The sequence below is a fragment of the Taudactylus pleione genome, unplaced genomic scaffold (genome assembly GCF_031769625.1).
Source record: "Taudactylus pleione unplaced genomic scaffold, aTauple2 ptg000040l, whole genome shotgun sequence".
NCBI classification, from domain to species: domain Eukaryota; kingdom Metazoa; phylum Chordata; class Amphibia; order Anura; family Myobatrachidae; genus Taudactylus; species Taudactylus pleione.
The window spans coordinates 32,893,447-33,037,625 of NW_028284442.1; the positions used below are offsets into that span (position 1 = coordinate 32,893,447).

Genomic DNA, 144,179 nt, shown 5'->3' on the forward strand with positions numbered 1-144,179 from the left:
TATTTATTATTTGTACTCATATCTGCGTCTGCATGTTTTCCTGTCTGTTCTATTTATTATTTGTACTCATATCTGCGTGTGCATGTTTTCCTGTCTGTTCTATTTATTATTTGTACTCATATCTGCGTCTGCATGTTTTCCTGTCTGTTCTATTTATTATTTGTACTCATATCTGCGTGTGCATGTTTTCCTGTCTGTTCTATTTATTATTTGTACTCATATCTGCGTGTGCATGTTTTCCTGTCTGTTCTATTTATTATTTGTACTCATATCTGCGTCTGCATGTTTTCCTGTCTGTTCTATTTATTATTTGTACTCATATCTGCGTGTGCATGTTTTCCTGTCTGTTCTATTTATTATTTGTACTCATATCTGCGTGTGCATGTTTTCCTGTCTGTTCTATTTATTATTTGTACTCATATCTGCGTCTGCATGTTTTCCTGTCTGTTCTATTTATTATTTGTACTCATATCTGCGTCTGCATGTTTTCCTGTCTGTTCTATTTATTATTTGTACTCATATCTGCGTGTGCATGTTTTCCTGTCTGTTCTATTTATTATTTGTACTCATATCTGCGTCTGCATGTTTTCCCTCTTTTTATGAATTTTTAATTCTACTGCTATTTTTTTGGGTTTTATTTATTTTTTCTTTTTTTTTTTTTGTTTGTTTGCCCGGATTTGTCCATAAACTAAACGCAATTTATTTGACATATTTTAGGGGGACAGCCAAGACTCCGCCGTCAACGTCGGCGTTCCCGCCCACTCTCCCCAACCCCCAGCCAACACTCCACCCCAAATCTTTCCCCTATTCCCCACTCCTCCCCAGACCCTCTCCCGGAAATGTCGGGCCTCCTTCCCCTCCGTCCCACTTCCCCCTCTCCTCCACCCACCCCTCTTCCAATTACCCCCTCCCCGGAGTCCAGCATAACTCCGCCCCATTCTTTGGGGAATGACGGATCCTCCGAGGAGGATCATGGAGGTTTTGCCGGAGCTCCCGATTTGTTTCCCGGTATGTTTTTTATTATTTTTTTTTAAAGCACAAACTGTTTGTATGTAATCATGTGTCGTGCCTTTCTTCGTGTTTTTGTGGCTTGACTTTTGTTGATTGTGAAGGTTTGCCTTTACCTCTTCCTGGTGATTTAAGCATACACATATCATACCTGTGGGAATTTGTACCTAGGCCTTGTATTTTTGCCAGCCCACCCTTTTTATTTATGTTTTTGGGTTTAGGAGTGATTTGTTTTTTTTTTAATGTTTTTCTGTGGAGTCCCTATTGTTGTATTAACCCACACACTTTTCTCACCCACAGAGGAACAGAGGCGTCGGCAAGAGGTGGCGGATGTTGTGGGTCAGATGCGCCACCATGTAATCGGCCTTCTGGTGGCCCTCGACCGGCTGTCTGGCCTCCTTCGGCATTAGTTTTTTTTTTTTTTTGTATTTGCCCAATAAATTTTTAAAGACAAATATACGTTGTGGCTCATTTTTAAAAACCAAAACCAAGATAGTTTAGCCTGACATAAGTTCCTGCAAGGATTTCCCTTTTTTAAAAGTTAGATTGTGTTTTGTCTTTGTATGTCAAACAGACACCAGAAACACATAACAGTAACAATGTAATTTCCCTTTTTGGGTGTAGTGTCAATTTCAGATTTCTACATTTTCCAGGTTCCTACTTGGTGCGCAAGCTGCTTAGGCCAATCTTACAAATCCCAAGGTTGGGCCAGGCTTCCTTTTGGTGTGGATTGGAAAGCTGAAAACATATTTCAGTTTTGCTCAACTGGCGTCAGTACTGGTTTACCCCTTAGTCAAATGTAACTTGTGTTAACCTGGTTACACTTGCTGTTAACGTCCCAAAAAAGGAAGACCATTTCACTCTTCAAACATTTATTCACCACATAACAGAGAAAACAAAGTGGTCACTCCCCAAAAAAATACACAGTGATAAATTCAAATACAACACATACCAAGAAAAAATTAAATAAAAACACAAAATCAAGAACTGGTTGACGAAGGACCATGCCAACATGATTCCACAAACATGGCGTTGCGATATGGGTTCCAGAATATATGCCCAAAAGGACCAGATCCAGGTTTGGTAAGGGTAGCAGGAAGTAGTGAGCGTTGGAGTGCCAAAGATTATGTGAACAAACAGAAGATGGTGAGAAAATTAAAAATAAATTAGATGTTTGCCAAAAAAAACAAACACATTAGGTATAAACACTGGAGTTTTGAACAAACTTACCTAAAAAATCTGGCCACCACATCATCGCGTATGGCCCCCCCACATACTGACCTTCGACCAACCTCGGGGGGGCCATCCTCAGGTAAGGCATCCTCTGGCTGCATTGGGACACCACTCCTTATGGCAATGTTGTGAAATATCCCACACTGGACCACAATTTTAGACACCATATCCGGCACATACATGAGCTCGCCACCAGAGCGGTGGAGGCATCTGAATCGGCCTTTTAAAAGGCCGATACAGCGCTCCACCACTTGCCTGGTGGCTGTAAGTGCGGAATTATACGCACTTTGTGGCCCTGGTGTGGGAGCCAAATAAGGAGTGAGCAGCCAGGACATGCAAGGGTATCCACTGTCTCCTGTGAACAAAAATAGACCACATCAGGAACACTGTGTATCAAGCTTAACATTGTTATGTACTAAAGGTCTCCACTTACCCAGAAGCCACGCATCACCAGCTTGTAGGTTGGTTAATTTCTGCCATATCCCTGATTGCCGGATGACGAAGGAGTCATGAGCACTTCCGGGTAATTTAGCATTCAGGGACAGGATCTGGAGGGAGGCATCACATACCACCATTACATTCAGGGAGTGATAGTGTTTCCTGTTTCTAAATATTGCCTCCAGCCGTGCTGGAGGCTGAAGTGGTATGTGAGTACCATCCACAACCCCTATGATGTGTGGGAAGCCAGCTATTTGGTAAAAATTGGCCTTGGCCACACTAAGGGCACCCATATCCAAAGGCATTTTAATAAAATGATGGAGGTGCTTGAAAAGTGCCTCCATCACTGCCCTCAGGATCCGGGAAAAGGAGGATTGGGAGATGCCCGCCACTATTCCCACCGTTGTTTGAAACGATCCTGAGGCACAGAAATGTAACACCGCCATAAATTGCGTCAGTGGTGGTATTGCTGTTGGACTGTCAATTTGCCGCTCAAGATCACTTTCTATTAATGAGAGAGTGTCTATGATGATTTTGGGAGGTAGACGGTAGCGTCTTAAAACCTCATCATCGGGCATTCCAAAAAGGGTGACACGTGTTCGAAATATCTGGGGCCTTGCATGCCTACGATGCCTACGCCTGGGACGAGTTTGAGGTTGGTCGTCTTCCGGGAGCAGGGCCAGAACAATTCGCCCCAGATCTACCTGAAATTCAAAGTTTACAATGTAAGGCTTTTGACCCACCCCAAAAGTAAGAAAAAACAACTTAGCTTTCTGATACCATCCATAGCTGCTTACATGCCGGGGTATTGTCATGATACGTATAAACTGTAAAAAAGGCAACAATGAGACTTCAAAAATTTAGAGGGTGTTTTTTTTGTTTAAAAATTGTTGCAAGCCAACACAGAAAATAGCGGAAAAACACATTTGGCCATCGATGAAAACTACATTGCACACCGTACGTCAAATAGGGTTCAAATGGACCCAAAAAATGGAAAAGGGAAAAGCAAAACTGGATTATATGATGAATAAGCCGTCAAAAATGCGGTAATTCATTCGCAAATGCAAGTCACTACACCAACAGTCAAAAATGCGGTAAATTATTCGCAAATGCAAGTCACTACACCAACAGTCAAAAATGCGGTAAATTATTCGCAAATGCAAGTCACTACACCAACAGTCAAAAATGCGGTAAATTATTCGCAAATGCAAGTCACTACACCAACAGTCAAAAATGCGGGAAATTATTCGCAAATGCAAGTCACTACACCAACAGTCAAAAATGCGGTAAATTATTCGCAAATGCAAGTCACTACACCAACAGTCAAAAATGCCGTAATTCATTCGCAAATGCAAGGCGCTACACCAACAGTCAAAAATGCCGTAATTCATTCGCAAATGCAAGTCAAAAAATGGACTTACCCAACTCGAATATATAAGATGTCCTCAAAAAACTTCTTTGGGTCCGAAAACAAAAAAAAACTAAAAAAGATGAAATGAGTGTTAAACAAATTAACTAACCACAAAACAGAAGAATACACCAATTGGCCACAAATTTGAATGCACAAAACTTACCAAATCAGGAAAGGATGTTGAAAAAATGAAAAAAATGCGAACGGAAAAACCAAAGAAATGTAGCAAAAACAAACAAAAAAACAACTCTCCAAAATCCTCCAAACGCAACCAACCAACCAAATCCAAACCACTTAACCGACAACACTCCAACAACCCCACCTCGAATCCACACACACCAAGCCATAAATAGTGTTTATTTTCCCGCACAAATTAAGGATGAATCATAGGGACGCACAATCAATGATGCGGCCGCAAACTAACGACGCATGTATAAATACGTCACGAAATCACATAGAATTTCTGGATGATTTCATGCTGGAAGCAGAGACATGGCTTCAAACCAGGGAAACAATGGTCAAAATTGCGGCGGTAAGGCCTTCATGCATTTTGTGTCAATGAGTATTTTAAAACATAATATTGTGCAAGTTGTGAAGTGGCTAAATCTGCATATTTACCCAAATAGGTGAGGAGGATGACATGGAAGAGACTGCTGGCCCCAGTCAACCCGCCAAAGCTGCAAAAAAAAAAAGGCAGCCACATTTCACAAGCAAGGAGATGGAGGTTTTGATCCAGAAGTGCGTTGACATCCTGCCCCAGGCAGCCAGGAATATGAGCCAAAGCCAGAAGTGGAGAATGTGGGAGGAGGTCGCCGTTGCTGTCAATAGGGTGGGTGATTATGTCCGTCTAGCCCGGGATGTCAAACGGCGGTAAGTAAACACTTTCCCATCCTATAAACAAACCCCATTGTAAAAAAAAGGATAATGGTTCCAAATTCATTCCACAGATGGGCAGACTTCAAATATCGTCTAAAACAAAAACTTGCCGACAGGGCTAGGCATGCAAGGGGGACAGGTGGGGGTCCCACCCCTGTGTCATTGGAGTTGACAGACTTAGAAGAGATGGCACAGGGGTGTGTGCAGGCTGTGGAGGTGTTTGGCGTGTCCAACATGGATACGGACATGCCAGACTTTGCGGCTCCTCATGTTGCCCAAGGTAAGTCTTGTGATGTCACCAACTCAGAAATGCTATTGTGCCAATATGTAGATTCTAATGTGAGTCTTTTCTCCAATTTCCTAACAGAGACAGAGGCGGATGAGTCTGCTCCAGAGGGGAGCCTTGGCCGCAGAATTTCTGCTGACTCTGCAGGGGAGGAACCAGTACATCCGGCTGAGGACCCTGCAGAAGCCAGTCCAGGGCGTGCCCCCTCGCAGGCAGTGGGCCTCCTCACAGAACTCAATTTTAAATCGGATTGCCATACGGAGATTCTGCAGAGGATGGACGCCAGTCTGATACGGGTGGCTGAGGCCCTGGAGCAAAATGCTGCGGCCAACGTGACCATTGCTCAGGCCCTGGCGGAAAATACCAGGGCCAACATCCGCATCGCCGATGCCCTGGAGCAGCTCGTTCGCCAGCACATGGTGGAGCCGACCTCCCTTCCTGCCGGAACATCCAGATCCTCCACCTCTGGCACAACATCAGGCAATCCTCCAAATGTGCCTAGCCCTGTGCCTAGTCCAGAGGCCACAACATCTGCCTCTGGACAGGCCAGCCCGATGGCATCCCGGACCCGGTCTGGCGCCCACCCTCACCCAGCCAAACGGGCGAGAAAACGGTGACAGCAATGGCGACTTTTCCCACTTTCCTTCTGTGCTTGGCTCATATTCCTTTCTGGTCAAAACTTCCCTCTCCTTTCTTGTGAAATGTTTTTAAAATTTGTATTTACGCTTATGTTAGTAGTTATGTTTTTTTTTTTTTTTGATCAAATATCTTGGCCACAAAAAAAGGCAATACAATATTATGCCAATTTGTTTGTGTGTAAACAATAAATTAAAAACAAAACACTGACATTGTATTGTGACATTATTGTACAAATGTGTTACATTTAATCCTGGCCTTAAACGCAAAAACTGACCCTCTTTTTAAAAAAAAAAGGCCTCTTTAAGGAACGTTTAAAAAAACACATAGCGATGCAAATTCCACAGTAAACCAAAAAAAAGGGGAGCTAATTAAAAGATGATGACATTATTGTTACAATAGGCCATAACCACCAAATTGTGGCCAAAATAAAAGCCCAAAAATGTACGCTAATTGATTATGTAATCATGACATTAGCAGCTCTGATTTCCACCTGCGTACGCTTTTGTGCTATCCCAATAAACTGCTTTCCAAACACATACCAAGCCGGATTTCAATCCAACACTAATTACTTTACTGACCAGCCGCGATTAATCGCTGCACCATCGTGGAGTCCCGGGACGGAGGAGAAGGCCATCGCCAATGTGGTCGAGTAATCCTGACCCTAAGCTGTGCGAGCATTTTGAAGGGAAAGCGGATGTTTCAGTGACGTATGAGACGGTCCGAACACATTTGACGTTCGCATCTGCTAATGTATGTACGCCCCAAAAACGCCTCGCCACGCCTGCGTTTTTTCATCTCCACCCCCGTCAACACCCAAAAACGCCCTGTTCTGTCAATCACATTTGACATGTCACTTCCTGTACGCTATTTTAGGAACGAGAGAAAAAAAGCTTGCAATCTGCCGTACGCACATGCGCGGTGTAACACCGACGCATGCGCGGTTAGTCAACATCGGAACGCAACGAGCGTACTGTTGTTAACGTGCGGCTCTGATTGAGGGCCATAGAACACTGAAACCATATGTTTAAGCTCTTTTAGGAAAAATTGATGGCAGGTCCAAGCAAGCATGCAGTGGTATGTTAAATCCAATGCGACCTAGCTGTCCCTACCTTAATCTGTGGCTTCTAGTGCTGGCAGCGTGTTGAATCGCCTGCACTGCACAGGAAGCTGCACGAAGTGTAAGTGGGGTAGTGGTGGTTGTGAGCAGCGAGCACAGGATGACGTCAGCAAGTCAGGAAGATCGTCAAGTTGTAGTCCAGTAATGCTCCACTGTTCTTCCTCCACACTATCTCAGGGGTCCAACGCGTTTCGTACCTGCCTAGGTACTTTTTCAAGGATAGTTTCCTTCTCTCTGGTTACTTCCTTTTATAGGGAAAACTTTATTAAACAATAAAAAAACGGAAGTGGTCATCATAAATATGGCCGAAAAAGAGCGGTAAGCTCATGGGCCAATGTTAAAACATGTGGTTTCACATAAAATAATAAAATAAAAAATAATATAATAAAAAAATAGGACAACATTGAAGACGAACATACAACATATAGCTAAATGATAAAAGTGAAGAAGGGGGGATATTTTTATAAAAATACATTAAGCTCAATATCTACATTAAGTCCCAATGGCTGTAAAGTTTTTAATGAATAAATCCATTTGGTTTCATTTCTTTTTAGTATGTCTACTATATTGCCTCATCTCCAATGGGGGGCAATTTTTTGTATGCCAACAAATTTCAGGCCAGATGGATCTTGATTATGTTTCTCCAGAAAATGTTGAGACACACTATGAGTTTTTAATCCTTTTTTTATATTATATATATGTTCGGAAACTCGAATTTTTAGTTGTCTTTTAGTTTGCCCTATCTATTGATACCCACATGGTTTTTGCACCCCTTGCATTGTAAACAAAAATGAAAACCTGGTGTTATGGTAGTTCTTTGTTCTTGTTCTGCCACTGTAATATAACTATTGGTTAGTTCCTGTTTAAGATTTTTTGCTCGTCTGTAGATTATTTTAGGTTTAGGAGGAATTTGTGTATTGAGATCTTTATCTAATAGAAGAATGTGCCAGTATTTTTCTAAAATCTGTTCAACTTTTTTGTGATCTGTACTAAATTAGATAATGAAACTAGTAGTGAATTTATTTGTTCCGACATCATTTGATTTCGGTTTATATTGAATCAATTCATTCCGATTCAGTTTAGATACTTTCATTATTTCTTTTTATTTAAAGTTTCTTTATATCCCTTCTGTATAAATTTTTCTTTCAATATTTCACTTTGTTCTAAAAAGGTGTTTTCTTCAGTACAGTTTCGTCTAATCCTACGTAATTGGCCACCAGGAATATTGTGGATCCAATTGCGGTGATGAAAACTGCTATAATGTAGCATATTGTTTCCATTCACTTTTTTAGTATGGCATCTAGTTTGAATGTTGTTGTCTTTTATAAAAATTTCCAGGTCGAGATATATGACCATCTCTTTACTGTAGGTAGTAGTGAATTCAAGATTTAATGTGTTCTTATTAATGTAGGCAATGAACTCTTGTAATTCTTCCTCCTTTCCCATCCAGATAAAAAAGAGGTCATCTATATACCTTTACCATCGAATTAAATTTTTTCGGTATATATTGTTTTTCCAAATGTTCTCGTCTTCCCAGTACGCTACAAACAAATTTGCGTAACTGGGGGCGAAAGATGTCCCCATGGCCGTTCCTCTTGTCTGTAAATAAAAATCGCCATTATACCAAAAATAATTCTTCTGTAAAATAAAATTAATATTCTCCATGATAAAGTTAATTTGACTGTTATTGATATCTGTTTGTGTTGATAAATAGTGTCTTGAGGCTTCGCAGCCCTCTTGGTGTCCTATGCATGTATAAAGTGACTTAACGTCACTAGTACAAAGTAAATAGTCTTCTTTCCATTCTATTTCTTCGATAACTTGTAATAAATGCATGGTATCTTGAAGATAATTTTTTGTTTTTCTACAATTGGCTGCAAGAAAAAGTCAATGTATTTAGAAAGATTTGAGGTCATTGAGCCTATCCCAGACACTATTGGTCGTCCCGGTGGATTCACTTCATCCTTATGGATCTTCGGTAAATGGTACAGGGTTGGGATCTTTGGGGCTTTTATATTCAAGAAATCAAATTCCTTTTTATTGTTAATTCCAAATTCGAGGCCATCTTCTAGATTTTCCATCAACTGTTTTTGAAATTTTGCTGTTGGATCGCTTATTAGTTTCTTATATGTTTCTCTGTCTGAAAGGAGGTTCTCTGTTTCTTGTTCATATTTCTCTCTATCAAGAATGACTACTCCTCCACCCTTATCCCTTAGGACTATGAGATAAATCATACTTTCCTACCCTCCCAATTTGGTTGGGAGCCTCCCGAAAATCGTGTGCCGCTCCCGGACCCAGGGAAAGACATATTTGTATAATATTATATATAAGAGTGCCCCAGAAAAAGAGCCTTCTTTCTCTTCCTTCATACATACATTTTTTTTAGACACAGAAGCCTTTACAGATCTCAATGATCTGTGAAGGCTTCTGTATAACTCGGACCTTTTATTGCTAGTCGCATTAAAAAGTCCGAGTTTTCATAGGAGAAAACTCAGCCGGACTTGCATAGTGTAACAGCCTCGAACTAGACAAACTCGGACCTTTAAATGTGTGAGAATGTCTCAGTTTGTCTCACACAAAAAAACTTGGACCATATTACATCTCGTCCCAATTCTCTTTACATGCCAACGTGATGACATCAAGAGGATTTTATAAATAGCACTATATATGTTACAGAAGATAGTGATAAAAACCTTAATTGACAAAAAGCTTCAGAACATGGGGCCCAAGTGGCATAGCGCCCTCGGTTTCATTAAGTGTAGTTGAGGACTGCAGTCCGCATTACACAGTAACAAACATACAAGCGCCGGGTAGTACAGTCGTACTACACGGAGGCGGTATGTTTGTTTTAGCAACCAATGAGAGTCAGACAGACTCTCATTGGCTGCTGTATCCATGGAGGGAGCCGGGCTGGATCTCACTCATGAGCTCCTCCTTCCGGCTCCTGCAGTGGGTGATGGGAGAGACGTCATGACGTCTCTTCCATAGTGCCGAGCAGGAGGACAGAGGAGCAGACGTTGGCGGGCACAGGAGCAAATATTCAGGTAAGTATATTGTGTGTCTTGTGGTATATAAGAGGCCGTGCAAAGGACCACTACTGGTGCCCCTGTATAAGGGGCACTGCATAGAGCGGACCACTACTTGGGGCATTGTATAAGGGGCACTGCATAGGGGGCCACTACTGGGGGCACTGTATAAGGGGTATTACTGGGGGCACTGCATAGGGCAGACCACTACTGGGGGCACTGTATAAGGGGCATTACTGGGGGCACTGCATAGGGCGGACCACTACTGGGGGCTCTGTATAAGGGCACTACTGGGAGCACTGCATAGGGGGGTCCACTACTGGGGCATGGTATAAGGGGACTATTGAGGGCACTGTATAAGGGGCACTGCATAGGGGGACCACTACTGGGGGCACTGTATAAGGGATACTACTGGGGGGACGGGGGTCTTTAATACATCATGCTGGCAGTATTTATTTGCCTGCTGCATTCATGTTTTTTAGTGATAGAGGTGTGTGTGTGTCTGTGTCAGTCAGTGTGTGTGTACCCCGTCATAGGCTGAGTGGTATATTTTACTGTAGTGGTCCTAAATCCTGTGTAAGTTACTTCTATGTATATAAACTACCGTTCAAAAGTTTGGGGTCACCCAGACAATTTAGTGTTTTACATGTAAACTGACTTTGATTTATCAAATTACCGTAGTTGCAAAATGAATAGAACATATAGTCAAGACATTGGAAAGGTTCGAAATAATGATTTTTTTTTTTTAAATAATAATTTTGTCCTTCAAACTTTGCTTTCGTCAAAGAATGCTCCTTTTGCAGCAATTACAGCATTGCAGACCTTTGGCATTCTATCTGTTAATTTGTTGAGGTAATCTGAAGAAATTTCAACTCACGCTTCCTAAAGCACCTCCCACAAGTTGGATTGGCTTGATGGGCACTTCTTACGTACCATACAGTCAAGCTGCTCCCACAACAGCTCAATGGGGTTGAGATCTGGTGACTGCGCAGGCCACTCCATTACAGACAGAATACCAGCTGCCTGCTTCTTCCCTAAATAGTTCTTGCATAATTTGGAGGTGCGCTTTGGGTCATTGTCTTGTTGGAGGAGGAAATTGGCTCCATTCAAGCGCTGTCCACAGGGTATGGCATGGCATTGCAAAATGGAGTGATAACCTTCCTTATTCAAAATCCCTTTTACCTTGTACAAATCTCCCACTTTACCAGCACCAAAGCAGCTCCAGACCATCACATTACCTCCACCATGCTTGACATTTGGCGTCAGGCACTCTTCCAGCATCTTTTCACTTGTTCTGCATTTCACAAATGTTCTTCTGTGTGATCCAAACAACTCAGACTTCGATTCGTCTGTCCATAACACTTTTTTCCAATCTTCCTCTGTCCAATGTCTGTGTTCTTTTGCCCATATTAATCTTTTCCTTTTATTGGCCAGTCTCAGATATGGCTTTTTCTTTGCCACTCTGCCTAGAAGACCAGCATCCCACAGTCGCCTCTTCACTGTAGACATTAACACTGGCATTTTGTGGGTACCATTTAATGAAGCTGCCAGTTGAGGACTTGTGAGGAATCTATTTCTCAAACTAGAGACTCCAATGTACTTGTCTTCTTGCACAGTTGTGCACCGGGGGCCTCCCACTACTCTTTCTACTCTGTTTAGAGCCTGTTTGTGCTGTTCTCTGAAGGGAGTAGTACACACTGCTGTAGGAAATGTTCAGTTTCTTGGCAATTTCTCGCAAGGAATAGCCTTCATTTCTAAGAACAAGAATAGAATGTCGAGTTTCACATGAAAGTTCTCTTTTTCTGGCCATTTGGAGAGTATAATCGAACCCACAAATGTGATGCTCCAGATACTGAACTAGCTCAAGGAAGGCCAGTTTTATAGCTTCTCTAATGAGCAAACCCGTTTTCAGCTGTGCTAACATAATTGCACAAGGGTTTTCTAATCATCCATTAGTCTTCTAATGCCCTTAGCAAACACAATGTACCATTAGAACACTGGAGTGATGGTTGCTGGAAATGGGCCTCTATACACCTATCTAGATATTCCTTTAAAAGCCAGACATTTGCAGCTAGTATATTCATTTACCACATTAAAAATGTATAGAGTGTATTTCTGATTCATTTAATGTTATCTTCATTGAAAAAAAACAGTGATTTTCTTTCAAAAATAAGTACATTTCTAAGTGACCCCAAACTTTTGAACGATAGTGTATATATATATATTTGTGGCTAGATGTTTTTTCATTGGTGCGGTAACCAAGGAATTGGAAACCCACCTTTCAAAATCCTGCGTTTGCCACTGGGGCCTGATTCATTACTCATTGCAACTGCGATTCCGCACGTAGACGACCAATTGTTGCTCTCCGTGCATGCGTATGCATCGCAGTGCGCGTGCGTGAAGGTCTCTCTGCAATTGCAAACACTACACAGACCCATCGCAGAGTGATTAACAGGTAGTGAGCGTTTGGGGGTGTTGACGGGGGGGTCAGCGAAACGCAGGCGTGTCAGTGCGCTTGAATGCCGTTTCATGGTCGTGTATAAATTAGTCACTGCGATGGCATACGCAGCTTGAGATCTCACTGCGTGCGACGAGGTTAGCAATTTCTGAGTAAGGTTTGACCTTGTGCAATTGTGCGTGTGGCTACGATGGTTCTCGATGTTACCGACGGTTTCGCTGTTTTGCTAAGTATTATGAATGTGAGCAAGGGGTAGTGGGCGTTCTTATGTTGGGCTGCAATAGCTATCCGTAATGATCAGGCCAATGGTTAGTCTCAACCACATAAATCTATTGCTAATTAGACAATAAATGTAATATCATCTGTAAGTAGTGCTTTCTATTTTATAGGACATATGCTATTTACATATTATATTATACGTATTGTATTATATAAATCTGTGCAGTATGACAGTGTTCCAATGAGCATCAGTGTATATTATATCACCTGGCAGGGTTAAAGGGACTAATGTCCACTGAGTACTGTTGCTTTTCCGTCTGGCACACTGCACCATTGATTTACTATTACACTGGCTTTCTGCGGCAGATATGTTTCTAAGGAAGGTCATTGCAGCAAGCAGCACAGAACAGGATGTATCGGAATGAGATGTCAGGTATCTAGATTCACTTTTCCAATAGTGGTTTTGTAAAGGACAATTTATACTTTCTATGTTTACACATTTTAAAAGCGTGTCGTTATTGCACTTGGCTGATTTCACTCAACTGATGCAGAAATCATGAAAGCAATGCTACAGTGGCTGTCAAAATACATGACTGGGTTTCGTACAACTCCAATGGTGGCCGATCGGAGCATGCACTGGATCTGTACTGCGCATGTACCGATCAATGTCTGCTAGATCACTCGCAGTGCCCCCAAAGACACAGCAGCGATTCAAATACTGTACAACTCTGAATCAGGTCCTCTGAACATACAGATGTGTCCACATACATCTAGCCTTCTTGCGTGTTAAACAGACCTTCCAGTCACGCCAAGCCATGGCGTGGCCTGACTCAGTAGCGCCGAGCATCTTTTTTCCTTCAGATGCATCTTATTTGCACAGTGATGCGAATAGGATCCACAAGCAGCTTCTGCCAATTCAAATGATATGCAGCATGCCTATATTCTGTGTGCAACTGCGGGTGTATCTGCATGCGAAGCGCTACGTCGCAGTATCACAGCTGCTGACATTGTAGCATAGCATTTTGCATGCAGATACACCCGCACTGGCTCACAGAACATAGACATGCTGCATATCATTTTAATCAGCAGAGGCTGCTTATGCGTTCTATTCGCATCACTGTGCGAATAACACGCATCTGAAGGAAGAAGTCGCACAAAAAGATGCTCGGCGCTACCGAGTCACACAGTGCTCACGCTTTGTGTAACACGACTTGTAGTGTACAGAGGATAGATGGATGTGTGATGTTTTTCTTATAAATTCTTTATTTTCAAATATATTTTTCAATATACATATACAATATGAGAGTAGAAATAAATAGGGGGATATACAAAAGACACCTGTACGACATTCAAATTGCATAGATCCATTAAATTTCAGAAAAATAATACAATAAAAAACATAGTAACATAGTACAAGATAGACACAACAGGGGGGGAGGAACATAAGGAATGATATAGGGCAGAGCAAAGATATCCACTATATAATAAAAGTAAAAGTATGTGGCCATTCAAGATCTAGTTGGTAAATGTATAACCAAAGCTACATATTATAGCCTATCAAAACCGATACTTATACTTGTTCCCGGGGGGTATCAGATCCTTGTAGGAGGAGGAAGTTTTAAAGCCCATCCAACTAAACCATAGTGTCACATACGCAGAGTGTTTTTCGGGGGTCAAGTAAATAATGTTGTCCATTTACATAAAGAAATCTATGCGTTGGAACCATTCCCAGGGTGAGGGAGGTACAGAAGAACGCCAACGGACTGTTATTACCGCTCTGGCTGCATTATTCAGATGTTTGAGTAAAGACTTTTTATATTTAGAAATGGGTATATCTGAGTGCGATAAAAGCCAAAAATCTGGTCCAGTCGGGACAGGTGAGCCCAGAATCTCTGATGCCAAGGCTATAATCTTTCTCCAAAACGGGACAATCAATGGGCAGTCCCACCAGATGTGAAATACCGAACCCCTATGCTGATGACATCGCCAGCAGAGCGGAGACACTCCTGGAGTAAATTGTATGTTTGATTTTGATCTGGCTGTTATGTCACTCAGGTGCTGATGTACAGTAGATAGTTCTACATCAGCACCTGAGTGACATGACAACCAGATTTGCCATGCATTCATGACCCACAAAGTCTTATGCTTCCATTCTGTATGCAGATTCCCTTGCATTTAGTGCTTACAATAATTTTCCTTGGCGGCAAGGTCCTATATGCTGCAGGGGAATGGGTATGAAATACCGTCGGCCGCATGGCTGGCGGTTCGATTCCCGTCAGCGGCAGGCCGACATCAGCAGAGTTCCGAGCAGCGGAAGCCCGACAGCGCTGGAAATCCCGATCGTGGATAGGTGAGTATCTACTAACCTAACCCCCCTAACCCTCCTTAGGGGTGCCTAACCCTAACTTCCCCCCCAAGTGCCTAACCCTAATCCCCCCTCTAAGTGCCTAACCCTAACCACCCCCTTCCCCGCTGCCTAAACCTAAGTCCCCCGGGGGGGTGCCTAACCCTAAGTCCCCCCCGGGAGCCCTAAACCTAACCCTCCCCCCCGCGGCTGTCCGGTCGCGGCGCCCGGCATCACTACGATAGGGATGCTGGGCGCCGGTCTCCCGCCGTCTGGAAATGCGGGCGTCTACATCTAGACGCCCAGCATTTCGCCCTGACAGTCGGGAAGCCGGCTGCCGGTATTTAGGCAGTCGGCTTCCCGATTGCTTCCCGCTGCAGGTATTAGACATTTTTCATTAGGAAGGCAGTCCTTAATTGGAACACTTTCCTTAATTGGAACACTGATAACACTTTCTTGTCACTCACCTTTTGTATATGGGATGTGCTGATTAGAACTTATCTTGATGAGCTTTTAATATATAAATTTTGAAGTACATGTATATTAAGATATGTGCAACACAAAATAAATGTGCCATTTGTGTGGCACACATTTATGTGTATGTTTTGGACGCAAATTCACTCAGCTCTAAATTACCCCCATAGAGCTGTATTCAATTTGAGCCGAGCCGCGATACTTTTTCGCGTCCTGGACTTTTCGCCTACTTCACCTGCTTTGTAGGCGGAAAAGTAACGCGCACGTGCCCGCTTTACCCCGTATTCAATTTGAAAGCACGCGAAAACGGTACCCGGCAAAACTTAAACAAGCGGAAAGTCATGTCAGTTTTGGGGAAATCAGACTGACACCCCCAAAAAGATGCTCTGACATGGGGTTTCCCTATGGTACCCTCCGATTTGGCTTGCTGAAGGTATTTGGTGTTTTTAAACGGGCTCAATAGCTGCTAAATAGCGTTTTTCTATACGTGGTGCACAATGGTATTCAGCAGTATTTTTTCCAGAAAATAAGTTATCCCAGCAAATTTGGGGTACTTGAAAATGGGGGTCAGCATATTTAAAAGTTGCTAAAGTGAAGTTTAAAAAATCGTGAAAAATCCACCTTCTGCAAGCAGCTGCAGTCAAAAAAACACTTGGGGCATACTTGGGTACCCCCCAGAGTCAAGTTCGCTAGTTTTTTACTTTGTTCCCCAACATTTTTTTTTTACACCCCAAAATGAGTGATTTTTTGGGGTGTTCTTAAGTGTTTTTTTTTTTTTTCAATTGACATAGTTTACCTGTCTAAAGGCTGCACGGGGGTTCCCGTAACGTTGCACCCCAAAACCCCAATTCTGCACTTTTTTCCGCCTCCCATTCATAGGCGATACTTTTCCGCCTATTACATTGCGATGACTTTCCGCCTCAAATTGAATACGGGGCTAAACCAAAACAGGCAATAATGACGTCATCAGCGGAAAGGTATCGTGATCTGGACTTTTCGCCTCAAATTGAATACGGACCATAGTTTACAAAACACAAGATGGTACGTGTAGTTAAGGGAGGGGTCATTTGTAAAACCTAAATGCAACTAAACTCATTTGCAAAGGCTAGGCAGATTTAAAAAGTTAAAGCTGGGTACGTACTATGCTTTAAGTTAGTATATTGCCCCGACACGGATTAGAACAGAACCGATAGCGTGCCCATGGGTCGTTCAACATATTGTTGCATCTGCTGTGCTGCAATGAACGATACCATGTTGCTAAATGCAGCATGGAATGACGCATCTCACCATCGTACACAGCATTGTGCAGTATGTATGGTCATTTCGTCGGTTGGGTACACAATCGCATAGTGTGTACCCAGGTTAAGGGTGTCAATCCAATTAGGTGCGAATTGCGAGTTTGTTTCATGAAACTCGCTGATTTCGCACGAATGCGCGCACCCGAGAATTCCCCAATCCAATAAAAAATGCCTATTTGCGGTATTTGCAGCGAAAGTTTGCAAATTGACTACCAAATGCAATGAGAGAAGTGGATGAAAAAGTGGGGAGACCATCCTGCACCCCCCAAAATTGATAATTTTGTTAGCAGGACCGTATAGAATGCTGGGCATTAGAAAAGTACTGAAGATTTTTTAATGGTGACAAATGGCTGATTTATTTACTTTTTAAAATGAAAAAAATAAATAAAAATCAAACTTTTTTCATTTAATCTCAAACTAATTAAACGAGAAATGTAAAAAAAAGGAGGAAAAAAAGGTGATTTTGGGGCACTTTGAAAAATGTAAATAAGATGATTAAAAAAAAATTATTTTTCAATTAAAAAAAATATTGTAATTAAATTTCAGGTGCCTAGACTAACGAAAAAGTAGATTTTCTGGTAATTTGAGGAAACTTTTTTTTTTATTTAACTCCAATAAATGACATGTAATTATTGGACTAATTAATCTATTTGGAAACTTCCAATTGCCTTATCAGTCATTATGAGGGGTGTCCAAGGGGTTCAGCACAGTGGCCTGACATTTTAACCTTAAAATAAAGATTTTCCTTTCCATCTCTCACCCTCAGGGACGTGCAAATGGAATAATGCAAATTCAGTCAGACTGGTTCAGTGCGTGTTGCTAATTGGATTGTTGCAAAGTGAATCCGCCATGTGAATTTGAAGAGAAAATAGTAACTCACACCTCACAATTCACACCTAATCGGATTGACCCCAATGTGTTCACAATTTAATAGTTATTTGTTTAAAAAAAAAACTTAGAACACTTTTGCAGAAAATCATAAACAACATTTGTACTTCTAGTTATGAGCATTTAATGAGACTGGGCTGAGCAAACTGCTGGGACTGTCTTATCGCTTTCCGAGCTCCTGGGTTGCCCCCAGTATCTGTTTAGATGGCAAGCGTATGCGCGATGAAAGAAAGTTCCCTCCCAACCTTTTCACCCCGCGAGCCGTGGGACAGTGTCCATAAAGCAGGTCTGACCGGCCAAAATGGGGATAGTTGAGAAATATGATAATTAAGTGGTGATAATCATACATTTGTGAGGCAGGGAGCTGGAATCTGCGGGGGCAGTCTCCCAGCATCTATTTACTGCTACTTCTCCCTGCGGAACACTAGGCATACTTACCTACTTTGTAGATATGCTTTCCGGGAGCAGCTCCTGCAGGCTGGTTCGCCAGGCAGGGCCGGGCTGGTGACGTAATTAGGCCCCGCTCCCTCATCGCGGACCGGCAAATTCCCCATTAAATTTCCCCATCCTGCCCGATTCACTAGGAAGTGAGCAGGATGTGGGAGATCTGCCTACACTTCAGGGGGTGCGGGGGGCTACCCGAAAAAACGGGAGCCTCCCATGACTTGCGGGAGTGTAGGCAAGTATGACACTACCATACCTCCCAACATTTGAGTTTCACAGGTCGGGACTCTACAGCACACGCTCCCGAAAAGGGGGTGTAGCCTACCCATAAAGGGGCATGGTATATCGGCACGCCCCCGTTTGCATCGCTAATGGGCGTGTCCAACATCTGCAAGATGCTGGGCTGCTCACGGGCATCCTCCCCGCACTGTGAATAGCACGGCATCTATTATCACTCGCTCCCCCCAACTTCCCCCCACCACGGGACACTGTGGCCGCAGGTGGGACAGCGGGACAGTCCCCAAAAAACAGGAAGGTATGCACTACGCTAGGCGGCTGTGACAGTGCCTGAAAAGATGGACTATCTCACCAAAATTGGAATGGTTGGGAGATTTGCTAATATGGCAATAGTAAAAATATTAATGACAATACGGAATAATATGGTGATAATATTAATGTGATGATAATTCTACTACAACTAGTAATAATAAGATGGTGGCAATAATAATAATAATAATAATAATAATAATAAAAACAACAATATGGTGACATATCATCCGGTTACCGCCCTTTTCTTTTGGATGCAAGCACTGCAAGAAAAAATACACATCTATCCATAAACTACAACTCCCAGGGTCCTCCAGCTGCGCTGCAGAAGAATTCTGGGTAATCAGGTGGCATTTTGCTGCAACAATCCACCTGATTACCCAGAATCCCCGTACAGTGCGGCTGGAGGACTATGGGAGTTGTAGTGTATGGCCAGACGTGCAGTCAGCAGCACGGGATGTCATTGCGTTCCCCTAAATGGGAGGTGCCTGCTGCACGTTGTCGGGGGCCACGGAGAGAGCCCGGGGCTGGGCCCTGGTGACACGTGTGACGTCATTGCAGGGCGACTCCAGCATCAGGAAGTGATCAGGGAGCAGTATGCTGGGGACCACCACAGCCATTATAGCAGAGAGACACCGCCCCGGCCGCCGAGTGCCCCCCTGTGATAAGGTAGGGGATGCACGTTGTATAATCTCATGTCTGCAGGGCGGGGGCCGCCATGTGTGTGGGGTGTGCTCAGCACTGACTGGGAGATGGCTGCAGCTGTTCCACCCGCACATCTGTGTATATACACCAGCTGTTGTGTTGCTTACACAGAGTGCTGCTGCACAGAGCTGCTCCCCATCACATATCACTGGAGCAGCTAAATGGTCAATTGCTTCTGATATCAATTGGGTGGGAGTGTGTTATATCACAGCTTGTCCCTGGTATATGACTGGTGTCATTTATGTGCAGCTACATCACCTTTTAGTCAGGTCTAGGGATGGTGATGGAACAGTGGCAGCACTGTAATGGTATGTAGCCATCACAAGGTAACCATTGATGGGTACTTAGTGCGCATGTGAAGTAGAAAGTGATTTTTGGACAGTCGCAGGGGAGCTGTGCTGCGGACATGGCTTCTGGTAATTAACCATCTGATGCCCATTGTAAGCTAGCATGCCATTGTGATATCCATCACAAGCCCGATATCAAATGGAAAAAAAATTCCATTAAATCGGGAACATTGTTGGTTGCCAACCATATCTTTCCGTTGTCCACACCTACCCCCACCCATGAGTTTGAGACCCTCTTTCTTTCCACTCTGCAATTCTACTTTGGGAAGCGCAAATAACATATTGGGTGGGATTCAATTGTTTCAGGCCCCCTTCGCCCCCGATGGAGCTATTCAATTGTTGACGGGTGTGATCAGCTGGCGGCGCCAGCATTTCAGCTCTCACCCACAGGGGGCTGCGAGCAGAAATGTGCAGAAAGTGACCTGTTTGGATGTCCAAACAGCAATTTTTGCGATCACGCCCAGCACTTGGGTCGGGTGAAGCCGTTTTACGCGGCTAAACCTGACTTCATTGGGTGCGATAGTTTAATCAATTGAATCTTGCCCCATGATCTTCTGTCACTTTAGACGGGAGATTGGGCGTGACAATACAATCGAATTCCGCCCATTGTTTGTGTTTTTGTTGGCAACAATGCACTCTCTCAGGGTTCTCTTATTGATGTTTATTAAAAATACACTTTATTTGGAAATATTCCATTTTCTGTCTCTCATTACCTTCAACCCAATTTACAAAAAAAATAATAATCATGAGACGTGTAGTCTCATGATTATTTTTATTTTCTTTGTAACTTGGGTTGAAGGTAATATTCAAGCTCTATATGAAGTTTATCACATTGTATTGAAGTTTTTTTCTTAATGGGGTATACGGATTATTATTATTTTTTCCGGGGGGCTGTCGGATCTCTGTAAACGGCCTAAATTCCTGAAATGCTTTGATGGTTTTCTATCACTTTTCTAGTGCAATTTAGAATTGAAAGTAAATGTATAATGTGTTTGTATAGGCTGCCACACCTTTTGTGTGAATTACACTGTGTTGTTACAGGAACCCCATTATGTGGGTTGTGATCTAGCGCACGGTAACCTGACACTAGGAACACATATCAAACAAACTCAATTGGTTTCTGTTTAATGGATCAGATACTTGTGCAACTGGCTCCTCATGTAAATATGGGCTGTATTGGATTTCTGTTTGACTGCTATCTTAATCTTATGTTTCGATACCATGATAACTTCTGTTCATTTTTTACTTTGAATATGGGTGACAGCTTGTTAGCAGAGTGCCAGTCTCATCAGTCTTCAGTCACTCTTCTCATCACACAGGTCCCCCCCCCCTATATTTATCATCAGAAATGGCTATTTAGCCATAATACAGATTAATTCACATGCTCTAGATTATTTTGGGATTTATTATGGCAAAGTTTGTAAGTTACATAACATTTGATATTGTACTAAATTTTGATCATTCACTTTTTTTTTGGCAATGAATACATGTTTCCAACTTCTGTATTATTTATATGAATATTTCTGTAAATGTGTGAAGATTTTCAAATATTTGCAGTGTTGATTTTTTTTCTCTCATTCATAAACATTTAGGGAGATATATATATTGAATGACCATCTTTAAAAAAAAAAAAAAAAAATCTTTCTGTAATTTACATTTTCATAGGAGTGAATGTAGGCTTCTCTTTTGAAATTGTCACCCTTAACCGGGTCTGTGGAGTTGGTATGCCAAACTTTCAATTTAGAGTCCTCTATTTTACTAGACTCCGTCTGCTTCATATATGGCAAATTAGTCATAAAATTACTGTAGTAAATTTGTAGCAAAAGGCATATTCACCACCACCACCATGTAAATCATCAGGATACTTAAATTGATTGAAAATAAAATCTATTAATTTGATTAAAAGCTACAATTTTGTTTTCTTCTTGTTTTTGACATAACTTTATTGTTCTCCATACAGAGAACAAACCCACCCTGTTGTAATGGACATGATATGGAATGTTCACATTAATCTCTTTTATTTAAGCTATAAAGTGAGAGTAAGAATGATTGGTTAGATACCGTATTTCTCCCAAACCATAAGTCTTAGGGAAATCACACCAGACCAGCGTACAGACTTCAGGTATAGGTCTATGATTTTGGGAACTCCTAGCTGTGGTTGTAATATCAATATTTAGTAAAAAAACATATAACCTATGGTGATGTATTTGATCTCTGTTTATGTTCAGCTAAACCTCGTGCTCAGACAGCAGGGGATATTCAAAAAGCTATGTTACGTGCCAGGTAAGCATCCTTAAGTCATCTACAGTCAGGTGCATAAATATTGGGACATTGACAGAATTTTCATATTTTGGCCTCTATTCACCACCACAATGGCTTTGAAATGAAACAAACAAGATGTGCTTTAACTGCAGACTTTCAGATTTAATTTGAGGGTAATTACATCCAAATCAGGTGAACGGTATAGGAATTACAATGGTTTCTATATGTGCCTCCCACTTTTTAAGGGGCCAAAAGTAATGGGACTATCAACTCAAAAGCTATTTCATGGACAGGTGTGGGCTATTCCCTTGTTATTTCATTATCAATTAAGCAGGTAAAAGGACTGGAGTTGATTCTAGGTGTGACATTTGCATTTGGAATCAGTTGCTGTCGACTCTAAATATGAGATCCAAAGAGCTGTCACTATCAGTGAAGCAAGCCATCATTAGGCTGAAAAATCAAAACAAACCCATCAGAGAGATAGCAAAAACATTAGGTGTGGCCAAATCAACTGTTTGGAACATTCTTAAAAAGAAAGAACGCACCGGAGAGCTCAGCAACACCAAAAGACCTGGAAGACCACGGAAAACAAATGTGGTGGATGACAAGAATTATTTCCCTGGTGAAGAAAAACCCCTTCACAACAGTTGGCCAAATCAAGAACACTCTCCAGGAGGTAGGTGTATATGTGTCAAAGTCAACAATCAAGAGAAGACTTCACACGAGTGAATATTATAGAGCGTACAAGATGTAAACCATTGGTGAGCCACAAAAACAGGAAGACCAGATTAGAGTTTGCCAAACAACATCTAAAAAAGCCATTACAGTTCTGGAACAACATCCTATGGACAGATGAGACAAAGATCAACTTGTACCAGAGTGATGGGAAGAGAAGAGTATGGAGAAGGAAAGGAACTGCACATGATCCAAAACATACCACCTCATCAGTGAAGCATGGTGGTGGTAGTGTCATGGCGTGGGCATGTATGGCTGCCAATGGAACTGGTTCCCTTGTATTTATTGATTATGTGACTGCTGACAAAAGCAGCAGAATGAATTCTGAAGTGTTTCGGGCAATATTATATGCTCCTATTCAGTCAAATGCTTCAGAACTCATTGGACGGCGCTTCACAGTGCAGATGGACAATGACCCGAAGCATACTGCAAAAGCAATCAAAGAGTTTTTTAGGGCTAAAAATTGGAATATTAAGCAAAGGCCAAGTCAATCCCCTGACCTGAATCCGATTGAGCATGCATTTCACTTGATGAAGACAAAACTGAAGGGAAAATGCCCCAAGAACAAGCAGGAACTGAAGACATTTGCAGTAGAGGCCTGGCAGAGCATCACCAGGTATGAAATCCAGCGTCTGGTGATGTCTATGCGTTCCAGACTTCAGGCTGTAATTGCCTGCAAAGGATTTGCAACAAAGCATTAAAAAGTGAATGTTAGATGTAGGATTGTTTAGTTTGTCCCATTACTTTTGGCCCATTAAAAAGTGGGAGGCACATATAGAAACCGTTGTAATTCCTACACCGTTCACCTGATTTGGATGTAATTACCCTCAAAATTAAATTTGAAAGTCTGCAGTTAAAGCACACCTTTGTTTCATTTCTAAGCCATTGTGGTGGTGAATAGAGGCCAAAATGTGAAAATTATGTCAATGTCCCAATATTTATGCACCTGACTGTATATGCAGACATAGACAAAAGGCATTGTTTACCAATCTCTTCTCCATGTAATTGCCTTTCCTGCTCACAGGACACTATAAGAGATGTACATTTTAATGAAACTACACTAGCCCCCCTCTGGTTTCCTGAGAGTGATTTAATGAAAAACCTTTCATGTGCCCTACATTAAATAAACTGATATTCCTAGACCCCCCCCCTTATGTGGATGATAAATGCCACAGGATGACAGAACCTATCAAAAGGGCATTCAGATTTCCTGCCCTCAATGACCTTACATAAAAATAGTTTACCTAGAGTTATAATTTGAGCAATAGTTGAAATATTATTATTAATGGAAGATATTTTCAGCTCTACAATGCCCTGAACATCAAACGCTTGCAGTTTAGTTCCAGAGCATTTCAACTTTACTTCACCAAGAAGCTACAGTTTTGTTTTCAACAGAACGTTATAGATCTCTAAACAGAAAAACAACTGCATTGCTGGTGCATTTGTTTTTCTTTCTTGCTTTCAATAACATTTGATAGTTTTCTCCTCCTGTTATTTTAGTGTTTATTTTCTGCGAGATAATGGTTCAGGCTCGTGCTCACAGACACATGACAATGATTTGCAGGAGCGCCTTGGAATAATGAATCATACACACCTGTACATGCGATAATGAGAACACAGATATGACAATTCTACATTTTAGCCAGAGGCTGTATATTTTTTCAGACTCCACAGCACTGCCCTTAATGTTCTGGTTAACCCACATGCAAACAACTCAAAAGCAGTTTATTGTTTGGTTTTTTTTATATAAAACTTTGCACTTGCCAAACTAGGGACTAAATCATTGTCATTATTTTGATTAATTCTTATACTAAATTTTCATACTCCTTAGAGCTGATTCAGTTAGCCAGGTAATGTCTGTTGGTACCTCACACAATAATAATAATATTAGTGTAGTAAAACATTGTATCCCATTGAGGTAAGAGAAAAAATAACAAGTACTGCAATATCTGAAACTGTCCCCATATATGCAGAACTGTACTTGTAAAACCTGGTAGTTATTTGTAAAATGATAGTTGAAACGTAATATATGTACATTTATAGGATCAGACCCTTTCTCACCCTGGATGCTACGAAGACCCTCATCCACTCACTGGTCATCTCCAGGTTGGGCTACTGTAACCTCATCTTAGGTAGGAATCAGGGATGCCAATCACCACTCCAATCTGACCTCAACACTGCTGCTCGGCTCATCTTCCTTTCCAAACTTTCTACATCTGCCTCCCCTTTCCTACAGGCCCTACACTGCCCCCCCCCCCCCCCTACCCTTCAGAACCCAATTTAAGGTTCTTACACTCACCTACAAAGCTCTCACCCATTCCTCTCCCATTTACATCTGTCCTCATCTCACTTCACACTCCAGCCCGACCACTTTGCTCAACAAATGCACGCTGCCTCTCCTGACATCTGATTACTTCGTCCCATTCTCGCCTCCAAGATTTTGCCTGTGCTGCTCCCTACCTCTGGAACTCTCTCCCTCTCAGACTTTACACCTCTCTACAAATCTTAAAACGGGCTCTCAAGACTCACTACTTCATCATAGCCTTCCAGCACTCATCCTAACCTGCTGCTCCATGCTACTTCCTCTCTGTCTACCCAATCTGTGTCACCCCTGTCTGTCTGCCCCTCCCCTGTAGAATGTAAGCTCTGATGAGCAGGGCCCTCTTCCCTCATGTACTTCTCCTTCTCTTACTTATACAATATTCTACTCCGATCCACCTACAAGGGCACCTAACACTTTGTAGCTTACGCCCTGCTGCTTGTTAAGAGTTATGATCACTAATGCAGCAATGTTTATAAACCATGTTCTTGTCCTACGTTGTATTGTACTGTAAGTCACTCTTTTCTTGTTCACTCATTTGTTCATGTAAGGCGCTGTGGAACCCTTGTGGCACCATATAAATAAAGGAGAATGTGTATGTTTTTCCCTTGTAGGGAAAAAAAATAAGTCATCCCAAATTTATAAATTGTCAGTAAAAATACACCCATAAAGGGTGTTCCCACAGCGAATTGAATCGCGCAGCACGCTTAATTGAATTTCCCCCCCCTATGTGTATGTAATATTATATTTTTTTTACTTGCATACCTATATTGTTGTGAGAAACTATACTCTTACAAGTCTGATAATTTTGTCCCTATATGTAAAAACGCGATCATCTCACAAAGTCCTAAACTTAAGAGTTTGTCACACTAGACTGCATTGTTCAAAGTAAAATTGTGTAATCCATCTTACATGTGGAGGAATTCTATTGGTTTATTGCGGTCGCAGCTCCTGTCTAAAGTGATGGGAGCGATTCAATTATTTGTTCCGCAAGTGCTGTGGGTGCCCATCAGTATTGTGTATGTTGTGCCATAAATGCAGAGGATTAGTCACGTAAAGTTATTTCTCCTGTGCAAGTGCCAGTTAAGGTGCCCAAAATCCAGGCTTAATGCGGTTAAGGCCGTATTTTGGGCAGTTTTTTTGCTTGCCCCCCGTGAGAGATGCAAGCAGAAATTAGCGATAAGTAATGGGCGCCTGCCACACTCACACCCGATGGCACAAACAGTTGAAATAGTTCGTGTCACTTTAGACGGGAGCTATTGGCGCCCAAAAACAATTGAATTCCCCCTTGGGGGGGAATTCAGTTTTTTTTCACGCCCTCTCGCACCCGATCTTCCGTCTAAATAGACGGGGCCATATTTAATTGTTTTGGGCTCCCATTACTTATCGCGCCCAAATGCACCACGTTTAGACACGTAATGCAGCTAAACACATCTAAAATAGGTGCACTGCGTTTGAATTGAACTAGGGATAAGCGGGCTGGGATTTCCAAAATCCGAGCACCCCTGATCCGAGCCGGGAACCGAGTCAGGCTCGGGTTTTCCCGCCTGGCTCGGAACTGAAATCGAGGCAAAACGTCATCATACCCCTGTCGGATTCTCGCGGTTTTTGGATTCTATAAAAAGTCCCGCGATCGCTGCCATTTTTCATTCCGGCTGTGGAGCGTACGTGCAGAGGGAGGGAGCTGGGAGCTGTTGGCTAGTGTTGTGTGATACACTACATACTGGGCTGGCTGTCTACTGTTGTCCATACATAGGGGCTGGCTACTGTTGTCCATATAGGGCAGTGTTGGCTAACCTTGACACTCCAGCTGTTATGGAACTACATAACCCAGCATGCACTGCTACAGTTTTGCTATTAGGGCATGCTAAAACTGTGTCAGGGCATGCTGGGATATATAGTTCCACAACAGCTGGAGTGTCAAGGTTAGCCAACACTGATATAGGGGCTGGCTGTTGTCCTGTCCATAGGGGCTGGCAGAGGGAGGGAGCTGGGAGCTGTTGGCGACTGTACTGTTGTGATAGTAAATAAAAATAATAAACTTAGTAGTACACTACTTATATAGTTATATACATTACAATACTGGGCTGGCTGGCTACTGTGAAGAGGGAGGGAGGGAGCTGCGAGCTGTTGCTGATGCAGGCTGGCTACTGTTGTCCATATATATAGGGGCTGGCTGTTGTCCTGTCCATAGGGCTGGCTGTAGTACTGTGTTCAGGGGATGCTTGTCCTTCAGGGGTGCTCTCTTCACCCCCAACCACCAGTGTTAAAAAAAAATTATTTTCTGTGTGCATGCCGTGTTAGCCAGCCACACCTGTCATCGGCATAGGTAGGTGCGCAGAAGTGCTGTGCTCCTATCAAGGGGCTGCTGTCCAAAAATACAAATAATTTTTACAGGTGCTGTCCTGTTTGTTGTGGTATAGGCTGCTGCCCTTCTTCAATTTTGTACAGGGGCTGTCCTGTGTGGTGCAGGGCTACGCTGCCCAAAAATATATAATACAAATAATTTTTCAGGGGCTGTCCTGTGTGGTGCAGGGCTACGCTGCCCATAATACAAATAATTTTACAGGTGCTGTCCTGTGTGGTGCAGGGGTACGCTGCCCATAATACAAATAATTTTACAGGTGCTGTCCTGTGTGGTGCAGGGGTACGCTGCCCTTCAAAAAAAAAAAAAAAAAACCTTTTACAGGGGTTATTCACTCCATAAAAACAATGGAGGATAAAATAGGGGAAGATGAAGAACCACTTCCTCCTAGTGCTGAAGCTGCTGCTACTAGTCATGACATAGACGATGAAATGACATCAACATCGTCTGCCAAGGCCAATGCCCAATGTCATAGCAGAGGTTATGTAAAATCCAAAAAGCCAAAGTTCAGTAAAATTACCTTTAAAAAATAAATTTAAATCGTCTGAGGAGAAACATAAACTTGCCAATATGCCATTGACGACACTGAGTGGCAAGGAGCGGCTAAGGTCCTTCCCTGTGTTCATGACTAGTGATTCAGCTTAACATGACGATGGAAGCCCTCCTCCCGCTACAAAAATCAAATGAGTTAAGCTGGCAAAAGCACAGCAAAGAACTGTGCGTTCTAATTCTAAGAAGATATCACAATTCCTCAAGGAGAGTCCAAGTTTGGTGGCGGTTGCGATGCCTGACATTCCCAACGCAAGACGGGAAGAGGTGGCTCCTTCCACCATTTGCACACCCTCTGCAAGTGCTGGAAGGAGCACCCACAGTCCACTTGCTGATATGCAAATTGAAGATGTCACTGTTGAAGTACAACAGGATAAGGATATTGGTGTAGCTGGCGCTGAGGAGGAAGTTGACGAGGAGGATTCTGATGGTGATGTGGTTTGTTTAAATCAGGCTCTGGAGGAGACCGTTGTTGTCCGTGGGATGAAAAAGCCCATCACGGTTATGCCTGGGCAGAAGACCAAACATTCCACCTCTTTGGTCTGGCAATATTTCTATCCAAATCCGGACAACAACTGTCTTGCCATATGCACCATATGTAAAGGTGAAATAAGTAGGGATAGGGACGTTAACCTCCTAGGAACATCCTCCCTTATACGTCACCTGCAGCACGTTCATAAAAAGTTACTGCCAAGTTCAGAAACTGTAGCTAAGACTGTAAGCAGTCGAGGGACACCTAAATCCCTTTGTCCTGTTGTATCCAAGCACCTGCAAACCACACCGTCAACTCCCTCCTCGTCAATTTCCTCCTCAGTCTGGAATGGAGGTAGTCCTGCAGGCCATGTCACTGGCATGACTGACTCCTCTCCTATCTGGGATTCCTCCTGAGGATCCTGCATTGCTACGCCTACTGCTGCCGCTGCTGTTGGGAGTCGTTCATCATCCCAGAGAGGAAGTAGGAACATCACTACTTCTTTTACTAAGCAATTGACCCTCCAACAGTCCTTAGCGAGGAGGATGAAGTACGATAGCAGTCATCCTGTTGCAAAGCGGATAACTGAGGCCCTTGACAGCTATGATGGTGTTAGACATGCATCCGGTATCCGACATTAGTGCAGTGTGGATTTAGACAATTGATGGAGGTAGTGTGTCCCCGGTACCAAATCCCGTCTAGATTCCACTTCACTAAGCAGATAACGAGAATGTACAGAGACGTCAGAAAAAGTTTCCTAAAAAAGGCGGTTGTACCCAATGTCCACTTAACCACGGACATGTGGACAAGTGGAACAGGGCAGACTAAAGACTATATGACTGTGACAGCCCACTGGGTAGATGTATCGCCTTACACAGCAACAACAGCAGCGTCACCAGTAGCAACATCTCAGGAACACCAGCTTGTTCCAAGGCAGGCTACACTGTGTATCACTGGTTTCAGAAAGAGGCATACTGCCGACAACCTCTTCGAGAAACTGAGGGAAATCATAGCCCAATGGCTTACCCCACTTAGACTCTCCTGGGGATTTGTGATATCTGACAACGCCACCAATATTGTGCGGGCATTACATCTGGGCAAATTCCAGCACGTCCCATGTTTTTCTCACACAATAAATTTGTTGGTGCATAATTTTCTGAAAAACGACAAGGGCGTGCAGGAGACGCTTTGGGTGGCCCGAAAAATTTCTGGCTTCTTTCGCCATTCAGCGACTGCGTGCCGAAGACTGGAGCGTCAGCAAACACTCTTGAACCTGCCCTGCCATCACCTGAAGCAAGAGGTTGTGACGTGGTGGAACTGAACCCTCTATATGCTTCAGAGGATGGAGGAGCAGCAAAAGGCCATTCAAGCATATACATCCACCTATGACATAGGCAAAGGACGGGGTATGCACTCAAGCACAGTGGAGAATGATTTCCGTGTTGTGCAAGGTTCTCCAGCCCTTCGAACTTGCCACACGTGAAGTCAGTTCAGACACTGCCAGCTTGAGTCGGGTCGTTCCCCTTACCAGGCTTTTGTAGAAGCAGCTGGAGAAAGTGAAGGAGGAGCTAAGACGGAGCGATTCCACTCGGTATGTGGGACTTGTGGATGAAGCCCTTCATTTGTTTTGCCAGGATTCGAGGATGGTCAATCTGTTGAAATCAGACCACTACATTTTGGCCTCCGTGCTCGATCCTAGGTTTAAAGCCTACGTTGTCTCTGTTTCTGGCGGACACAAGCCTGCAGAGGTGCAAAGACCTGCTGGTGAAAACACTGTCAGCTGAAGCGGAATGTGACACGTCAACAGCTCCTTCTTCATTTTCTCCCACAACTGGGGCTGCCAGGAAACAACTTAGGTATCCCAAGCAACCTGCTGGCGGTGATGCAGGGCTGGCAGGGCCAAGTTTGGGCATCTGGTCTGGACTGAAGGACCTCCCAACAATTTCTGACATGTCTACTGTCACTGCATATGATACTGTCACCATTGACAGAATGGTGGAGGATTACATCGGTGAATGCATCCAAGTAGGCATGTCAGACAGTCCGTACCTGTACTGGCAGTAAAAAGAGGCACTTTGGAAGCCCCTGTACAAACTGGCTCTATTTTACCTGAGTCGCCCCCCCTCTAGTGTGTACTCCGAAAGAGTGTTTAGTGCAGCCGGGAACCTTGTCAGCGAAAGGCGTAGGCGGTTGCTTCCACAAAATGTGGAGAAGATGATGTTCATAAAAATGAATTATCAACTCTTCCAGGGAGACCAGCCTCCAGAAAGCACAGAGGGACCTGTGGTGGTGGATTCCAGTGGGGACGAATTAATGCTCTGTGAGGATGAGGATGTACACAACACTGAAGAGGGTGAGGAATCGGTGGATGAGGAGGATGAGGACGACATCTTGCCTCTGTAGAGCCAGTTTGTGCAAGGACAGATTAATTGCAAGCTTGCTTTGTGGGGGTCCAAACGAACCAATCATTTCAGCCACAGTCGTGTGGCAGACCCTGGCGCTGAAATGATTGGTTTGTTAAAGTGTGCATGTCCTGTTTATACAACATAAGGGTGGGTGGGAGGGCCCAAGGACAATTCCATCTTGCACCTCTTTTTTTTTTTTTCTTTGCATTATGTACTGTTTGGGGCCTAGTTTTACAAACTGCCATCCTGTCTGCCACTGCAGTGTCACTCCTAGATGGGCCACGTGTTTGTGCCGCACACTCGTGTCGCTTAGCATAGTCATCCAGCTACCTCAGTGCAACCTTTTGGCCTAAAAACAATAGTGTGAGGTGTTCAGAATAGACTGGAAATGAATGGAAATTAATGTTATTGAGGTTAATAATAGTGTAGGAACAAAAAATAAAAATAAAAAATTCTGTGATTTTAGCTGTTTTCATGCTTTTTTCCAATAAAATACAGATACAAAACTAGGGATGAGCGGGTTTGGATTTACTCCGTTCTCAAAACTGCATTTTATTGGCTATCGGCTATCATGTGTTTTGGATAGCCAATAAAATAAATCCGAACTAATCCGAATTTGCGGTAAAGTGGCGATAAGAACCGAGTAAATCCGAACCCGCTCATCCCTACACAAAACACGGAAGGGTGGTCTTGGCAAAACCAATCCAGATCCAAAACCTGGAGAAAGATCCAGATCCAAAGCACGAAAAGTGGACATTGCACACCCCTAGTTTGAACACCCTAAAGCCGGACTTTTTGCGGATTTCTGCTCACCACCTCGGGAGCAGAAATAATGGGCACCCGCAGCAATTGCGCCCATCAACATAAACATTTCAATAGCTGCCATATGCAATGGACCCCCAAAAAACAATTGCATTCCCCCCATAAGAGTGTGTATGGCACCCATGATCATATTTTATCACAAGAAAACCAGTCACATCTGCTGATCTGGTTTAATGAGAGTCCTAAAAAAATATATATTTACACAACACCTGGCGCTAATCAAATGGCAATTATTATAACTCAATATTTTATCAGCAATGAAGCTGTTAAATTAATCATAACAGCATAACACACCATGTGAGCCTGTGACAGCTCACCAATAAACACGTGTAGAACAAACTAAAAATACATATATAGGTGATGCGCTAATTAAAAAGAGGTCCCAATGTGGCAGAACAGAACAATCAATCAGAACACCATCATTTAGATTTCTTAATATTTTTTATTATTTTTTCGTATAGAATTGTGTCGGTAATATATCTTTTAAGAATATAATGTTCTTATGTTATATGTATGTATGATGTTTTATGTGTAATATAAAATTTAAAATATTAAGAAATCTAAATGATGGTGTTCTGATTGTTCTGCCACATTGGGACCTCTTTTTTTAATTAGCGCATCACCTATATATGTATTTTTGATGAGTCTTAACATTTATGAAAAAACATGGCACAATGTTGGACAAACCTGGAAGTGTGTATGCGCCATTAATCATTCTGTCCAATGCTTCTGGTGCTACTCCTGCAGTCACCACCTTTTTAGCAGATCATTTCAAGAGATGAGGATCACAGATCACATGGTAGATAGTAATAGTGTGTACGCAGGAATCTGCATGTTTATCTGGACTTTCTATTGTAAGTTTAACTGTAAGAAGAATCACATCTCAAGCAGGATTGTACAAGTGAGTACCTAGCTTTACAAACAGTCTGAAGTCCATCATTCCAGAGTACAAAACACTATTTACAAATGAAGAATACCTAAATCTATATCTTGCGATCTATAGGCTTATGTCAACAATCCGAGAAATAGACCAAACAAAAAATGTCTTTCATGGAAGAGCAGACAAAAGAAAGCCCCATCGCTGAAAAGATAAATAAATCCCCACAAAGTAGAGTAGTATGGAGGCGGGGCAATTCAATTAAACGCGATGTGAATAGCGCCAGGAAGGAATTCCTGGAACTGTTCAATTGTCCCCGTCTCACTTAGTCGGGAGATGACGGTCACTGCACCTGTTTAGACGCGGTAACCAGCATTCTCCGACTGAAGTGCTGGCCGCGATGATGTTAGCGCCACGCTAAGCCGGGAAAAATGCAATGCGGCTGGCACTTAAGTTGGATTTTGGCTCACACCTCAGGAGATCTTTTAAAATGTGTCAGTGAGTAATGACTACACCTGTGTACCTGCTAGGTGGCCTGGAAAACGTGACCTGTGTGGGGTCCTGTGGACAGAGTTTGAGAACCAAACTGCTCTAGTCAGACTGAACAGCGCGGTCATTTGAATAGCTCCGTGAACTCCTCCGCATTTCACATCATGTTGAATTGAATCACCCCCTATGTGTCTTAGGTTTACAAGGTTGAACTGGAATAAAATTCAGCATCCATGTTCTGTATATAATAATAATAATACATTATTGTCACTAACAGCATGATTGATGTCAACGAAAATCCAAACGGCACTATACCACATAATAAAACAGGCAGCAAATACTATTTAAAGATATAAAAAAAAGAAAAGAAAACATCATAACAGCATTAATCTATCAAAATTAAGTCAATCATTTAACATACACACTACAGTTAGGGATAAAAGCTATTATGCAAATGTTTTGTGCCTAACGCCTATTAGATGGCAATTTCTCAGAAAGAGCATGGTTAGGATGGCTGGGATCTGCTAAGATGGATCTAGTTTTCTTTTTCATATATCTCCAGAGTGCATGGTAGCACAACTCCAATAATTCTACTAGCCGTCCCAATCGCCCGATCTAATGCCCTACCTTCAGCCACAGTACAGTTCCCGTACCAAACAACAATCCCATAAGTCAAGATACTTCCCACAATACTGCGATAGAAATTTAAAAGGGTCCCCTACTCACACACGCCAATCTTAAGCGACGCAGTAAAAACAGGCGTTGGTGTGCCAATTTAACACAATTTAAAAGAAGACAATACCTCAGTGGTCAGACCACCTAGACAAACGGGGGCCCTTTATAGGAACACTGTTTCCTGATATCAACAATCATTTCCTTTTTGTTTTTATCGTATTTAAGAGTAGGCAGTTTTCACTACTGCACTCAAACATTCTAGCCTCCTCCGCTCTATAGGCAAGTTCATCCCCGTTGGGGTCTTAAAGGGCGCACAGATGGTGTTTATGGCAAATTAGGTATTTGTTTCTTAAAACTAAATGTATAGGAAGTAACAAATTTTAAACTTGAACGTATTTAATATGTAATAAATTGTATAAATATATTAAAATGATCGCATAAATGAACAAATAACTCCATACTCCACATCTAATCAGCCATAGTTCTCATTTCATTACTGAAGTTGAGACCACACAGGAACTACGGGAGCAGAAAGGTCGACCGAGAGGCAAGAGCTCTGCCGGACGGGACTGCTCTGACGGCAATAGCCGCTGCAACCATCACCCCGCTGTTCTTATTCATCCGCACGGTTAACAGCCACTGAACACAGGAACCGACCAGGACTGGGTAATACAATTTAAATGATTATTTGTTCATTTATGCGATCATTTTAATATATTTATACAATTTATTACATATTAAATACGTTCAAGTTTAAAATTTGTTACTTCCTATACATTTAGTTTTAAGAAACAAATACCTAATTTGCCATAAACACCATCTGTGCGCCCTTTAAGACCCCATCTGCTTATTATGTTTATATCCCAGTGATTTAGGAAGGGATCACTAAGGTCTGTGGCAGCCAAAGAGTTACACCAAACCTAACATTGTTTTCCTCCTATTTTCCCTCTTTCTACCCCCCTTTCTTTCCCCCCTCCCTGTTTGCCATTACAACTAAGGAGATACCTGCATTTCCCTAAGTTCATCCCCGTTAGTTATCAGACCAACGATAGTGATGTCGCCTACGAATTTAACGACCTTAACAGACTGAGACGCACAATCATGGGTGAACAATAAATACAGAGCTGGGCTCAGGACACACCCCTGCGGGACTCCAACATTCAGCACCAACTTATTTGAACTAGATTTCCCCAACTTGACCACCTGAGGTCTATCAGATAAAAAATTTAACAGCCATCTACAAGAAAAACCATTTAAACCCAACCCGAACAGCTTAGTAATCAGAGCACTAGGTACAATAGTGTTAAATGCTGAGCTAAAATCTACAAATAAAATTCTTGCATAGGTATCCCTAGCTTCTAAATGCAATACAGTTAGGATAGCATCCTCGGTCGAGCTGTTAGCCCTAAAGGCAAACTTCCAGGGGTCAAAGCCCACTACAAAGTGAGATTTTACGTGACTCAACACTAATCTCTTGAAGCATTTCATCATAGCTATAGAGCGATAATCATTTAAACATTTCGGGGGTCCATTTTTAGGGATAGGAACAATGGTAGTTAATTTAAAGCACTTTGGGACAAAGCAAGAATCCAGGGAGAAGTTAAAAATAAATGTAAAACCCCCAGCTAACTGATCACTACATTCCCTCAACAGTGATCGCACTGAATGAAAAAAAAATTGGGTCCCAGGGTCCCCTCACTTTAAAAAATTGGGGTCCTACTCCACAGTTTCTGGGTCCCATCACATATTATGAAGGGTGAGGGCAGGCAACAGTTGGGACAGGGCTGTGGAGGCAGGTAGTAGTTAGGGTAGAGTTGGTGGTGAGACTGCACAGGGGCCCCCTCCTCTCTAGAAACGCCCCTATAGCACTCTATACATAACATTACGCAGGCTGCAAGCTGCTAGAACTGTGTAATGTTTATGTATAAGGTGCTAGAACTGAGTACATAAGTCATTCTTCCTGCAGATTTCGTTTAATCGGCACAAAGTAAGACTGGCAGGACACTTACCTGCTAAACCATCTGTGCTGTGCTGCTATAGGGGTGTATGAGCTGTGCTCCCTGTAGTCACCGTGCTGCGCTCCGCTCCCATCTTTCCAACGAGTGACCGCATGCAGAAGTCACTTCGAGTCCGACCTGGAAACGGGGAATGCGGGATGGAGACGCTGCCTCGCTGCTGCTGCTCCCGGGCGGTGGGCGTGGCCAGACAGTCCGAGGTCAGATCGTGGTGGGCTGGCCGGTGTCTGACTGAATGTTCAGAGTTACCTACTGTAACCAGAGATTGGGAGAGGGGATGGCACGTGGCGGTGACTGAGGAGACACCGGCGGCTATTGGTTGAAAAGATTCCACAGGCGGTGATAGGCTGCTGCACCCAGCATAGCCCCACACAGCGCGTCCCGCTGAGTTTTTAAAATCTGGTCCGCAACTCCCTATATCGTGTAAAAACACGCTATAGCGCGTATTTTGTAAACCCTGCCTCAAGACTTGAACCGTGATGCCATCTGGACCATCCGCCTTCCTAGAGTCCACAGAACGCATACACTGACGGACAACTGATTTGTGCAGCACCAAGGGTATCTCCCCTACCCTCTGAACCAATAAGGGAACATCTGGTTTATATGTACAATTAAACCTGGAATAAAACACATTTAAGTCTTCTGCAAGGGAATTATCTGCACTCCCAACATCAATTGATTTAGCTTTATAGTCAGTGAGCCTCTGCAAGCATTGCCCACATGCTCCTAGGGTCACTATTCAAGTTGACATTCTCTTCCATTTTTGCTGCATAGGCTACTTTAGCCCGCCTAATTTCCCTACGAAGATCTGCCATAGCAGCACAATACCCATTCTTATCACCAGACCTAAAGGTCCTATCTCGTGCCCTAATAAGGAACGGACTTCCCCATTCAGCCAAGGTTTCTCATTTGAGAACACCTTAAAGCTTCTCCTAGTCCTTACACTCTCCACACAGCAATTTATATACCCTATAACAAGACAGGTAAAAACATCCAAATCAACCGAGCCGTTTACCACAGATTCCTCCAATTTGTAAATTCCAAGCTGTCTTGCAGACGTTCAACAGTCATATCAGGCCAAACCTGAACACTTTTCCTAGTCTGTTTAATACGCCTTACAATAGGTACATACATAGGAACCAAAAAAAGAGACAAATGGTCAGATTTCCCTATGTGGGTGCATACAACAATCTCATATCCAAGCTCGTATAAACTTGGTTCAGGACATCTCCTCCACGAGTCGGCACCACAATATTCTTATAAAATGTAGGCAGTACAGATTTTAAGTCCACTCCATTAAAGTCCCCGGCCACAATGAACGCCCCTTCCACATACACCGATAGCAACTTGGTCATTGCGTTATATAATAAGTCCAAGGCACAGCCTCTGTTTGCCTGCGGGTGGATATAAACAGCCATTATTGTAACCGCCGTAAATTCTCTAGGCAGATAGAGCGGCTATACATTTCAACAGAGTATACTCCACCACCTCCGAGCAAAAGGACCGTTCAAATTTGATTATACAATAGAACAATGTTTATAAGCACGCCAAGAAACTAACAACTGAATGGCTTTAAAAGTCAAAGCATAGACCTCAATACTACTGAGATGATATGACAGGACCTTAAGAGATCTGGGCATAAATGAATGCCCTCAAACATCAATGTACTGAAGCAGTGTTACAAGGAGGAATGGGCAAAAATTCATCAAACACCTCAAACTGGGTACACACTATAAGATTTTGCCCAACGATGCCAACGACTAGATCAGTTCAGACTGATTAATAGGATACCGAAAGTGGCCTATATACACAATACCCAATAATTTAGTTCCAAATGATCCTTTCAATTGCAAATCGTAGAGTGTTTGTAGGAGAGTGCTAATTAACGAGCAGACATCAACCGAGGTCCGTACACACTGCACTTTCTGAACAATGCCAAAACAACGTCAACGACCTAACGTGTGCAGCACGCACAATATCGGGAGCCGACCCAAATGGTTTTTGACTGACCGTCGGGCCTTTGATCTGTGTACACAATATCTCACCTAAAGGTTATGGATCTTATGAGCAACAACAATTGATTGATGCAGATGACTTTTCCTATTGGCATGAAACTAGTGCAAGAAAATGCTCCAGATTGAGCTCCCAATAGTTCTGCTTTCATATGGAGGTGGTAACCCTTCCTGATCACATAATGACGTGCACTTCATTAACACCAACTACCTTGGATATGGAAGCAGTAAGGGTGTACTTACTTTTTCTAGTAATTCTTGTTGGTTTGCGTTCTGTTTATGGAATAAATATTGCAGGTGGGATATCTGTCACATGAGATTGGATTGATCACATTTTATAGGACTTGTGGAGGACTAGATGATTTGTGATCAGCAGCGCTAAAGTAGCGCTGCTAATGGATCATCGCGGGTCTATCCAATTAGCCCCAAAGTGCCGCCCGATGCTGGCACTTATCGTGGACTTTTTTTCTGGATTTGTTGTGTCCCGAAAAAAAAAAAAATCCACAAAAAGATGAAAGGGCGAAAACACATAGGTTATGAGCTTATCACGAATCATATGTGTTTTCAGGAGAAATATCCTAATAGGATAGGGGGAAAAAATTATGGTCAAAAAATGGGCATAACCTACGCAAAATCACAGCTAATTGGATACCCCCAGTCTCGTATTAGAAATAGGTTGCGTTTTCTTTTTTTATATATATATATATATATATATATATATAATATATATATATTAATGTATTATTAACTTTGTTTGCACTTGGTGCCACGTGCCTTAATGATGTATGGATGCTGACCAGAATGGCTCTGAACATTCAGTGCATACATGATACTACAGTGTGACTGTACATGACACAAATTGCTGCCTTTCAGTGAGTGCAAATGGTACTGTGTCATGGCTGGTGTAGTGTGCTTATTAAATATTCCCCCGCCCCTCCCTATTTTCCAGTTAATTGGCACCTCTGCTTCTTACTAGCTTGTGTGCTCCCTGCATGTAAGTAACTACTTTTTCTAAGATAATAGTATGCGTCTTCAGTCACTATAACAATGCATACCTACCTCCTTCTATGTGATGTAGGCTGGTGATGTAATTGTACTTGTACCTGTTACGTGGATACCTACCTTGTTCTGAGCAAATGGCTGGCTCCTCTTGTTGTTCTATCACTGATATATTTATGTGGTAAGCTGATAGTTGTGCTAGTTCTGAATGCATTAAGTATATATGTATATAATGCATGATGAATGCAGGAACAAATGGTGACTTTCAGCTTCTGATCCCTGCTGCATGGTAAGTGGCTGGACCTGCATTCTGCTGTGCCGTTAGTACCCCCTTCCTCCTTCAATGTCTGTTTTGGTTTTTGAAATTCTATTCATTCTCTACATACTTATATGCAAAGCGAAAGAAGAAAAATTCCCCCTTTGTGGATTTTTAGCAAGCATTTCCGGTTATTTACAGAGCGGTGGAACAACTGCTGAGTGTTTGTACAGCTCTATGTTCAGAGTACAGTAAGGTGTATATTGTAAGCTCATCTTACTTTGCAATTTTGCTGTGAGCATTCCCCCAGGATGTATGTGATAGTTGTGTATATTTCTGTGATCATTGTCTTATCTAGCCTATATATGTGGCATTTTGTATGTGTGCTTTAAAATGTGTTTTCTTTTGTTTGTTTTTTCTAGGTCTTAATTTGATTTGAAGAGGAGTGAGTACATTATGGTGAGTAAACCTGACTTCTGTCATTACATTGCAGTGTCACTTGTCCAGAATAGTAAATAGGTTCCATCCCAATGGAATGTAACACTAGAATAGTAATACTGTCAGCTTTGTATTGTACTATATTGTAATAATGCACCGCACTGTAAGACACTTTTTTGCAAAGTTGAGTCCTTTTCTGTTTGCATTATCTCCTGGTTGGTAATATGAATGATTAAGTTGCTTCTGTAGTAATTGTGGCTTCCATCATGGTTACTCAGTAATTTTACAATCTGACAAATCTGTCCCTAAAAAGTAAGGTAAGCAGAGGGTTAATCGAGGCACACAGATCTGTTATTCCTGCTAACAGCCTCGCGGCTGGAACTTTAGTCAGAGAATGCCGGTTCTCCGACTAAACACCCAGGTTAAGTCGCGAGAACCGTCTTTCTCCGACTTAGGCCCATATTCAATTAGATGCGAAAACTCGAAAACTTTTCGCCTATTGTACTTCCTGCCGAATTCACTTGTTTGGGATGCGAATTCGCGGCATGCGCGTCTCTGCGATTCAATGTATTAAATTACAGAACAGGCAAAAACGCAAATAGGCGAATGCATAACCAGGGGCGCCGAGAGGGGGGGGGAGCGGGTACTATTTACCGGGGCCCAGGCTTGCTAGGGGGCCCGGGTCCGGCGCCACTCTTCCCCCACCCACACAGCAGCGTGCTGGGCTGCAGTAAGAGACTGCCTGTGGGGGGGAGCGATCACACTGATCATGGCGCTGCAAAAGTTGTTTTTTTCTTTCTTTAGCTCAAGGGGGTATGGCCATGTCTCCCTAGATTAGGCCACGCCCCCTTCACATGGGCCCAAAGGGTACTGAATCAATTCCCCACATTTGCACCCCAAAATAGAGATTTTGCACTTTCTTCCGCCCGTCATTCAATGGAAAAACTTTTCCGCCTGTTTCAGGGCATTGAGTTTCCGCCTAGGCGAATTGGTCCCGGAATTGAATTTGGAGATAAGACGCAAACAGGCGAAAAGCGGCAGTAGGCAAAACTGCTTTTTGGCTTTTCGCGTCTAATTGAATCCGGCTCTTAATTTGTAACACTCGGACTAAACAGCGCGCTGAATTAATTAGCTGCGGGATCAATTTCCCAGCGCTGTTCAACTCCTGCTGAATTGAATCGCCCCCACAGCGTCAGAAATAAGGATAATGATTATATGACCCCCAATATGGTAAATTTCATTTTGGATAACATTTCTGAAGTGTTTATGCAACAGACATACACATTGGGAGAGATGATCTCCCAAATTAAATATTTAATGTAAATGCCTCAACTCTAACCTGCACAATGGCAAGGGCGTTCACCTAACACCTCTACAATGTCTGAAGCCACTTCTGCAGAGGATGGCAGGGAAAGTTTGGATCTTAAACACTAAGAAAGCATAAGGGTTGTCTGTCTGTCTGTCTGTGTGGGCATAAGATGTGTGCATAGTTGTAGGTTTTATATAGCAGGGTCTAGATGGCTGCACCATAAGTGTGACCAGTTAGAGGTGTCCATGAGAAGTGAAGGGTGGGCTTATGTATTTTCCAAGCACTATGGTTCTCATACATGTAATACCCAACTGCAGTTGTGGTTTTGTGGGGCAATCCAATTAGGTGCAAGTTTGCAAAAGCGAGTTTGTTTCATAAAACTTATACAGTGCACGAATACGAACTCCCGAAAAATGTGACATCCAATTAGAAATGCCTATTTGCGCTACTCGCGGCGAGGGTGTGCAAATTTTCTGTATCATGCATCTTAGAAGAAGGGAATGAAAAAGTGCGTAAACCATCATACTGGAACCCCAAAAAAGTGAGAACTTCGTTATCAGAATCATATAGAAGACTGATGGTGGACATAAGGAAAGTACTGGAGGTTTTTTTTAAACTGTATCAAATGGCTGATTTATGCATTTTTGTTTAATTTTTTTTTATTAAATAAAAAATTATCAAAAGCAAACTTTTTTTAATTTAATAACGAATTAAACATATCATGCAAAAAAAAGTAGAAAAATTATTTTGTGGTAATTTGCCTAGACTAATGAAAAAGTTAATTTTTGGGATAATTTGAGGCCCATTTTTTTTTTCCAACACTCAAAATGCCTTTTTAGTCATTAGGGTGTAACCAAGAGGTTCTACACTGTGGGCGGAATTCAATTGTTTTCGCGGCCCGCATCTCCCGTCTAAAGTGACAGGAGATCGCGGGCCGCTATTCAATTGTGCCAGCTTTTCACGCTGATCGCACCCAAAGTGGTCAGGTTTAGCCGCGTAAATCGGCTAACCCCGACCAAAGTGCTGGGCGCGATCGCGAAAAGTGATGTTTGGGCGCCCAAACATGTCACTTTTCGCACATTTCAGCTCTCATCCCCCAGGGGCTGCGAGCTGAAATGTAGCGCTTGGCAGCTGATCGCGGCCGACAGGAGCAAGAATAGAATAGCTCCGTCGGGCGCGATAGGGGATGAAAATAATTGAATTCCGCCTTGTCTCGAAATTTTCACCTTAAAATAAAGATTTTCCCTGCCTTTTCACACCCTCAGGGAGTGCGCACAAAAAAATGCTAATTTCCTTTGAAAAAAAAAAAAAAAATGATGTTTTAGAATTGGATTGCAATGGCAATTCACAGTGTGAGTTCCCCGTGAGATCTGCTCGCGCAAGCGAACTCGCACCTAATTGAATAGCCCCCTTAGAAAGAAACATTTCATTTGGGTGGGCGTCTATTATTCAAAACTATTTACAGTTTTACGCTTTAATGTTCTAACCTGTAATTTTGGATTTATAGATCCCCAATATAAAACGGGGATCAATAATATAGACCCAACATGGTAAAAATAATTGTAGTTATCCAGGGTTGCTTTGGCTGACATTGACCTCATACAGTTTCCAACATTATACGGAAAGCTCCAACTATCTATTAATCTTAAATAGCATTAAGATTTTTATCACACCTACTACCACTGCACTCAGCTATCAGGTTTTCAATTATGGTACATAATAGTACTTCAATCTGCCACTACATTTCAGCAAATTACAGGGAGATGAATGGAAGGGAGGAGGCTAAGAATTACTTTTTGTCATGAAAAATAGGGATTACGAAAAAAAAAAAAAATCATAGATTTTCTTTAATATACTAAATAAAACATTACTGAACATTTGAAACACAACCAGAATTATCAGTACAGAAGTAAGTTACTGTTCACTTACAGGAGACCTAATAGAACACAAACCAGTGATTCACCTTCATAGCACCGAATAACAAGCATCAAAGGAGACAAGTACAGTAAAATATTAATCACACTGTAACCTTGATTTGTCAGTCATTAACCACCTTAAGTTTCTATTTAATCTCACAGTATTACACAGACAGAATGGTTATATATATTGATTTGTTTATTCACATGAGGCTGAAGATAGTGTTTCAAAGTGATATTACTCTCTCTAATTTTGACCTGTTGTCTTTAATCCACAGAAAATAGAAATGTAGTATCCATTCACTTTACAGACTATGGCCAAAAAAAAAAACTGATCACATTACTACTATGTAAAAAGACAGCTTGAGTAGAGATGAGACAAACACTGTAGGTTTTTTTTTGTCACCAAAACAATATTTTAAGTAATGAGAATTTTCAGAATTTGATGGATTTCCCGAACAGATTAAGGGCTGATGTTGATTTATTAGTTAATGGCTCCTCTCATATATCCACTCTATGCATGATGTACAGTATTTGTGATGGACCTTTTATTGCGGTGTAACAATTGGGTTCTGCTACAGTTTTTCGATCTATCACTTCTATTGCACAGAGCTTTCATAGCACCTCCCATACCCAAATATTGCCCAGGTGAGATATATGAAGCACAGAAGATTAAAGGGGGAATGTAATGGAGGATGAGTTTGTGACAGTGCTAACTTTTTGGCAATTTTGTTTCAAGATTTAAAGTAGCAATTTTATTTTGTGAAAGCCTAAACCAACCTGGTTTTGCCTTTTTAAATGTGGCACTACTTTAAATACTGTTACAAAATCTCTGAAAAATTGGGGCTGTTACAAACTCTAACCATATTACATTAATTTTCTGTGTTGCCAGTGGAAGAAAAGTGGTTTGTTTCTGCCTCTCTTACCAGACACCTGGTAGTTTGTATCAGAATAAATGTTTGAGGACTATTACTTAATTGCCTGCTAATTTTTCAAGTAACCCTTTTCTTTCTGTTTGTGCTGGAGTCCCTCAGCACCTCGTATAATACCCACTGACTGACTGTCTCCAGCCACACTAGCCTTGTGTCTCTGTGACAGCTTCTCGCTTATTCCTGGGATCGGAAACCTATTACATAACCCAGGACAACCTCTGTAATGTCATAGTTTCAGTCTCTGCTCTCTTATTTTACTCATTATCTTTTGCCCTTTTTGCTGTTTCGGTAAATGTGTCCTTGCCACTGAGTTGTTACACATGCCTGTTTTATGTATTTGTAGGGTAAACAGTAGTGTTTGTGTACACTAGGGGTTCATAACCTGTGGGTCATTGCCACGTTTTGGTCCTCGTGATAATCATGTTTTAGAAACCTGTTTGTACTACCAAATAAAACATCATTTTACTTCAATGTTGCTTTGTGAGTGTCATATACCCCTTCCAGAACGACAACATGGGAAATACGTAGATCTATCAACCCGTAAACTTCCCAGGTCTCAGTCCCCGACCCTGGTACAGATCCAAACCAGATCGGCCCCTTTCATACATAGATAGTCTAGACCTGGGTTGGTGTGCATGCACCGGCAAAAACCTGGGTATTTAGGCTATGCATGAAAGGGGTTTAATTTAAACAAGAGTATACTGTTAGAACTCTTTATTCCCCCTGCTGGGAACCTGGGCCAGCACTGAGATTAAGGAACTAAATAGGAGAACATTTAATAGAATGAATACATTTTCATGCATGGTTGGGGCAGACATTTCGTGGGCTTGTCTGAGGATTTTGTCTGTAAAAATAATATGTGACTGAACCGTCCTTGTAGTGTTTCTCTGACTGTTTGTGCCATTTTTGTCTAACTGGTTGCAGTACAGAACTGAATGAGACTTAATTAGTGTGAATCTGTGGATCGTTGTGACCAGGACAGGTGAAAAGTCACAGAATACTGACGCACACAGCCTCTAAATGTCAGCAAATACTAGAATTATATCTGGCTGACTAAAATAATAGGAGGAAATAAAACCAGTGCAGGGGATCTTCGGTGACATTTATATCACACTGCTAATGTAATAATCTACCTGATAGCACTGACCTCTGGTACTTTATGACTGTGGAGGATAAGATACAGAAATATTGGCTTTAATACTTCTATGTATTGGTAATCACATGATATGTTACCACTTACCAGCACGTTTTGTTACAGCTGACCTGTCTACGGAGTCCATGCAAGATCAAATTGAGGATGGGAAGCGGAGCTTACTAGTGTGTATTGAAAACTACACAAAGATTTATAATGGTTATTTGACTTTTTGATCCAACAGTACAAAATACTCAGCATAGCAGTAGCATATATAAACATTCAGGGGCCTATTCATCAACACTAAAATAAAGTTTTTAAGGACATTTTCCTTAATTAATGTTATTTTAATGTTCATGAAGAGACTTAACACAGGAGATATCACTGATATCTCCTGTGTTAAGTCCCCCTGCATTAATTTCCACACTCCCCATACATTAGTACATTAGTATGGGGATGTGGAAATTATGGTATTCATCAAATTCCGAACATTATGTATTTTCAGAATTTTGATGGAGTTACTATTCGCCACTATGAGGTGGGGAATAGCAGGTGACACTTACCTGTGTCAGCATGGGCAGGTCCCTCGACGTCTTGCTCCGGCGCTCTTGTCCGTCCTCTGGCTCCAGTGGCTGTTCTGAGACGTGTTCTCCCAACAGAACACAATAAAGTTTAGGAAAAAAAAAAACTTTTTTTTTTTTCCTTTTTCTAAACTGCACCACCGTGTGCTGCTGGGAGACCACGTGTCAGAACAGCAGGACGGAGCCAGAGGCACTGCAGCGGGCAGGTAAGAGCGGGGACGGAGGGGAGGAGAGCGGGGTGAGGGGGACACAAACTTACCGCAGCTGTAGGCAGTGCTGCGCATGCGCTTGTTTTACAGATGTAACGGCGCATGCGCAGCACTGATTACAGCTGCGGTAGGGTAGAGCAGATAGGGAAAAGTATCTATTTCCCGAAAAGCGGTCATCGCAAAAATGACAGCTTTTCGGAATAGATAGTTATGGGAGGAGGAATGATGAATTCCTCCGGTGATTAGGTAGAACTCCATGCGAGTTTTAAACCTGATTACCTCCAGAGAATTTTTAGGTATGATGAATAGGCCCCTCAGTGACTCAATTGTGTTTAATAAAGGGGGTAGAAAGGGGCGAGGCATAAAGGGCGGGGGGACGAATACAATTTAGATGGAAAAACTCGCAGACTTACCAAGTGCCCAGGAGTTGGGATCCGAAATTCTTGTAACTTGTCGGCAAATACTAAAATAATGAGGTCCATAAATGTCACATCCGCACATTAATATAGGTGCCTAAGTCTAGGAGCTGAGAAGCCAGGGATAATGTGCATCTTCTAACATCAGTAGAATGCATCCTCAAACATTGGGCACCAATAGGAACTTTTAAGGTGCATTGGTTGTCCAGCACTGACTTGGGGTAAGGGCATCAGTTGCCATTGCTTATTAAACTGCCAGCTCATAGTAGACTTCCGGAATACGGACGGTAAGGAGGGGAGTTTTTAAAAATGAAAAAGTTTAATTGCAATTAGCACTTTATTATCAAATGTGGTTCTTTCTGTAAAATAACATTGGTTCATGTATTTTATTAAGCATTTTCTATAAAGAAATGAATGAAATAATAGAGTCTTCTCCGTAAACCTCCTCTGGCCTTTCCCAGTTTACTCTGAGCTATTGTGCAATCAGAGAGCGAGGAATAAAAGTCAAGGCGCAATGCTGTATCCTCAGTCTCTGTAGCACTGTTATGGAGTGCCTGGAAAGGTCATTGCAGGGATAGCCATTCTGGATGGATGGAGGCCACTTAGCTAATGAATATTCATAACTAAATGACACAGCTCAAGAAAGATGGGTAAAACTGTAACTCAATGGGTTTAGTGAGTAATATGGCAACTTATCCCCCAGTTAGAGGGGCGTGATGGGGCCTCTACATATTTATTTGGTTCACCAGGCATGCACTTAAACATGTCCTTCAAATATTGATTCTGAAAAATGTAATTTAAGTTTCAAATAATCATTTTTCTAGTGATGAGTATATTGTATATAAAGGGGAATTTTTTGCACTGTTTTTGCTTTATTTTAGATAATAAATATGTTATAAAATTTGTCACCTTAAAGGGGCCTATCCATTACATGACTTTGAACAATCCATTGTTCACAAAGTCAGGTAATGGATAGCTGGCAAGGACCAGCGATGTGCGTGCACGCTGGGTCCTTGCCGTCCCCAACTATCTACTGAACGTGCCCGTCAACCTGACGACGGATGTCCAGTTCAGCATGTTCAGAGATAGGAGGTCAGGCTCCTGCACTGAATGAAGTTCAGTGCGGGCACCGCACCTCGGCGACCTGAAGGTCTGAACGCTAGACCTTAAGTCTTTCAGGTCGCCTAGTGGATAGGCCCCTTAAGATTATTCAGAACACAGAACACAATTTTGATTTTTGGATTTGCTCATAGATCCATGTAAGTGAAATTAAATATTGTCCATTGACAGCAACAAAACAATGGAACTTGGTGCTGATTACTCTATTAGTAATACATAGCATTGTCATACAATAAACCTCTCATGTTCCTGAATCCTTGTTTAGTGACTTATCATGTCGTAATAGGGCAGCAGTGCACCATGTGCCGCCCCCTCCCCCTGATCGCATTATGTCAGTGTTCTCCCCAGAGATTTTATTTTGCTGGATAAGCAGCAGCCCATCGTGCACCCCCACCCCATCTTCCCTTCCCATCCGGCATCTCATTTAGTTTGGCGGGCATTGGGTAGGAGAGGGCAGGCTGAAAAGCTTGCTTCCAGTGCTGGGTGGGCCGGGGTGGAGGGTGTAGCCGGCATCCGCCTTCCTGCGATGGCGGCTCCTAGCAGTGAGCTACACTGTGACAGGGCCAATAAGTCAGCAGGAAAATTTTGCCGGCCAGACTGCACGAAAAATATAGCATAGGTAGAAGACTGTGTTGTTACGTCGTGCAGAGGGGGTGGGGCCGCCAGCCTCAGGAAATGCAACGCTGACCAGAGCGTTGTGAGGATGCTGTGAGAGGCTGCATGGACAGCATGGCGCATGACTGGAGCTACCAAAGGATTCTCCAGACGGCACTGCGCAGCCATTCCAGGCAACCTGCTAGTCAGCAATAAGGGCCATGGGGCAGCGACTGTGCCGCTCACGGAGCACTGTGCTCTGAGCAGTGGCACCACCCCTAGTTACAGCTATGGTAACGTTGGGTACACACTGTACAATTATCTATCAGAGTAATTGAGGATATGACAAAGGATTGTATAATGTGTACACACGCACAATCTCCTTTTAGCTCAGATAAATCTGTCTCATCGAATGACCACATTTTCTTGGAAGTTCATAAGATGCGATATATCTGGACATGATATCGTAAACATTTTGCCGTCTGTACACGCTGACGACCGTTCTGCGGACTGGTGTTCATATAGTTAGAGCGTGCTTGTATAAATCTGTGCAGTGTGTACCGGGATATCTTCTTACTAACCGGACAGATAAATCGGAGGATCGGAACTAACAATTGTATAGTGTGCGCTTCACTATCTGAACTATGGGCCGTATTCAATTTGAGGCGAAAAGTCAGCGTGTTTTTGGCGGAAACTTTTCGCCGATGATGTCATTTTCGCCTGTTTGACTTTTACCCCGTATTCAATTTGAAAGACTTTCCGCCTAGACGGAAAGTCAAGTCAATGTAATAGGCGAAAAAGTTTCGCCTATGAATGGGAGGCGGAAAAAAGTGCAGAATTGGGGTTTTGGGGTGCAGCGTTGCGGGAACCCCCGTGCGGCCTTCAGACAGTTCCTCAAAGGTAATCTGTATTAAAAAAAAATACTTAAGGACACTCCAAAAAATGACTTTGAAAAGGGGGGTGAAAAAAAAAATAATGTTGGGGTACAAACTTAAAAACAAGTGTTTTTTTGATTGTAGGTGCTTGCGGCAGGTGGATTTTTCACAATTTTTCAACTTCACTTTAGCAACTTTTAAATATGCTGACCCCCCTTTTCAATTACCATAAATTTGCTGGGATAAGTTATTTTCTGGAAAAAAAGCTCCTAAATACTATTCTGCATCACCTATAGAAAAACACTATTTAGCAGCTATTGAGCCCGTTTAAAATTACCAAATACCTTCAGCAAGCCAAATCGGGGGTACCATAGGGAACCCCCATGTCAGAGCATCTTTTGGGGGGGGGGGTGTCAGGCTGATTTACACAAAAATTACAGTACTTCCGCCTGTTTCAGTTTCGCCAGGTCCCGTTTTCGCGTACTTCCATATTGAATACGGGGTAAAGCAGGGACGGCCGCGATACTTTTCCGCCTGCAGAACAGGCGAAGTAGGCGCAAAGTCCAGGGCCACGAAAAAGTATCGCGGCTCGGCTCATATTGAATACGGCTCTATGCCTCGCACGGACAAATATAGAGTTTGTTGGTCTGAAGAAAAAAATTGTACAGTGTGTACCCAGCTTTAGAGCGAATCTCTTAGATACATAATTGGTTTTGTTATAACATTCCATTACATGATTTTGCTGGAACCTGTTTTTCACATTTTATACAGTCACGAGGAAGTCGGATCATTTCCTCATAATACACCATAGGGGAATTACTTAAAAACACGTTGAGCGCATAACTAATGTCATCGTACAGCACAGTACTTCCCAGTGACAAAATGGAAATGTACTTCTTCAAAAGCAGAATGGACTTTTGGATAATGTCATTTAGATGGTAGCTGAGTCCATGCTCACCTCACAGGAAGGAATAGTTTTGTGTTGACGTATAACAAATACCAACAGGCATGTTTCAGCTAAAGACAAACTCGCCTAAAACGCAGCTGCCTGTAGTGTAGAACGATGTCCTCTATCAGCTCAAGTGTGTGTATTACACAGAAAACCTATTGACTGGGGCATTGACTCAGGGACATTCTACAAAAATGAAGGAATATGTAAGTGTTCTTATTTACTTTTACACTACTTTCTTTTTTTTAATGAGTTTTGTATTATTTTTTTTTACATTTATTTATTTTTTTAAAGAAAATAGTTGGTTTTATAGCTTTCTATTATCTTTAAACCGTATATAAATGTCCTGTGGGTGTGTAGTCAGAGTTGGGACCTATTCTGAGTTGTGCGTATGCATAGTGCATTCCATTTTCAGTGTCCTCTTCTGCACCTAGCATGGGGGGCTACAGGTGCTCTGGTGGGTGGAGGTGTGGGGGCTGTGCCATCACATCGATGAGTATGACTCGGATATAGTCACAGAGGCCTTACCATCTCTGCAGGCGTCCGGAATTGAACCCGCATTACCTGCGACTGCGAATCAGGCCCTGTATGCAGAAGGCTTTTTTGCTTGGCTGTATTCATATCGCCTTTCTAAACAGTTTTTTTTTATTATTATTTATTATTGCATTTTTGTATCATGAGCATTTATTGATATGAGAGAATATTGCACTTTGCGTAAACTGCATCAGTAAGAATAAGTTTGCCAAAAGCCTAAATGACAGGAAATGACTTTAATCATTAGTAATTAATTGCTATAGTAGCTCAGCCTTTGTGGTCTCTCATTCCATCGCTCTATACCAGAAATGATGCAAGCTGCACCCCTTTATGAAAGTGGCCAATATCCTGTTTATGGGCGATTTCCACTGAGCAAAGTGCTTGATTTTTGCACCAGCTTAGAGCGGAGATCTGGGAGTATTAAGCAGCACATTTCAATCCGCCAGTGTTTGTTTTAAGGAGCTGGATTTAAAGGGGTAGTAATATTAAATGCAAATCCAGGTTTGTTTTGTGTTTTGGTATTATTGCCCTTTTAAATTCAGCGCCCGACTGTGCTATGTTATTTCATTTGTCTCATCCTGTACTGTTTGTGGAACATGTTTTGAACCTACCAGTTTGCACATAAGTTCCACATGTCTGATGAATAATTTAAGTAGTAATTGAAGTTCAAACAGTTTCTTGGATGGCAAATTGAAAAGTTACAGATGTGTCCTCATACACTATTGCTGCACTCGCCCAAAACAGCCCCTCTCGGCGGTCCCGTGCGACTCTGCTAACGCCGAGCATCTTTGAGACTGCAGTGATTTAATTTGATATGCAACACTTGTATATCTGTGTGCGACAGAGTCTCAATCTGTGTACAAAGTGCTACAATGCAGCCAAGTTCCGATGTGCTTCTTATACAGACTCAGTCGCACACACAGATAAACAAGTGTCGCATATCAAATGAATCAGTGCAGTCTGCTGGTGCGTCTAAGTCGCAGTGTGACAAAGCCACTCTTTCAGGCGGATTAAAAAGGCGCTCAGCGCGAGCAGATTCCAACAGGACATGGCGGCTCACTTGCGTCAGGCGTCTCGCGCCACATGGCGTATTGAGGCTAGGTGTATGAGCACACATCTGTACATGTAATGGTAGGGGTTGCACTAAAGGGGTGGCACCTTGGAATTTGATGTGATTATTACATTTGTGTACAGTGCTCCTCTTTAGTCATCCCTACCTCCTCACAGCTGGTGGCAGCATCTCTCTAGAGCAGAGGTCGCCAACTAATTGGGGTGTGAGCTACTTTAGTAAAATGAAACTTCCTAAAGAACTACTAAAATATTAGATAAAAAAAATCTGACTAATAACCGAACAATTGAAGGTCATTTAATGAAAATGAAAAAAATGTTTAATAGAAAATAAAATGCATGTAATTATTACAGTGATATTGGTTTAGTTTGTAAATAAAATGTAAGAACAGGAACATTTCACATTACTGACTCCAAGGAGGTACGTGCAGTAGACGAGCAAAAGATATCGGCAGGGCTGCTGTGTGATTCTGGCAGGGCTGGACGGGAGTCGCTTGCTCCTCTGTAGCGTAGACTCCATGGGTGTAACCACGGGGGAGCCACACATCAGAGGTCACTTCCTCCTAGTTGACTTGGCAGTACTGCAGCTAGGTGAGCTACCAAAATTAAGACAGCAAGCTACTGGTAGCTCGCAAGCTACAGGTTGGAGACCACTGCTCTAGAGTGTGTGCCCTGATACACTGGTTTCAGTGGTTCTCAATACTAATTTAAACTCATTATCTTGATTTGTCACTAAATTCTGGGATCAAATGAGACCAGAGACTAATGCTGGGCATACACTGTCCGATAAAATGTCAGACCGACAGATCTTTTATCTGACTAGCTAAAACCCAGCAGAAATCGTGGCCAAACACTAAGATATTTCCGGGTGTACTGCCAGGATTTATGCATTCCTTCCCTGGGGAGGAAACCTTTTCTTGTTCCTTCCCTGTAAAGGAGCAGGGGAAATGTTGAGCGTGGCAGCGCATACATTGCTTGATGTGGCTGACTAATAATTTGTATCTTTAGGACATATTGGATGATTTCAGAATGTCTGACTAACCGATAATTAGCGCTCAATTGCGGCAATACACTGTACAATTATCTGAGTGATCTGCTGATACCTGACGGATTGGCCAGATAATTGTATAATGTATGCCCAGCATAAGGTCATCACCCAGACAGTTGTTCCCCAGCATATGGCTGGCAGGTAAGCCCAGACTGGCTCTCACCCCTAACAGAAAGCTTGATGTTGCCCTGTACATTCTGCTCTTTGTAACATTGATTATTTACCTTTTGTACAAACATTTTTATGATTTACTATTAGTTATGCTGAAGTTTAAAGGACTCCTGGCCCGTATCCTTAACACTGTGTTCCATATATTCGGAAAACGGTACTCCCAGGACAAAGAAAGCGAGTCAGGACTGATAGAAGCATTCATTTTACATGGCTGCAGTTTACTTCTGCTAACTTCATTACTCATCAGATTTAATGAAGTATCAATACTTAATTTACTTAATGTATGTTTCTTGGCGCAGTAATGCACTGGCTTGGGTTTGCATTATGTCCTGGTGTGTCCCTCCTGCTTTTATTAGAGCATCCCAATGCAGCTCTCGGGTAGCCTATTACCAATGTTGCTCCATCACAGCCAGTGGTTAGTGTCTAGCAATTAGGCTTGTGGCATAATGTCTAGTGATTATACCACAGAAATAAAGTAAATAAGTAAACGAGCAGAACACTTATTTTGGTTTTGTCTTCAACGTTAATCCTTGACAGGCACACACAAGTAGGGATGCCAGCTGCCATACATTTATACTCTGTACCAGTGATGTCCAAACTTTCTTGGATCACGGCGCCTCCGATTATCAGAATTTTGTTTTCAGGGCACCCGTAGGCCAATAGTTTCTTTTTGAGAAATTTAAAAAAATTATTAAATTGTGCTTCCCTGTCATTCTCAGGGTCTATTTACTAAGCAGTGTTAGGAGACAGAGTGAAAAGTGATAAGGTGCCAGCCAATCAGCTCCCAACTATCATTTTTCAAACACAGCCTGTGAGATGGCAGTTAGGAGCTGATTGGCTGGCACCTTATCACTTTCTTATCACTTTTCACTCTGTCTCCTAACTCTGCTTAGTAACCAGACCCCTCAGGCCCAGTAAAGTGCTGGCTGCAGTTCTGTTCGTCCACGTATTTTATATTTGGCAGCTCTGGATTTGCCCATCACATTGACCATTATAATTTTATATGGTCTGGGACTCCCTACTTGTGGCACCACTGCAAGTGCCTCACCACACGCAGTTTGGGAACCGCTGCTCTGTACCTTACATACTTGTACAATTCAGAGATTCTTTCTGATGTTCCTCCATTCTAGCTGTAACCCTTTCCTTTGCCGTGATATTAGATGTTACCAGCGATGGATGTTACGTTATGTTCTATTATGTTTCAATGCATAATTGTACTTACCCTTTTACCTATGGTGTTCGCTTGTTAGCTTTAAATGTATTACAGGTCCCTTGGACCACTCCTACCTTAATTTTCCCCCCGGATGCAAGTGGCAATGCAGACGCTTCTCACGAATTTTAGCTTACTGTGCATGCGCCAAAGAAAGTAGACGACTGGTCATGCAACGAATGAGACATAGCACACACAGACGGAGCTCACTAGTATGTACAGACTGATCCGTCCTTCAGACCACACTATCCATAAAATGGGTGTTTCTCGGCCGTAACTGGGAGGCTGACATGCAATTACTTGTAAGTGATTATCTCAAGGGAGTGTTGTGGGCGTGTCACCCAACTTCAGCTAATTAGTATACGTTACTTGGGAGGATTCTCTCATTACCATAATGTAGTAAGCAGACATCCACGGCCAGACGGAAAAGCGCCCAGCGCTGATTTAGAATCAGCCCCTTTGTGTGTTGTATGTTTTACTTATTTCCTTTGGACGTAGTGGTACAGTGCTGGTCATTATGTTAGCTAGATTTGTTTTGGGTCATAGGGAGTGCTGTTCCCGTCTCTGACTCTCTATTCTATTTAATCTGTTTGTTGGATTTTTTTGAACGTGACAATCTTTCAATAAATATATGAAAAAGAAAAGTAGTGTTGTAGTTGGAAGATAAACATAACACCTATAAAGAGCCGCAGTGACCAAACATAGACTATGGGCGGGATGTAACAGAGTCTGCCGGAGGTGCGGGATGCAGACTGAGCTCCATCGTTTTTGTAAAGTTGCCATCCTTTACAGGGCAAAGCTGAACTGGCAGACTCTATCTCTATTACATCCCGCCCTATATGTTCTCTAGTGTAATATTAAGATTCTGTCCTAGTATTTATTTTCTGCCCCCTTCTGTGTGTTACTTTTCCCTCCCTTCCATTGCTGTAATGTTCATATTTGTAGGCAATTGTCTCACTCTAATACAGCAATGCATCACTGTACAGTGTCTGCTATTCAAGATCACTGAAACGCAAACATTACTCTGAAGAACAGGCAGGGCATGTCCAAGCCTGACTGTCCTTGTGGCAACCTTACCTAGGAGGCAGGTGAGGCCGATAACTACGCCCAGCCAAGTCAACTTAACAGGTGTGGGGGGGGGGGGGCTATTGCGGTTTCAGAGACATTTAAGAAAGCTACGGGGTCTCTTGTTAGGTTACATGGACCCTCGCTGACCAGTTGCCCAATTACACAGAGAGGATGTATGTAGAAAAATCCCTGGAATGTAGCACACAATCCAGGAGATAGAAGTGTGCTCAGTGGCAGGCGGTTCACTTGCTTTTTAAAGCAAATAAAACTAGGAAGTTGTTTTAACTACCTTTGATTAACAATGTTCTGTTCATGGTGAGTATTGTACTAGCTGCCAATTTCATATTATTATTATTATTATTATTATTATTATTATTGTTGTTGCTGTTGTTGTTATTATAAATAGACCCACACAAGTTGAAATAAAACTTCTGAATTTCTGGCAGGAAAAATGGCCCTATAATAGTATAGTCCACTTTTCCACGTCTTGCCGTGTTACAAATGGAGGAGCAATAGTCGAAAGCAGCAGGGAAGGAGAGAGGTAATACGTCCAAACTGCCGGGAAGCAAAGGGGCAATAGATCACCAGCTGCAAACTAGAGAAGAAGCTATGTGGTCTCCTGTGTACTGCGCCAGGATGCAGCTCTCCGGAAGGTATGCAGTCGGGAAGTCGGCGGACCTAATCCCGACAGCCGGCTTCCCGACTGCTTTATCCCGGTGAGGGTTAAATGACAGGCGTCTAAATGTAGACGCCTGTCATTTTACCAACGCCGGGAGACCGGCGCCCGGCATCCCGATCGAAGTGATGCCGGGCGCCGCTGCAGATAGCCGCGAGGGAGGAGGGTTAGGTTTATTGTTCCCGTGGGGGACTGAGGGCTAGGCACCGCTCTCGGGAGGTTAGGGTTAGGCTAGGGGGAGGGAGGGAGAGAGGGTTAGGCACCCCCGGGGGGGATTTAGGGTTAGGCACCCCCCGGGGGACTTAGGTTTAGGCACAAAGAGGGGGGATTAGGGTTAGGCACAAAGAGGGGGGATTAGGGTTAGGCACTGGGGAGGAAGGTTAGGGTTAGGCATCCTAAAGGAGGGTTAGGGGGCTAGAAATAGGTTAGCTAATACTTACCTTCGACGATCGGGGTTTCCTCCTCTGCCGGCCTCCTGGTGTCGGGATTCCAACCGCCGGGCAGGGGTCCGGCGGTAAATCATACCGCTTCCCTGCGGAACGCTGCTGTGTATTGCTGTTACCCGAACTCCAGCTAGCCAGGAGCGCTGAACAAGGAGCTTATAAACCTCTATAGAAAATATAATACACAATATGTAAATTCACGTTTGCTGCAGGTCCAAAAGAACCAGCTGTGGAGGTTCTGAATATATTTAAGACAGAAAATCATATACAAGACCTACGCAGTAGGAAATTAACACATAACGAGTGTAGCTCGTAATTATAATTTTAGTAAGGATAATTTCTTGAGCATAAGGAAAATAGTATCTGTTGATATTAATGATGGTTAATCACAATAGTGATCAATTTAAGAACAAAATTATCTAATACATTCAATTCAAAATAAAATAAAAAGAAATAATAAAAAGCAGGGCAAGACAAACGGAAGTCCAATAATAATATTAAAAATAAGTCAGAAAAAAATAGGGGTTCAAAAAGGAATCAATGTAGCAGTCTGCTAAAACAGGGATATTATTATTATAATTATTATTATTATCCTTTATTTATATGGCACCACAAGGGTTCCACAGCAACTTACATAGTACATAAACAAATGAGCACACAAGACAAGTACATAGACAGACAAATAATAACACAAGAAAACAGTTATTAACAGTACAAACAATGCAGGACAAATACAAGATTTATACATTGCTGCATAACACTTAAATAAGCAGCATGGCATCAGCAACCAAGGGTCAGGTGCTGTTGTAAACTAAAGCAGGAGTAAGTGAGGGAGAAGCACATGTGGGAAGAGGGCCCTGCTCGTGAGAGCTTACATTCTAAAGGGGAGGGGGCAGACAAACAGGGGTGACACTGGCAGCAGGTAGTGGCAAATCCTATAGCTGAGAGACTCAGTGTCTCTGTATAAGCCCAGAGCTCCGGCAGTAATGACAGTCTCGTAAATACAGCGATACACTTGCAGTCAGAAAATTAATTCCTCAGCCTGATCCCAGGGCCCCGGAATCGATAAGCGGCCCAAGACTTGTAGCGAGTGGGGAAGCACAAAGATAAGCACCGATATACCTCAAGTCTTTCCGAGTGTCCTCGAAAGGAAGGTGCTTGGTGGTTCTCCCCTCGATGGTAGTGGATGGCTTACAAAGTCAGGTTGAAGAGGCCGACGAATTCTCCGGCATGTAGGAGAAGGTAAGATACAGGAGCGCTGGACAGGTGAGAAAGTCCTGGGATGAGGGGGGTCCTGGTACGTTATGGGCTCTCCACAGGGAGCAGCTCCTTCAATGTAAAGGTGATGGTGAGGTCCTGTTCCACTGCCCACAGTGCACCCTGGAGCGCCTGGCTGCTCACTCCTGAATGCTGTGTGTGGGGTTTGTCTGGGCACTTGGCTGCTACTGCTGCTTGGTGTGTGTCTGGCTCCAGGGAGAGCCCTGGGAGGTGTACACTGCACACTGTTTTGGGGGCTCCGCTGTTACCTGAACCCCTGCTCCCCAGCAACCAACCAATACAGCAGCCCAGATTATAGTTGACTAGTGCTGCCAGAGTTGAAGAGAGGGCACCAGGAGATGCTGCCAGCTCACGTTGGACAGGACCCGCAAGGTGAACTCTCCATCAATGCTGACTTCCAGCATTGCTCCCTACAGGCGGAGAATAGACTGCTTCTTCGGTGACTACACGCCACACTTTAGTGCTGAGGAGTGGCCGCCGGTATAATGAGCAGCCGGGCATGTAAGAGCTACGTTGCAGGACATAGATGTGGAAGCGGCCCTGCTGGGAGATGCTGTGTCTGCACCGGATGCGGCTCCATGCTGTGTCCCAGGTGCAGTTTGTGACCTTTTCAATTCTGTATACACCGGGCAGGAACTGGGCACCACGGGATGGAGCCTGTGGCCAGGAGCTGGGTTTCGGGGGATGTAGACTGTGGCCAGGAGCTGGGTTTCGGAGGATGGAGGCTGCGGCCAGGAGCTGGGCAGGGGGGAGTTTGGAGGCTGGGGGCAGTTGGTGGACACAGGGGGCAGCAGACTCTGGCCACTGAGCTGGAGGAAGTTGGGGGGAGACAGCAGGAAGGGATCTGAAAATATCCCCCTCCTGCACAAGCTGATGTGTAAATGGCAGCATGTTATTAAATACAGGGGGTGTACGCCATCTCAGGATGCCGTACAGTAACAATACCAAGTTCTGAAAAAAAATTCTTTTTTCGGAACTTGATGAATGACCTAGTACACACACAGTGGCATCCGCGGGGAGGGGGGAAGGACACACCGCCTGGTCGCCGGGAACCGCAGCAAGACACAGATGACGTGTGTATGAACGACCATCATCTGCAGATATATCTGTGTAGTGTGTACCCACCTTTAGTTTGCTGTTTAAGGCTCAATACAGTTCACAGTTTAGGTACATATACAATGCCTATTTGAATGAGTGTGTTTCCCCAAACATGAAGCTGTAAACAGGGTTAAAAATTAGGTTTTGTGTGTGTGCTATTATGCTATTATTAATTATATTAATCACAGTGTTGTCTGGGCTATATTGCAACAATTTGTGTGTGTATATGTATATATGTATGTCCCTTGGATTCATTATTGAACTGTGGTTAGGCATACCCAATTACCAATAATATAAGCATAAATGCATGACTTCACAGCTGTCCATGTATAATTATTTAACACCACAAGAGCGGCAGAACCTTAGTGTCACTACTCTTATTCTGGCCACTTGTCAGGTGTTCAGCTAACGAGTGTATAACTGTCTAGGGGAGAGAGGTGTCATTACTAGCTGTGTGAGGTTCTCTTTGCATTTAATTAGCACCTCTAGCAGGGGGGAAACCACTGGTAAAATGCTATAGAAAATCACTGTGGAGCAGAGCAATGACAATATGTTTGTTATGTACTTTGTGATACACTAGTGATTCCCAAGGATGATGCATGCTCAACAACCATGGTAATCGATTTTATTAAAGGACCGTTGTTGTGCTTAATCATATTCTTCACACATAATTGATTGCCTTGAGTGTGAATAGATTTCTTGAAAAAAGTACGTACAGGTTTTAATGGTTCAGAGCATTTGTCAATATAAAAATGTCCTTTTATTCAGGGAAATATAGACCGACAATAAAATTACTCTTATATGAAGGACCTACTAATAACATTCCCAAATGAATGGATATGTGGAACAAAGTTATGCTTATACAGGGCAGTGTTTTTCTAATACAGCAAATCTAATGTTGGTACCAGGGCCGTAACATGGCACAGGGCACCGCAGGGCAGGGGGCGCTGTTTGCACCTGTAAATTTACTTATCATTCTCACTTGTAGCTGCTTCTTCTGTTATCCCCAGCATCTCCTGGCCTCCCCTATCTCTTCCCTGGCTCTTCCCCATGAGGCCATGGCAATTTTTCAGGTGCACTATCTTATGTCCCTATTTAAATATTGAGGGGGGGCATCAATGCTCTCTCTGGCACAGGGCACGAAAAAGTCTAGTTACGGATCTGGTTGCTACTCCCACTAAGAAACACAGTGCTGACCTTAGGCTCCAGCAGTTGTATTCCACCAAGTTCTTAAAGCCCTTGCTCTGAGTACGGACAAAGCATCTTGTGGAGAAAAATACAAGTTTCATTCCTGTAAAAAAAGACATTATTATTATATATTTTTTTACTATTTTGTTTTTATATTTACCTTTTATTTCCAAGACTTTTGTGACTTGATTCAATTTCAGTCCTTTTCTTGTTTTCATTAATTAGTTAATATATGTGTGTGTGTGCATATGTGTGTGTATGTATGTATGTAAAATATATATGTATATATATGTGTGTGTGTGTGTGTGTGTGTGTGTGTGTGTGTGTATATATATATATATATATATAACACATACACAGTACCAGTCAAAAGTTTGGACACACCTTCTCATTCAATGGTTTTTGTTTATTTAAATTATTTTCAACATTGTAGATTAATACTGAAGACATCAAAACTATGAATGAACACATATGGAATTATGTTGTAAACTAAAAAGTGTTAAATCAAAATGTTTTAGATTCCTCAAAGTAGCCCCCTTTTGCTTGGATGACAGCTTGCACACTGTTGGCATTCTCTCAATCAGCTTCATAAGGTAGTCTCCTGGAATGGTTTTGAATTAACAGGTGTGTCTTGTAAAGAGTCAATCTGTGGAATTACATGCCTTCTTAATGTGTTTGAGACCATCAGTTGTGTTGTGCAGAGGTAGGGTTAGTACACAGTGGACATCACTATTTGACTACTGTTGTAATCCATATTATGGCACCAACCACTCAACTCAGTAAAGAGAAACGACAGTCCATCATTACTTTAAGACATGAATGTCAGTCGATACGGAAAATTTCAAGAACTTTGAATGTATCCTCGAGTGCAGCTGCAAAAACCATCAAACACTATAATGAAACTGGCTGTCATGAGGACTGCCCCAGGAAAGGAAGACCAAGAGTTACCTCTGCTGCAGAGGATAAGTTCATTAGAGTTACCAGCCTCAGAAACCGCAACTTAACAGCACCTCAGATTAGAGACCACATAAAGTCTTCACAGAGTTCAAGTTGCAGACAAATCTCAGCATCAACTGTTCAGAGGAGAATGTGTGCATCAGGCCTTCATGGTCATATTGCTGCGAAGAAGCCACTACTGAGGATGAACAACAAGAAGAGAATTGTTTGGGCCAAGAAACACAAGGAATGGACATTAGACCAGTGGAAATCTGTACTTTGGTCTGATGAGTCCAAATTTGAGATTTTTTGTTCCAACCGCCGTGTTTGTGAGATGCAGAGAAGGTGAGCGGACGGTTTCTGCATGTGTTGTTCCCACTGTGCATAGAGGAGGAGGTGTGATGGTGTGGGGATGCTTTGCTGGTGACACTGTTGGTGATTTATTCAAATTTCAAGGCACACTTAACCAGCATGGGTACCACCGCATTCTGCAGCGCCATGCCATCCCATCTGGTTTGCGCGTACTGGGACCATCATTTGTTTTTCAACAAGACAATGACCCCAAACACACCTCCAGGCTATGTAAGGGCTACCTGACCAAGAAGGAAAGTGATGGAGTGCTGCGTCAGATGACCTGGCATCCACAATCGTCCGACCTAAACCCAATTGAGCTGGTTTGAGACGAGTTGGACCACAGAGTGAAGGAAAAGCAGCAAACAAGTGCTCAGCACCTCTGGGAACTCCTTCAAGACTGTTGGAAAACCATTCCAGGAGACTACCTCATGAAGCTGATTGAGAGAGAGCCAAGAGTGCGCAAAGCGGTCAACCAAGCAAAAGGGGGCTACTTTGAGGAATCTAAAATCTAAACATATTTTGTTTTGTTTCACACTTTTATTTACAACATAATTCCATATGTGTTCTTTCATAGTTTTGATGTCTTCAGTATTAATCTACTCTGTTGAAAATAATTTAAATAAACAAAAACAATTGAAGGAGGTGTGTCCAAACTTTTGACTGGAACTGTGTGTATATGTGTGTGTGTATATAATATATACACATACATACAGAATGTGTGTGTATATATATATATATATATATATATGTGTGTGTGTGTGTGTGTGTGCGTGTGTATATATGTATATATATATATGTATATATGTGTGTGTTTGTTTCTATTAATGGTTTCTTGTAATTAATAATCCATGTAATCCTGTTCTGTCCAGGCATTATAAAAGAAAATAGTTTCTATTTTGTGTTTTCAAAACTCTTCTATTGGGGGGGGGGGGGTTCACGCCATCTACTACTTTTTTTTTTTTCTCCTGATGGAATGTTCAACCTCTCTGTATCATTGTATGTTGTAGATAAAGCGGGGATATGCTAGGGTGACAGTAATGGAATTGGTATATATAATAAACGGTGATCCCCATGCCTTGCACATTGCCCTGTGTGTGTGCTGCGCGGCGCCTGTGAGTCAGAGATACTTGTGTACTAGCTGAGCCTGTGTGTGCGGGCCTGCCTACCCCGGCAGATGGGAGGGGGGTGTGTGTGCCTGTGCCTGTGCCAGAGGAGGAGGCACTGGCAGCTGAGACACCTGCTCCTCCCCCCTGCTCTCTGTGCGATGGAGCGGCCGCAGTGAGCTGGCTCTGGGTGCAGCAGCAGCAGTAGAAGAGGCTACGCGATGGTTACACCGGCCCAGCCCTTGTGCGAGAGCTGCGGCCGGTCCCTGCCAGCATGACTGAGCCCCCGCCGCGCCCCCACTGCTCGGTGCTCAGCTGCTTTGTGAGTCTCCTAAGCTTATGGAGGTGGGAGGGTGGGCGCCAGCATTTGCAGACCAGGGCTGGATATCTACTGGGGGGGGAGGGGTTGCCAGGGTGTCTGTGCCCTCTGAGAGCAGGACTGTAACTCTGACTCACCCAGGTAGCTGTGCTTCTGTGTGAGATGGCAGATATGGGCAGTGCTGCTGTGTGCGTGTGTGATACATGGCAGATGTGGGCAGTGCCGCTGTGTTATGTGCATCTAGGTGTGCAAGTCATTTAAAGGGATCAGACAGAGGACCCCTCAGTGACAGGCCACTTCTGGGTATCCTGGGGGAGAGCGCAGTTGTGGAAAATCCTGGCCAACCACTCCCTTGTAGGTGCAAGCCCTGCCTGTAGCTGCGAATGACGATTCTGTGGCTGCAGCTATACACATCTGTGTTTCCCAGTCTCTGGGATACCCAGATTTCCAATGAGAAGTGTGCGGCACATGTTAAGGATGTTGGTTATAGGGCACAATGATTACACAGAGTAACGAGCGAATGTTTCTAGATGCTGTATATGACCATAGCAGTGCTTGTCAGATGGTTCTCGCATGTTCAGTCCCAGGCATATTGTGTTCTGAGCATTGGCTATTTAGCTGGAGAAAGTATGTATCATTTTAATGGTGCAGAGGTCCGACCTGTCTAGGCCCATTGACAGCGAGCTCTCTGTCTTCCAGGCCATTTGGCAGATTGTGCTGTTTTCGATGCGGTCTGGATGGAAGTTGCTGCGCTGTGAATCCACTACGTAGCTGTTTGCTTTGCCAGTGTCTGGCCATATGTGACATTTCATCATTGTATATACATAAATATCACCTTTTTTGTGTTCATAGTGAGTAGGCTAATTTTAGTGGCACTTAATCATCCTTTATTTCCATAAGCCGTCCTGTAGATCAATGTCTCCACACAAGGGCTATCCCAGTCTTGGAAGTTTAATTATTGGGAATCTATTATGCAGACATTGCTGTCTTGTGTGCTTTTTTGCTCTTGTGCTGTATGCTTCAATGTTAGAACTAATTGAAGTGTCTGTATTATTCTTTTCAGATTAAGTGCATTTTAGATTTAAGTTTAAGGCCAATAGAGCACTATGTGGATTAAATGTCTATAATGCATATCAATGAATCATTTCAGCAGGCTCTTGGAACAACGTCATGGAACCATTGGTTCATTTCTCATTTCTAAAAGCTCTGTCTGTTCTCAATACAAAGTGTTAGTTCTACACAATACTAAAACATACTACTTACCTTGTACCAATACTAAAACATGCTACTACTTACCTGGTTCCATTTCCTGACCAGTCCTAGTCTGTCCTGCCTGCTAGAAATTGCATGGTGAGAAGACTACTTTCCAACTATGCATTATCTCTTTTAGGGGTCAAATTATGCTGTCTCAAGCTTAAGTAAATCTATCATAACAATTGTTTTTGTCTCACCTTGGTATAAACCCCCCCCTGATATGTTCATATCTCATAAGTTTAGCCAATAGAAGACCAACATTACCCAAATATATTGTTGCCTACAATGCCATCTAATTTAATGAGAAAAAAGCCACTTGTTGCATGTCTAATACAAGTTGCAGAACTCATAGAGGAAGGACGTTTTATACCAAAATACTTTTTCATATGCAGAGCATTGTAGGGCATCTTGTGTACAGCAGGAATAACTGCACAGAGTTTACATGTAAACCAGAGCTAGTCGCAATATTCTTTTGTTTTCAGAAGGGTTAATAGGGATTGGATTATAGTATTAATAATTATCTTGTAATATTTACTTATCTATTATGGATGCAGATAATGGTACGCAATGGCTAAGGATTAAGTGCAGAATTGTTATCTTATCTGATTAGTTTGGCTGTATAAAGATTGGGATACTTAAATTGCAATAACAAATACATAAAAACACATCTTGTGCAATAGTGCACCATTCACTACCATAGGCACCTTCATTGAAGGCTGAGCGTGACTCCTCGTTATATCCATGCTGTGTATACCATGCGGATGTAAATGCCTATACCAGTGTTTATTCGCCTCTGCATAGTTTTCTGCTGTGCTAGATACACACAGATTTGCAGTGGGGATAAGCGCTAACATTTGTTCTGTTTTTACATTTATTGCCATGCAACTTGTACAGTACAGGGAATACCGGCCAATGTCATATTTTATTATTTTTCATCTCTGATCCTATACAAGAATATTCATATGATTTAGTTATTTTCCAGGTATGATAAGACATTTGTGAGTTACATTAGTAGCTCACTTATATAAAGCACTTAACATTTCGTAATTCTAATTTTCATTCACAGTAATAGTAAGTATAGTAAATGTAGTATACATTAGCACACAAGGGGTATCAGCATGCGGTCCTCCAGCAGCACATCCCAACATGCCCTGCCATAGATGTAGCATGCCCTAATAGCAAAGCTGTGGGAGGGCATGCTGGGATGTGTAGTTCCACAACAGCTGGAGGGCCGCACGTTGAATACCCCTGGTCAGGGCCGTAGCTAGGGTAGTGCGGCCGGTGCCATCGCACAGGGGGGGCACTGTTAGGGCCTGTCAAATTCCTGTTTATTATCATTCTCACTGGTAGCTTCCTCTTATTTCATCCCCAGCATCTCCTGGCCTCCCCTATCTCTTCCCTGTCCCTTTCCCATGAGGCCATTCCCCTTTTTTGGGTGCATTATGTCCCTTTGAAAAATGAGGGGGGGCGCCAATATTCTTTCTGGCACAGGGCACCAAAAAGTCTAGTTACGGCTCTGCCCCTGGTATACACTTTTGATTTGAGTTGCCAACAGGCTCACACCTAAGAAGTGAAACACTGTCTGTGATATGTAAACGCTCAGTCACTTTCCATTGTTTGCTTCATCATCATGGTCATTATTATTTTTTGGCAGGGTGAAGAGCCCCCCAGTCTGGAATACATCCAAGCCAAGGATCTGTTCCCACCTAGGGAACTGGTGAAGGAGGAAGATAAGTTACAGGTAAGGCTTTCACATTGCTGAAATGTGAATATATTGTGCTAATGTCTACCCTGCACAGAATACATACAGCCAAATATATATGGCTCTTGGGTAGCAAAGTATAATTGCGGCACACTTTGTGCCAAGCAGCGAGTGAGCAGCACATCATATCTAGCAGCTAGTGTTCGGCACATAATCGCTAACAGCCAGTCCCCAAGACTTTATGCTCTGTGGCTAGCTCATTCAGCAGCCAAAGGATAACTCATTATATCTAGATTCTAGGGCAACACATTGTACCCAGTAGCAAGTGCCAAGCATTTGGTCAGTAACACATGTCAGTTCTTCAGAGCTTGGACCTCCTCCTATCATTTTCTATAGTATGAATCTGCTGTTCCTTCCAGTCTGGTTGTCACATATGCTCACAGCATTGCATATATTGTGTGGTGCTGTGTAAATAAACATACAGACACAGCATGTTCTGTTAAAGTGAGCCTGCAGAGGGTTTGTATTTATCTTAGATGGTAGGTGGGGGGAGCAACAGGGTGATATGGAGAAAACTTCTATTTGATGTGAATGATCACAGAATGTGCAGTTGAATGTTTGTGCTTTCCCTATTAATGGGATTCTGAATGCCGTGCTTGCTGAGAACGTTGCTAGACTTCTAACCCTATGGTTCTGCTTCCATCAGCAGTGGGAATGCAACACGACTCATTTGTGTGTTATTATGTGGTCAGTGGCTGCAGGTGATGTCTCAGATGTCACATACCACCTTTGGCTAATACCCCTTTCACATCTGTATGCCGAGTCTCACCCAGAATTTTGTTCACTCACCCATCCTGGGTGTGACCCCGCTGAGACCCCTTTCATACTGGCGGTCCGACATGGCACTAATGCCATGTTGATGTCGTCACTTTCATCATGTGGTGAGCTGGCGCTTGGAGTTGATGTCATCGCCAATTGCCGGCTCTTCCTATCCAGTGAACGGGACCCAGGTCGCAACGACCTGGGTTACCCGTTCACACTGCAACGCGAGCTGGTTGAACACGCTTTCAACCCTTCACGTGACCAGGGTTGAAATGCCGGCTCTTTTGACCCGGGTTATTTCAACCTTCCCCTTTCACACTGCACAGTAACCCGGGTTATTGCTTGTAGTGTGAAAGGGGTATGAGGCAAAGATTAGTATGCAAGGGTAAAAGTATCCAGAAGCTTAAATCACACCCTTAACTGTTTCTCTCTGTAAGGATCATTTTGAGGGATCATAGTTTTTACTCTATTATCGGACAGTCGGCTCTGTTGCCTTGTAAACTACTTCTGTTGTATTCTAATAGGCAGTTGTCTTGTTAAGGCTTTTAGTTATATTGCTGTTCATGGCTTGTAGGTAAGGGCGATATCTATTCACTTATTCTTTAACCTGCACAGGTGGAATGTTTGTACTTGCTTGATTTGTTTATATTCATTATTTCATTAGGACACTTATGCTGGGCATACACGGCAAGATAAAATGTCTGTTAGACCGACAGACATTTTATCTGGCCGGCTGCCAGCTGCAGATGTCCGCGGCATACGCTGTGAGAGAAATCTCACAGTGTATAGCCCGACATCCGCACTCCGCCCCCGGGGGAGGAGACATTTCCCTGTTCCTTCCGTAGGAAATGTCTGTCTGTCGGCCGCGCTGGGCATACACTGCCCGATGCGGCCGACAGTTACCGGGTAAATATCGCATCGGACGGGCATGCTGGACAATCCAGCATGCCCGACCGAGCAATATTTAACCCTCGGTTGCCCCCCCCACGCTACAATTATCGCGGCGATCCTCCGATATCGGGCGGATCGTCCCGATAATTGCAGCGTGTATTGCCAGCATTAGAAATGTTGTTACATTTACTGGACTGTCTTCTATTAGATCCGATTTTGTGCTATATCCTTTAGTGGTGGCAATAGAGGAGATATAGAAGTATTTTTTGATCTATGATTCTTTGTATGCCATCTGAACTGCCATTTTGCAAATTCACATTGATAAACGTAATAAAGTGCTATGCTTGCTAAAAATAAATAGAAAATAGGTAGTATTTATTGGTGATTTATTGACTGAGAAACGATAGTGTGAAAATGAGAATGCGTTCCTCACCATTGATATACATGCCAACTCTGGCCACTGGATGTAGTCGCCATCCCGACAGTCAGGATGGCGACGGTCACAATACCAACAGCAGCATCCCGACTGTCAGAATCCTGACAGATTGCCGAGGTAAGTATTGGGGGTTAGGCACTAGGAGGAGGGTTAGTGTTAGGCTGTGGGAGGGGAGGGTTAGGGTCAGGCTGTGGGAGGGGAGGGTTAGTTTTAGGCTGTGGGAGGGGAGGGTTAGTTTTAGGCTGTGGGAGGGGAGGGTTAGTGTTAGGCTGTGGGAGGGCAGGGTTAGGGTTTGGCTGTGGGAGGGGATGGTTTGTGTTAGGCACTAGGAGGAGGGTTAGGGTTTGGCTGTGGGAGGGGAGGGTTAGGGTTTGGCTGTGGGAGGGGATGGTTAGTGTTAGGCACTAGGAGGAGGGTTAGGGACAGGCTGTGGGAAGGGAGGGTTAGGGTCAGGCTGTGGGAAGGGAGGGTTAGGGTCAGGCTGTGGGAGGGGAGGGTTAGGGTCAGGCTGTGGGAGGGGAGGGTTAGGGTCAGGCTGTGGGAGGGGAGGGTTAGGGTCAGGCTGTGGGAGGGGAGAGTTAGGGTTTGGCTGTGGGAGGGGAGGGTAAGAGGTTTGGCTGTGGGAGGGGAGGGTAAGAGGTTTTGCTGTGGGAGGGGAGGTTTAGGGTTTGGCTGTGGGAGGGGAGGGTTAGGGTCAGGCTACGGGAGAGGTGGGTTAGGGTCAGGCTACGGGAGAGGTGGGTTAGGGGAAGAGTTAGGGTAAAGGGTTATTATACTTAAAAAAAAAAAAAAATCTGTCGGGATTCTGACTGTCTGCATCCTGACTATCGGGATCCCGTACCAACCCCTGGCCACAAAGGGCTTGTAAGTATAAAACAAAGCTAACATGCCGTACAGATTTCAAATACTACAATATGTATACTGTAACATTAAATGTTACATTATCGTATGTATAGTCACATAATTAATGTGCAAAGTACCACCAAGACAGTGTAAATTTATTCATATTTATTTTGTTATTGGATATTGAAGTCAGCATATTATTCTATGTCGCCTATTGTGCCAAAAATTGCAGTCAAGATGTTTTGGAGAAGTTTTTCATTTAAAGATATACTGTACCTGTGGCAGACATTTATAGAGGGGGACATACATAGGTAGGGGCATCTGTGACACATCTATAGAACGGGCAATCTTGAGTGCTTGCTGCCCTACCAGCTTTTTATGGGGGAGATTTATCAAAGCTTGGAGGGAGATAAAGAAGGGGAGAGATAAAGTACCAACCCATCAGCTCTTAACTGTCATTATTCAAGCACAGCCTGTAATTTGACAGTAATAAACTGATTGGTTGGTACTTTATCTCTCTCCACTTTATCTCTCTCCACTTTGGAGAGAGATAAAGTGTCATAAATCTCTCCCCATATGAGCTGAAGAGGAGGCAGTGTGACTTGTGATGATATAGTATTAAATCACTACTTTTTATTCAAGCGTAGAAAAACAAATCTACCTATATACTGTATTGCATCAGCCAATTGTTATAGTGAATTACAGTGTTCTCCCTAGAAAATTTTGCTAGCCTGGCGGCATCAAGAAGTAGCCGGGAAAGAGCCTTCGCAATAATGAAATGTTGAATTCCTGGCTTTATATTGGTTTAAACTCAAGATTAACATTTTATATATTAACTCTTCTCTTCTTAGAGGCCCAGTTGTCTGCTGCTTTTTCATAATCAAAGTCTGTAGGATCTGGTCTCTAGTGAAATCAGCATCAGATGATTTAATGTGCTCTGCTTCATGCGATTCTTTATATCGGTTCTAATTTGTTTTAGTATAGAAAATCCTTAGAGCTGACCAGATATTGCCCACTTGCTTTTTGGACATAAATACATTTTTTAAGAGCTGACCAGATACTGCACCACTTGCTAGCGACACAAAAGGCCTCCCCAGTAACAAATACGGGGCCGCTGATACACAGACAGATCACTCACTTCACTGATTGCCGGCGACTGTTCCCGCCAGAAACCGCAGGCCCTTTCTTTTACACTGGGTCTGCTCTGCCCTCCAGTCTGGTGCCGCCCCGGTACTGTGATGTGTCCAATAACTCGCTGTGCGCTGATGTTTCTATAAGATTGGTTGCTAAGGGCAACTTTTCCGCTAGTCTACGTCTCCATTCTTTATAATTCTTCTCCCCCCCATTAACTGAAATACATGTCATTACAGTTGCTGTACTACAGACACAAAAATATTGTCTCCAAATGCCTGGACATCGGCATGCAATCTATTTGATGCAGGCTACATATGGTGGGAGACCGACCTAGATTTATAGCTGGGCATAGATAAGTTATTAAATCTATGACACTACTTGAATGAATTTATATTGATCCTATTGAGGTTATTTATTTCTTCAAAGAACCTTGCACGTACATTCCATGATGATAGAGGTTGTATTTGGCAGATAACTAGCTAAGATATTACACTCAATCAATATCGGGCAGATTAATAGGATAGAGGATTACCCACAAATCATGAAGGAACTGCCATAGATTGTATAGTCGTACGTGCAGCATCAGGAAGTAAGTGGCTGCCAGATTTTTGTTTTAACTTTTATTGTATTCATATCACTGCACACTTCAATATTTTTTTTTTTTAGCTTATCACTTAAGTTGTATTTCGCTAAAACATTGGGAACATAAGATTGTCATTTGATCATTTTATTGTTTTTAAATGTCTGTCGTTTGTTCCAAAATTCTGAAGTATGTTTCTCTTCCAATCATTTAGGAAACAGTGTATTAGAGACTATTAATGTGATTAGATACTTTTCTTCACTCGTGTGCGATATTTCTTAAACAAACCCTCTCCTAATGTCATTGTAATTTATGGTAGAGGGGATATGACAAGGTGTATTATAATTTGAAAGACACCGCTGTGGTTTTATATAGGGACAACAAGCCCGCCATCAAAATTTTCAGATTACTAATACATCAGGGAATGTAACGATATGTGCTGACAGAATGAGGAATATGCGCTCCTCTTCAAGGTGTCCTATCTATCTATCTATCTCCCGGGTTTAGGGGTCTGTGTGTTCTTTCGGGCTAATCTCTTGAACCACTGGACGGAACCATTCATCTGTGACAAAAGGGAGCCGAGCAGTGACGATTTTACTGAAAAGCAAGTTACAGAAAAACTGTTGTGCTGTGTCAGTGACTGCTGCTGCAGGGGCGAGGACTGCGCGTTGATTGTCTCACTGTCTGAGAGACAATCAGAGATAGCAATTGCTTAACAGCAGCCTAGAAAAGGGAGGAAGTCGGGGACTGAGCAGGGTCACATCTGAGGCAGACCGAGAGTGAGCGCCTACAACAAACCAATGAAGATGCCCTGATGCAGACACAGTAGCCAATAAGGAGCCAGGGGAAGCATAGCGATCAGTAATTACAAAAGCAAACAATCGTCGGAACTCCATAGAATTATTTCCATTTTATGGTGGCAAACATCGTACTACCACCATCAAATAGTAAAAACACTACCATCGTAACAAAAACATCGATAAGCTGAACCTGCAGGCGGACTCCGGCCACCACTCTTCCTCCGTGAAGTGCTCCCTCTCCAGCGTGGTGTTCCCGTCAGCTGCACACCCTCTGAGAACAGGAGGCATTTCCCATGTATGTCAGCGCTGTTCTTGGACAGGGGCACCATAGCGTGGAAGCTCCACAGGAAGACAGGTTTCATTGTGCAAAGAGGACCTTACTCATCACCATATTCAGCAGCTGGCGAGGGCTGCGCTTGGAGGCTGCGGAAATATACACAGGTGCCCCAGCCCTGGGGACTTTCTGCTGATAATGCTTACGGTAGCTGCAATACAAATCTCTCATCCATGATCCTCCTGCCCTTCCCAGCACATCCCAGTGGCTGGGCCCAGCCAGCTGCATGGCAACACTAACACTGGTGAGATGCAGGGAGCAGGACTGAGAAGCAGGGGGTTGTGGTGAGATGCAGGGGGCTGTGGTTAGAAACATTGGCAGGAGTGAGAAGCATGGGCCTGTGGTGAGATGCAGAGGCCTGTGGTGAGATGCAGGGGGCTGTGGTAAGAAACATTGTCAGGAGTGAGAAGCATGGGCCTGTGGTGAGATGCAGGGGGCTGTGGTTAAATATAGGATGCTGTGGTGAAATGCATGGGGTAGAAGTGGGATGCAGGGGGCTGTAGTGAGAAGCAGGGGGCTGTAGTGAGAGGCAGGAGACTGTGGTGACATGGTGTAGGTTGTTATGAGATGCAGGAGGCTGTAGTGAGAAGCAGGGGGCTATGGTGAGAGGCAGTAGACTGTGGTGACATTGTGTAGGTTGTTATGAGATGCAGGGGGCTGTAGTGAGAAGCAGGGGGCTATGGTGAGAGGCAGGAGGCTGTAGTGAGATGCAGGGGGGCTGTAGTGAGAAGCAGGGGGGCTGTAGTGAGAAGCAGGGGGGCTGTAGTGAGAAGCAGGGGGGCTGTAGTGAGAAGCAAGGGGGCTGTAGTGAGATGCAGGGGGCTGTGGTGTAGGTTGTTATGAGATGCAGGGGGCTGTGTGGTGAGATGCAGGGGGCTGTGTGGTGAGATGCAGGGGGCTGTGTGGTGAGAAGCATGGGCCTGTGGTGAGAAGCATGGGCCTGTGGTGAGAAGCATGGGCCTGTGGTGAGAAGCATGGGCCTGTGGTGAGAAGCATGGGCCTGTGGTGAGAAGCATGGGCCTGTGGTGAGAAGCATGGGCCTGTGGTGAGAAGCATGGGCCTGTGGTGAGAAGCATGGGCCTGTGGTGAGAAGCATGGGCCTGTGGTGAGAAGCATGGGCCTGTGGTGAAATATAGGATGCTGTGGTGAAATATAGGATGCTGTGGTGAAATATAGGATGCTGTGGTGAAATATAGGATGCTGTGGTGAAATGCATGGGGTAGAAGTGGGATGCAGGAGGCTGTAGTGAGATGCAGGGGGCTGTAGTGAGATGCAGGGGGCTGTAGTGAGAGGCAGGAGACTGTGGTGACATGGTGTAGGTTGTATGAGATGCAGGGGGCTGTAGTGAGAGGGAGGAGACTGTGGTAACATGGTGTAGGTCGTTATGAGAAGCAGGGGGCTGTAGTGAGAAGCAGGGGGCTATGGTGAGATGCAGGGGGCTATGGTGACATGGTGTAGGTTGTTATGAGATGCAGGGGGCTGTGGAAAGATGAAGTTGGTCCCGTACAAAGCCAGGACATGTCGCTAATATTAAAATAAAATTGATGGTCTTCATAGCCGTATAATGGTAAACTGATCACAGAGGAGTAGTTTGATACGTTGGGGCTGATTCTGAGTTGGGAGTAAAGCATATAAAAAAGGCAAGGCACCTGCTCCTTGGCAAACCGTGTTGCATTGTATGTGGGACAGATTTAAAATGTTAAATCTAAAGCTACCCAGCTTTAGATTTAACATTTTAAATCTGTCCCACACACTATACGATGTGTGACCCTGTCGGCGGTGCAATGCGATATAACAGTACAATGAGCTCGCTTTACGAACCGGTGTATGATGGCGCGATGTTTCGTTACATGCTGCCTGTAACAGCACCTGCTCGTTCACCACATCGTCCCACCTGCAGCACAGCAGATAAGACCATGCGATGAATGACCACTGTGTATGTGCAATTGGGCCGGGGCCGGGGCCGGACTATCCCATCTGTACACTTGGTTTTGTACACATTATCGTTATCGGGGTGCGTTTGCAGCAGATCTGTCTATGAACAGGTATGATTATGTGTATGCTGCACTGTGTCTAGCCTGCAATTCCTTCGGCAAACGCTCTGTGTATTCAGCTCTATGCGTGAATGCCCCATTGCAACCCAGTTACACCTGACCAGAGGACTGTGCATCGCCGTAGTTGTATACACTTGGTTCTGGCTTGTGCACAGAACGTAAACGCACAAGATTATGTCCACAAACTGATTTACTTTCAACTCTACATCAGTCCCTGATTTGAACAAATGAGCAAGCCGGCCTGCTGTCATTATAGCAAGTCATGGAGAGAGTTGTGTATTCTGCTGTACAATTACTTACGGGACCCACAAATTACATGCAGTATTGGTACAATGGTGAAAATGTCTCTCTACTTCTGCTGTAGTTGCTTTATGGGTGTTTATTATATCTCCTTACTCCTTTTCATTCTCTCTCCTTACTCATTTGTGCATTGAAGATATGGATAATGATTTATGCCAGAACACATTTTAGAATTTGTGCTTTTAAGTTTTGATGTTGGTAGAGTACGTAAGTGCCCCTGACCAGTGTATAACCATGAGTGTATTTTTGTTCTTGGCCAGTTATTGTTAATTATTGATAGAATACTATGATTGTATAGTAATTGCTATGAAAGGGAGGGCAGCAGACTTTTATAGTTGTAGTTTCCAGTGGCCAGAAGAAGAACTCCTGAAAGCAAGATGTTTTCAAAATCATAAGTAGTACATTAAAGCACATGCAACAAAGTGCAAATTGGCTCAATACATGCTCCAGTTACATACGTGTAACTGTTATTACATCATGATTGGCTGACTTATCCCCAATGAATGCAAATTAGGAGGTTTCTTTTAAGTAACTACTTGGTCGATTAAAATAATTACTGTAACAAAAGAAACTGAGTATGTTGGTGTTAAATAAAATAATATACTCATAAAGGTCCAATCATTTTTTTTTTTTTTTTAATTTATATTTAAAAATGTGACCTCCCCAATTTCTGGCTGTTGACATGGAAGCATGTGGATAAAGGCTTTTGACACTGAGCCTGGCAACGTCCAATGACTGCATATTAAAGCTCATGACACTGGTATTACACCATGCTGCACGTGATGGAAAACCCCAAAGCTGCTGTTGCGTGGTTTGATATAAAGCTCTACGTTTTCACAATAGTCACTGCAAAGAACAGCACGTACCTACACTCGGGCTTAAGCAGATGGTAACATTCATTACCTTTTCTGGCAATATTAATGTACAGTATAATGACAAACAATGTGTATTTGCACACAAGCTCACAGCTCAGCTACTGCCTGCAAGTGTAGAATAAATGGAAGGCACCACGTATCAATACACAAGCACGCCCCAACTCCCTCTCTCAGCCGCTGTCTGTACTAGACTGTAGCCAAGCAATAGCTGACAGGAGGGGAGTGCATAGCTGCTTACTGCTGCACATGACCAATACAATACATACTACACATACCTGTTTAGTCTTGTATATTGCATGTACAGTCATTTTTAACTGTCACATTGGTAAAACATGAATGGCTTATCTTGCAGTATTACTTAATAAACAAACTTGTGTCAAGATATTACAGCAGTGGCTGCTCAGGTAAGTCTTGTTCAAGTTCTTTGAATTGATCATTATTTGTACCAGTCAATCCTTGGTGAGGACTGATGCCAGTCCTTTGAGTTATGTAGTAATTGTTACATTTCTTGAGTATTTTCTGTCAGAAATGTGTACTTCTGTCAGTGAGGCAGTAATGTGCTGATTTTCTGTGAGCAGTGTCTATGTGAGAGATGTTATTGTTTACACTCATGGAGTGATACAACTAGGGCTTGTGATGAGGTTTTGATAACAGTGGAAATAGATGAGGCGTGAGGTATGCGGTTGTTTGGAAATAATGCAGTGTCATGTGATCTATTGTGTCCAATCATGGTGGTATTTTCTCAATATATTAAATAAATTATATATTTATATTTTACACTTCGCCCACTGTTATATCATCCAATTAAGACTGACTTGTAATAAAGCAGGAAAATCAAAAACTAAATATTTTCCTTTGTAACGTGTAATTAGATTGTTCTTTTCCCATATTCCCCGTCCAACACTCTGTGAGTGCTTGTGTATTCCCAGTGTGATGGAGAACCTACAACTGATTACCTTCCGTTCCCATGACTCTTTCCTGGGACACTGACAAGTCTCAGGTCACAAGCACATTTTATAACATTCTGTGTATATAATTAGTGTTCACGGTCTCAGATTTTTACAGGGTGCTGATTGCTGAGGAGGGCACATTTTAGGCTTGAAGGGCAAAATTTTAGACGTCACGTCTAAATTACACAATTACCATAATGCATTTTTATGTAAACCTTGACCTGATTCATATTATTTAAAGTGATTTTTATTTAATTATCAATTCTTCACCACAGCACACATTGTGCTTTATAGGGAATATTTATGTTTAGTAACAACAACCTAATATATAAATATATAATATATATATATATATATATATATATATCGTTTATTTATATGGCGCCACAAGACTGGGCAAAACCATATCTCATCCAGTTTTGGACATTTAAGTATTTTCATATACTTTTGTGATAAGATTGAGATGGACTATACTGAGCGCCGGTATCTATAATATTATTGCATTGTGTGATTTGTTTATGAGGGTGAGGTGGCCCTCACATTTATAGAAGGCAGCAAAAGTATAGATTGCGCCTTGGGAGTTTGTTTAAATATTTTCTTATGTATGCCCAGTGTCGTATGCCTGGGAGTTCAAGGGGAAACGCTGACTATATCGCTCATGGAGCATATCGTCTAGTGCAGTGGTTTTCAACCACTGTTCCGCGACGGTTGTGAAGTGTGCCACGACGGCGGTCAGAGCCACCGGGCACATTACACAGTACTGCGGCCTGGCTGCCGCTGAGCTTCTCTGGGAGGCTCAGGACATTGCCGATAGTTTAGAAGGTCAAAATCACGAATTTACTAAGCAGCATAATTGTCTGTCTATTTGGATCCGATGGTGATAATCATCGGTTCTTCCATGTGGGACTTCAGTCGCATTACACCCTTTACGATAGTCTCCACAGCCAAATAGAATTAAGAGTCTGCTCACAGTTGGCAGTGGATGCAAAGCACTGCACAGATCAGTATGATCTGTGCAGGCCTTGTTGTGTTAAAATGTAAAGAAAGGGTTAATGTTATATTAAAAAAAATAAAATAACTTGGGGTCCCTCCTACCTAAAAGCATAACCAGCCCCGGACCTCTGAGTCCGGCACTGTGGAAGTCTTTAAATCTGAAAATAATAATAAAAACTCCATACTCTCCAACCCATGGCCTTCATAAAACAAAATAAGGGCATGCGGAACCTAGACGGACACACACTGTACAGTTTGTTACGCAAAATGACCAGGTCACTGCTAGTCATTCCCACTGAGGTCAATGGGGGAAGCGCTGAGAGAGCGTTGGGAGCTTGTGGTTCGATTTTATATTTTTTTTGTTTTATCTACATTTTCAAACATTCTGATCATATTGGGACTATTAATAGCGATAAAACTGGGCCTATTTGCCAATATGACTACGTTTGCTACCAGCATCCTAATGCTAATGTGCCAATCCATTTATGAAAAATAAGAAAAATGTTTCTTCCCTTATGTAGAGAATTGGAGAACATGTTGCATTCTGATGACGGTATCTGGAAAATGTAGAATCTGGTAGTGTGGGAGTAGCTCCGCAGAGCTCTGCAGTTCAGTCTGTCTGACGTGGGGGACACAGTGATGGGAGACTGGAAGTTACTCCTACAGGACTGTGGGAGTGACTGAGTGATCCTGATGAGGGGACTTGGGAGCCGCTCTATGTACTGTGCATGCACAACACACAGCCGGAAGGTTTCAAGACTCTAAGCTGGCCACGGGAGGTGAATAGTCAGGGCCACTGAGTGTGGGTGGCATTGTGCAGCATACAGAGGGATATGGGGACATACTGAGGGGGGGAGGGGTAAATACCCATCCCGGGTGCCAAATATGTTTGGTACGCCACTGTGTGGGTTGTAAATTTGCTGCATAGGTCATTTGAATAGAACGTACACAGACATGAAAAGAAAAATAACTTGCAGTTCTTGCTAGTTTGTTATATTGTGGTTAGCATTGCTACTCCACAGTACTGTGAACAAGGATTCAATTCCAGTCAAAGCACTACCTATGTGGAGTTTGTGGAGCTGTAGAGTTGAATGCGAGTCTGTTTTTGGATGGATCGTGCATGTTTTTCGTAGAGTGTCTGCTCTGGAGCTGAGAGTATGCAAGTATGGGGCAACGCTGAGTCTATCACAACTGTTTACATCTCCATTTGCTGCTGAAGAAGAGTGACTGGTAACCGGGCACTCGCAGTTAAGCTAAGTACGGAATTGCTAGGTAGGTAGAGTTCTGAGTCTGATTTGCATTGAGAATGGGGCTGGGGCTGGTGCAAACTGATAACTGGTATGGAACCAAGCGATACAGGTAGGGGCAGTCCGTCCACAGAGTACAACTTGGCATATCGTCAAATTTCTGTGCTTAGTGCTATGCACACAATGCGGCCGACGTGCCTTCAACTCTGCATCAGCCCCTGTATGTTCTGTCCGTGTTTCCACTGACACAACAAAAACATACATGTAGGTTATTTGGTTTCAGACAGAATTTACCCAATTACCGTAAGCGGTAACATTTAGACTGTAGTGTAGACTCCACTGAGGCAGGCATGAGTAACGTTATCTGTAAGACAATTTATAGTATACAATACCACGCAAATTTACATGGGCAACAATATTGGAATAGAAAAAAATCAGTTCTCATAGGTTGAAAACTTCACATGTTGAGGTTTTTTTACCTTTTTTTTTATATTCATGAAGAAGACTTCTACCTACGATAATACGCCACCAGCTGTCATGGAACATGTCTCTCTCTGGGAAGCCTAGGGAAGGTTTATGGTACATACAATTTAGAACCCCGTGAAATGGAATCATCTTAGATGTAAGATAAATGTGAGGAAGGGGTAGTACATTATTCATCACTGGATTTCATTATGTTTCCCTGAGAGATAAGTTCTCTTTTGTCATCTGCCTCCTTACCTGTTTCTTGCAGGTACCTTTCCAAGTGCTGCCAGGCGAGAGTGTGGAGTATTTAGGAAATGCTAATGATGCCGTAATAGCAATCTCCAACTACAGGCTGCACATCAAGTTCAAAGACTCTGTCATCAATGTAAGTTATTGTTAGTGGTGTGCTGAGAACCGCAACCTGTACAGCGCTATAGTTAGTGGCACTAATTTAAATGCATATGATAGAATTCCAAATCAGTATTACATTTATAGCTGTTTGCCAACTGTTCATAGTGCAGCTCCTGTAGGTGTGTTGTGTTTATTACTAACATGTTAAAGAAGCTTTGTTTCCCTTTAAATAGTAAGTTGAGTACTGTATAAGCATGCATCATTTTGTTTAGCTGTCCTCCTACAATTCATTATCCTCTTTCCAAAATCTCTCTTGAGGGCAGAAAAGTATGGCTGCCAGTCACACACAAAGACACAGACTCCCAGCATATTGTGTGCAGGCAGAAGGATGGTTTGGGTTTTGCAGACAGAACTCAGAGGAGCGTTCCAAAATTTGCATGTTCCCTACATCATGTGGTTGCTATGACACTGGAAACTGCAGATTTAGAAATCATTAATAGCAGCCTTAAGAAACAAAGGGCAAAATGTACTAAGCTTCGGGTTCTAAACCCTGGTGGTGTGATGGCGGGTTCTACCTGGCGGTTAGGTGGTGCTTTGATGGCAGGTTCTATTCTGTTCTAAACCCCAGGGATTTGGTGGCGGTTTTGCAGCAGCCTTGTTCTATTCTATTCTAAAATGTGTTTTGACTGCATTTTTGCAGTGGTTTTGGCCTTAGTAAATCTTTAGATAGCCAAACCGCCACCAAACCGCCGAGGTTTAGAACTTGCCGTTTAGTAAATTTTTCCCAAACTGTGGAAAATAGTATTTACGAAGTTTGCCACAGGGATTAATTGTAAAAAAAACAGTATTATTGTTGCTTTATTTGATAAAGGGCTTTCTGCTTTGACAGTTACCACTGCAAAGGACAATGCATCCTTACGTTGTAGCTGTAGAAGATGGAACATTCATTACCTGTTATGAATAATTTAACTTGGTTACAGACAAAACCCAAGCTGTAAAAGTGTGAGCATCGACTGTTAGGTTTGGCGGAGTTGATGAAGGTTGTCAGTGCCTCATTCCAGATGTGTAAAACCGTACGCTGGGTCAAGTTTGCGCTATTGTTCGCTATACAGCTTCAATGTTGAAAGTTAACCGGAACTCCTAGATGTGATGGCTTCATGTTTAAAAGACAAGTTGCTGATGTCTCTGCAGGTGCCTTTAAGGATGATTGAGACTGTGGAGAGTCGCGACATGTTCCAGCTGCAGATTATCTGCAAGGACTCCAAAGTAGTGAGGTATACTTGTCATGTCTATAGATAGCACATTCATTATAATCTGTAATGTACTTTCCACAAAAGCATTTACACGAGGGCTTTGGCTATTCAGACTCCCAGTTCTTTTATTACTGAAGGCATGCAGCACATACATACATATGCTGTTTGTTTGTTTTTTCTCTCTAAATCTCAGGTACTGTCTTTATTCAGATATTCGGCCTATACAGTATTTGTTGTTTTTATCTTCACGTTTGCAAAGGGTTCTGCCATGGCCTGCTTATAACAGAATTGAATGCAATGAAAATACTGAGAACATTCCCTGCCATAGAGGACAGCTTATAATTGGCCTGCTTATACTGAGAACAGAGCGGCATTCCCTGCCATAGAGGACAGCTTATAATTGGCCTGCTTATACTGAGAACAGAGCGGCATTCCCTGCCATAGAGGACAGCTTATAATTGGCCTGCTTATACTGAGAACAGAGCGGCATTCCCTGCCATAGAGGACAGCTTATAATTGGCCTGCTTATACTGAGAACAGAGCGGCATTCCCTGCCATAGAGGACAGCTTATAATTGGCCTGCTTATACTGAGAACAGAGCGGCATTCCCTGCCATAGAGGACAGCTTATAATTGGCCTGCTTATACTGAGAACAGAGCGGCATTCCCTGCCATAGAGGACAGCTTATAATTGGCCTGCTTATACTGAGAACAGAGCGGCATTCCCTGCCATAGAGGACAGCTTATAATTGGCCTGCTTATACTGAGAACAGAGCGGCATTCCCTGCCATAGAGGACAGCTTATAATTGGATAGGAACTGATCATATGATGCATTTTTTGGCCCAGAGCAACACTTACTTTCAGTCTTTTCATTGTAACAGTGGATCCGTCAGCTGTTAGGTGTAGGTAGTGTTCATTCTAGCACCCTGTACCTCTCACAACCCGTGCAGTTCCTCTTTCCTGCCTGGGGTGTCGCTCTCTGCTCTGGTGCCTCTAGCACACTCTGGTCTGTATGTCTGCAGTGTGTTGTATCAGCTGAGTGTGCTAGAAGCACCAGAGCAAATAGCGAAACCCCAGACAGGAAAGAGGACCTGCACGGGTTGTGATAGGTGCAGGGTGCTAGAATGAACACTATGTAGGCTAAATGATACCTGTCCTTTCAACTTATCACTGAGATTTGACCATTACAGGATACAATGCTAAATGGATCAGCTCTATTAATTTAACTAACTGAATGTTGCTTGTTTAGTTTTAAGAGGGCCTCTTGAGTGTACTGCTAAAGGGAAATTGTAAACATGATGTAAGTTATGTAAATCACTTGGAGCACCAGAGCACTCGTCCTGTGCCCTTACTAACCTAAAGTTCACATGTAGTGGACGGGAGTAATAACAAGCAGTTACTGGCCATTGGATTACTACAATGGTCAATATAGAATGATCACCCATACTTCTGCCTATCCCAGAAATCCTTGAGCTAATGTATAATGAAATGAGAGTAAGCCCCTTGGACCTAATGTCTGAGCTAAGATGTTACTGATGGTGGAGAGGGGGGGGGGGGGGCGCTAGAGAGATGCAATAGCCCATTATATAGCAGATGATCTTGGTTTTCACATTTTAGGTTTTACTTTTAGGCATTTAAAAAAGCATAGATTTGAAATATATTTGCTATAGCAATTTAAAGCTTTTTATGGCTGTAAAGACAAAATGACCAAAATAAACACTGCTAGTATTTATAATGACCAGTGGGAGGAAAAGAGATGAATCAATCGGTTTAATTGTGATGCGTGCATGTTAGGTGTGTTGTTTGTTTGTTTGTTTATTTCTTTATTTATAATTTTTTTAGTTTGTGGTTTGTTTTGGTTTTGTCTTTTTTTTTTTTTAATCATTTACTCCTCTAACATTCTATCCTTGTTTCATTTGTAGATGTCACTTTTCCACTTTCAAGCAATGCCAGGAGTGGCTGAAGCGTCTGAGCAGAGCTACTGTACGTCCAATCAAACAAGAAGATCTGTTTGCATTTGCCTACCACGCTTGGTGCCAGGGTGTCTGTACTGACGAGGAGGAGCACCATGTTCACCTCTGTCGCCCAGGTAAACTGCACTCATTCATACCATAGAGTGCAAGCCTCAGTCTAAGCAGATGTGAATGTGTGCAGTATGTAGAGTACCTAAGGAGAAATCCTAATCTAAGCTGGGGAAGGTGGTTTGTAACTTGGACTTTGGATGAACATGGCCCCTGTGTGCAGTAGGTGCTGTAAGCACAAGTCTCCTTCTTGCATGTGGATTTGACTTTATATCTGTACCGGAATCCTCCACCTGGGACATTCCAGCTGTGAATATACATCATAAATACATACCACTCTGATTAACGTATGTTACGTACCCGCCGGACACGTTACTAACGTGCATTGCCCTGACTGGCGTCATTTCAGGTGACCATGTGAAGGATCGCTTTCAGATGGAGTGGCAGCGCATGGGTTTTGATATGCAGAATGCATGGAGAGTGTCTGAAATCAACAACAACTACAAGTAAGAAACCGATGATCTACAGTGTGTGTTTTGTTTTGTTTTTTCTGCAAAATATGGACATTTATTGTTCTTGGGCCTAGAGAACACAGGCATCATTTATCCATCTCTCCTTCCTCTGGTGCAGGTGAGTGGGAGAGAGACAGTTACTCAGGAGTGCAGACATCTGTTTTGCCAAAGTGGATAACGGAGCAAGGGTGGGAAAAATAGACCCTGCTCTGCTTTCCCCCCTCCATGCTGCATCACCTGGCTCTAGCAGACTCCTGTGTGCACTGCATTGGTGACTCTTCATAGTCACAATACTCCCATCTCCCCTCCGACCGCTGAAAAGACAAATGCAGACAAAACCTAAAAAATAGATTTTAGACTTTTTGCAATCGCTGTATGGTCCTTTGACACTCTTAAAGTTGCATATAAATCCTTATTGGTTGCTTTTTAGAATAATATTTAATATGTAAGTGAAACAAAACACATTTTCATGTTACAGAGATCTAAAATAACACTTCGATTAGCTACTAAATATAATAATGTAGAGATTGAATCAAAACTTATTATTTTCAAATCCAGTAATATTTGATGTGCCAGAAATTGCAGAGACAAAGTATTGTTTATTTACTCCTTGTCCCCAGGGCATTGCAGGTGAGTGCAGAAAAGCATTTCCCCCAATGCTGCATACATGGTGACTGAGTGTGGCCACCACTGATGCTGCAGTTACTACAATCAGGAATGAGTACTCGCTGTGTGTAGTCCCTATGTGTCTATTGGATCTCACTGACCCAAACCTGCGATTGCACCATAGGTTTGTACACAGCAGTTGTAAAGGCCATGTCTGACGTCTTATTATGGGTGATAAATTTGCATTCCTTCCTATAATCTCATGACATTGTGAACATGGCTTTGACTGTGTTGTATTGTATACTATAGAATACTAGAGGGTCTATTCATGAAGAACATGAAGTGTCAAACGAAAAATATCACTATATATTGCATCACATCGATGCGATATATAGTGATGTTTAGTAGCCATTCATGTAGACTTACCTGTCTGACGTCTTCATGCGCAGTCCGGCCCCTCCGCGATCCCTGGACGCAATGAGGATACAGACATATCGGGTGCCTGATAATGTCTATATATTCTCACTGCACATGCGACGGCGTCTGAGAGCAACAGATCAGGTCAGACCTGCAGCAAAGGACACTGGGCAAAAGGGGGCGGAGCCAGTGCCAGGCAGGGAAGTATGCCACTTCCGTTCTCTGTTCGGTTTGCATGTACATATTACGCCAACCTGTGCGCACCAGAGGAACGGAAAGCTGTACTTTTCCCCCATCACATCTGTAGTAACACACTTTCCCCTCTGTAGTAACACTTCCCCCTCTCACCTCTTTAGTAACACATTTTCCCCCTCTCACCTATGTCATAACACACTCACCCCACCCCATCTCACCCATCATCTGTATAGTAACATTTCCTCCTTCCTGCAGCAGCAACCACTTCAACAGCATTTTCACCCCTATCACCACTGTGCCAGCACATCGCCCCCTCTATAAACTCTGTAGCAGCACATCTTCCCGCCCCCCCTTCCCCCTTCAATCACCTCTGTAGCATCCCAACAACCACCACACCCCCACCATAGTCTCTGCAGCAGCTATAACAGATATATCTGCCATCGGCTGTGCTGCACAGCCAACACGATATGACGTACACTGGCCGATGCACACACAATTGAACGGCCGATATGTGTGCCAGCTTGCACCCAGCGTCAATAATTTCTGCAGCAGTACGTCAACCACCACAGCCCCACAATAACCCTGTTGCCAGATTAACCGCGCTGAAAAATAGCCAGGTCTCACTACAGCTGCGGGAGTGTATTCAGTGGGGCCTGGTAAACTGCAGGAGAGATGAATGAGAGCCCAGGAAACTTGGACAGAATGATATTTTAAACAAGCCTGTGTAGCTGTTATGATGATAGCTTCTCTTCCTCTATGTATACAGCGCAGGTTGTTTTCTTCTAATGGTGATTACTTTGTTTTGGCGGCACCTCTAGGCTGTGTCCAAGTTACCCTCAAAAGCTCCTGGTTCCTGTCTGGATCACTGACAAAGAGCTTGAGAATGTTGCTACCTTCAGATCATGGAAGAGGATACCTGTTGTGGTGTACAGGTATTAATTTGCCCATACTGTAATGTATGTTTGTGCACATCTGGGCCCCTTTTGCTCCAAGAGTGTATGCAACAGGACTATAGATACATATTTAATAAGCTAGAAATAACAACATTAAAACAAACAATGTTGAACTATAAACTTCAAACAGTGACTAAAAGCTTCCCGTATACATTAAACTGATAACTAAACAAATAACATGTAACTAAATGTTACCTGTGCCATGTGACAGATGTATAGTTACTAGTATAAGCTCCTTCTGCATGTCTGCTATGGCTATAATTATGACATTAATGTAATTTATGTTAAGGTGCATACACACAGAGCGATATATCGTTACAATATTAATGCTATCGTTCAACGATATATATCGTTCATATTGTTCCATGTTTATGCAACCAACGATATGCGCTACTGCTGGACGATAACTATATTGTCCATCGTCCATGCAAACAGGCCAATCTGGGCGATATCGTTATATTCCCGATAGCAGTGATTCCCAACCTCGGTCCTCAAGGCACACCAACAGTCCTGGTTTTAGTGATACCCATGATTGAGCACAGATGGTTCAAATCAAAGTAACTGAGGTACTAATTAAGTCACCTGTGCTCAAGTATGGCTATCCTTAAAACATGGACTGTTAGTGTGCCTTGAGGACCGTGGTTGGGAACCCCTGCCCTATAGGGATCCACGATCATTGGTCGTTGGTAATATCGTTGGTGTGTGGATGAACAATATCGTTCATCCAGCACACCAGGAATTTCAAGGGAGATTGTTCAGTGATATAGTTAGCTGAGCAGATCGTCCTGTGTGTATGCACCTTTAGTCTTAAAAACTGTGAACAACCTTTTATCTGGGGATTATATGGTGTGCTCTTCGGATTGATGCTGGGATGCCTGTTCCTAGGAATACGGCAGCTTTCTTCTGTTTTCTTCCTTGGCAAATCATCCTCCTCGCTGCAGAATACAATACTTTACATTGTCTGTAAATGTCCTTCTGATCGTCTCTAAGCCTAAGGAGCAGCAACACCCGATTCTCTGAGATCAGTGCTGGTGTCTCCTCTCCTTGGCATGGTGCTAACATAGCTGAAAGCTCCAGACTGGACTAGCAATACTTCTGCTTTCATATATAGAGGTGTTAACGCTCCCTGGTGGTCAAATTACAAAGTGCACGTGACTAGCAGCATCTGGCCCATATGAGCTTTATTTAGATGAACGCAGTAAGGGTGCACTTACTTTTTCCCTCATTGCTTTTTCACGTTGACTGCTTGGTTCAATAAGTACTAATAATGTCCAATATATCAAGGGTTAGGTTGGAATGATCCGTGTTCAGGACTTAGTATGGGCTCGATGATTTTAATGAACTAAACGGGTTTTTGTTTTTCTTATTACACACTACTGTATACGAGTTTGGAGCTTGTCCCAGAACTAGGGCAGGTGACCTATTATCTCCTGTGTACTTTGTCGTAGACATACGCGAACAGGGGCAGTGATAGCACGGTGCAGTCAACCGGAGATCAGCTGGTGGGGCTGGCGCAATGCCGATGATGAGTATCTGGTCACTTCCGTTGCAAAGGCCTGTGCCCTGAACCCAGGAGGACGTGCAGCTGCCGTCAGTTTCAATAACAAGAGCACCAGTGAGGGAAATGAGAATGCAGACACCGACTTTGGTAAGACCCTTTTACCAACATTATTATTACTATCCAATGAAGCTATAATATATGCACCACTTAATGTGGTATCTCTGTATAGGGATTAATAGTGTTTGATGTTATTTGCAGATTCCTCGCTGACTGCCTGCCCTGGCATTGAGGGGAGCGGGGCACCTCAGAAACTCTTAATCCTGGATGCTAGATCTTACACGGCTGCTGTTGCAAACAGAGCGAAAGGTGGAGGCTGCGAGTGTGAAGGTAACCGATAGAGAAATAGATCTACTAAGCTCATCGTCATAGATGAGAGCGTTATTTACTAACCTAGTATAAGTGCATCTGTATGCTAGTATGGGTGATCACACCGCGCAGACTCTTTATTTCCATTTGCACCTTTTGTTTCAGTGCTACAAACAGTCACATTTTATTTATTTATTTTATATTAACTAAAAAGTTTCTAATAAGAAGAAGAAAATGCTGTTTCCTGTGCACAACGTCACATGACCAGGATTAGGTTATTTGTAGCATTGAGCTGGAGGTGGTGCTAGGCTTTTACTATATGACGGAAATGGGGATCAATGTGGGTACCAGGCCTGTTACTGACTGATGTCCGGAACAGAACTACAAATCCAGCCAAAACCTCTTTTTACACTCCCCGATTTTGTACATGATGGTGTCAGTGAGACAATTTATTTGATTTTGTACTACCTGTAACCCTAATGCAATGCCCCTATGCAGTTCCCTTTACGTCTAGCACAATATTGTCACTGTACAGTATTAGGATATTCAGTACAGTGTGATAATTCTTGCTTTAAAAATGCAGTCACGAAAGGCTCTTATTCAGGGTTCACCACAGCATATTCTTATGGTAATCTCCCTCCTCCTCGTACTCTCAGTAGACAGCACAACATGGTGTACTTTGGACCTGATTCAGACATGTTCGCTAAGGTGCGATCGCTCATTGCCGGGCGATTGTTGATCAGTGCGCAATGCGTCTAATTCGCAGTGCACGTGCGCAAGCCAGTCTTAGCGATGGGGAATCGTGCGCTCATAGCACACAGACTGCCCGCTACTTTTAGTGACAGAATGTGCCGTTTGTGGGTGGTAACAGGGGAAGGTGCTTGTGAACGGGGGGAGTGGTGTTGCGGACGCAGGCGTGTCAGGCCGCCAAAACGCTGTTTAAAGGGCGTGCATAATTAGCAAAGTAGCGTCATTGTACACGTCACCTGCATGTAATTCAGTCCGCACTGATCGCAGTGCATGCGGCGGGGAAAGGCAACCCCAAGGGCTGCGAGCAGCTCTGATGGCTCTCGATGTTACCGATTAATCAAACAATTCCAGGAGATGACGTGTATTGCGAGGAGAAAGGAGGCGTCTTTATACACTGGCGAGCGCTCAGTGCCGTAGCTCGCTAAGACATAGAGGGCATCCTTACGCCACGCAGTGCGAGCATTTAATTTAAATATCCGGCCCCTTTTTGGCAGCGAGCGGCCGCATCTTGCGAGCAGGTCTGAATGAGCTCCTTTGTCTTGTTGGCACTGGTAACAATTTAATAATCTTGGCTTGGTAAAATATAAGAAAAAAAACAACCAACCTCACAGTGTAAGCCTGCGTATACCTGCTCAGATAATGAAGACGTTTGTTTCTTTGTTTGGTTTGGTATTTAGACTTTTTACCATTTTCTTACACCATTTTTTTCTTATTCTGTCAAAGTGGAATTTAACTGTACTGAAATGCCTCTTACCCCGGTGCACAACTCCTCATTATGTAATAACTGTACAATGTTGTTATTACCTATAAGATTTAGATGATAAATGAGTAGTGGCACTTGCTGTAATAATGTATATCTAATGGGGGTTATGAAAGGGCTGAATAGCAGGCGACATAACTTACTGAATGCGGACACAAACCAATCTGCATTGCATTGCACTTACTAAATGCTTATTTCAGGACCTCCTCACATTAGTGCAAGTAGCTTCACATAACAGGCCTGATCCTAAGTTACACGGATGCATCTAAGTGACCCCATCGACCCCCTAGTCCTCTGCTTCCAAGAGCACTGATCATTGCTACTATCTGCATTTGCAGCAGCCCCGCTAGATCGCTGCATACGCTCATCCCTGAATAGCCCACAACTCTGTACGTCCATGGGACACTTCTCCTACGTACTAACGTTCCATAGCCCCCCAGTATCGCCCGTTCAGCCATATGTAAAATGCGACCCACAATTACACTAAATTGTGTACACACAGGGCCTGATTAACTAAGGATCGCTATTGCAACCGCAGCTGCTTTTACGCACGCAGGTCTGTTGCAAAATATGCTAATGACTGTAATCGCAAAGCTATTATAGAGACGCACAGAGACGCCCAGAACCACTTTCGCACATCCGTAATACCTTGCAGTCCTGTATATACATCGGGAACATCGAGTAACATCGGCCCCTCATGCACAAGTACTGATCTTACTCAGAAATTGCTAACCTCGTTGCACACAGTGAGTACACAAGCTGCGTATGCTGGCGCAGTGGCTAATTTATGCACGCCCATGCAACAGCGTTCAAACAGACAGGCATGCCTGCGTTTCTCCGACCACTGCCCCATCACCAAACTCAAACGCTGATGTCCCACTGTCTGCGATGGCTTTGTATCTGTGTGAACAATTGCAATGCGAACACGCGCATTGCGGTGCATGCACAGTATGCACCATCGACCAATCTGCGTACGCGGTGCAATTGCAATCCATGATCCCCCTCCCCCGTTAAGAATTCATAAGAAATAAGAAAACAAACACTCACTGTCCGGTCCCGGGGATTAAGATCTGCATTTTCGGGCCGGGGATTAAGATCGTCATAGTAGCATTGCATTTTTTTGTGCCAACCAGCGCTGCCCAGCATTAAAAAAAAAAAAATCCAATTCTACTATGAAAGTCTTAATCCCGGGCCGGAAAGTAAGTAAAAAGAAAAAAAAAAAACACAATAGTACTATGCAGATCTTAATCCTGAATCCCGGGATTGGAGCCTCAAATCCCGGGATTGTCCTCCCTAGCCGTAACACGTACAGTTTGCTAAAATCACAAGACCCGTCCTCATTCGGAGTTGTGTGCAACACAATGACAGTGACTACATGATTCACAAACACCTTGGGGGAAAATACATATAATATGCTGTATTATATATCTGAAGTTTGCTCATAGAAGTTGAATAAGCAGCTGCCTTGTGCAGCTAGACAGAAATACAATTTCTTAGTTTTTAAAGTTATCGGTTTGTGTTTTAAATGTTCTATTTATAACCCTGCAGTGTAACCTGTCTGTGTATGTACTTTGCCTGGGGCTAAGCTACGTCAGCAAATCTGTATATAATTATATTGCTTTTCCGTCTATAACTCCTGTCGCCTGGTCCCTTTTTGAAAGGATGTACAACAAGGCTCTGACTGAAGTGACTTAGAACAGTCCTGCTGTCCTTATGGCTCCTTAATTCACAGACCTATTTGACATCACAATAGCTTGCATCTTTTACTGCTCCAAGTAATGGTAGTTATATATATAATTTTATATTGGGGCAGCACATACAGTGTAATGGTTAGCATTACTGCCTCACAGCACTGAGGTCATGGATTCGTTTCCCACTATGGCCCTAACTGTGTGGAGTTTGTATATTCTCCCTGTGCTTGTGTGGGTTTCCTCCGGATACTCCGGTTTCCTCCCACACTCCAAAAATATACTGGTAGGTTAATTGAGTCCCAACAAAAAAAAAATTAACCCTCGTGTGTAAGTGTGTTAGCATGTGATAGGGAATATAGATTGTAAGCTCCACTGGGGCAGGGACTGATGTGAATGGACAAATATTCTCTGCAAAGCGCTGTGGAATATGTGTGCGCTATATAAATGACTGGTAATAAATATATAAATCTTTGCAATCCGGCACTCACTGCACAAAAAGTTCCTCACCCCGTTGCCCTCCGAATAATGTCACATGAAGACAAATCAGATACAATACCAATGACGGCGGCACTCGTCCTGATGAAAATGCAGGAGCATTAAAACGTCGATATCTATCTGACCACCGTGTTGTGTTTTATTTCAATCCCTGAGTGCCGCTGTCATTGGATTGTGTATATATAATATATAATCTTGGAAAAAGGCAATTGCTGCTGTTAATTTTGATTTACCAACTTCTGCTAAGGAACAACATCTTCCTTGATTCATCTTTGCCTTATTGAAACGATTCATTATTATGTGCTTTACTGTTGCAGAATACTATCCAAATTGTGAAGTAGCCTTTATGGGAATGGCAAATATCCACTCAATCAGAAATAGTTTCCAGTACCTGCGAGCTGTGTGCAATCAAGTTCCGGATCCAGGAAAGTACGTTTCCTAGTGTGGTCTTATTTATTTAGGTTGATTACAACACCCATTCTGTGTGACACCCGGTGTCTATCCCCAGTCTTCATAGTTCTTTGACACTTAAAAATATTATCGCAGAGGTTCCCCTATTTACGCCTTGCCACGCTATACAGTGTAACGATTGCCTATAGACACATGACAATGGAGTAAATGTAATACACTGTTTCTCGCAAAACATCGGCGAGTTCCCAGCAAGTCTTCCTGATGTTTAAAGGGGAAATCATTTAAAAGGCAAAACCAACCTGGTTTCGCCTTTATTAATATCGAGCAGACTCGCCGGAAACTGCTGAAACCGCAGGCTAGTACATTTACCCAAATGTGTGGACTGAGACGATATTCATTAGGACACAGCCCATTGGTTCATGAAGAACCAGTGACATCAATGGAACTTGATGTTCTGTCAGTATCACCAAGTATCTCAGTGATGTCATTCTTTTCTAGTGAGCTGATTGGCTGCATTCTCATGGTTGTGCTTTCAGCCCTCAGAATAGCCAAGGTTTGTTAGCAACAGGTAATTTAGGGAACCCAATATTGAGAATGTGAATAAGTAAAAAAAAGAAAAGAAAAACTATTTCTATTTACATTTCCACAGTGAAAAACAATGTAAGGCCATTTTGTCTAAAGATATTCTGGATTAGTGTAATTGTTAATGTACTTCCAAAAATATTTGTTTTGCTTTTGCGATATATTTTTATATCATAATCCTTGGCCTGGCCACTTTTTCATTTCCATCAACTAATGCCATCATCATGATCTTTCTCTCTGAAGATGCCACTTATCTCTCAGGTGGTGAAACCCTTTATGTGTTTTGTAGCTGGCTCTCAGCACTGGAAAGTACCAAGTGGCTGCAGCACCTGTCTGTTATGTTGAAAGCTGCCACCGTTGTGGCCAACGCCGTGGACCGAGAAGAGCGCCCGGTGCTAGTTCACTGCTCCGATGGCTGGGACAGGACACCTCAGATTGTTTCCCTGGCGAAGGTCCTGTTGGATCCGTATTACCGGACCTTAGAGGTATGTAGTGACATCAATGAAGACGTCTTGGTTCTTTGACTCATAATTGTAATGTTAATTATGGCCGTTTCTTTTATAGGGCTTTCAGGTGTTGGTTGAGACAGACTGGTTGGATTATGGCCATAAATTTGGTGATCGCTGTGGTCATCAGGAAAATGTTGAAGATCAAAACGAGCAATGCCCTGTCTTCCTGCAGTGGTTAGACTGTGTCCATCAGCTGCTCCATCAGTTCCCTTGTCTCTTTGAATTCAACCACGCCTTCTTGGTAAAGCACAAAACCAACTTGCTCATTCTATATGTAACTATATCCACCATGTTCTCATTCACTGGTCTGCAGCAGGTTGCCGTGTTATCAGGCAGCTGCTTCGCTAACTAATCAGGCAGTGTGTGACTGACAGCTAGGCTGGGCTGATGGCAGGAAAGCCCAGCCTGGGTTGTTTGAATCGTATACAAGGCGATGGCCAATGATGTTTCCGCTCTTTGATTTGTGCCGGATCCCATCTGGAAACACCGCCCAGTGTATTTTGTGGTTTGCACGTGAAAATGTCAATTTTGAAATCTATTGGTCCTTTAAAACGGACCTGTCTCCTACACATTGTGCAGTATCCAGTGGTTCCATATTATGCTTAGAACACAGGTAGGATGAGGTATTTTGGCTCCTAAGTGAGGGAAACCAAACTGCGCTGTATATGATGGCACAGTTTGAGTAGTGTGGCCTTTATGTTAACCACCTGCGTTGGCTAGATATTGTAAAGGGCATAAAGCACCAAGGCAGTGCAGGCATGCTGCTGTTCCTCTGCAGTATGAGACCCATTTGTGTGTTCAGTGCTTGAACTATATCGTTGAACTCTTGCACCCACAGCAGCTGACTCTTCTGTCTACCCCTTGCCGTGACATAGAACATTATGAATAAAGGTTGGTGGGTTCCAGCACTTAATCTTCTATATTGGCTGTAAGGCAGGGAAAGCCTGGACTGTAGAGCAACACTGTTACCAGATTTATTCACACCTGGACTTTACATAGTATTGCAGTTTCCTACAGAAAGCTAATGAGGCAATTTCATCTATAAATCTAAGTGTCTCCGACTAGACGATTATAGCCGGCTATAACCCCTTCTCTTGACGCGCAGGTGAAGTTAGTCCAGCACACGTACTCCTGCCTCTATGGCACTTTCCTTTCCAACAACCCTTGTGAACGAGAAACGCGAAACATCTACAAAAGGACCTGCTCGGTGTGGTCATTACTCAGAACTGGCAACAAAAACTTTCACAACCTGCTCTACATGCCTGGTGGTGAGCTGGTAAGGAACACAATAGCGTAATAAATACCTGCATATTTCAACTTAAATTGCCACCCTATTACCTTATAACCACAAGGAGATGCACAGTCTAAAGCGGGGTAGCCAACCCTGGTCCTCGGGAGCTACCAACAGTGCATGTTTTCCAGGTCTCCTCACAAAATCACAAGTGAGATAATTAGCTCCACCTGTGGATCTTTTCAAATGTGTCTGTGAGTAATAACTACACCTGTGCACCTGCTAGGTGACCTGGAAAACATGACCTGTTGGTAGCTCTCGAGGACCGAGGTTGGCTTCCCCTGGTCTAAAGTAATCTGAGAATTGGGATGCATTATGTGTCCCCACCCATACTGAGACTTTTATCCCCTGTCCTATATGATCCTTGTGTTTACCCACCCATTATGGGGGAGTCCACATATATTATTGAGGCTTGAATGATGCATTATTATTTTTATAGATTTTTTTTTTTTTCTTTTCTGTGGCATTTGTTCCTGACCGTTCTGGCCTGTGCATTAATTGTTCTAGTGTGCACCAGAGCCTGCTGACAGTGCCACAAATGACAGATTCTCATCGTTCTAAGCCAAGGTCACTCTTTGCACCTGATATTGGTATCCAGTCTCCATTTGTAGAAAAATGATTTACTTCCAGATTTTAGTCTTTACAGTGGAACATCATATAAATATATTTAGTTATTAAAAAACAAAATTGTATAATCCTAATGTCATTATTTAGTTTTTTTTCTGTCTGGTTACTTTTGGTTTTTGTTTAAGTCTGAACAATTGCAATAATTTAGTCCAGTGCATACCTGTGTTATGCTGATGTGCGAGTCCCCACCACCACTTTGTGTGACTGTTATTCCTCATGTTACCTTTCAGTCTTTTCTCCAGATTCAGAGAGTGTCCTCTTGTTCTAGTCGTCCTCTTATGTCAGAGGTTCCCAAACGTGGTCCTCAAGGCACCCTAACAGTCCAGGTTTGAAGTATATCCAACATTAAGCACAGAGTACTAATTAAGTCACCTGTGCCCAAGCATCGATGTCCTTAAGACCTGGCCTGTTAGGGTACCTTGGTGACCAAGTTTGGGAACCTCTGTCTTATGTTCATGATAAACTGTGTCTTGTAGCTCCAAGTTTAAATCTTTATAAACCATATGGTAACAGAAAAATAATGTTACCTGTCAGGGAATATAAATATTAGTATTAGTGGAGATTTTCTTTAAATGTATGTAACTTTTGAGATGAGAATAGATACATTTTTGAATTTTGTCTGTTTTCAAGCCACAAATTACTAAAAATATTTCTTCTCCAGCACAGTTACTAGCTCAGTAATTCACCTTGGTGAGCTGTGATGCAAATGGGAGAACATTGTAATTTTCAGTGTTTGCATTTGCGACAATCACCCATAGGCACTGTGCTAGGCTAGTATCCAATAGGCTAGTCCAGATGTTCTCAAACTCAGTCCTCGGGACCCCACACAGTGCACGTTATCCAGGTCACCTAGCAGGTGCACAGGTGTATTCATTACTCACTGACACATTTTAAAAGTTCCACTGGTGGAGCTTAGAATTTTACTTGTGATTCTGTGAGGAGACCTGGAAAATATGCACTGTTTGGGGTTCCGAGGACCGTGTTTGAGACCCTGTAGGCTAGTCATGCTGAAACCATTTCTAATTACTCTCTAATAGACTTCTCATTCTGTAACAATTTATAATGACTCTCTAATAGATTGGCCCCTGTAACCATTTAGAATTACTCTCTAATAGGTTAGCCCTTCTGAAACCATTGATAATGACTCCATAAAAGTACCAGCCCTTGGGTGCATCCTTACGGAGATTCCAGTTATATCAAAACGACTTCAAATAGGTTCTCTAAATTGCTGCACTATTTATACTATGCCATTTATTTTCTGACACATATGTATAGATCTACATGAGAAATATTGCACACTTGTTCTGTAGGTTCTACACCCAGTTTGTCATGTTCGGGCTCTTCAACTCTGGACAGCCGTATACCTCCCTGCCTCTTCGCCATGTGCGCCCATTGACGACGGGATGGAACTTTACCTTTCCCCGGCATCTCAAGGACCAGATTTCAATTCTAGATCACTGGACAGGTAAAATTTTGTTCAGCTGAATTATAATATTTCTTCTTCAGGGTCCACAGGGAGAGAATGGGGTGTAGGTGGGACTTGGAGGACCGGACACCAACAGCAAAGCTTTTAAATCCCAGGGTGCTTCGGTCCTTCCCCCGATACTCCGCCTACAGCCTGAGGGCAACTCCGTTTCTTTGGTGTCCTGCAGGAGCTGGATCACCGTTTTAACAGAGGGCTGCTTTTAAGCAGCCCAAGCTTATTTTTATGATTTTATTTTCATTTATCTACTGTGAGCAGCAGCACGAGACAGTCCTTGGGACGTCTGCACTGCTGCTCCATCACCCCTCCGCGGTGCCGTTACACCAGCCCTCGGCTAGGTACTCTCGGCAGGGCTCTGAGGGGGACCTAGCTAGCGAGGCTCCCCGCACCCCAGACTGCAGCCAGGACTCAAGGAGCAGGTAAGGTGGATTCCCGCTCTGCGTGTATGCGCAGTCTTACCTCTGGTCTTAGGAGACACTGATGTGGACACCGGTTCGTCCGGGACTCCACTAGACCACCAGGGCATTACAAGCACTGGCGTAGGGCATGTGTAAGGCCAGGGGACCCGGTGGTTAAAGTCAACATTGGGGAGAAGGCACTCTCCCTGCGGCCCCTTCCCCAGCTATGGGCGCCATTCCACTGCGGTCTTGCTGCTCCCTAACTAAATGTATAGAGGGTTCATTGTACCTCACATTTCCATATATTTGTGAGAGCTATCACATACAATATATCGCTGTTGCTCACTACACTGTGGCATATTACACATTCAACTGGGTTGCTCACTGCACTGTACCAGATTGTGTGTTACATTATTCTTGCAGCTACGTCTGGCAGAGACCAGACTGACAAGCAGCCTGCTGTTCCCACTCTCAGCAGGCTTAACTTCAGTTGACCTCATTCAGGATGGTCTTTGTGCATAGTGTTATACTGCCCGGGCCCATCAGCCCCGGTGTCCTCTCCTCAGGACCACCCTGGGCTACTTTTTCACAGGTGCTGCCAAAATTTGCAGACCATCTAACGGTCCCTGTGGTAGCTCCCCCTATGGGATGGCCACAGCATTTACAAATCCTTTCCCTCCCCCATGGGTAGACATACTTTCTACCTTCGTGCAGAATCTGGCAGATACCTGTACAGGAGAGACCCTTATCTAGAAAACCTACTAAGCGTGCTGCGTTATCTTCCCAGTCCACCCAGCTATTGGATTCTAATTTATCATCTGGGGAGGCAGAAGATGCAGACCTCTCTCACTCCGACTCCCCTTCGGGAGACGAGGAACCCCCCTCTAAATTGAATATACCTGCACTTGTAAGAGCTGTAAAATCTATTCTTCAAATAGAAGAGACAACCTGCTCCTAAGGCAAAACAGCCATCCTTTAAATGACAAAAGTAAATTTTACCAGAATTTCCTCACTCTTTCAGCTGCCAAAAGGAGCGTACACACTAGACGATATGCTTCCTGAGCGATATCGTCTAGTGCAGGGGTCTTCAAACTTGGCCCTCCAGCTGCTGTGGAACTACACATCCCAGCATGCACTGCCACCTTTTTGATATAACAGCATGCTAAAACTATGCAGTGCATGCTGGGATGTGTAGTTCCACAGCATCTGGAGGGCCAAGTTTGAAGACCCCTGGTCTAGTGTGTCCCCGGCAGGCTGTGCTCAATGTCGTTCATGACATTGAGCACACCCGCTGAACGATATCATTAACGATATCGTTCAGCGCAGGGCTCTCTCCCCCATTCCGTAACATGCAGCAACCTGATGACATCGTCAGGTTGGCCTGCATGTTAACCCGATGAACGATAATGACGAACGACCCGCGGGAACGCACGTCGTCGTTATCGTTCATCTTTTTTGTGTTAAAAATGGACGATAAAGTGGATGACTGAACGTTAACGATATCGTTATCGTTCAGTCGTCCACTTTAAGCGCCCAGTGTGTACGCACCTTAAGCGTTTAAGTTCCTTTTACCCTCTTCCCGCTACTGATTGCACTAAATGGGAACTTCCCCAGTGGATTCCCATGTGACAGCTCTGGTCAAAAATGCTACTTTACCTATCCATACTGCAACCTCCTTGAAGGAGACTACGGATAGAAGGATGGAAGCTTGTCTAAACTCTATATACTCCCTAACAGGAGCTATTACTCGTCTTGCTAGGGCTAAGGCCATTGAGAGTTGGGCAGAGACCCTAGAAGAGACATTTCCTTCTAATGCTTCGAGGGAACAGCTGTCCTAGATATCTCACATCAGAGATGCAGCCTCCTATTTGAGTGAAGCAGCTATGGATACGGCTCTCCTAGTCTCCAAGGCATCTGCCACTTCTGTAGCAGCCCATCGTATTGTTTGGCTCCACTCATGGAAGGCAGATCCTCTAAAAAGGCTTTGGAGTCTCTGCCTTATTCAGGGGATATCCTGTTTGGCCCAGAATTGGACAAAATGTTGACTATTTTGGCAGCTTCCAAGACGGCGTTCCTGCCCTCTGCATATAATGAGAAGCCTCGGACGTTGTCCTTTCGTCCTCAAGGAAAAGCTAAAGGGTTAGTCCTTTTCAAGTATCAACTAAGGCTTCCAAGCCTAGGACCAAACAGACCTGGGCTACTAGACGTCCACCTACCAAATCTGAGGACAAGCCTTCAGCCTGACGGGGCAAGCCTCTCCCAGGGTGGGAAGCCGACTTCTTCAATTCGCCCAGTTCTTGCCTCAGACCACATCAGACGCCTGGGTAAGAGAATTGGTCTCCCACGGATATGCCCTATTCTTCCTGAGGCAACCACCCCCCAGCAGTTCTTTTGCGCAGGCCCTCCATTTGACCCACAAAAGGCCTTGCTGCTCCGGAAGCCCATTCTGTCCTTACTGCTCTCAACAGTAATAACTGCTGCCCCCTCCGCACAGCAATGGAAGGGCTATTATTCTACCCTTTTCTTAGTTGAGAAGCCCAATGGGTCTCATCGATCTATCAATCTCAAGTCTCTGAACAAATTTATCAGGATGCCCAGGTTTCGTATGGAAACTCTCCTCTCTATTATCCTGGCTATGGAGCCTGGGGACTTTATGGTGTCGCTGGACATTCAGACCGCTTACCTACATGTACCTATAGCGCTTTCTCATCAACAATATCTCCGGTTTGCTATAGTACAACATCATTACCAATTTCAGGCTCTGCCTTTTGGCCTTTCAACGGCTCCTCTGGTCTTTACCAAGATCATGGCAGTTATGATGGTGGCCTATGTTCATCATCAAGGGATCAGGCTGATCCCATATTTAGACGATCTCTTGCTGTTGGCCAACTCCCCAGACATTCTTCACCGCCATCTACAGATAACCATTGCCTTTCTACAAATGCACGGTTGGCTGATCAACTGGAAAAATTCTTACTTGACACCTTCTCAAAGAATGGTACATCTGGGAGCCCTCCTAGACTCTCATGTTCAGAGAATCTTCCTAACGTCAGAAAAAATATTGGTATTACAGCACCTGGTGCGCAGACTACTACACAGTCGCCGAGTGTCCATTTACTCTGCAATGCAGACCCTGGGATCCATGGTGTCCACCTTTTGACATGGTGGAGTTCACTCAGTTTCACTCCAGGTCCCTACAACACCTGATCATCTCCAGGTGGAACGGGCTGCCTCATCTGCTCAGATACCAGACGGAGTCTCTCCCCGGAGGTTCGCCTGTCCCGAGCCTGGTGGCTACAGACGTCCCACTTGAACAAGGGACGCCCCTTTTGGATCCCGGACTGGGTACTTCTAATCATGGACGCAAGCCTCCGTGGGTGGGGTGCGGTGACCGGCCATCACTCCTTCCAGGGTCGCTGGAGTCCAGCCAAGGCGGTTTTACCAATCAACGTCCTACAACTCCGAGCCATCTATAGAGCTCTCAATCTGGCTCAGGATATTCTCAGAGCAGACCAATACAAGTACAGTCCGAGAACGCCACGGCAGTGGCCTACCTTAATCACCAAGGAGGCACTCGAAGTCTAGCAGCAATGGCAGAAGTGTCCCACATTCTCACATGGACCGAGCGCCATCTCCCAGCCTTCTCCGCAGTGATCATCTCAGGAATTCTCAATTGGGAAGCGGATTTCCTCAGCCTTCACGCCGTGCATGCAGGAGAGTGGTCTCTACATCCAGAAGAAGTCTTTCAGCTTCTAGTGGAAAAATGGGGTCTGCCAGCTGTGGATCTCAAGGCTTCAGGACACAACCACAAACTTCCTGTGTATGGAGCCAGGACAATGGACCCCAACGCGGCCTTTGTGGACGCATTATCTGTGAGGTGGACCTTCCAGTTGGCGTACCTCTTCCCTACATTATCCTTTCTTCCTCAAGTTCTTCGGAAATTCAAACAGGAAGGGGGCACAGTCCTGTTGGTAGCTCCTGCTTGGCCCAGACACAATTGGTACTTCGACCTTCAAAGTCTCTCTATAGACGTTCCTCTTCAACTTCCTCTATGAGCAGACCTTTTGTCTCAGGGTCCTTGTCTACATCCGGACCTGGCCCGTCTGTCTTTAATGGCTTGCTCTTGAGACATCCCTCCTAAGGGATTTTCTAGCTCTGTGGTCCAGACCATGATCAGAGCTCGTAAACCAGCTTCTGCCATGATTTATCACCGGGTATGGCATACATATTTCCAGTGTTGTACCCCTAGAAACTATGACCCTCAAGTTTTTAAGGTTTCTAGAATACTTGCTTTTCTTCAGGCTGGAATGGATCTTGGACTCCACCTAGCATATCTAAAGTGCACGTCTCTGCTCTTTCCATCTGGTTCCAGCTCATATTTGCTCCTCTACTGGATATTCACACCTTCCTGCAGGGAGTTCTATGTATACAACCTCCTTTTGTCCTTCCTGTGGCTCCGTGGGATTTGTCAGTGGTTCTCCATGCACTTCAGGAACCTCAATTCGAACCCTTGGAACTGGATGTCAAGTGGCTCATTGCGAAGACTTTTTCTTCTGGCTATAGCATCTGCCTGTAGGGTATCAGATTTAGGGGTGCTTTCATGTCTCTTCCCCTTTTTAATCTTTCATCAGGACAGGGCTGTTTTTAGAACCTGCCCAGGCTTCCTTCCCAAAGTGGTCTCTCGTTTCACATTAATGAGGAAATTGTGGTTCCGGCCTTTCAGTCACCAGACCTCTCGGTAGGTGAGGCCTCTTTGGATGTGGTCTGTGCTCTAAAGATCTACGTGGACCGCACTAGTTCCATCAGGAAATCAGACTCCCTCTTCATCTTATATGGATTCCATAAGAAGGGATGGCCAGCTAACAAACAGACTCTGGCCAGATGGATTTGCAAGACTATCTCACAGGCTTACGCGCAGACTGGCCTTCCTGTGCCAGCTTCAGTATCTGCTCATTCTACTCGCTGTGTGGGTTGCTCGTGGGCAGCCCAGCGTGGCACGTCTGCCGAACAACTATGCAAGGCGGCTACATGGTCTTCTATCCACACCTTTCTTAGGTTATATGCCTTTGATACATTTGCCTCTCAGGATGCTTCCTTCGGGTGCATGGTTCTCCTCTCTGCTGAGGAGCGTCCCTGCCCTTGAGCAACTGCTTTGGGACATCCCATTGTCTCCCCTGTGAGCCCTATGGACCCTGAAGAAGAAAAGGAGAGTTATGGTAAAACTTACCTTTTGTTAACTTTTTCTTCGAAGTCCATAGGGTCCACCCGCCCTGACGCACCTGGCTTCTATGGGTTTCTTCTCTTGGTCACTTGTTTCCTAGAGGGCAGTATTCAATTAGACGCGATAAGTCCATTTCTGCGGAAATGTATCGCGAGGTACGTCATTTCGCCGTGCGAAAAGTTTCCTCCGTATTCAATTCCAATGGCTTTTCGCCGGTGCGGAAACTCAATGCAACGGGACATGCGAAAAAGATTCGCCTATGAATAGGTGTCGAAAAAAGTGCAGAATTGTGGTTTTGGGGTGCAAAGCTGCGGGAACCTCCCTTTACCCTTGGGACAGTCCCCCAAAGGTAAACTGTGTCATAGTTTAAAGGCTTTAGATTACACAAAAAAGTATTTACGTTTTGGGGGCGAAAAAGTTCAAAGTTGGGGGACTAACTTAAAAACTCCCCAAATATGCCCCAGGAATTAATAAGTTTGCAGGTGCTTGCGGCAGGTGGACTTTTGGACTTTTAACGATTTTTAAATGTACTCTTTAGCAACTTAAAAATATGCTAGCACCCATTTTCAGGTACCCCAAATTTGCTGGGACTACTTATTTTGAGCAAACAAACCTGGTGAAGAATAGCATTTACCACTTCTGCAAAGATGCAAAATACTGTAGCAGCTATTGAGATAATTTAAGTACCCCAAATGCCTTCAGCAGGGCTATTTGGGGGTATCTTTTGGGGGGTGTCAGGCTGATTTCCCCAAATCTGACAGTACTTTTCGCATGTTACAGTTTTGTCGGCTCCCGTTTTCGCCGATTTTGAATTGAATACGGCGAAAAGCGAGCACGCGCGCGATACTTATTCGCATTGAAAACTCGCATGCGAAAAGTATGGGACTTTTCGCATGTAATTGAATATGCCCCTCTGTGTGAGCGTGTGATTCTTCAATGTACCAGTCTTCCTTCTCTCCTGTCCTGCTCCTGCCTTGGGCTTGTTAACAAAACAGAGTTGCCCTCAGGCTGTGGACGGGGTATAGGGGGAAGGACCGGAGCGATCTGTTGGTGTCCGGTCCTCCAAGTCCCACCTACACCACATTGTCTCCCTGTGGACCCTATGGACTTCGACAAAAGAGAGTTAACAAGGGTATGTTTTACAATAACTCTCCTTTTTACAACTTTTTCTTCCGAGTTCCAGTATTTTATAGTACAAGGGCCATGGACAGTTTAAATTGCATGCATTGTTATCAGCATGTCATGTCACTGTAATTATTGACTTTATAAGCAAAATTTGTAAAATGTATCCTTAATAATTATTTTTTGCTCTTTTTACATTTTTTTAAATTAATTAATTAATATCCATGTGTTGTTTTTTTTGTTGTTATTTTGTGTTTTTTTTTTTTTTTTATATGTAAGGTTACCTAAAACACGCTCAATGGATAATCTGGTGACTGCGTGTGACAGTGGTGGTTTGCTGACTCGCACTTCAAGTGACCCTAACTTAAACAATCATCAAGTTAGCCTGGACTCCTGCGGCAGTAATGCCGATGCCAGTGAGGCAGAAAGCCAGCCTCGCCCGCAGCATACCTCAGATGTCAGAGACGAGGAGGAAGAGGCCGGTGATCCTCTCCATAGGGTCAGCCAAGATGAGGAAGGAAATACGCAAGATGTCCCAGAAAGTCAGAATAATAATGAACTGGATGAAAGTGGTACTTCTCCGGTTGCCGAAGCAGAATTTACCGACACAAAATGTGACAACATTAAACGTGTACTGGAAAACAGTACTGACGTAGATGAGCAAAATATTATTACTATATCGATTGCTGATAACGCTCAACACAAAAGTCCTCTCTTGTCAAATCTACCCTGTCCAGACTTGGAGACTGATGTGTCTGCCAACAACACGTCTTGCAAGGAACTTACCAAATCTGGTAAGACAGCAAAGGAAGTATGTAGGACTGACCGAAAAGCATTGGCTCACATCCCAAGGAGTGAGATTTCTTTTCTGGCAGCGAACTGGGACAGTTTACAAGGAATGATGAAATCTGTTCCTATAGGTGAGATTGGTCTTCGCCGTCCTATGTCATATGAGTACTCGACAAGAAGTCTCCACAGCAGGCATGGGAGACATACTGCTGGCTCCTATATTTCCAGAGATGCTGCAAAGATTTCCTACAACTTTCCTGCCTCATTGCACTGTTCTGGACCCTCAGTGAGAAGCTGTAGGGGGTCAGTGACCTGTCACAACAGGCTATTTCACACGGGTCGTTTTTTTCCTTTGGCTTGTCCATCACCTGCGCCTCTCATGTACCAAGACGATGACGGTTTGCCTATTCCAAATGATGTTGTGCAACAACGGCTGAGGCAGATGGAAGCTAGCTACAAGCAAGAGGTTGACTTACTGCGCAGGCAGGTGTGGGAATTGCAGTTACAGCTGGAGCTTCGTCAGTATTGTGCACCACCGCCTGAGCCCGAGGCCGACTATGAAGATGACTTTGTAAGTTCTTTTACTAACTATATTGTTAAATGTAATTTCTGTACTGGAATAGCCAGGCCTTCACTATAAAACCAATTTAGTAGCCAGACTTGAATATGGGGGTTTCAGCTACTGTATCACTTAGGGTTTTGTTTTTTTATTGTTTTTTACAACGTCACCTGGTTTGATAAATTAGCGTAATGGACAATTTTTTACTGTACTGAAACAATACATTACATTTACAAGAGCAAGTGCTAATGTCCTGAAGATACTTCATAATTAGGGATGTGCAGGCTCGGATAGGTTCGAGTTTGCACGTTGAGTTCAGATTTTTCCCTCCAAAAAAACGGAACTCAGAAAGAGGCAAAACGTCATCTTGCATGGAGTTCCGTTTTTTTGGAGGGAAAAATCCGAACTCAACGTGCAAACTCGAACCTATCCGAGCCTGCACATCCCTATTCATAATGCCCTTTTTATGTTGACTAGGGACGTGTTTTAGGTTTAATTACATTAACCAATCCTCTTTAGCCTGTCGGAATATCTGCTATAGTTATTATGTATAGTTAATGGAACGTCCATTTAAATGTGGAGTAAAACCACTTGCTGTAATTTGAATGCTGACAACATACACTGCAGTATTGCTGCGTACGTGTTGGCAAAACACGTGATGCCTGATGTAGATCATATCAAAATTGTAAAGGTCTTTAATTAGGCATGTTGCTAAATTTGATATTATAGTTCCTATGTCTGCGGTCATCTTCCCACAACACCAATAGGCCACAAGGATGGCATACTGGACAGTGATCTTGCCTGTCTCACGACCTCAGTAATAGGATTACAAAATTTGTGGCCACCCTAAGGGGTAAATTTACTACAGTGAGAGTTTTTAGAAGAGACTTTTAGAAGTGATGTTGCCCATAGTAACCAATCAGATTCTAGCTATTTTCTTCTAGAAGGGGCTAGTTAAATGTTAAGTAGAATCTGATTGGTTGCTATGGGCAACATCTCCACTTCTAAAACTCACTTCTAAAAACTCTCACTTTAGTATATTTGTTTTTGTGACGCTGTAGAAATCCGTTGTGTCTACCTTCCACATCATTTCTTTTATTCCATTTATCCAGTCTGGTGCGTTTGGTATGGTTTTTTCTTAATCTTTTTTTGATTGGGCCCATATTTTTCCCATTCCTCCAGTTTATATCGTATGTGCGGAATCAATATAACGTAATACAGTGCGCTACTACGTAGCAGCCGGTACGGGATTGTCAATCCCTAGAGAATATAAATAATATCAATGAACCAGCCCTAATCCAATATCAAAAAATTGGTATATTTGGGAAACGAATGTGTCAATGAAATAATATTTTATTGTACCTTTATAAAATAATAAGAACTTGAAAATGTATAAAATTCATTTAAAATCAAACATCCTGTAGGTATTGAATGTCTCCTGTGTAGTAGATGGTATTAGGACTTGCTCCCAAACTGACTGAATATCTGGACACAGTATAGTTACCAATTGGTGGATTGAAGTAAAACAGTCCTCTTAGTATGTCCTGTGTAAATCCTGGGGCTGTAAGATAGTCCACTGTGGTTACTGGTCCGAAGTCTATAATGGAAGCTTGTTTGAATGTCCAGAAAAATCCATGGAGAGTCCAAAACGTCCTCGGTTACTTGTCAGCCTCACAGGTGTTTGTGGTGAAGCCTGCTTAACGCGTTTTGCTCGATCAATAACATCCAGCTTCTTCTGATAAAATACAATAAAATACTATTTCATTGACACATTCGTTTCCCAGATATACCAGTTTTTTTATATTGGATTAGCGCTGGTTCATTGATATTATTATTTATATCGTATGTGTCCCATGGTCCCTTTTTTTTTTTTTTTTTTTCGCTTTATCAGAAATCCCTGGTAATGATTTATACAATAGTTTATGGATGTTTTTTGTGCATATCTGTAGAGACCACTAATATAATTCAATTACTTTGCAAGTTACATTTCTATACCATTCTCTTTCTGTGTAACAACCACTAATAGACCTGTGTAAAAGAGTCCGATGGCAGCGATATGGATGACCTATACTCTGATAAAAGTGAGGACCGACTGTCAGAGGCCAGTTGGGAGCCAGTGGATAAGAAGGATACTGAGGTAATTAGGCTCTATATCTTTAAGCCTCCAATAGCCACTCTGCAGCCTTAAAAAAAACTAAATACAAGTTGACTTTTCTAAAAAAAAAAAAAAAAAAGCGATTTGCAAGAAAATGTTTTTATTTGTGGGTGCATATATCTATATCATATAACACATATAATTATAGAATGTAAATATATTGGAGAATTGGCTCCATCCCTTGTAGAGTCCTCTCCAACCTACGAGGAATAGTCCAAGTCAGATTCTTCCACTACCTTACTCTTAAATCTGACCCTCCACGGGGTAAATTAAAGGCCAAACTATGATACTTTCAGAAATAGCCAGTGAGGATTTTTCTGTTATTCTCCCTAAATACTCACCAGACCCTGTACTGACTTAAAGCAAGGGCAATGCACCAATATCCATTCATTTAGAGGCATGGAGACTGTACGTGATCTCCATCCAAACATGCTCTATATGGATCAGTCACTGAGTGTTCAGCGAAAGAGCTGGAGGGACAGTTACCTTCACCTGCCACTTTAGAGCTCAAATGAACTGTGTGAATAGATTACGCCATGGTTCTAGCCCAGGCTGGTTTTGCCAGATCAGTGGATGTTCCTGTGGGCATAGAGTCGGCCTCACAGGTTGTGCGATATGCATAAATGCTTGGTTGTGCAAATTTGAATTACAGATCTAAAAAGTCGCCCACCCAGTCATGGACCTGGAACGTCTCTCTTTGTTTTTAAACATGAAAGGTGCAAAAAGGGAATTAAAGATGAAAACCGCATACTCTGTAGACATAGTGACTGTACAACCCAGAACAAACTCGGCAAGCAGGCTCTGTAAAACACACACCCAGACCCCTAAGCAGTCCCACTCCGGCTAAAGAGATATTTCCCTGCAACTGGCGTAACACAGATGTGGAATGACCACTGCTCTCCTCACCCATCCAGTGACTGGTCCCTGCCTAGTGTGGGGCCCCCACCTGACCCTGCCTTCCAGATTGGCCCCCGGGATCTTTTGTAAGCCTAACCCCCTCCTAATAAAAACAGATCCTATAAACAGTAATGTTTTTGGCAAGCAGTTAAAAGACGACTTAACCTAGCGTTGCTAAGAACGTTAATACATACATATATCTGTTCAATGGGGATGCAGTTATTTGCGGCCGCCGGTCTCAATACTGACATGTGAATCCCGACAAGGGACATAAGATAGGCATTCGAAATACTGACGTCCATCCTAATCCTGAGGCCGAAGGACGCCAGCCAGAACGAGGGTGCCCTTACTGATAGCCGTGCATGCGGGATGGGGGGGCGCGTTAGGTAATGGGGAGGTTAGGGATAGGCACCACTCTGGGAGGCTTCGGGTGCGGTAAGGGGGGGGGGGGGTTGGGGTTAGACACTAGGTGGGGGCGGGGGAGGTTAGGGGGAGTTAGGGTTAGGCACCACTAAGGGATGGTTAAGGTGGGGGGGGGGGGGCGGGGGGGAGAGGTGTAGGGATAGGGTACTTAGCTGCCCTGTCTGGATCTTCTCTCTTCGGGCTGCCGGCTTCAGGACGTCATACCCATTCCATTTAATGTGTGACAGCACCGCTAATTGTGTTTTATTAAAAAATGGGTTTAATACTACTATTACCCAGTCTGGCCTATAGGTAATTAACTAATTACATCTTACAAAAACATAAGCTGATTGATTTTAAAATGCATGGAGCGTTGGAAACCTTGGCAATTATTACATGTGAAACGTGTCCAGTGTTGTGTGTGTAACTATTTAATTAAACCTCTAGACCGTAACCTAACAATGTTATTTTTACAAAGGTGACAAGATGGGTGCCCGACCACATGGCTTCACATTGTTTCAACTGTGACTCTGAATTCTGGTTGGCTAAACGGAGACATCACTGCAGGTAAATAATGCTGGTGTTTGTTTATTTCTAATAGAATTGAAACTTTCAGTTTTTCTGAGTGATATTATTGTAATGAGTGGACAGGGCGCATTGTCAGGGGTGGTTTTTGATGTGCACAGCTACCCATGGCCATATCTACTCCCCAAGAGGACTTGATTGTTAATATAACTCGTTTTGCTCCTGCATGTTGCACTTTAGCAGAGAAAATCAATTCCAGAAGCAGTGTAAAGAGTCGTCCTGTTCCCCAACCATCATATCTAACATACTGCAAGCCTTATATGAAGATAAACTGAGCTTTATTTTATTAGATAAAGGGAAACATCTTCTTGGACAAGGAGCTGGAGGTCCCACGTTGATGGGTAGCTTACACTTTAGTACAGTACTCCACTAAAGATTTTCTCGCTTCTCTCCACGTTGAGGCGCTCTTCTACGTTGCAGAAACTTTGCCCTATATTTCGATGGTGTGCTGGATGGTCCATTATGCGCAAAGCAGCAAACTCCATAACAACTGCACTTTGGGTCTGATTCAGAGATTTACGCTAATGTTACTGTGCTGTTACTGCAATGCCACACAAGACGCATGAGCAGATCACCGATTCTCGTTCAACTACGTAACCAACAGCATTAAGTCCATCTTGGAATGGTGCCATTTGTAGAGATCTGGCTTTGCCGCAGCGGTTTCCCATTTACTGTATACTTAAAATAAAAAAAATTAAAAACTGCACACTACAGTTATATCATGGTAAACATTGTGCAGTGGAATGCACACCACATAACTCCTTCTATTTAGCACAGTTGTACTCCTGTTACAGTACGTGTTTGGGTGGTATTCCCATGTTCTAACCCTTTTTTTTTTTTTTTTTTTTCCCCTTCTAGGAACTGCGGAAATGTTTTTTGTGCCAGCTGCTGTCATTTGAAGCTCCCTATTCCTGACCAACAGCTCTACGACCCCGTCTTGGTTTGCAATACATGCTATGACAACATCCAAGTTACACGAGCCAGGGAGCTTATGTCCCAGCAGCTGAAGAAGCCCCTAGCGGCAGCATCAAGCTGAGTGCTAGCAAAAAAAAAAAAAAAGTCTGGCTTTAAGCTTCTCCTTTAGTTCCTCACAGCCAAGATGAAGTTTTGATGGGATGGCGTAACTGCTAATATGTAAGCATGCCGGTGAACAAATACTTCGGAAGTAAGAATCACACCGGCTTACCTTAGCATTATATTTGTGCACCAAGGCAGGTTTGGTACCCGCACACAAGTGTAGGATTTGTCATGGACTGCTAGGGTTCTCTCTACCAGTTAGAAGATGTTGGGTTCCCGCGTTCTCTAGCTGCGGTTGTTGAGGGTTTATTAGGAATGTGGTCAGACAATTCAGTCTCCCGACAAGAGCCTAGAGAAGAAAGGTGTCAAGGCATCAAGCTGCATTTCCCTTGTTCAAGTTTTTTTTTTTTTTTTTTCTCTTTTGTAAACAAAGATCTAATTGTGTATATTTTGTTGTATTGTATCTCCTGATTGGGACATGATCCCTGCTGCCTTCTATCTCGTGTTCCTGGAGTAATCTGAAAATGTGGTCAAAATGTTCTTGGATTTTTTTTTTTCTTTTTCCAGACTGTGGCACCATTTGATATGCAGGGTTTACATGTAAATACTAGGGTAATAGAGTGCTACAAAACTGTGAATATTGACCCTTTTCTTGCCGTAGGAGTATGCTGCAATATGCGGCTGGCGCCTTTTGTGGCAAAGGGTTTAAGTATAAAAGTTCCTCCACTTGTTTGTCTTGAGCTTTAGGGCTTTAACTCTCCCCCCTCTCCCCCCATTCTACTTTGATATCTTCTCATTTATGTGTCTGTAAATGTCCATTATTATTATTTTTTTGTCTTACTTATATTTGTCTCTTTTGTTAATACTATTTTCGAATCCTTTAAACTTGATTCCTGATTGGTAAAAAAAAAAAAAAAAAAAAAAAAGGTGTCCCTTGGAGATGTAAGTCTTGGCTGTTCTTCTGTTTCCATTTGAGGGGCTTCATATTAAATGCTGCTATTTCGATTTTTGTGCACTTAACCAATGTAACTTAGACAAGGGACAAAATGTTAATACCAAAAGGTTTTGTGATGCCAGATTAATCTTCTTTGTTCTACTATTGAGCTGTAAAGTGCCACTTTGTTACACGAATCAGCCATTACGTGTCATGTGTTGCTTCGGATTTTTTGTAAATACATGATTTTTGCGAGTTTCTTTTTTCAGCAATCTTAAGAAGCCATCACCACTTTGCAATCAGGTGATTGGCTCTGCATAAGGAGCGGGACCCTGCATAAGGAGCGGGACCCCTCTCCACTTGGGAAAAAATCACGATAAAGATGTCGTAGATTGCTGGTAGTGGAATCATGTTAACATAGTCTCGCTATATAAAGACCCTATACGGTCTTTTGGAGGTGACGCCACATGGAAGTCACTTGGTTAATTATTTCTATGCAGCAGCTACTTTACCCATCAGCTTTTCAACGTTGGTACATTATGGTTCCCTGTAATAGAAAATTTGTTAGACAATATCTTCTCACCTGAATTGCATGGCTGCTTCCTGGGAACAGAGAGATCAATGCTGGTATTGTTATCTATTGAGAGAGGTATGCCGTTCATACATTAAGGTAGGTGGAATTATCTCTGCCTGCATTAAAGAATGGTTATCACAGTAACACTCCTCATATTCAAATAGAGGATCAGATTTTCTGTGCAATCTAGGAATTGTGACCGAGCCATAAGCTTGTGGCGCTCTAGCACTTCTGGTGCCGCAATGAGTGAGCCCCCTGCAGGTCACTTGTTGTACTTTACAAACACTGGACCAGTTCTCACACGCAGATAGGAATTCAAGCAAACCCGTTTCCTGTACACAAGTGAGTCAGCCATTTTGTGGGCTTAACAAATGTTCTTTAGAGCGCAGACGATCAATAGAATAAGGACCGGCGGCATCACTTTAATAGTCCCTTGTCAGCGGCTACAGTTTATAAGTATCAGTTCAGCCCATAAAATGGCTGCTGCCAGTGTGTCAACATGAAGGAAACCTTATGCATCACTGATAATTCTAGGCCTACTTGTTAAACATACCTTACATTAGATCTGTACGCTAGACGTCCAATCACATCCTTGCATTTTCATTTACATAAGGAATTCTAGGGATGAAGGAAACAATTCTGTTGTAGCTGCCTCTTTTCGATAGCACATGCCATGTTCCTTTCCCAGGAGGACATTTTATTGTGATGTGGAAATGTTCATGGAGAAATATACCATAACTGTGTGTTCTGTGGAAAAAAAAAAAAAAAAATAGCATTATGTATGATATCCCTTGTTCCCCAAAGCAGAGCATTTGGGAAGGGACTTGCACCTGTAGGGTTGCACCATGGATCAGACGGTCTCAAATGATGGTGCAAGCAAATAAAATGTCAAGACAGAATACATCTCTGTAAAATATTATGTGTACAACAAAAAATGTGCTGTGAAGGTGATACACTTCAAAATAAAATTATTATACCTGTGATGTCCTGTCATTCTACTTACAGATTTTATTTAGAATGTGTTTGGTGTAAAAACATATAAATGAACCATTAAACAATCTGTGGTATTGAGTATCTGCATTTTCCATAATGATTGATTTTTGTTGATTTGATTTATAGTGTAAGTAAACTGAAAAAAAAAGTTAATGACTTATGGAGCATACACACGGTCAGATTTGTCAGATCTGTCAGATGAACCATTTTTATCAAAGATTTGAACGATTTTTGACTGCATTAAAATGAATGGAAATCGTCCAAGTCTGACTGCAAACACATCAGATGTCAGATATCGTTATCTGACCATCGGGAACGCGCATCGTTCAAATCGTTCATCTAACAGATCTGTCAGATATGTCAGATTTTCCTTCAGATATGAACGACTGAACAATTTTTAAATCATTATCGTTCAGATCTGAAGGAAAAATCTGACCGTGTGTATGCACCATTAGGAAGAAAGTTTTATATTTTTGTTTTATAAAAAAAAATTCATATAGGTCCGTCGAATTCCATTGTGCTTTAAAATTGCTTTATTTATTTTCTTTTTTTTTTTTTGCAATGTCTGTATAAAGCTGAGTACCCACTGCACCATTTTTACTTAACTGACTAATATTTTTTCCAAAAACCGTTTAGAAATTGTCGGGTCTTTTTTGAAATAGGCCAAGAACATCTATTTTATAACTTATCCAACACAATTTTATTTGAAAACCATTACATTTTTTTTTTTTTTCAAACATAGCAATAAAATAGCAATTTTATGATATACAGTGCATGACTTTGAACTTTAGACACTTTTAAACTATTTAACCATCCCTAATCGATATTCTTAATTGATATGGGATCACCATAATCAAGAGGACTCATGAAATTAGCTAGGATACTAATATCGATTTTTATATTAATATTTTATTTAAAGAAAAATTCTGATAAATTTGGGGAACAGCTACATGATGGGGAACAGAGGCTATGCTATGTTTATTTGTCCCGAGAGGTTGCTCCTGTCTGCAAACGCCAGGTATACACTTGAGAGGAGCTGGGGGCTGTTTGGTTTACATTTCCCCAGCTGCCCGATCCCTGAGACCAGGAGTGATAAGGTGGACATTGACTGAGGATCCAAGGGTGCACAGGAGCTGGGAGGTTCCCCGGAGCTTGGCAGCTGCAGGAAGATTGTTTTCCTGCAGCTGCCCAGTGGGCATTTTTGACTGATCACATCAGATACGACCATGTCTCTGAAACTCCAGTCTGGCGTGGTTGCATTTAAAGCAGCTACGCCAGGCAAGTTGTTGAAATGCAATGAACTCATGATTTGCCCTTGCAAGGGAAACCTCAGATATTCATTCGTGCACACTATACAATTGTTACTGACCAAACATCCTCATTATTCTGTCCTAGCAATCGGAAGGTAGGTCCGTCACTGTACGCGCCGCACAGATTAGCTGTTTAGTGGCCCCCTAATCATTATAAAATCTGTAGGCAGATCGTCGCCAGCACGTACACACTGCAAAATGTTCACGATACTGGATTTATTGCATCTTAGGAGCATCCTAGCAGATGCGATTAGACCAATTTATCTGAGATAAATGGAGATTGTATGTGCATACACATACCAATCCTTTCAGATCATAACATTCTTAGCTGATCTGACAGATAATTGTACAGTGTGTACCCAGCTTAAGTCATTTAGTAATTTGAATTCTATTTTTTCTTTTTTTTTTCTTTCAGAGACTGTATTTAGCTTTTACTGTTTACCCTATTTCCTGTGAAACTGTCCGATCTTCTGGTCCAGTGTCTGTACTGTTCCTCATGGTATAACTCTCGTTAATATAAATCACTGGCAGGCTATTAGAAGTGGGAACGGAGCTTGCCAGCAGTAAAGTCCAAACCTTCTTGCGGTAGTTCCTGGTGAAGATGGGAGGATTCCTTATACTCTGCGCCTTCATCATTCAATCTAGGATTGCTTCGATGAATCCACAAAATTTGAATTGTGAGAGATGAGCTCTGTTGGAGAATTATAAGTGAATTCTTAAGGCGCATATACACACGTAACGATTTTGTAACCAACGATTATCTGTCAGATTTTCCCTTGAAAAGTGAACGAGTTTTTGAAGTGTAATAAACGATTTTTACAACGATGAACGAAAAATGTTCCTTCCCTTAATGAAAATAGTTATGTTGGACAGTCTGAAAAGATCTACAAACGGGAGAGCGCTTGAACAATTTTCGTTCATCGCTATGACTCAGAAACTGAACTATTTTTTGAACGATAACGACGTCATAGTTAAATCGTTCAAAAAATCGCTACGTGTGTACGCACCTTTAGGAGTCATTTGATGTGAGTGTTACCCTGTCTTATGCAGCAGTGCATCTGCTGCATAAGAAAAAAAAAACTGGAAAGGAATATGTGACTCTTGTCTGTATTTCTTACCCCAATCCTATAACGGGAAATAAACCCACTCATTGGCCCCCCCACAGAAGACTGAGTGACCTCACCTGCTGGGCTGTCACAGATAGCTGCAGAGCTAGTTGCATGAGGAGATCCACTGCAGCCTCCAGAGAATCCAGCACCAGTGGGTTGGAACTTGGTCTCTCCCTCGGCCATGGCACCATGCAGCAGCCTGCCTCCATGACTCACTGAGCCACTCTAGTCCACACTGTGCGTGGACTGGGCAAAGTGCAGTTACACAACATGTTGTTTATAGGGTCACGTCAGGGCCGCATGGAAGAGGCTCCACTTGCACCCAAAGTACTACTGAAATCTCGAATACCTCTCCCTCTAGCCTAACTACTAATCTGTCCTATATATCTATTACCTCCCCTCTACCCAAGCTGTTCAGTCCCATGTATCTAGTACCTCTACCTAAACTACTATGTCCCAAATATCTAGCCACTTCCCCCTAAACATCTACCCTCCCATACACATGCCAGTCTCTCTATTCCGCCATTACATGGGTCCTGCTGCAGGTATGTGACACAACGTGTGCAGGTGCCAGTCACCTAAACAGAACATTCACCTGGGAACCTTCTCTTTATCGCCGGCTGCGGTGTGTCACGTGATGCCAGCTGCCCTCGGTCTAAACCAGCGCAAACCCTTTTTTCCCACTCTGCGGCCTTTCACACACCCCAGACGTGCAGCTTACCTCGGTACTTCCCATCAACATCATGTGTGGTATCCCAGTGCTGCACTACCCACCCGGGCCAGCCTCCAAGGTCACGGCGGCAGCTCCACGGCACCCCTGTTTGGCCACTTCTATGGAACGCGCGCTGAGCTGGCCCAGCTTTGCGCTTTTTATCTTGTAAGAGTAAATGTCTGAGATGCTGTAGAGGTTTGTAGTGGATACGGGTTGATTGGTTAACAATAAAAAAAATTCGACATAAGGAAAACTGTATAAATGTCAACATGGTCGTTCCGGCTCCGTCGTGCACATATGCGAGACCCGGATAGCGACGGCCAATCCGTCACTATGGGTCTCGCTACAAAGGGGGCGTGCTGTCGATGGTGAGTGACAGCACGCCCCCTTTGGTGGGCGTGCCAGGGGCGTGGCTGCCCAGACAGAGGCGTTCCCATGGGAACGCCTACCGTCTGGGGCCGGCCCCACTGACATCACAAGTGATGTCAGTGGGAGTGCTCTCGGCTCTGATAGAGCTGAAAGCACTCCAGGGCTTGTGGCAACGAGACCCTACCACAAGGGTCTCGTCGCAAGCCCGATGGTCACCCACAGCTATACGAGCGGCCAGGAGGCCGCTCTAAAATTCAGAGGGACGGTCCTGATTCAGAGCGAGCGCTGTGTCAGAGCGTCCGGCTCTGAATCAGGGCCTGAGTGCAGAATGATGGTTGACCTTTTTACTGTCGACATGTAGAACCAGTCGACCTTCTGAATGCTGATCTAAATACTGATGACTTTTTATACCACCTTTAGCGTGGCTGGTGATTTGTTTGATGGCAAATAGTTGGTTTCTGTCTCTTACTGTGACTTTCTCTTTTTAAAATAAAATCGTGGTTGCGCTATCTGGTCTTATATGCAAAAAGAAGCTGAGCCAAGAGTATAAGGATAAAAAAATTTAATTTTTTAGACAATAAATATAGAACAAACTAATCCACTTAAAACATAATAAAATAAATTAGTAATGTAACTTCAATCTCTCAAGTATATATTTCTCCTCCAGGAATTTATAGATAAGTACTAGGTAACTCTGCAGAGCGCTCCTATAACAGTATCAAGATTGTATCCATATGTTTGCAACAATTAAAACAAGGTAAAAAAAATTGTATTAAAATTGCAATAGTTGATGTTGCTTTGAGTTGTGATAGGGTGGGAAACAATGAGCCCAGTTGCCTTCAGGCATAATTGCACAAATTTACAAAATGCACAAAATGGGAGAGAGTATTAAATAAGCTCTATCGACACCATTCTGGCACTGACGTATTGGTACCCTCAATTTAATGATGGGAGTCTCCGTTTAAAAATGATCTTAACTCTTAATGGATATTTTCATATAGGATCAACTGAGAATGCCCTTGACTGGAGAAATATTATGAAGTCCAGGAATGTGGGAATATCTCCCAGTTCCTGCCTGGTTTCAGTAAACTCATGGGCAACCTTAATTGAAAGAGGGCAGTCCACTCTTCGAAATGATGTGCCCCCTTAGTGATCACCAAATAATATCAACCTGCCCTGCAAAATAGTTGATGGGGAGGGCACGTAACCATATCTACACATTCGGGGGAACCCTTTTTTTGAAAGAGGGGAGTCCCCTTAATAGTTATTTTCTGGTGATCACCAGACAATAACATCCTGTATAGAAGGTGTTAATGTCCAGACCTTGTTCCTGACATCAGTATACACAGGGGGGTACCCTTGTATATTGCATGGAATCTGTATGTAATAGCGCCGGACGTAAGCCTGGCGGATGAAATCCCAACGCCGGAAGGCCGGCAGATGAAGATCCCGACTAGGGTAAGTACCCTAACCCTCCCTTAGTGGTGCCTAACCTCCCCCAGGAGTGCCTAAACCTAACCCCCGCACCCTAACCCTCCCCAGGGGTGACTAACACTAACCTCCCCCCGGTGGTGCCTAACTCCCCTTTCCCTAGCCTAACCCCTAGTCTTCCCAGGGAGTCCCTAAAACTAACCCTCCCCCACCCCCCCCCCCCTGTCCCCAGGGCTAAAAGCTCCTGATGCCTGGCTTATCTATGTTCGGTATGCCAGGCGTCGGGATTTCGGCATGGGGCTAATGATAGGTGTCGGTATTTAGACGCCTATCTTGAGTCCCATGCCGGGCTTTCACTGTGGGGATTTCGGCAGTCGGCATCCTAACTACATCCTTATTGCAGCTGGTTGCCTACTTTTCAAAATGTTATGCATTGTTGGGCTGCTATATTATTCCTACATGTTTTATGCATTTCATTTGAGTGCGTTAATAATGCATGAGCATTTTTAAGTGCAGATTTTATTATGAACACCTAAGCGTAATGAGCCTGGCCTACCAAAGAGGACAGCAACTGCAGAACACCAGCTGCCAGCCAGTTAATTATCCCATCTTTGCTGCAAAACCTGATGTTGCAGTGTGCCGGAGCTCACTTATTGGGTCCTTTGGCGCTGGTCTCCTTGGCCTACCATGTCTCCGCTACGGCTGGGGCTCCAGCAGCGACAGCCGCAGTGACATACAGCAGTCGGCCCTTCCCCTCTAGTCCCTCCACTGTGTGTACAGGTAGCCATGGCGTCTTAGCAATGCCTGTGTCGACCTGTTTAAAATTTAAAGAGGAAATGCGTGCCGAACGTGATGTCACATTCGGCGCCAAATTGAGATCTCTTCCCTAAAAAAGGGAGACTCTGAGCACAAACTAGTGCCATTGTGTTAGATTCTAGCTCTAGCGTTCCTGCTTACTAGCTTGCTATGATTTCTGTTAACCTGTTCCTGACCTCAGCGATACTTCAGTCTCTCTACTGTGAAGTATTGTGATACTCCTGCATGTCCCCAGTTCCTTGGTATGCCTCCTATCCAGTGTCTTCCAGCACCATACTAGAGAACCCAAACGTATGGCCGCGACCTGCGTGTCAGGCACCACAAAGCCCAAACTTCCTAAAGTGCTGGGGGTGAAAACCCCCAGCACTTTAGACTCCGCACTTCATTTCTGGGTATTAGTCAATCCCACAAGTACGAGTCGGCATCCGCGCTATCATCATGAGTTTGCGACAGTATAATCTGGCCATCCAACATGGATTCTGCTGGTAAACCTTTGGCAAAGGAACTTCTGGACCATCTCGCCAGACTAGAGAAACAGGAACAAGACCAGTCCCAGATAATGCAGGGCCTGCAGGCACTTGTGCAGTGGGTTGATGCATTACAGCCTCCCCAAATACAACATGCACTGCTTATCATCCCCACTATGAACCCCTAATGCTGGCCATACACTAGTACGACCAGCATAAGATAAGATTCATCTTACGTTTTCTCTAGAACTCCCTGGGAGTCCCGGCCACACGATTGACACATGCTGACATACAACCACATGATATGATACATCGTGCGTCCGTCGTCTTAGCGGCGTCATTTGTAAAAAAAAAAAAAAAAGACTGATGCACGCAGCCTGGGGAGATCCATGATGCATGCACCTGTCTGTTATAAAATAAGCACAGATGCAGGGATGGTTCAGTGAGAAGAACCATCCGTGCATCTGAAAAAAAACAAAACAAAAATGTCCTGATTTTCAGTCATGTAATTGAATAAGAAAACCCAGCGGCTGCAGGAAAAACCCTGCATCGCAGGGTTTTTTACATTTCACGCCCACAATTGGATTCCCCCTTAGGGTTTTCTTGTGCACCAATAAAAGACCATTAAAATTTTATTAAAACATTACTTTTATTGGATATATGTTAAAAAAAAACCAATCCTAATTGGACCATTACCAGCAAAATATAATAAAAATAGTTTATAAAGAATAAAGATGGACTCTTGAAAAATATGTGAAGAATAAAATAAAGTTGTTCCAGCTGTGTGTTTCTTGTTATTTATTATTATGTGAAGTATTTTGTATTGATATTAATTTAGATTATATTTGAGCAAGATCACTTATCTATAAATCAATTGTCTCAGTTTGTATGTAATATAAGTATCATCAATTTTGAGATATAGAGCTTCAATGTAAATTGCTAGATATTCAGAAATGTCTGTTATTTGTTAGAGCAGAGGTTCCCAAACGCGGTCTTCAAGGCACCTCAATAGTTAAGGTTTTAGAGATATCCATGGCTTAGTACAAGTTGTTAAATCAAATTGACTAAGGTACTAATCATGTCACCTGTGCTAAACAATGGATATCTTTAAAACCTGAACTGTTGAGGAGCCTTGAGGACTGTGTTTGGGAACCTCTGTGTTAGATCTTAATACTGGAGGTATAGGGATCAAATATTAATATGTGCATAATATTATTGGTCAAATTATCTTATAATTAGACTGTGTTATTAACATGGCATATTTCAGACAGACCAAAATTATTATTGCAGCCGATCCCTATATTAACAATAAGTGTACCTACACAAATAGGGGTATAGGTCATTGCATATTCTTTATCATATACTACAGGTTTATCATTGTCTCATTCCCCTATGGCAGTGGTTCTCAAACTCGGTCCTCAGGACCACAGACAGGTCACGTTTTCCAGGTCACCCAGCAGGGGCACAGGTGTAGTCATTACTCGCTGACACATTTTAAAATATCCACAGGTTGAGCTAATTATTTCACTTGCAATTCTGTGAGGAGACCTGGAAAACATGCACTGTTTGGGTCCTGAGGACGGAGTTTGAGAATCTGTGCCCTACGGTAATTGTCCTTGTTCAAAAGTTCACTTTAAATACTCTGCATTTAGCCTCAAGTGGGCAGATGAATTGAGCAGAGGGATGATACTATACTTAATACGATCTATATCCACTGAGGTTTTATCTATTTCCACATATTTGTGGGTCCCCTTAACGATAAGCAATCGCCAATATATAATTAATTGATATTCAATACTATCTGCTTTTATTGGATCTCAATATCAAGTGTGTATGGATCAAATATTAATGTGCAAAATATTGTTGGTCTCATTATCTGTAATTAGCCCGTGTTGTCACCGTCGCATTTTAATATTTCAGATGGACCAAAGTTTTATATGGATTACATATCGCACACGGTGCCTGATCGCAATTGCAAAGCTGCACACAGGCTATAGATATATGATGTATGCACACAGGCTATATATATATACAGTCAGGTCCATAAATATTGGGACATTGACAGAATTTTCAGATTTTGACCTCTATTCACCACCACAATGGTTTTGAAATGAAACAAACCAGATGTGCTTTAACTGCAGACTTTCAGATTTAATTTGAGGGTAATTACATCCAAATCGGCTGAACGGTGTAGGAATTATAACAGTTTCAATATGTGCCTCCCACTTTTTAAGGGGCCAAAAGTAATGGGACTATCAATTCAAAAGCTATTTCATGGACAGGTGTGGGCTATTCCCTCATTATTTCATTATCAATTAAGCAGGTAAAAGGTCTGGAGTTGATTCTAGGTGTGACATTTGCATTTGAAATCAGTTGCTGTCAACTCTCAATATGAGATCCAAAGAGCTGTCACTATCAGTGAAGCAAGCCATCATTAGGCTGAAAAATCAAAACAAACCCATCAGAGAGATAGCAAAAACATTAGGTGTGGCCAAATCAACTGTTTGGTACATTCTTAAAAAGAAAGAATGCACCAGAGAGCTCAGCAACACCAAAAGACCCGTAAGACCACTCAAAACAACTGTGGTGGATGACAAAATAATAATTTCCCTGGTGAAGAAAAATCCCTTCACAACAGTTGGCCAAATCAAGAACACTCTCCAAGAGGTAGATGTATATGTGTCAAAGTCAACAATCAAGAGAAGACTTCACAAGAGTGAATATAGAGGGTTCACCACAAGATGCAAACCATTGGTGAGCCACAAAAACAGGAAGACCAGATTAGAGTTTGACAAACAACATCTAAAAAATCCATTACAGTTCTGGAACAACATCCTATGGACAGATGAGACAAAGATCAACTTGTACCAGAGTGATGGGAAGAGAAGAGAAGGAAAAGAACTGCTCATGATCCAAAACATACCACGTCATCAGTGAAGCATGGTGGTGTTAGTGTCATGGTGTGGGCATGTATGGCTGCCAATGGAACTGGTTCCCTTGTATTTATTGATGATGTGACTGCTGACAAAAGCAGCAGAATGAATTCTGAAGTGTTTCGGGCAATATTATATGCTCATATTCAGTCAAATGCTTCAGAACTCATTGGACGGCGCTTCACAGTGCAGATGGACAATGACCCGAAGCATACTGCAAAAGCAACCAAAGAGTTTTTTAAGGCTAAAAAGTGGAATGTTATGCAATGGCCAAGTCAATCCCCTGACCTGAAATCGATTGAGCATGCATTTCACTTGATGAAGACAAAACTGAAGGGAAAATGCCCCAAGAACAAGCAGGAACTGAAGACATTTGCAGTAGAGGCCTGGCAGAGCATCACCAGGGATGAAACCCAGCGTCTGGTGATGTCTATGCGTTCCAGACTTCAGGCTGTAATTGCCTGCAAAGGATTTGCAACAAAGTATTAAAAAGTGTAAGTTAGATTTAGGATTGTTTAGTTTGTCCCATTACTTTTGGCCCCTTAAAAAGTGGGAGGAAAATATAGAAACCATTGTAATTCCTTCACCGTTCACCTGATTTGGATGTAATTACCCTCAAATTAAATCTGAAAGTCTGCAGTTAAATCACATCTTGTTTGTTTCATTTCAAAGCCACTGTGGTGGTGAATAGAGGCCAAAATATGAAAATTCTGTCAATGTCCCGATATTTATGGACCTGACATATATATATATATATATATATATATATATATATATATATATATATATATATGATGTATGCACACAGGCAGCTTTTCAATTACAATCCTTGCAGATATGGTAATGCAGCAGGAGGAGGATTGTCGTTTCCGATCTGAACACAGCCAGGGCTGGATTAACAATGGGGAGGGTGGAGCTGCAGCTCCAGGCCCCATATCATAATAGGCCCACTGCCCACAGATCTGGCTGTGTGCTGCTGAAGACTGGAAAACTGTCTTTCCAGCCTGTCAGCAGTGCCATTTGATGCCACGCCAACAGAAATAGCACTGCAAACCCCCCCCTCCCCCCCCCCCCCCAGCCGGTCCAACCCAGGGTTTAAACAGCGGGCATAATTGTGTACATATGGTGGCGCAGTAGAAGACTTTACAAGTCCTCAGCTCCAGACTCCGCTTCGTGAAGGCAGCCAGGGAGATGGTGATAGGGCTGTCCTGCTGCTGTGCTCTGATCGAGCTGACATGGGGTGTCCGTGTCTCTGCGCCGTGCCTCTGAAAAAGGTATGCTCCGACTGTGAGTGCACTGCCACTGAGCAAATATTTTTATTATTATACAGTAATGTTTTATTTGTGATATATATGTGTATATATAAGATGTGTGTGTATGACACCTTTATAAAATGAGCAGGTCCCGGGATGCACACTGCAGCCAATCACTACCGGCCTGTGACTGCAGCCAATCACTACCGGCCTGTGACTGCAGCCAATCACTACCGGCCTGTGACTGCAGCCAATCACTACCTGCCTGTGACTGCAGCCAATCACTATCTCCCCATGATGCACCTCAGCTTATACGAACATGCTGCTATACACCGTACCAATAGGTTTCTGCCATGTCTGCTCACACCCCTTCCCCGTGCGTCTGAAAGCCTACTTTGAACTTCTTTAGATGCTGTAATGCCGCTTTGTGCGTCTTTAGACGCAACCATCAATGCTTTTTTGTGTGAAAGGGGTATATGAGACCCATAGCCTCTTTAGTAGGGGGTTCCCAATTACATTAACATTAAGTGACATTTTTCTTTCATATTACGGTCATGTTATTTAGGAGTGTTTTCCTATCTTCATTTATAAATTCTCACTTTACACTATTATTATAATGAGAAGGGGAAGGAGATCAAGGTTTTTCAAGGTAGGTGCTAGTCACACCCCCAAAACATTGACCGCACCCCCCACATCACTAGTCACCCCCCCACCACATCACTAGTCACACCCCCACAGCAGTGGTAGCATCCCATGCATTGGCACGCAATAGGCCCTTCATAAATTTCAGCTCCAGGCCCATGCAGACCTTAATCTGGCACTGATCGCAGACAGAGCCGGCCCTAGGCATTATAAGCAAATGCCTAGAGGCGACTCAGAATGCTAGGGGCATTCCAGGGCTCTGCCTGTCTGTCCCCCTCCGCTGCCTGCCGCTAGCCCCCACCTCCTCCGCCGCCTGCCGCTAGTGTAACTTAATGAGCACTGCCCCGAGAGCATCATCTATGGAAGGGGATCTATCTCTTCCCCCTTCTCGGCAGCTGCTACTGGGTCCATTTATGCTGCTGCTGCACGTCATGCAGCGGCAGCCTGCTAAACAGAAGTGCACACACTGCACTGTGGGCTGAAGCAGGAGGGAGGCTCTTCACAAAGTCCCGCCCCCTGCTATTTTCCCTCCTTCCTCCCCTCTCCTTCCCGCTCCTCTACTGCACTGTACCTGACCCCTCCTTTGCTGGAACTTGCAGGCGAAGCCTGGAAGAGCAGAGCAGTGACAGGCACATATCGTCAGGAGCAGGACTCGGGACATCAGCGGGAGAATAGAGTCGGAGTGCTGGTGATGACTGCAGAGGTACCTCAGAGCATCCTTGCTGTGTGGATGGCGGGTGGCAGCCAGGAAGCGGGACTCCCAGATGTGGCCAGCACCTGGTGGCTCTTCAGTGCACCAGGTAAGAAAGAATGGGGGTAAGTCTGCCTTGAAAGGGGGGAGGGGTTCTAAGTGTGCCCAGTAATGGAGGGGGGGGTGCTAAATATAGCCAGTGAGTGGTTGCTATGTGTGCCCAGTAAAAGCAGGAGGATTAATAAGTGTGCCCAGAAAGGGAGGGGAGGGTGCCATGTGCCCCCCGGGCCACAGCATCACTGTGACACAGACTGCACCACGTGTGTAGCGCTGACCGGACGGAGTTCGGTCAGCGCTACACAGCACAAACACACAGCCGCCGGAGCCGGCAGCTGTGTGTTTGCTTTAATAAAGCAGCTGATGAGAGTCAGACAGACTCTCATCGGCTGCTGCTCCCACTGCCAGAGCCGGACATCTTCCGGCTCCCGCAGTGGGTAATGGGAGTGACGCGTCACTCCCATGACGCAAAGCGGCGGACGGAGGACCTGATCTCGGCGGCGGGAGCAGGAGCGGGTGTCAGGTAAGTGTTTTTGTTTTTTTTATATTATGTGTGTCTACTGCGGGGGGTCTGGCACTATAAGGAGGAGACCACTACTGGGGGCACTACAAAGGGGGGGACTACTACTACTGGGGGCGCTAAAAGGGGGGGACTACTACTACTGGGGGCACTACAAGGGGGGGGGGGGAACTACTACTAAGGGGGGGGACTACTACTACTGGGGGCACTACAAGGGGGGGGAATACTACTACTGGGGGCACTACAAGGGGACTACTACTAGGGGCATTGCATAGGGGGGGAGGGGACTACTACTAGGGGCACTACATAGGGGGGAGGGGACTACCACTGGGGGCACTGCATCGAGGGACCACAGCTGGGGGCTCTATATAAAGGGCAATCGTGGGGGTACTGCATAGGGGGAAGACTACAACTGGGGCCACTATTTAAGGGGCACTGCATAAGGGTTACCACTACTGGGGGCACTATATAAGGGGAGGGGCTTACTACTGGGGGCACAAGGGGCACTGCATAGGGGGGATCACTACTGGGGGCACTACTCGAGGCCTGCATAAGGGTGTCCTCTCCTGAGGGGGGGGGGGCACCGTAGCACGCACGTTCTTTTGGGCACCCTGGCTACACGCTACTCCTCTGCCAGGGCCGCCTGCATGCATTTGCCCCCCAGGCTAAAAGTTGCCAGCCAGCCCCTGGTACCAAGTGAGCCCAAGATGGGGGTGGCACTGTCCCCTCTGTCCTGGTCCTGTTACCTCTAGGCCTTTAACCCCTGTCCCGGGTTTTGTCTCCTCTGTCCTACCCTGCCCTTTTTGTCCTGGCTCCTCTGTCCTGGCCCTGTCACCTCTGCCCTGCCCTATCCCCTTTTCTGGCTCTATCACCTCTATCCTGGCTCCTCTGTCCTCGTCCTGTCACCACTATCCTGGGCCCTCTGTCCTGTACCCACTGTCCTGTCACCTCTGCCCTGGCCCTATCCCCTCTTTCAGTCGATCTGCAGATATATCCATCAGCTGTGTACCCACTTTAAGATTGGTGGTGGATTATCTTTTAGGGGGCACCAGCCAAAATCTTGCCTAGGGCACCAAATTGGCTAGGGCCGGCCCTGATCGCAGAGATCCATCTCTGATGTATGGGGGTCTGTACATAGCAGAAATGTAGGTCATTCAATCACTTTAATCGTGTACCAAGGGCCTGATTCAGAGCCGGACGCTCTGACCAGAGCGCTCGCTCTGAATCAGGGCCCTCCTCCATTAAAATGGAGCGTCCTCCTGGACGCTCGTATAGCTGTGGGTCACCACCCACAGCATATACGAGCGTCCAAAAAGACCATCGGACTTGCGACGGAGACCCTGCGGTTGGGTTTCCCTGCCACAAGCCCTGGAGTGATTTTGGCTCTATCAGAGCCAAAATCACTCCCACTGACATCACTAGTGATGTCAGTGGGGCCGGCTTCAGACGGTAGGCGTTCCCATGGGAACGCCTCCGTCTGGCAGGCACGCCCCCGGCACGCCCACCAAAGGGGGCGTGCTGTCAGTCACCATCGACAGCACGCCCCCTTTGGTGGGAGACCCGGAGCGACAGCTTGGCTGTCGCAGTCCGGGTCTCGCGCATGCGCACGACGGAGGTCCCTCCGTCGTGCGTATGCGCAGTGGGGAACATCGACCCACTTGCGAGCGTACTGCCGCTTGCGAGTGGGTCTGAATGACCCCCCCAAGTGCTTATCGCTGAGTATTCCCCTGGGGTAATTGTCTTTGAATGTTTAAATCCTCAGGTGCAGTCGGCTATAAGCAGGTATAACCGTTATTCTGTTCACTTTATATATTCTGCATTTAGCCTCAGTTGGGGCTCTATTTATTATTATTATTATTATTTATTATTATTGTTTTCACACCCTTTTCACATTATATTAGTATCACCTATAGTTATTACAGGGCAATTGGAGTAGAATTAGTAAAATTCTACTTCAACCCCTAAGTATCACTTATTTTTAGTAAAGCAGATCGCATTTCCCATAATTGTAATGGGAAATGTGATCCGACCAGAGTTACTAAAAATAAATTGTGATGTTATCCAGGGTCTCCCCCGGTTACCGGGCTCCCACTCTGCTCTAACGGGGAGAGCAGAGGCGGGAGCCGGTACCAGTAATCAGCTATGTGGTCTAAACAGACCGCAAACTGATTGCTGTAAAAAAAGAAAAAAAAAATTGAAACATTTTTTATTTACTTACCTGAATCCAGGGACCGGTGATCGGACCTCCGGTGAGGACTCCTCTCCGGTCAGCTGGTCTCCCACAGTGCACTGCGGCCCGATCATCAGGTGATCAGGCCCCAGTGCAGTATGGGAGATCACCTGATCGGGAAGCCCGGAGAAGATCACCGGAGGCCAGGAGGATGCAGGTAAGTGTAATGAAGGGAGGGGGGGCCGCGATCGCGGGGGGCGGGGCTTAGCGTCGGTGGGAGGTAGCAGCGGCGGCCGGTCGGCGCATGCGCGGGCTCTTAGTCGCTGTATTTTTTCCGGAAATACCGCAACTAGAGTGCGGATGGGATCCGCAGGGACAGAGCTTTATCGCAAGCTCTGTCCCTGCAAGGGATTTATAGTAAATCCCTGTGATATTGCCTGAATTCGCAAATGCGAATTCACTCGGTAATATCACACTACAATCCGCATTCAATATGCGGATTGTAGTAAATAGAGCCCTTGGACAGAATCAGTAAGCAGAGGGATGATACTTCATACAGTCTCCTATTTCCACATAGTATTACTTATCCCCACATAAATGTAGGTCCACATAACAAGATACAGACTCCAATGTATGGTATCTAGTGACATTCTTTTTACAGTTACTATAAATATCCCAGCATAAATCTGATAGTATTTCCTATTATAGTATTGTAGTACCCAGGTGTAGTATGAGAAGGTGACTGTAGCTAAACTGTTTTACCTGGTGAACTGGATTCTCATACAGATTCTTTCCACTTTACAGAGAGGTAAGGAAGATCAGTCCAGACAAAGGGTCATTCAAACAGTCTGCTCTGCAGAGAGCCGATTTATTAGAGATAACTGCAGTTTTGTGAATTTGAGAACTGGCTTCCAAACCCAAGCTGCTTACTAAAATATTCAGTTAACAAAAATCTGGCTCATATCACAACACTCCGCAATAACCAAATAATATGCAAGTACAGTAATACATTCAATTCAAATATGGTAGGGCAATTAACTTCAGATATGTATTCACTTCTCTGTTAATACTGTAAACATTCAATAATTAATTACTTTGCATACTCTATAGGAAACAGCTACGGTCATGAGCAATATACTTCACAGTGTCATATAAAATCAAGTGCAGAATAACATTTCCTATAAACACTACGATCTCAAAAGATTGGCAATGAACTACCGTGTTTCTCATTAGTGCGCCCAGGAATAGTGTCCCTAATCTTCACTGATCAGCACGTTGGAGCTCATTATAAGGATACCAGGGTATTAAATGTTACTTGAAATGGTTACAGTCTTTGCAGAAAATCCACTTCCTATAAGATCAGTCTCTATGATTGTGCAGTCCTTCTCCTGGTATGTATTACAATGCAAAGGATACTTGTCCAGATGCCAGCACGTGACTTTCAGCATGTAGCACGTGACCTGCACACACAGCCTCTCCTCTCCTTGGTGCTGTAGTAATGGTGCATACACACGATCAGATTTTTCCTTCCATAACGATTTAAAAATCGTTCAGTCGTTCATATCTGAAGGGAAATCGTTCATATCTGACATGCCTGAACGATGGACGATCAACGATGCGCGTTCCCGTTTGTCAGATAACGATATCTGACATCTGATGGGTTTGCAGTCAGACTTGGACGATTCCATTCATTTTAATGCAGTCAAAAATCGTTCAATCGTTCAAATCGTTCAAAACTTTGGTAAAATTGTTCAAATCGTTCAATCGTTCAGTCGTTCATCTGACAAATCTGACAAGTCTGACAAATCTGACCGTGTGTATGCTCCATTAGATCAGTAAAACGGAGCACTTTCAAGCTCTCTTGTCTTTACATAGAGGGGGGTCTCCTCCTCACAGCCACTGTTACCCCGATCAGCTGCTGATCTCCAGTCTCTGTGCCCTCAATCAAGACTCAGTGCAGCACACACACACTCCTGGTAGTTGCTTCTCTCCAACAGCTCACACTACACGGCTCCTGTCACGCTCCACATGGCTGCTTCTGTTATGCCTTCTCTAGTTTCACTTTCTATCCTGGGCTTAGCAGTGCTGCTGCTCATAGTTAGCTGCTCCTGGGTCCTAGAGTCAATCCACAGCAACACTCACGTGCACAAGAAAGAACTGCCAGGCTAAGCAGTTTCTCTGGGGGTGCCACAGTATACTAATATTATGGAGTATACATTCCCCTTTATAGTGCTAGATACACAGTAATATAGATCAGAAACAATCCTTTTCTAAATTATATATTTTCTCTTTAAGTGTTTTAAATATATTTACTATAGTTGTTTATGGTGGCTCTCCAGGGGCCGGGGGGCAGGGTGCCATATGCCCCTCGGGCTGGTACACTTTTGTTTCAGTGAGGGCCGGTGTCACACTGCACATACATGACTGACGGCCGGGTCGCAGGCAGAAAGTGCTCTGCAGTCGCTCCGACTATACAGTAGCAGCATCAGAGAGGCTGGGCAGCATTATCTGCCTGTTACCTGGCTGTCACCTCCATTCAGCCTGTGGCTGCACACTGAGCACGTCTTCTGATCCGATCCACTGTACTGCCTGTGCAATGTGCACTGGTACTCTACCTTCCTGTCTGTATATATCAGTGTATGGGGGACAGGATACCTCATAAATGCACTGATAAGAGATACCATGAGAAATAAAATCTGCATGTGAGATATAAAGTGCTTTTTGGGGGATTCAGTATGATTTACCGCTTGCCGTATGGCCGGTGGTTCAAATCCCTACAGCGGAAGCCCAGCAGTGAAGATCCTGACAGGTAAGTATTTTTTCTATTTACTAACCTAACCTCCCACTCCCCCTAACCCTCCCTTAGGGGTGCCTAAACCTAACCTCCCCTTCCCCGCAGCCAGGGGAGCCGAGAGGGAGGGGGAGCGGGTACTGATTACCCGGGCCCGGCCATGTCAGGGGGCCCGGTCTGCAGCACAACAGTAACTTTTTTGTAATTTTTTTAATCTTTTTATTAAAAAAAACCCCTTTTATTAAATCTCCGCCGCGGCTGTTCGTTCGGGGTGGGGGTGTTAGTGGGGAAGGGTCTTGGATGCTGGACTCCTGCACAGTGCATCACTCACTTCTGGTCCTATCTGCCGCTGCGGAGCTAAAGGTCTCACAAGATGATGATGTCATCTCACTCTACACCAGACTCCGGAAGGTGTGCCTGGACTAGGAGGGACAACAGGAAGGAGGGCTGGATGCATGATCCATGATTCCTAGCCTCCTAGACAGAGTCAGAGTGGTGTCAGCAGTGTATGGAGGAAAGAGAAGAGCCCAGGAGTGCCCTGCTGACTGCAGACTGTGAGTGCCTTTGACACTGGTGCTGCAGTTGCTATATTTATATTTTATAAATATAATAAATGTATTCATCCTTCAGTGTAACATATATATATATATATATATATATATATATCTCATACATATAGATAGGTAAATTTAAATATGTGTGTAATATATATATATATATATATATATATAAATATGTATATGTGTGTATTAGCGTTCATATATAGGTGTGTGTTATATATATATAGTATATATGTGTGTGCATATATACAGTGTATATATATATATATATATATATATATATATATATATATAGTAATACCATGACAAAAGGACAACCTAGCCCTGAAACGTCGTTGGATTAAATTGCATTAATTGAAAACCTTCAGTGCCGCCATACTTTCCTCTATGCAGATTATTCATTATCAACGGAGGGCACAAGGGCTGTCAAAAAACCTTAATAGCAGTGCTGGACCATTGGACTTATATATATATAAATGACACCACTGTATAGAATCGGCACTCAAAGGTCTAAATGGTAACCTGATGCCCTGGTGCCTTCCCCAGCCATAAGTATAGAAACACTTGTCTCTCACAAGAAAGACACGGGCGGCACTCCACAGAGCACAGAGGCGGTGGAGCTCTGAAACGTTGGTGTTCAAACATATGCAATTTTTTTCTAAGTCCCGGAGTGCCGCCCATGTCTTTCTTGAGAGGTGGAGTGCATATATATATATATATATATATATGGGTCCTGGGGGATGCGCTATGCAACCAATCCAATGACGGATGAAATGCACAGCATGACGATAGCGTCCGGTAGTGTTCCCACTAGGCTGTTTTAGTGTGGTGCCGTGCCTTGCCCGATTTTAAAAGGACAAACTGCACCCTGCACTTTTAACGTCGCCCCACTAAAATCAGCCTGCCCTGTGTCTTCCCCACCAGCAGGCTGCAGTGTCCCAGTTGCAGTGACCAATTACTGCCGGGTTAATAGAAGCCATGCGCATGCACACATCATATTTATACTGTGAGGGAAGAGCTTGGGGGAAGCCCAGCACCTCGGTAAGTGCTGGGCATGCCCCAAGTGTGATGAATTGTCCTTGTGACATGCCCTTCCTGGTTAGCTGGACCCACTTTTTGGGAATGCGCACACAGACTTCCTGCCCCGCCCACAGTCTAGCGGAAACACTAATCCGGCTGCTCTGTGCTGCAGCCAATAAGATCTTGTCCTGTCTCCCCCTCCAATAGACAGTGGAAATGTCATACGCTGCAAATGGCATTGGGGGGGCCCGGGAAGTTGCTGTACCGGGGCCCAGGATTTCTCTTGGCAGCCCTGCCCACAGCTTAACCCTAAGTCTCCCGGGGGGGTGCCTAACCTCCCCCCCCGGGGATCCCTAACCCCCCTTCCCCTAGCCTAACCCTAACCTCCTGGGGGGGTGCCTAACACTAAGTCCCCCCCAGGAGCCCCTAGACAGTCGGGATGCTGACGGTCGGCATTTGGACTCACCCTAGTCGAGATCTTCATCTGCCGGCCTTCCGGTGTCGGGATTTCATCCGCTGGGCTTAGGTCCGGCGGTATTACATACCGATTCCGACATATGGATAAAATATACCATGAGAAATGGAAGCGATATGTCGGACATAATGTGCATGTGTGAGGCGGTTGATGTAGGATTTACTCTTTAGTGGCATCCTGCAAAGATTTACATTATATTTGGGTCAGGGTGTAAGAACCATTGATGTGAATATGTTAATACATAAATTTTCTTTATTAAATGCAGTTTTGACACCTTAGGTGAAACTAGGGCACAGAAGCCACAACTCCAGATGAACATAATATATTGAACCATTACCCCAAATATATAGGAGTGGTGACATTATTATGACATAATTAAAACAACAGCATCCTGTCATGAATAGTATTGAATTGGAAGGTTGTATTTATATTAAATACACATAAATAAACACAAATACTTGAGAGCGGACGCAATATTTTAATTCAATGTTTTTGTTAGTATTGTCTTACATTTGTATCACTTAAACACAATTTTTGCATTTTAAATTTCGCTGGCCTTAAGATTTTAAAGGATGAATTAAAGGTTATATTTTATGTATTTTCTTGGGTCACCACAATAGTCTTCAATTAGATGATTCTATATACCAACAGTACATGAGTGCCCCTTGTTGGAACACTTTGTCCTCTTTTGTTTGTGGTCTCTGGACCTCATTCAGAGCCGGACGCTATTTGCGGACGCTCGTTCTGAAAAAGGGGCCGGATATTTAAATTAAGCGGTCGCTCTTTGCGGTCTGTTGACACCTGCGGTCTGAATGAGCGAACGAAACATGCGCTCGCTATTTTGAAAAACACCCCCTGGCCGCTCGCATCATACGTCATCTCCGCTATTTATTAGATTAATCGAGTACATCGAAAAGCGTATGAACTGCTCGCTATTCTTGTGGTAGCATTTTCCTACCGCAATCATGCGAGCAGATCAGGCTAAAAGACAACCCAGTGACGTGGTCAATGACGCTGCTTTGATAATTATGCACACCTTTAAAAAGCCCGTTTTGACCATTTGGCACGCCTGCGTTCGGATCTCCACTCCCCGTTTTCAAGCACCTTCCTCTGTTACCATCCACAACCGCCTCACCCTGTCACTCAAATTAGCAGGCATTTGCTATATTGCGAGCACACAATTTCCGACCGCACTGACTGGTTCGCGCATGCGCATTACAACCCATATGCATGCGCAGATGTGCAAACATCGCTCGGAACGAACGAGCGGCCGCTTACGAGCGGCTCTGAATCAGGCCCACTGTAAACCCCTCGCATTATATGGCATCTCTTTGCGCTGCTTCCTGATCTGATGATCACTGTGAACCTCTCTGCATTATCCAGCGGTCACTGTGATTTTGTTTTCATTTTATGTTGGTCAGTGCAAACTTCCCTGCATTATATGGCAGTCACTGCAATGCTCCCTGATCTGGCTGTCACTGCAATCCTCTCTGCATTGATGTACCCTGCATTATATGGTGGTCACTGCAGTGCTCTCTGTATTATATGGTGGTCACTGCGACGCTCTCTGCATTTTCGGGATGTCACTGTTATGTTCTCTGCATTATATGCTGGTCACTATGAAATTCTCTGCATTATATGGCAGTCACTGCAATGTTCTCTCGATTATCTTGTGGCTATTGTTATGATCTCTGTATTATATGGTCGTAACCATAATATTCTCTGCATTATATGGCTGTCACTGTGATGTTCTCTGCATTATATGGTGATCACTGTAATATTCTCTGCATTATATGGCTGTCCCTGTGATGTTCCTTGCTGTTATATGGTGGTTGCCGTAATATTCTCTGCATTACAATAGTGGTCACTGCAACACCCACTGTATCTTATATACCGGTTACTGGCCACTGTATGAATAATCTAAAGCAGTGGTTCTCAAACTCGTTCCTCAGGACCTCACACAGTTAACGTTTTCCAGGTCACCCAGCAGGTGCACTGGTATAGTCATTACTCACTGATACATTTTAAAATATCCACAGGTGGAGCTAATTATTTAATTTGTGGTTCTGTGAGGAGACCTGGAAAACAAGCACTGTTTGGGGTCCTGAGGACCTAGTTTGAGAACCTGTGATCTAAAGTCTCTCCTGCTTTATGCCACAAAAATAAATATGATAGGTGAAATTAAAGAAGAATTCCTAAAGACAGGGTCCCCAGGGTGCAAAAATGTCTAGGTGCGGCTATGCGTGTGACGGTGGACATAGACCCAATTCCAGGATCTTGGGTAGGCTGCTTATATTTACAATTTTTGCTAAACTATTTTAAGTCCGTTAATGAGTAAAAACATGTATTTCACACTTTCACTGCTAGTGCCACTGTTAGATGCGCTGAACTCTTGCTTGACTGTGGCCTATAAGTTCCTATATGAGGTTTTCAATTCATTGATATTTTCCGTTCCATCGCCTTTGAACTTATCGATGAAAACAGTACATGTGCTGCAGCTTTATAGCCTATGAGCATTATACACATATTCTACTTGGGCTGTTTGCTTATTGTTCACTAACAAGTAGTAGAATACATTATTATTATGCCACATTTGTAATGTTTTTATTTAATTTTTGATTATAGAATGGGAATTTATTAATCATACTGTTTATAAATTATCATAATCACAAGAATGGTCCCTGTATTGCATACCAGTCAATTAAATAAGCGCTTATAATTATATACCTGTCACTAAAATTGTGCCTGTAGTATATATTGGTCACTAGAATAGTCCATGCATTATATATCGGTCACTAAAATGGTCCATGCATTCTATATCAGTCACTAGACTGTCCCCTATATTGCATATCAGTGACTAGAATGGCCCCTGCATTGTATATTGGTCACTAGAATGGTCCCTGCATTGTATATTGGTCACTAGAATGGTCCCTGTATAGTATAATGGTCACAGGAATGGTCCCTGTATTGTATAATGGTAAGTAGAATGGTTCCTGCATTGAATATCCATCACTAGAGTGCTGGGTGCATTTTGTAGGGGTCACTAGAATGGTTTTTGGTTTGGGATGGGGCTGGTCATCGTATTTGTTTATAGCTCTTTGACATAACCACTTTTCATATATTTCATTGACTATTTAAAGCACGTCCACATTAAACAAACCTTACCTACAGAGGCTATTATCGTGTCTCTTTTCCCCATTGCAAATCACAGGTGGGGAAACCGGCCCACTTACTTGTGTCTGCCCCCCAGGGTAATTGCCAGCCAGCCCCTGTGTATTTCCCATGTGCCTATTAGATGTGGTGAATACCGTGATACATTTGTCATATTAGTTATCTAACCTATTGCCATTCAAGCCTGATGCAGGAGCATGTAGCTAGTTGGTTCTCACCCAGCACGGTGAACTACTACTGATAATCACCATATAAATAATATAAATTGCTGCTCTTTATGTTTCAAAGTTGGACAAATTCTGAGCATTCACCATTTATGCAGAGTCATGCTGCTGCCTGACGCTCACTTAGCACACAGTTGTAATCAGGGCCGGACTGGCCATCGGTCTTAGGGCTGGCTCAAGGAGGTAGGTAGTGTTCCCCGCCCTCCACCCCATGGCTCTGGATTCACTATGATCTCAGGGAGATGTTAGGGGTGGAGGCATTGATGGGCCGGTGGTGCGCTGTGCTGGGCCAGGCCCCCGTGACTCGCGGCATGCCCCTTTGAAATAACCACGCCCCCTTCATGAGCGAGTGCAATTAAGGCGCGCGCATGCAGGGCGAACTGATTTACAGCCCCAGTCCTTCCCTGGTTGTAATTGTCTTCCTTATTATTCCCATTCAGATGTCACACCGCACACTACAATACAGACTGTATACAATGTTGCTCTTTATGTTTCAACTGCAGGGATAGTCTGGGCAATCACAGTCTATACAGAGACGTGCTGCTATCTGAATCTCACATAGTACACTCTTGCTGCTGATAACAGGCTTAAAGAGGATACAATGTTACTCTCTGTGATATTCAATTTAGCTAATTACATGGGGAATTTAACTAATCAACTGGGACACACTGCTGGCACCTGGTTCCTATGCAGTGTGTGGGATTCTAGCAAACATTAGTAGTATGTTGATATTACACATATTTGGGGGGGTATTTATCAAACCTGGGAGAGATATAAAATCGTGAGAGATAAAGTACTAACCAATCAGCTTCCAATTTACATTTTGCAGACTATTTAAAAAATGTTAAGAGCTGATTGGTTGGTAATCTATTTTATCTCTCTGCCAGCTTTGATAAATACCTCCCCCCCCTAATTACTTTTCAAGGCTGGCTCCAGTTTAGTAGCGCCCTGTGCAAGATTTATTGGAGTGCCCCGCCCATCATTATTGCACCAGAAAACAATATATATAGTCTACCGTTCAAAAGTTTGAGGTCACCCAGACAATTTCGTGTTTTACATGAAAACTGACTTTTATTTATCAAATGAGTTGCAAAATGAATAGAACATATAGTCAAGACATTGGCAAGGTTAGAAATAATTATTTTTATTTTAAATAATAATTTTGACCTTCAAACTTTGCTTTCGTCAAAGAATGCTCCTTTTGCAGTAATTACAGCATTGCAGACCTTTAGATTCTAGCAGTTAATTTGTTGAGGTAATCTGAAGAAATGTCACCCCACGCTTCCTGAAGCACCTCCCACAAGTTGGATTGGCTTGATGGGCACTTCTTACGTACCATACGGTCAAGCTGCTCCCATAACACCTCAATGGGGTTGAGATCTGGTGACTGCGCTGGCCACTCCATTACAGACAGAATACTAGCTTCCTGCTTCTTGCCTAAATAGTTCTTGCATAATTTGGAGGTGTGCTTTGGGTCATTGTCCTGTTGGAGGAGGAAATTGGCTCCAATCAAGCGCTGTCCACAGGGTATATGGCATGGCGTTGCAAAATGGAATGATAACCTTCCTTATTCAAAATCCCTTTTACATTGTACAAATCTCCCACTTTACCGCACCAAAGCAGCCCAAGACCATCACATTACCTCCACCATGCTTGACAGATGGTGTCAGGCACTCTTCCAGCATCTTTTCACTTGTTCTGCGTCTCACAAATGTTCTTCTGTGTGATCCAAACACCTCAAACTTCGATTCGTCTGTCCATAACACTTTTTATCCAATCTTCCTCTGTCCAATGTCTGTGTTCTTTTGCCCATATTAATCTTTTCCTGTTATTGGCCAGTCTCAGATATGGCTTTTTCTTTGCCACTCTGCCTAGAAGGCCAGCATCCCGGAGTCGCCTCTTCACTGTAGACATTGACACTGGCGTTTTGCGGGTACCATTTAATGAAGCTGTCAGTTGAGGACTTGTGAGGCGTCTATTTCTCAAACTAGAGACTTTAATGTACTTGTTTTCTTGCACAGTTGTGCACCAGGGCCTCCCACTTCTCTTTCTACTCTGGTTAGAGCTTGTTTGTGCTGTTCTCTGAAGGGAGTAGCACACACCGTTGTAGGAAATTTTCAGTTTCTTGGCAACTTCTCACATGGAATAGCCTTCATTTCTAAGAACAAGAATAGACTATCGAATTTCACATGAAAGTTCTCTTTTTCTGGCCATTTGGAGAGTATAATCGAACCCACAAATGTGATGCTCCAGATACTCAACTAGCTCAAAGGAAGGCCAGTTTTATAGCTTCTCTAACGAGCAAACCCATTTTCAGCTGTGCTAACCTAATTGCACAAGGGTTTCCAAGGGTTTTCTAATCATCCATTAGTCTTCTAACGCGCTTAGCAAACACAATGTACCATTAGATCACTGGAGTGATGGTTGCTGGAAATGGGCCTCTATACACCTACAGTATGTAGATATTCCTTTAAAAACCAGACGTTTGCAGCCACTATAGTCATTTACCACATTAACAATATATAGAGTGTATTTCTGATTAATTTAATGTTATCTTCATTGAAAAAAAACAGTGCTTTTCTTTAAAAAATAAGGAAATTTCTAAGTGACCCCAAACTTTTGAACGGTAGTATGTATGTATATATATGTATGTATGTATGTGTGTGTGTATGTATGTATATGTATGTATATATATGTATGTATATATGTATATATATATATATATATATATATATATGTGTGTGTGTGTGTGTGTGTATATAGGCAGAGCAATGAGTGGCACTCAAATAGACTTGGCAATAAATCAACACCACACAAGGGTCCAACGGTCAATGTTTCGGATTTTACTCCGTCGTCAGGACAATGTGCTATTGCCGACTCTCTTTATTTTTATATATATATATATATATATATATATATAGAATATATATATATATATATATATAATATATATATATATAGAATTACATATTTTTAGTGATCTGTTAGGCTGCATAGCCAGTGTTAGGGTGCATACACACCAGGACAATATAGGCATGATTTTGTGTATCGGCGCGCCAAATCATGTATATGGCATAGTGTGTACGCACAATTGCGCACTCCCACTGGCCGTATCATACGGCTTCCGGTTGTCTGTGCTGCATGGACAATCGGTAGATATTGCATGCTATAAGGCGCCAATTGCACAATGTGTACAGCCAACCGGACAACCAGACTATTTGTCTGTCTGATTTAGCCAAGGTTGATGTTTTCATGTAGACGCTCCCATTTCTTCCCACAATTCTCTGCCTCTCCAGCTTCGTGGCCGCTTCCTGCATTTGTGAAAAAAGCAATTGTGGGATTGTGCAGCTGCTGCAGCTCCTGCTGGTATGTTATCATAATCAACAGGCGAATTTTATGTTTTTTTGTGTGTGTGTGTCTGCATGTATGTGTTGTGTGCCTGCGTGTGTGTCTGCATGTGTGTGTGCCTGCATGAATGTGTGCCTGAGTGTGTGTGTGCCTGCATGTATGTATGTGCCTGCATGTATGTGTGCCTGCGTGTGTGTCTGCATGCATGTGTGTATGTGCCTTCATGTGTGTGTGTGTGCTTGCATGTGTGTGTTATAATAATAATTTTATGTCCTTCTTTGAAAAATTCAGAGTTATTCTCCAAAGGAACTGCAAAGATTTTATACAAGGGTTTCGTGACAATGAATGTCTTTGGAAAATATGGTCCAAAGATAACTGTAATAAAGAGAAGCAAGCCACAGCCATCCAGAGATTGGTATCCATTTGTAAGCCGTACCATAGTGAAGCAGATCCCAAATGGGTAAAGCAGAAAATACGTAATTTCAAAACAGTTTTCTCAAAGGAACACAAAAAATTTTTTTGCGTCTAAAAGATCTGAGGCCGGCACTGATGATATCTGTATACCTACATGATGGTATTTTAATTTGATGAAATTTACCCTGGATCAAGGGGAACAAAGAACATTGCTTAACTCAATTGACCTGATAGAAAGGGACGAGGAAGAGCATTTAGAAAATAGCTACATGGAGATGGTAAGTAACAAAAACTGTGCAATGGAAATAAAACATTTTATTTGGCAATAAAATGTGTACATTTATATCTAATGAATACACTCCTCTTGCCACGGCACAGCCCCAACACCATTGAAGTATGTCATGTAGTCCTCCCGTGTCTGCTTTGCACGAGCACTGAGTGTTTGCAGACTTGAAACACCAAGTGATGTCCACCTGTCCTCCACTTCTGGTTGATCCACTTGATCATGCACAAATGTTCTAGTGTGCCTTTCCTGTTGGCTTTTAGTGCGTAGTAGGTTATGCAACACACAACATGCCATGACAACCCAGTCAATCTTGTCCACCCTCAGATTGATTGGTCCATGGAAAATTAGTTTCATAAATTGATGTCTGCTGAAAGGAGCCACTGTCAGAAGCTCGCCCATTCTTACCAATATTGACATAAATAAACTGATAATTAGCATTACCACAGCCATCAGTACTATGCTAAAGAATCCTTTATAGTTGTAAAAAAAAGATCCGCTGTTGGGAGGTGGTGTTATGCGTATGTGCTTCCCATCAATGGCTCCTCCACAATTTGGGAAATTCCAGCGATCCGCAAATTCTTCCACAATAGTTTTCCACTCCTCCATAGTTGTGCGTAACTGTAAAAAAAAATATAGGATGTCAGTGTTTTCATTTTACATGACCATTTCATAGCATATATATTTAAAAACAAATATTCATGTAATATTTCTTTTTTTTCCAGCCATCTGCTTTGTAGTCACCACCTGAGGATGCCTTGGAGTTGTCACAAGAAAGTGGCGGGTCAAGCGTCAATGGTGAAAGTGACACAGTAAGAATGGTGGAGCCTATACCACCACGCTGCCGAAAGAGCGTAGCTCAGCCCGAAAATGACCATCAACACAACAACATTCAGCTAACACGCCAATGTTCTACAAAAGCCCCCTGACAAGTGTGATATATACGGAACAACAATGGCCTTTAAAATGTGCCGCATGACAAATGACCGACGTACCCACGTAGAGCGCATTATTTTTTATGTATTTAGGATAGGGTTAGCCGGCCAATTAACGCAACACTCCAACCTCCAAGCAACGCCTGAACATACATTTATGCCACTGTTGCCCCAACCACATGTTCCAGCCACACCACAACTATGGTGGAGAGACCAGCAGTATATAGCGGGCCTCTACTCCCATACATTCAGCTATTTACAGTGGTATGCTATATGGGTCACAGGATGACAATAATGTTCAGACCAAATTTCATGACATCTAAAATTCAGTAATCTTTATAGCACCATGCTGTTTTTGTATTAATCCTAGTATGTTTATACATAGTTGGTTCAAAAATGTTGTTTAGGTAAGATTTTGGCTTTGCCATTGTTTGTGCGCAGGCAGTGTATATTTTTATATATTGTTTATTTACAGATATTTATATATAAAAAAAAAAGATGGAAAGACCAACAGGATACAATGGGCTGCTAGTCACATACATACGACAAATTATTGCGCTATATTATACAGCGCACAGGATGACTTCCACGTTCAGTCTAATTTTTATCACATTAAAGTGGATGGACATACAGCACTCAACAATCAGCTGCAAAAGAAGGTGGTGGATCACACAGTGCAGGGAGGTGGACCACTGGACCACTGGTGAAGTCGCCCCTCGAGTGGCCTCTATCTACCAATTATATGTACATTCAGCAAATTGATGGCTAGAGGCCGATTGGTTGCTATGGGCAGCTTGTCCACTGGCCCAAATCCCTGCAATGCCTTATACATCAACGTGTGATTAGTAAAATAGCTGATTGCCAAGTGCGTTATCTCCATCTATTTTATATGTTTGCTGACCACAAATATTTTGTCTAACTAATTTGTATAGGTAAAGGATTTTTTTTTAAATATATGTATGCTTATACTATGTTGGACATAATGTCCTTTATTGAAACTAAAAAAACTTAAAAAATGTTGCTGGTAGTGCAATGGTTAATATAAGCTGCATTGTTTGCACCGATTGCAGCATTTGAAATTAATGTTTAAAAAACACAAAAAACTTGGTCCTTATTTTTACTTACCTTGAGGTATTGCTGTTTCAGCACATGTATGATGGCATTACACGTCTCGGAGATGATGATCCCCAAAGCTTGCGGAGATATGAGAGATCCAAACTTTAGATCAGCCAGGGACCTGCCAGTAGCCAGGAAGCGTAGGGTTACCACCGGTCTCTCCTCAGCAGTGATGGCTCTCGGAATTTGGTGTCTCACTTCTCAATGTATGGAGTTACCAGAGCAAGCAACTCGTCAAAGGTGTCATCATCTATCCGCATAAAATTCCTGAAGTCATCAGGATTGTTCTCACGAATCTCCGTGAGCAAGGACATATGAGACATGGAGTCTTTCTGCAGCAGCCACTCCTTGGTCCAGCAGGCCCTCTCCACTTTTCTCCTCTTGCGAGCCTTCTGGGTATCGGGGAGTGATGCCACAATGACAGCATAGGCAGCCACAGCTTGATAGCGATAACCATCCATACTTTTAGAGCAAAAAAATACTTTGTAGAGCAAGGCAAAACAAAGTAGAGCAGTAAGGTATGAAGAGCTTTCAGCAGGATAACCTAACCTCAGCAAATACAGAGCAATACTGCACAGATAAAATGTCGTTCAGGTGTGTAGCCAGCCTTAATTTCAAAGTGTTAGATTGTTTTAGGTAATTTGCTACTACTGTCAGTGGCAAACGCAGGATTTTGAAAGGGGGTTTTCCCAAAACCTTGGCTACCGAACCAATGTAAAAACATCTAGCCACAAATAGAGAGATATATAGATAGAAACAGCTCACACATGATTTAGGACCACTACAGTAAAATATACCACCTATGACTGGGTACACACACACACACCTCTATCACTAAAAAAACATGAATGCAGCAGGCAAATAAATACAGCCAGCATGATTTATTAAAGACCCCCCTTCCCCCAGTGCCCCTTATGCTATACCCCCAGTAGTGCCCCATATACAGTGCCCCCCTATGTAGTGCTCCCAGTAGTGGTCCCCCTATGCAGTGCCCCTTACATATATAGGACAAAGACACTCAAAAAATTACTTGCCTGAATTCCCTTGCCTGCCGCTGTCTGCTCCTCCATCCTCCCGTCCTGCTCTGCACTATGGGAGAGACATCATGACCTCTCTCCCATCACCCACTGTGGGAGCCGGAAGGTGGAGCTCATGAGTGAGTAGGTGCAGCAGCCAATGAGAGTCTGTCTGACTCTTAGATTAAGTGTTATTACTATTTGATAACTAAGACGGAGTTACGCCGGAGTTAAACTGGAGGAAAAAGAACACTTTCTGAAGTACATCACACAACATACTTATGTGAATAAGCAAGTTCACCATCACTAACAGCTACTGTATGCTTATCCAGGAAACTCCTTAGCTGGGCATATACGTCCAGATAAAATGCCTGTCAGACCGACAGACATTTTATCTGTCAGCCTGCCAGCCCTTAGGCAGGCTAATCGTGGCTGTGGGGATGGAGAAGACAGGCAAATGAAGGTTGCGGGGAGGGAGAAGGCGGGCTATGCGTGGCTTTGGGGAGGGAGAAGGCAGGCAGATGAAGGCTGCGTGGAGGAAGAAATGGCGGGCTAAGCATGGCTGTGGGGAGGGAGAAGGTAGGCTTAGAATGGTTGCAAGGAGTTGGTGCAGCAGGAAGGGACTGCTGCCCCACCCAATGGAGTGGCACCCCTGTTCGGCCGCACTGGTCAAATGTGCCTTGAGCCAACCCTGTTCATGTTCAAACACACAGTAAACATACCAACAGCCGTTTCCCTGTCATTAGCTTTTTCAAGGCTAACCAGATTGTAGTAACTGAACAGGCTAAATTCATTTCAAAGGGCCAATCATTATCTAAGCTCCAGTCACATGACATATCATTCAATTGGAACATATTCTCCCGCACTTGCAGTCTCTTCACCCCTTATTAAGTTTGAATAGTGAATTCTTACAGCTAATCTCTATGGAGGGTGTGTAATGCAGCAGCCAATAGATTTCATTCAGTAGTGGATGTAAACAAAGCAAAGCCCTGCTGTTTATTTGTGACAGCATGTATAGTTAAAAACAGAGTATTAGAGGTGAACATTTGTTCCCTCAGATATATCAGGTAAGTGTTTTAAAGATATTTAATAGTTAATTTAGACGAACATAGATATTTAATCTTCAATGATTAGTAACATCATAAGTACAAGGAATATAAACAACAGTAATATTCATTAGATATATCATATTGTTTCTAGAACAAGTGTATTACTTTATGTCTATTAGTGTTACTTCATATCAAATAAATATGTAATTATTAGTATCATCACTTTGATGGTCTCAATAGTAAAAATGTGAGTACAGTATGTAGAATTTTTAGGATGTACATGTATAATATAATTGATCTTCTCTAATATTAATAATGAGATAAATATGTTTCAATTATCCGTGAATTAGGATTTCATAATCCTGTGAGTGATCTTATTAATAATTATTTAGTTATATCAAGTATTAATGATCAAATATCATCAATATTGGAGCCAGTGTCTAAAGTGGTCCTAGAGAAGTGGGGGAACTCACCCTCCCTCTTCTAAAAAAAAGGGACAGTGCGCACCTAAGGCGTGCGGCAAAAAGGGCGTGGTCTCAAAAGAAATGGGCATGGTCACACAACAGTATTCCCAATTCGAATTACACCACACAGTAGCACAATCTTGATTCACCCGATTCACATTACACCACATAGTGTCCCTTATTCATGTGTGACACACAGCAGTGCCCCTTATACACAATGCCCACATTTGTGCCCCTTATACACAATTCCCACAGTAGTAGTGTCCCTTATATAATGCCCACAGCAGTAGTGCCCCTTATGCAAATGCAATGCCCATTGTAGTGGTACCCCTTATGCAGTGCCCACAGTAGTGGCACTCCTTACGCAGTGCTTCCAGTAGTGGTGCTTTTTATGCAGTGCCCCTAGTAGTGGTAGTGCCCCTTAAGCAGTGCCCACAGTGGTAGTGTCCCATATTCAGTGACCCCAGTAGTGGTGTCCCTTATGCAGTACCCCTTATCCAGTGCCTCCAGTAGTGGTAGTGCCCCTACCAGTACTGGAGGTACTGAATAAGGTAGTAGTAATTAGTAGCAATGCCCCCATAGAAATGCCCCCTCTAGTAGTGCCCCCTGAGTAATGCCCCCAGTAAAAATATGCCCCCTGTAGTAATGCCCCCTGTAGTAATGCCATCTGTATAATGGCCCCAGTACTAGTAGTGCCCCCTGTGTAATACCCCCAGTAGTATTGCCCCCTCTGTAATGCCCCAGTAGTAGTGCCCCCTCCTCTTACACACAAAAAAAAAACAATACTTACCTTAAGCCCCGCTCCTGCTTGGCTGCTCCGAGTCCTCTGAAGTTACTATGGCAGAGACGTCATGACGTCTCTCCCAAAGTGCCCATGGGGGGAGCGGAGACGGAAGCCGGAGCTCAAGAGTGAGCTCCAGCCTCCGGCTGCCGCTAATGCTGCGGGGAGGGAGCCGGGCGCCCGCTGATAAGAAAATCTCAGCGGGCCAGCCGACGCCCAGCAAATGGAGCCTCCCTGCGGTGTCGGGCTAAGGTGGGTCGGAGGAGGCGGAACTGGTTCAGTTTCCAAATAGAACTGACGGAAAGCAGTTCTGCCCCGTTCCGGCCCACTTTAACCCCTGATTGGAGCAATATCCCAAATATATAGTGGTTAATATACTGAGTGTATGGGGTCAATACTATTAGCCACAATGATCTCGCCGGTGCAAATCATCACAGCAATAGCCGCACTTTACGGCAGCCTGAATTTGCTGAATTTTGGCCGCAGCCCCATAGGGCTCCGGGCAATATTCTGCAAATTTGAGCTCGGAGTGGGCCGCGAAGGGTGCGAGGTGCCCATCCGTTGCCAGCATTTTAACACCGCTCCAACGGCAGCTCGCAGCCTTCGCACATAATAGGATTGTCCCGCAAGTCTCCGGCAGTAACCAGGCTCTGTATTTTTTTTTTAAAGTATTTTTATTTATTTTAAACAATTTTTAACAATGAAAACACAAAACAAACAATAAAATCACATTAACATACTAGGGGGTAAATTTACTAAGATTCGATATGGTTCTGATTTGCAAAGTGATTCATCTCTCTGGAACTCACCAAAACTCGGGTGATTGAATCACTTTTTTTATTCCAAATTTACCAACAGGCGATTTGAGGCTAAACGAGTTTGCCAATGGTGAAGCAGAACGAGATATCTCTCTCGAGTATCTCATTTTGCAGGAGATTACTCACCCGAGATATATGCTTGCTGCTTGTGTGTTATGACTTGTAAAAAAGCGTTAAATGTTATTAAAAAAAATGACGTGAGGTCCCCCCCCAAAAGACTAACCCGCCCCGGACTTGCCGGCCAGTCCTGGTTCTTAAAATTACAGGAAAAAAATGTGTAGGGTTCCACTGTAATTTAAGAACCAGCACCAGGCAGCAGGGACAGAGCTGGTTTTAAATATAGGGTGAAAAAAATTGGTGTGAGGTTACCCCTATATTTAAACCAGCTCCAGACTCTTTCTAGCAGGGGAACTGATGCCACAGCCAGGGGTGCCCTTTCACTGGGCCCCCCAGCTGCAGCATCAGCCCTGACCGCTAGTCAGCCCAGGCCAGGAATCCCTAGGTAGTTGGAGACTCCTCCAATCAGGGCCGGATTAAGGGGGGGACTCTGGGGGCAAGTACCCCCGGGCCCCCCTCTCTGAGAGGGCCCCCTGCCACAGATCGGATCTTTTTTACCGATCCGATCTGAAGCGCTGTAGCAGAGTTTACACCAGAAGCGGCAGCTACTGCACTGATAGCCGTCATACAGATGGCGCGGCGACGCTGAGCACTGCTGCTGGGATGCCGGTAGCCACGTCCAATGAAAATGGCTGTGCAGGCAGCAGGCTTTCAGGGACTGGCCGGCCGGCATGCAGGCTGCAGGGAAGGAGGGGGCATCACAGGCACAGCTGCACATGGAGGATCAACCAAGGAGGAGAAAGAAGAACGCCCTGTGCAGTTCTTCTGTGTCACTGTCTGCCAGCAAAAGGGATCATCATCTCAAGAGAGTAGAAACAGTAAGACAGAGAGTAGTGCACTTGTTTTAGTTAGCAATTAAAATTGAATAAATTAAAGGCTCCAGGTATATATTAAGATATATATGTGACTGTATACAGATATATATAAACACACACACATATGTATAGTGTATATATATATATATATATATATATACACACACACATACACACACTGTGTATATATATATATATATATATACACACACAGCAAGGAATGTTTGG

General features: G+C 43.4%; 1 protein-coding gene across 3 annotated transcripts; it reads left to right on the top strand.

Annotated features, from left to right (window-relative positions):
* The first annotated feature begins 19,118 nt into the window (after positions 1–19,118).
* Positions 19,119–110,064, top strand: MTMR4 (myotubularin related protein 4). Of its 3 annotated transcripts, XM_088455299.1 has the most exons (19): positions 19,119–19,374; positions 39,433–39,469; positions 64,883–64,969; positions 77,923–78,039; positions 79,197–79,279; positions 81,181–81,347; positions 81,689–81,785; positions 83,828–83,941; positions 85,411–85,610; positions 85,722–85,850; positions 89,843–89,954; positions 90,808–91,003; positions 91,083–91,268; positions 92,133–92,303; positions 94,256–94,410; positions 101,449–102,529; positions 104,544–104,654; positions 106,450–106,538; positions 107,415–110,064. In XM_088455299.1, exons 2-19 carry the CDS (start codon positions 39,467–39,469, stop codon positions 107,590–107,592), a joined length of 3,276 nt encoding a protein of 1,091 aa, XP_088311425.1. In that variant the 5' UTR covers positions 19,119–19,374; positions 39,433–39,466; the 3' UTR covers positions 107,593–110,064. The 3 variants fall into 3 exon arrangements, with proteins under 3 accessions (XP_088311425.1, XP_088311416.1, XP_088311406.1); XM_088455290.1 differs by lacking the exons at positions 19,119–19,374; positions 39,433–39,469 and adding an exon at positions 49,431–49,686; XM_088455280.1 differs by lacking the exons at positions 19,119–19,374; positions 39,433–39,469 and adding an exon at positions 61,835–61,977.
* Positions 110,065–144,179: the final 34,115 nt, after the last annotated feature.

What these genes read in the sequence shown, in the direction of transcription:
- MTMR4 (XM_088455280.1), top strand. Translation starts at nt 61,930, where the DNA reads ATGACTGAGCCCCCGCCGCGCCCCCACTGCTCGGTGCTCAGCTGCTTT. An exon ending in AATTCTAGATCACTGGACAG is followed by an intron (nt 94,411 to 101,448) that starts GTAAAATTTTGT and finishes TTTATATGTAAG; the next exon opens with GTTACCTAAAACACGCTCAA. An exon ending in CCGACTATGAAGATGACTTT is followed by an intron (nt 102,530 to 104,543) that starts GTAAGTTCTTTT and finishes AACCACTAATAG; the next exon opens with ACCTGTGTAAAAGAGTCCGA.